This window comes from Xiphophorus maculatus, chromosome 20 (genome assembly GCF_002775205.1).
Source record: "Xiphophorus maculatus strain JP 163 A chromosome 20, X_maculatus-5.0-male, whole genome shotgun sequence".
Lineage (NCBI taxonomy): Eukaryota > Metazoa > Chordata > Actinopteri > Cyprinodontiformes > Poeciliidae > Xiphophorus > Xiphophorus maculatus.
Genome location: NC_036462.1, coordinates 24033171 through 24137674, shown reverse-complemented (window position 1 = coordinate 24137674; position 104504 = coordinate 24033171). Strand labels below are relative to the sequence as shown.

Genomic DNA, 104504 nt, shown 5'->3' with positions numbered 1-104504 from the left:
TCATGTAGGGATGCTGTTGAGGACCGAACTGCAGAGACAAGGAAACTGGGAAGATGACAAAAAGGGAGAACCTCCAAGTGACCAAACTGAAGAACACGGAGGATGGATTTCTGAATGCAACACAGGTGAGTAAATGAGCAGATGGGAAACGAGTATAAAAGAGTAGAAAACTGAGGTACTCTGGCAAAATTAACACTAGTGATGAAGAACACAAAGAAAATGAAACTTTAGATGGAACAGTATGACCGAAATAATCAAACTAAATTCACAATCCAACATGACACAAACAGAGCATCCCTTGAAAATATTGCAGTGAATCTACCATCACTTTATGCTGATAAATGTTGAACATCCAATTTATTATTTAAAGGTTAAAGAAATATTGAGAAAGAACAGTTTTTAGAAGAATTAACAATACAAAAATAATTTCAGTTCTCTAAGAAATGTTATAAAATACAATTGCTGCAAAAAAGCAACATATAAATGACAATATTTGTACCTTAAGAGAGAACGTACTTCTTTTTCCCATAGTTTTCCTGTTTAGTCACCAAGTGGGAAGAAACGTAAAAAACAAGTCGTTTATTTTCTATTTTTCACCTACACTGCTGCTGTGTTATTATTTTAGATTCACACAGTCAGAGTAAATATTTGTTTTCAGTTGTGAACTTTAATCAAGCTCATGGCTGATGTATTACTGTTACTATCAAACAGCAACTTGTTCAGAGCACTGAAAGCTTCGACTAGCAACATTTACATGTGTTATATTTGGGGCCCACATACAGTGACTGATAAACACTAAATCACTCTTTTGTAAATTTTATAAGCAGGGTCATGACTCTCCTTATCAAGATTTTGTCCCATCAACAAGAATTGAGCAAAGAACAGAGATTCATATTATACTTGAGATAAAATGCTTTTATGTTGCCCTCAGAACATAACAGGAAGAGTGGTACTTCTCCCCTCAATTAGCTTTGTGTTACTATTTGAAAATCCTTGTGGAGAATTAGCTTTTGATCATGCCTAGTTTTGTCTAATTAAGGAGGCCAAATATTGATGGCTCTGTGTCTGTATTTAGCCCCCTGCTGCCCAGCGGTTCCATTATTCATGACACTCTATCTGTATTTTCTTCTCATTAGGATATCCTCAGTGCTTTATTTTAAGCTGACACATGGTGATTAGAACCAGATGAAAAAGAAATTACACACTCCTGCATTAATCTGTGTAATCTTGCGATATGATCACACAGAAATATTATCCATTTAAGCCAGTAAGAGTCTCTGCTTGGGTTTAAATAGCCCTGCTGCAGCATGAGTACTTATGAACACAGTGCAAAAGTATCCACACCACTTGGACTTTTAGCTCATTATTTCACATTGCACCCACTAAATGTCAATGTATTTCACTGGAGGTTAATGTGCGAGATAAAGTCAGAGCAGCACACAATGGTGCAGTGAAGGAAAAATACTTATGGTTTTCCAATGACTGGTGAAGAAGCAGGCAACAGTTGTTGTACGCAGAGTCTTTCCCATCTCAGCATCTGATGCTTGTGACTCATTTAATGTATTCATGGGAAACTAGTGACCTTTCTCACTAGCTTCCTTCTTATTGCACGGGTCAGCCCGATTTAAGCAAATTTACACATTTGCTATGTTCTATTTCTTGATGATGGATTTAACTGAATCCCATGAGATGTTAGATCCATCCCCTGACTTCTACTTTTCAATAACCTTTTCTCTGATTTGCTTGGAGCCTTATTTTGTCTTCATGCTGTAATAGTAGCCAGTTTTACTGATTAAAAGTAAAACATTCAGTAGTAGCCTGTTTTCAGGTATACCATAGTATAATACAGTCTGTTCAGCCATACCCAGTACACTTAGGTGATCTCCATTCACCTCAATGTGAAACAACCGTAATTCCCAAATTATTGAAAATACCCAAATATAAGAAACGCCTACCAACCTTAACAAGATTAAAAGTGGCCACAGTTGTCTATAAGCCATAAGTATCCAAATTGTAACACTGGGCCATTTACTCAGAATTTTTTACAACTTTTAATAAAATATGTACTGGTGACACACATTAAAAACGTACAGTAAAGTCATTTTTCCTAACAGTGTCTCTAACATGGCTGCTGACAAAAAATGAAGTGGCCTACTGGGAAAAGTCATTAATTGCTATCTTCGTCTTCCTCCTGCACACTAAAGCCACTGAAGTCGTCTTCTTCAGTATTCAAATTGAACAGCCTCACACACACTCAGTCTTCCCTTCATTGTTGCTGTCAATGTCACGTTTGTCTTCAGGCAAATTTCCCCCTTAGCCTATGCTGTCCTCTTCATCACGCAGCGTTCCAGCCTTTCGAAACCCATTGTTAAAGCAACAGCTCAAAGCATGTAAAAAAAGAAGTAGAGGCTTACAGTTTGGAAATGACAGTACAATCACCCATTCAGTAGAATAGAAACAGAATATTTGTGCATTCATCCTTATATTACATATTTTTATTTAATCGTATTTTGTTGAAATTTATTTTCACTTTGATTCAAGACAGGTTTTATCTTGTAAATTTCTTGATCAAAAAGACAAATTCTAAACAGCCCAGGCTTGCATTTCACATTAATATATTATTTCATTAATATCTACAGCCTTCTTGGTGCGCTCTTCAGAACAGCTCTGGTCTTTTATTTTTCTGATCCATGTTCAGTGTGCCACACATATCAAGCTGCACAGTAGCATGTTGTTTTTTTTAATAGGCTGAATGTCGGATGAGCCACCTTCGATTCTTAAATAGGTGCAAACATGACCATAAGGCAACACAGGTTCAACAAATAAGCATGATTTTTGAATATTTTGGTGAAATAAGCAACACATTGTTTGTTTTACTATGTCACAACTTGGAGGTATGCAACTGTACATTGGACAGTTGGTTTTGATCAAATTATATGACCTCATCTGATATTTTTAAGGGTTAGGGTTACGTTTTTCGTTTTTAGCAATAACATTGGGCTGAATATTTTATTGCAAAGGTCATAATCATGCAACTGTCTTCTGTGACATCTGACACATATCTAACACTGCTTTGCCAGCTCTCTCTCCTTACACCTGTCACCCCTTTTTAAGCTTCCTAAGAAAGGTTAAATAAAAGATGAAAAAAGGAGGCTGACATCTGATGGAAGTGAAACCTCAGGGTATCATTCATAACTCTACAGAGCATCACAGCTGGCAGTCTCTGTAGATGGTCTCACTCAACACTCAGCACACTCTGCTGTGGAGGTGTAATGATCGAACACAGAAAATTCTTTAGCATGTTGAAATACATTATAAAAAGAGCATCTTCCTAAGATGTCAGCTTGCGGAAATGCCAGAAACACCGTAGACTGAGATATTTTTAACAAAGGAGTTTAAATCCCATGTGCCATGTCGTGCTCTGATATTTTGTAAGTCATTTAACATTCTCCTTTGTAACATGGTGCAAATTCAAGGCTAAACTTGACTACCACTGCACAGCAATATCCTCTTGTTACTTTGTTTAACTAGAAACCATGCAGCATTCTTAATTTCCCTGCAGTTTCAAAGCAGTCCCCGTACTTTGAACCCACAGACAGAGGATGACTTTTTTCCTGCAGCATTATCCTTGTGCTTTCAACTTTGTGAGTACTGCAGGCATATAGTTTGACTGTGTGGGCGAAATTCACAATATTGATGCCTGTTAGATATATATACCCTGATACAAGGTACTGCTCACGAAAGTTTCCGAGTAAAAATTACACGGAAGCATCTAACTTGCAGAAATAGCCCGAGCTGGTTGAGAAATTTAAAAATTTCATCATACAGAATAAATGCATCCTTTATTATGTCCTTTTAAAAATAGTCGATCAAATTATATGCACTTGCATGCTTAGAGGAAATTCTGGATTGTATGATTTAAAATTTTTGCAAGTAGACCTGTAAACCAGAGGATGATTAGAATTTTGCCTTTACAAAAATATTCATATTCCTTGCAAATTTCTGAATATTTTATTGTCCAGAAACGCCAACATATTTCACATAAAAGACTGTCACAAAGACCATTGTTGTGCCAAAAAAAGTATTCGGTACCTTTCGACATTTTAACCTTTTATTGTTTGTACAAATTATTATTATTTTTAACATTCTAATAAAGACGTAGAATTATATAATTCTAATGTGAGGACATTTGAAAAAAACGTCTCAAGTCAAAGGGTGTAAATACTTTATCCAGGCACCCTTAAAATGGGATAACTAATCACTTGATCCTCTTCAACCCAGCTAGCATTCTGGCACCTAGAGAACACATAAATGCCTTTATGACACACAAATCAATCAAAAGATACAAAAGCTTACGTTCGCATCTCGAACAAAGGCGACAGGTGCTCAGCCACAATAAGAGCGAGAAGCATCTGAATGAGTAGAAAAGGCTCGCACACAATAAACGAGCCGGCGGTGGAGTCCTGCAGTGTGAGGGCCTTTCTGTTCATTTGGATGCTTTTCACACAAATCACTCAGTCAGTCGATTACATATCCTTTCCACCTGATCTCATTTGGCTACATCTATAAAGCCCACCTGTCTGCAGAATCAATTTTCTCAATTTCAACCTTAAGCTAAACCAGAGAACTGTCAACGCACTTCAGGGACAAGAGTTTCATCTGGTTAAGGTCAGAACTTATAAATCTGTGGTGGCGAGACAGCACCAAACTACCCCTGGATCAGTATTGGAAGGCTCCAGGGGTAACAAGTAGTGAGTTTCTGCAAAGAGAAGAGGGGCAACCCCTTTCAAGATTTTAAGCCTAGACATTTTTGCTCAGGCTGTAAAAAATGTGTGCTTAGATGCAGGGGTGTCAAACTCCAGTCCTCCAGGGCCGCAGTCCTGCAACTTTTAGATGTGCCTCTGCTGCACCACACCTGAATAGAATAATTAGGTCATTATCAAGGCTCAGAGAACTGATCTACACCAGGAGGAGGTAATTAAGCCGTTTCATTCCAGTGTTTTGTACCTGTGGCACATCTAAAAACTGCAGGACAGCGGCCCTCGAGGGCTGGAGTTTGAGACCCCTGGTTAGAGACATGACCTACATGTGGTTATGTTGGCCTCACATGGCATTCATCTCATAACTTTCACAAATAAGATAAAAAAAAAAGGTGCTTAGAAAAAAAAAATTCTAGGAGGGGATTTTAAATTTTTTTAACATGTAACTACACGTCCGCCCCCACCTTGTCATCCACCAGAGGTTGCTGTTGTGTCATTAAACGCCCAATGGCACAGATCCCTCTTTTATACACCTTGGAAAGGTAAACATAAACAACTGGCATAAGATATAGTGAAGAGACAATATTAATACATGCAGAAAGAGTTACACCGCCGCGCCTAAAATAGAATTTACATGTGGGTTGTATTTTTCATTTGTTGACTTTGCAGTGAGCAAACCTTGAGTTTAAATTTTATTTGTCAACACCATATTTGTTTGTTCAGCTGCACATCTGGAGGATGGTTCTGAAATTCTGTTGCAGATATTTGTTTCTGTCAAGGCCTCAAATCATCTGTGGGTTTTCTTTTTCACAGAGTCCTGAAATAAAAGGAAGTAATTGAATTAGAGGAACTTCAATATTCAGAGTAGTTGTTAAATTATTTTTCTTGCAATGTTATGCCTGGAAGTGCATTTTAATTCATACAGAAGTATATGTTCTCCAAACAACATTTTTGTGTGAAAGTGTGCTCCAGCTTTGGCAGGAGGAAATGAGTCATATTTGCCAAAAATACACATCTTTGAAGTCAGAATTAGCCTAAGGAGAAGTAGTTTTCCCTCAGACGAGTGAGGTCCTCCGTGGTTGGGCAACAACTGCGTGTCTCATTGATATGATCTGAGAAGCAACACAAACAAACTCTGCATTCCCAATATTTCACTTTTGTCTCAGGCCTGTGGTTCTGATGGCAGATCAAACTGCGGCTCATTAGACTTTCTTTCTGTTCTGCTCAGTCATGAAGCACCATGTTCGCTGTCCGTATTTGGATATCAAGTGTTATCTTCATTAGTAGTTTTAATGCATAAATCGGGATGGACCTTACCAAGCTCCGCCCACAACCAACCCACGTGACCGTAAATCTCACAAACAAAGCCTGCGGCCCGTTGTTTTTATGTAAACATGACTCGATTAGTGCATCATTTCTACCGGATTTTCACCATATAAAAGCTACTAAATGGACAGAGGAACTAACAAGTTCAGGTCATCATCTGGGAGGAGGTTACTGGTTTCTCAGTCACAAGCTGGTTGCAAACCTGAGGCCAGCAGGTGTCAGTCAGTTATGGTAGATCTGACATTTGGTTTGATGACGTCAATATGAGAAGCTGCAGACTGATAGGAGGAACCAAAGAGCTCTGTAAAGGTAAAGGCAAATCTTCTGAAGCTGGGATATAATTAATTTAATTTCACATAATTATCGCGGTAGAAGCCATTTGTTTGTTAAAATTTTATGAAAAATATTTGTTCTATTTGATGTTTGTTGTGAATGACGTAAACTCACAAACGAACGAGGTAATTAGTCCAACGTTTAGAAACTACAGCGGCTGTAATGCGCCACAGCAAAGGTAAACAAAGGTAAAATAACCTGAACAGGTGATCAACTCAAAACCACTCCTACCTTTTTACTCTCTCTCTCTCTTTGTAGTTTAAGCACACCTGTTACCATGGCAACCGCCTGCGCCCCGCAAGATGAGCAAAGATTACGTTAAAAACATAACATTCAGTCCGTTACGATATCAAGTTTCCAGGCTTGATATTTATTTCTCGATTATTAATCAGCGCTTCCCTGAACACAGAGATGGCTGATTGACTAGCTGTACTTGGTGCTAACGTGGCTAACACGAGTAACAGTTTAGTCCAAAGCCTTTTCTGCTAAAATAAAATCTTTAGTGTATGTCAGATACAGACACATTGATATTGATCTGTTTAGCTAACGTAAGACTGTGTAGCAGACAGGATTCAAGGTGTAGAAGTTGTATCAGTTCTGCCTTTATGCTGTACTTAGCTAACGGGAAGCTAACGGTGTTTGTGAGACCGCCACGCACGTGACCACGTAGAATGGGCATCAGCCAATGAAAAGCGGCCCTTGTGGTAAGGTCCATTGCCAGGAGCAAGTACTCCCAAAAGAAAGCGTTTTGGTTTGATCAGCTGCCAGGTTAAATATGATAGCAACATTTACAAGCCCTGTGAAAAACATAATTTTACACCAAAGAAATCAATATGTTTTATTTGAATTTGACATGATAAAGCAACAACAAACTCTAAAAGGAGTACATGAAAAGGATGTTTTTCCACAGTTCTGTGCAAAGAAAAAGCTGAATAGTGTGGCATGTGTTTATGCCTCATTTTACTCAGCCCATGCCTCTAAATAAAATCCATTGCAAACATCTAAAGTCACCTATAAGTAAATAGAGTACACCAGTGTTTAATTTCTTCAAAGCATAATTCCAACTTTTCCTCAGAAGTTTGTTAGAGAACACTAGTGAACGAACAGCATCAAATTGTCAAACCTGAATGAAAGATGGATTAAACCAAATACAGAGGAATCCTGGAAGAAAGCCTATAGGGAGCGGCAACAGACAAAGAAAGGAGACTCGGGCAGAGGTTCACTTTGCACCAGGACAATGGTCCTAACCGCACAGCCAGAACAACAATGACATGGTTTGGATCAACACATTTTGTATTAGTCAACCCATATGATTATCTGTGGCAGGACTTTCAAGTTGTTCTTCACAGATCCTCTCTTTCCAAGACAGAATGTGCAAAGCAGGTGGACCACCACGTGTGGAAAGCAGGCGAAGCTGTAATTGCTGCAAAATAGGGTAATACAAAGTATTAACTTAGAGGGATTGCATAGAATTATTCAGATTTTTAAAAATGAAACAATATATTATAATAACAAATTGTCCTTCTTCCACTTCTAACATTTTCAACATTTATTTTAAGTTGCCTATATTAAAAGTGTGTGGTTGCTCTGCATGCATACTGTAAGGCTACTGCATGCCTGCTTGTCCAAACAAAGAAAATATTTTTTTTTACATCCAAAAGTGAGGGCCATCAGATAGTGTAAGTTCTAAGCATTGATAGGGCAGACTTGTGATATCCGGCATGTCTGTTTAAAAATTTACTTGACCAAAAATAATGTGTCATAAAATTATTTGGAGCATGGTGATAAGTGTGCACAGCATCTCCCTGGGAATAAGGAAGAGAACTTATCTCTGTGAAAATGTAAAAGTGACTTCTTTAAGTAAGTGTGATGATTCTGTTATGATAAATAGAGTGCACCAGCTGTTATGATGCTGCTTAATAAATGCTGCTTATTTCAACTGCTTCTTATTTGTCTCTCTTTATTCTTTCTGTTTCAGTCAGAAATGATTGGTTATTATCCTTCCTCTCCATTAGTGTAGTTTTGATGGCATTTCTCTAAACTTTTTGGGACTTTGGGGTTTCCAGTTGAAGCACTAAAGAAATGTTGGTATACATCCACTCAGTATCTTATATGCAACTTTTGATTTGTCATTGAAGTAAAAGGCTACTTTGATCATTTTCAAAGAACCTAAACTGCACTTGATCATCTCTAGTTCAACATTATAAACATGCACACATGTTAAAACCTCAGAAATGAACAATTCTGCATAAAATTCTGCATAAAACTTTAGATTTAAGGAACCTTGAGTCTTTGCACATAAACCCTCAGACATAGAAAACATTTTCAACGCTATCTTTTTAAACATGGATTGAAATATTCTACGTTTTCATTCTATGAGTGTTTTATACCACAGTTTGCTTTTGGTTTAGCATTTATTTGAAAAGAGAATAAATGCTTAGATTTGTTTAAATTAATTCATCCTATTATCAGATTAGTCTTTTTTTGGTTCTTTTTTCAGAATGGGGTTCATTAGGGACTGACTGTTTTTGTTCAGAATAATAACCATTACTCTTTGTGATTTGTAACTAAAACATGCACTTAAAGAAATGTACAGACATTTTTTTCAGAAACTCTCATCTGGCCCCACTTTATTTTACTTTATCAAATGTATTAACCAACCTCTGCTCTCTCTGGTTCATGCTGTTCTGATTTCAAATATATCAAAGTATGTCGCTGCTGAGCTTGTTCCTGTAATAGATGTGCAGATACGCATACTGAAGTGTGATTCACTGAATGATGGTGCAGTCTGAACGAGGCGACCTTGTAACTCCTGGGGCTGCTTGACCCAAATTCAGAGCTCCATTTTCGTGTGAAGGGTACCGCACAGTGTGCACAGTAGGAACCGGGTTATAGTACGCGTATCCTTCTTCATTTAAAAAAGGTTACCTCCATAACTCTACAAGCTGATCTGTGATGATGGGCAGTATGTTCCTCGTAGATGATTTGGACATGACTTGATCTGCTCTTCTTACTGGAAATGTACTCAGATGGTGATAAATGGTTTTCTGCAGATTTAATTTTTGTTGTTGTGGTTTTGATTCCCTAACCTTTCGCAAACTGCGATAGAAGGAATAAAACATAGACAACAAAGGATTCAGGAAAACTGGGCTTGTTGCTACATGCTCACAGTTTCACACAAAGGTATTATCTATCTCAGATGAACTCCCCTCTCATTCATCGTTGACCCCTCCTTCTTTTCCCTCCACCCTTCCTCCAGGGATACACCTGTTGCTCGGGTCATGGCAGCTCGCTCTCCAAATTTCAGGGGATTTCCAAAGACAAGGAGCAAAGATGATTCTCTTCTGGTAACCGATCACAAAACACTACAAGGTAAGTTCAAATTACTCAAATTCCGTTTCCTTCTTTGACCTTAGTTTTTTTTTTTTTTTTTGCAAATAATGGTACTCAAATAACAAAATCCAGCTCAAATGACACTTTAATTTGGTGAAACTTTGAAAATGCTTGGTGACTGGATCTTTCAGGTTTCACCTCAGCTGGAGCAAATTTGTTTAGAGCATTAAATGAGGAAAGCAGAGGCTGTCTGTGTACAGACTACTCTTTCTCATGACATGTTAGGGCTGTATTTTTGTTTTATGGATGCTCATATTTGAAACAATTATGTTTTATGGATTTGAAAATAAAAGATATTACATTAAATCTAGTGGTTTGAAAGTGGTACTGTTTTCAAGGTCAGATTTTGTTTTTAAAAAGCTATACTTATGGTCAAACGAAGGAACTAAAGGATAAAAGATTAAAAGTTGAAACAAAAACTGCACAACAATTCAGGTTAAAAACCATCTTCAGGGATTAGAGAGCACTTTCAGCTCTTCATGCATCTACAGGTCAACCATATCCATATGAAAAGTTTACCTTTTACTTATTACAATTTTACTTATTACTATGTCTGCTCAGTAACGATGGTGGTGCAACAACAAACAATTTGTTGTTAGCCGTCAAAGCCAAATGAAAGGAAACAAATACATTCACGTTTTTTTCAGTTTTGTAATTTTCCTAAATTGTTATTTATTTGATCGTCTTGGTCTGTGAGGGACACTTCTGCTTCCACGTGGTGAGACGGATGAATAAATAAGTTGTTTTAAGTTTAGAAATGTCAGCATATCATATATCGTTATGAAATGACAACATGAAACCTGTTCATGTTTGACTTTTAGACAAAGCAAATAAAAACACAAAAGTTTTATGCATGTCTGAGGATAATAAAAGTGGTTCTCATGATCCTGGAGGGTCCTGGATCTAGACAAACCTTACAAGTTTCCCGACTGTGCAGTTCAAAATCTGTCCCCTGTAAGCAAGTCCCACCTGTTGGTCGGGGACATTGATGGACGGGTGTGCTGTTTTCTTTCTAGACTTGCAAAATATGTTGAGTCATGAAGATTGGAGGTCTTGACCTTTCTGTTTCCTGTGGCCTCTTCCAGGATCAGCTGCCTCTGTTGCTTGTTACGACACCTACCTCTTAGTTTAACTCTTCTGGGTAAAATCTGACATTTCTTCTCTTTGTTCAGGCTAACTAATCTAATAAGTAGTAGAGGTTGTTTTAATGAAATTGCAGTTTTTCCGGTGCCTGTAGTTGTTATGTACTTAAAATTCCCAGCCCTCTAATCCCTGACACTTTTCCTTTTAATTATGGAATATAGATTTTGCAATTTGACCAGTTAAACTAAATTCAGGAAATGTACAAATGGTCTTCTACTTGTTATTTTAATGAACATAAAGAGCACCATGCTGTTACCTTCTTAAATATCCTCTTTTTACTTCCAGCAGATACACTGCACTAAATCCCTGCCAAAACAAAATGCTTTTAACTGCTTCAAGAAAGGAAATCCTCAGAGTCCTGAGTAAACACAGGCAAAGACAGGTGTGTCGGTAAGCCCTCTGAAACACTGAACGACACAGAAATGCATGTGGTACTTTGAAATTAGTGGCGTCCATCCTTCTCATTGGAATTTTGAAGAAAAGTCTGGGAGGTCTTGGTATGTGTCCCTAAATCCAAATTCACACCTGCGTGTCACGTAAACGTCAAGCTGCAACCATAAATACTTTGTCTGGTTTGCCAAATGTCCAAAATGTTCAGCTTGTATTTGATGAAAGCTCTGATAGATCCGGACCTGAAGGAAGGGCCCTTCTAGACCGACATACAGAACATTACCATAATCTATATGATGGATAACAAGAGCATGGTGAACCCTCTTTGGACTTTTTTTTTTATAAGAAAGGCAGTAACTCTAAGCATTATACTAATCCCAGGTACTTACTTCACTTCAGTGAGGAACGCTGCACCTATATTTACTTAGGTTCCCTTTTAAACTGCACCGCTTAAGGTCTAAGAAACAGCCTGGGCAATTTCATGCAGTTACATCAGCTGATTATTTGTTGTGCAATGACTAGAAGCAGAAGAATGAGCAGCTAGAAAGGGTGGCAAACCATTTTAACGTTTAATAAAAATACAACTACTACTAATTCCTATTCGAAAAATGAATGTCTGACATGAAAGTTTCTCTGGGTACGAATTTAAAGTTTGTGCAATGTTCATTCTGAATGGGGAGAATGTGTTTGAGGTGAGCTGCAAATCTGATGTAAATAAATGAAAACTGTTACATCATCTGTCCAAGTAGCAATTATTTTTGAGATGGCTGCGATGCTCAGTTTGTACCTCAAAACTAAATTTTTACTTGGACAATTAGAAATTATGAATACTTGGCTTAAAGTTTCTTCATGGGCAATAAATGATAAAACATCTTACTATAAGCGCCACAGTGAGCTATCATCGTGCTGCTTTGTATGCATAAGCCAAATTCAGTAGTGCAGAAAAACAATGGAGAGGAACATACTACCACTTTTGCACGTTATGGAAAATAAGATTTGAAGAATTTTAGATTTTATGCATGTCATTAAATCATGTATTTAAGAGATACACAGTTTGCTATGGTCAGCATTAGAGTTCGGATGAGGATTCAGTGCTGCCTAAATGAATTTGATGATCTGAAGTAGTGAACTTTGGTCCTTTTAAAGCAGACCAAACAGAATTGGCGTGAAAGTGCCCTTAGATTCAGGTCAGAGGAGCTAGATGTTCAGGACCGGTAGAGGTGGATTTCTGCTAAACAACTGAGGGGGAATCTACAATAAGCCTGGGCATCATAAACATCACAATCAAGAGGAAGATCAAGGGTAGAAAACCACTAAAAAGAACTTTAATGGCACCTATCATGAAAACATTTTTTTCTGAATTTTTTATCTGAGTCATTTAACCATTTCCTTTTAAAGCACAATTTTCCCCAAAGGATGATGAAATAAAAATTGATGATCTGATCGTAAATGTTGATGTGTGTGTGTCTGTGCTTAAAGCCTTGGAGCTGCAGATGTGAGTGTCAGATTAATTGCATGCATGGCTCCTTACTTGTTTATGCACACCCACACATTCTCTCCCCCTTTCTTCCTCATTTTCTCTCTTTTGAATTCACAGATGTATGAAATGCTGGCAACCTAGTCCTGTTTGAAAAAAAAGAAAAAAGTATTGTTTATCTTCACAACCGAATCTGAATTTATCAGTCTTATTTTTGAGGCAGTAGCCAACAGTGTTACCTTCTAGTTCACACAAAAAAACATGTTTTCATGGAGTTATGATTGCCTAGAAGGAAACTGAGCTTTACTTTTGTTCTCTTTTACTTCAGATGTTTGCATAGCCTCATATAATCTTATGAAACCATGTAAATGTTTCTGTAGAAAAAGATGTGTGTAGCTTAACTATGCCTGGATGAACATCTCAGTGCAGCCAGGCTCAGGTTTCTGCTCCATTGGTAATAATACCCTGGAAGGAGGCAGGTGAGAAGAAGGTCATGGTATTACTGCAGCTGAGTCATGATGCCATCTGGATCAATTTATCTTGTCAGTTAAAATGACTACTTTCAGCTGGCAGCGTCATGATCACACTTTGTCTGGCCCCGACTTATTCCAGTCGATCAGTGTGTCCTTTTAGGAGAGAGTCTTGTGTCTCATACACAGAGTCAGCTCTTGCTTACTTGAGATGCTTCAATTTTAAGAAAAGAAAAGCCAATGCTAAGCAAAGTGTCTAGTGTGTACACGGCTTTCTGTCTTAACAGGCAGCGTTTTTCACTTCTTGAAGTCCTGTCCTTTAGTAGCTGTTGGAGTTAATGAAACATGACACCTAGTGGTCATAAGTGTAAACTGCAATACCTTATTTTAAGAGGTTAGAGGTTAATGTGTATATGTACTTGGATCTATTTTTAAAATGTTCCTCTAGATTATGCACCTAAAGATAATAATAATGATGATAATGATAATAATAATAATAATAATAATAATAATAATAATAATAATAATAATAATAATAATAATAATAATAATAAAAAAACAGAGCTATTAAAATATAGTACAAGTATCGAATCAGATAGACCAACACAAAGCAACATATAAAGTGGGAGAATAATACGACATAATTTAAAACAGATTTTAAATAAATAAAAACCTCAAAAGTGTAGCATGTATATGTTTTCCTCTTTACTGCCCTTCCATTGTCAGAACACCGAGTAGGTCTCTACTACTCTTAATGAGCAGTAGAGATCTACATCTTAGGAGAGACAGTGTGTATGCTAGTTATCACAATTCTGGATTTTGCAGTAGAGAAACCAAGAAGAAAAATATTCACGACACATAAAAGTCCCATTTGCAGTGTACCAAAAGTCAAAAACATCTCATAAAGCCAAAATGTAAAAATTTAGCCTTTGTGCAAACTGCTGTGTGTGGTGGAAACCTAGTAAACCCTCAACAAATTAAAAACTTAGGTAAAACATAGTGGATGCACCATTATGCTGCAGGAATTTTATAGATGTGTGACACTGAGCAGATTCATGGAACAATACAAGATGCTGAACCGGGCAACCCTGGAAGAAAACCTGTTGAAGGATACAAAAACCTGAGTTAGAGGCGAAGGTTCCTTTTGCAGGCAAAAAACCCCTAAAAAAACCCCAAACAAACTAAAAACATACAGACACATCTACTCTGGAATAGCATAAATCAAAATGTATCAGTGTGTAAGGATAGCCCAGGACCTACCTCCAACATAAATCCAAAAACCTAAAATGTTGAAAACCTTGTGACATTTTTAAGTCCACCCCACTTACACCACTTGTTTGCGTTGATGTAACACAAAAAACCTTGATTAATATAAATCATAAATATGCAACCGCAAAGTGACAAATTGTGAAAATGACATAGGAATATGTTTATTTTTGCAACACACTATAATATTCTGGGCTTCACTATAATTTTATCACCCTGGCATAAATCCTCCTCCAGCTGTTCAAAGCAGTCATCCTCTTCACTGTCAACCCTTTGTTGTGGCCTTATGGTTAGTTACAACATCTCCTGCATTCATTCCCACAAACCGATGAAAGCAGAGCCACAGGGACGACTGAAATAAAGCAGTAACTCTTGTCTAGTTTTAAATGAGCACATCTCATTGTTTGAGAAGGAATGTAGAAACAATAATAAAAAAAAGATTTGAAAGAATGAGTTGCTTATTCAAGATTACAAGTGATTTCAGAAGGTGAACATTTTTGATGTGCACACGCACACACAGAGAGAAGAGAGTTATCAACTTTGTCCAGTTAAAGATATAATTATTAAGTGATAAATCAGATTAAATCCTGTAAATCACCTCTGCTTACTGGAGGCCACTCTCAAACAGCTGCTTCTGGACATTGACCCAGATATCCATTTGTTTGCACTTCCATAGGTTTATATATAGGCTCAGCATTGTTGATTGTATTCTCGTGTTGCATAGATTTGCACCACCTACTTTGTCTGTTTTTATGTGTTGCCTGGGAAACACTTTGTGCATAACAATAAAAATCGCCATAAAATTATTACTGCATTCACAGTTTGACAAAAATAAAGTCTAACAATATAAACTTGAGCAAAATTCATTGCGGTGAGATTTGAAATGTAGAAACCAAGTCCAATTTCAGAAGGAATTAATTAAGCAAAATGCAAAATGCAAAATGCAGCATCTATGAGACAAACAAATAAAAAAAATAAAAAAAAACAGCTGGGGAACTCCAACATCAGAACAGTCCTAAGAGATAGGCGATGGAAGAGATGCTAGAAGCGATCTCAGGGAAAAAATCCCCAGAGACAATGATGAGGCAGCTGATGAGACAGAAACTGTCAAAGACGGAGAAAAACAGGGGCGTGGACAGATGACAATTTAGATTTTCGCACTTGTGGCGACTCTGTGGTCTTTTAATAAAACTCGGAAATTGTCTCGTGGTCTCTGTGTTTCCCAACACCACAGTTTACGCACATGCCAAGTTCATTAAATTAGCTGTTTAATTCATTGCTGCTGGGTCCAGTTACATTCCACTTTATTAAAAAAGTCTTTGATAAATAAACTTTCCAGCTTCCTTCTACTGGCTCGTTTTCTCCCCTTCTGTTGCATCGGGTAGCGGCATGTTATCCCAACCTCAGTGAACTGCAATGTGTTTACTCTTGACTGATCACATGTGACAATAAGCATGGAGACATCCCCTCCAGGCTGCCTCTTTCTCTCACACACCTGTTGTCCTCAGATTAACCTAAAACAACACTGTGTGTGTATGCAGCAGTTTGCCTCAGCAAGCATGCAAGCTTCTCTCCGTTTCCCATGGCCCGTGGCAGCAGGCGGTGTTTTCAGATACAGCTTTCCCCAAACACCATTGTGTCAACAGCGGGGCTGACCCAAACATCTGAAGTCGAGGATTAACTATTTAATGCCGCCTTGGTGTAGTATTTGTGGGCATTCTTGCCACTGCTTCAGTCCAGTGACCTTGTGAAAGCCACTGGCTTGCATATTTTTATGAAAAAGTAATAGTCGCAATGACTGTTACAGATGTGATTTAGTTTAGAATAAAAGTTTTTGATTTATTTTACCTTGAAGAGAAAAAAGAAGGGGATCAGGATGGTCTTCTCAAGCCTGCAAGCTTCTCGCTTTTTTCTCCAAATACAACGGTCATTACGGGTGAAAATTTTAATTTTACTTTCAATAAAGTACAATGGATATGTCTCCAAAAGTGAAGATTTGTATCATTTTGTGCATTTGCAAATAGAAATTTTGCTTTTCATATTGCTTTTGAAGAAATTATTTGGTGAATTTTCTGAGGGCCTCTGGTCTCACTATGAGCCATCAATTAGAAGGTAATCTTTAACTCAAGGTGGAGAGGGAAAGGCGGAAAAACGAGAGAGGGATTTAAAGTTTCCAAAGCACATTTTCCCTGTCAGCTTCTCACATCAGAACCTGCCACAATAAAAGCATGAGGCCTGCTGAATTTTGGCTGCCTGTCCATATAGCTCTCATCGTCAGTCCTTCATTTTAGCTTCAGACTGATGGGTTGGAGGGTTTCTCTATTCAAATAGTCTTTTTCTTTACTCTTTTTCTACAATTTTGTTGGCTAGTCTGAGTACTGTTATGAATTTAGCTCTTGCTTTCGACTGAACAACTACCAGCTGTGACCAGCTGAGACTAAACCTCACTCTCTTTGTAACAATGAGGATCCAACCAAAAACATGTGTAACTGGTTAGCTTTGATGCTTTAGTTGACTGCCTAGAGGGTTTCACATGTGACAGTCATCATTTGTTGTCAGAAAAACACACTTCTTTTGCATCATTACTCCACGGAAAAGGGATGTTCTCTGTGTATGTATTTTAAGACTCTAATAAGATCTCTAGACAAAGATCTTATTAGGAATAATAACAAGAAGGGTTTTTTTCTCTGCTATTGAGTGTCTGGAGTTCATTTGTATCAGAATTTGATGTTAAGTCATGACAAAGGTAGATTAAACCCTAACAGGTGGCGCTAAAGCAATCTGTTTCCAAATGTGAATTTTGAGATTAAAAAGCACAAGGATGGTATTATCTGAATCATGCACATAAGGACCTCAGTGTTTTAGTATGTTTATTCAGTTACAGCTCACTGTCAAAAAGAATGGCTCAATTTCTCAATAGGATCTTTTCTGTGTGAAATGCGATGTTTTATCATAAAATCCCAGTGGAAACAATAGTGTTAAATGTGACAGCAGTTTAAAGTAAAAGTAGGGTCTCTACCCTGTCTTTTATTAGCCACAAAGAAGAAACAGGATGTGTTTCAGCTGGAGTGACTGAAAATATAATAAACACACATGAATACATACAAGCAAATGAAAGTCAAGTACAGACAACAACAAACATGCCCAGAATCCTGCTGACATCTGGAATGTTGCTAACTGTGCATTCTTTTCAGAAGACGATGTTTTCTTCAGTACTTCAATGTAACTTTCTATTCTAAACATGCTTCTCATTCACCTTTAAAGGAGCCAAATAAACATAAAAACTCCCCACACCTATTAAGTGGACAGATAAGAAGTCCAAGAAACATACTGCTTATGTTATGTGAAAGCACATGTCAAATACCAAGCCTTGGTTTCCTGTAATCCTTACATGAAAAGACTAAGCAGGAAATTATGTCACAGTCACAGGCTCAGATCGCCAGACATTGATAAGGTTTCTCTTCCTGGGAAAGAGAAACATGCAAGAGATAGTTCCCTCTTTTGTCCCTTGTTTCATCCTTTCATCTTGTCCCATCAAGATATGTAAAAAGCTACCCAGATATCCTTCATAGAAGAAAATGTCCGATCAATGTCACAGAGGCTCTTATGCAGAAATCTATGCATTCCAAGATTAAAACTCTTTACTTTAACAAGGCCCCAAAACGAGCAAAACTCTTCAGTATATAAACACTATAATATTAATATAACACCATAAAGGGGTAAACTAGTATTACTGCATAACTATCAAAAATAACAACTCCAAGACAAGCATAACTCCATAATTATGAGGACTCCCTTTAATACAAGCTAGCACAACCTAAAAACAAGCATAAACCCACAATTCACACAGCAACCATGACTTAGAAACTACCATTAGTTATCCCCAAGCTAGCAAATCTCCATAGATATTTTTAAGTAGCAAACCCCAAACGTCTAGAATAACTCATTAATCAGCATGACTGGCAAAAGTTTTAAACATCATAAATCTCCAAACTAGCATAACTTCATGATTTACAAACAACCCCCCACGCCCCCCACCCCAAGTACACACACTTTCTGACATGCAAACAGCATGTTGCACCTCAAATGACTTAACCTAAGCCTAAAGAAGCCTAAAGACTTGTTGTGGTCAGGTAATTGATCCATAAAATAATCCTGGGAGTAGATTGCCAGGAGGCAAGTTAGTTTTCCCAGACTTTTAATGGCCGGTGCTATGAGTATGTGCAGTAGTCATTCTTTATAGACTGCCAAGACATTCATTGCTGTGTCTTAGTCCGTATGGGAGCTCATGTGGGTAAACGCTAGTTTGATGTGAATCCTCGAAGGGGTCCGAATTACTTTTTTCTCCATGGGATTCCTGTCTCATCAGGAAAGAATTGGACATGGAGTGACGGAGAGTAGTTGGAGCGCTCAGGTTCTCAGCTGTCTGTGTCTGTGCACAGAAGTGTTTATGGTGGGTTTGTGTGTTTATGTCTGCGTTTAATAAATTGCAGAACATGCACAAACCGGTAAGGGTGTGTGCGGCAGATTTCCTGTCCGGCCTTATTTCCGGTACTATTGACGCTTAATCTTTGTGTATGTTCCTCTGTCTCAGTTTTGTCTGGTGCACAGTGTGTGTTATTTATGTGGTCTCCAATCCCCACATTCACTGACTCATGAAACAAAGATCTGCCCTTGCTGGCGTAGATGGACAGCACATCTGGATTTCATGGGCAGAAGTGTATGCATGTGGGCGTGCGTGGGCGTGTGTGTGTGTGTGTGTGTGTGTGTGTGTGTTGAGGAAAGAAGGGGGCCAGTCTGTCTCCTCTTGGTGAAGAGAAGACAGTGAGAAATACTCTGAGACAACAATTTGTGCTTGTTGCTGATAGTCAGTCTTCTTCTTTTTGTTTTGCTTTGTTTTGTTTCTTAGTGCTGTTTTTGCCCAGTCGCTGTCTTATAGTTAAATCATGAACACTGACATTAACTCAGAAAATGGATGCCCGCAGCGCTTTAAGTGTTGTTCTGAGTTGTTTTGTGACCACCTGGACGAGTCTTTAATGTGCTATTGAAGTAGTTTTGTTGCACTGAACACTTATGCCTACGTTAACCACTGTTCCTTGTTTCTCCACCTGTGATGAATGGCCATGGTAATTCATGATTTAACAAAAGCAGTTGTGTTGATTTGGGTAACTTTGTTCCCCTTTAAGATGGAAAAAAATAATTAAAAAACTTCTTATTTTTACTTAGCATAACTTTGTTTGATGATCTGAAATATGTAAGTGTGACAAAAAAAAGCAAAAACAGAAGTGATCCTACTTTGAAAATGCTTTCCAGTGTACTGTACATCTGAGAAATCATATCACACCAGCGTGCATTGTGGCTTGGCTAATGTGAGAATTTTTATTTGTTTGTCCCAGACTTTGCTTAACACTGAATGAGTATGACTTTCAATGACAATGCTATTTCATTCTAGCTCTTCATGGCATGAAAGAAAGATGATTCAAAAGTAAATTTCAGTGGCATGTAAATAAAACTGTGTAACTCATGTCTAGAATATCAGTTTCACATTTTAGGGTAAAGGACAAATTAGCATTTACCATTGCTTCTACAGAGTGCGAAACAACTCACAGACCGAAGGGGAAAGTTTTCTTTTAATACTTTCAGCTGAAACCTTACCTGAATCTTTGATGAAAAGAAATATTATGTTTCCTCAGATTTTTTAGTGGAAATATTCATGGATTTCCATGTAATTTCTGGAATTCAAATGGATAAACATGGAGAGGTGGAGGCCAGCTGTTAGCTAACCACCAGAATCACATGCATTCTCTGGGCTTCAGCCCAAAAAAATAAATGTTGGCCTGTCAATCTTTTTACACATGGAAAGCCACAATAGTGAATTCTTCTGCCTGCAATGGCAGCAGCTCCTGCCTGGGTTTCATTCAAACCTAATATAATTTTCAGCCCATAGCGGTGTATATACAGTACTTTCCTCTAATCTTATGTAGCGGTATGACGGCAGTCCTGCTTGGCTTGGACCGCGTCAGTCTGCCGGCGGACAATTGCTGAAGAGAGGAAATGAGAAAGCCTTAAGCAGACAGTGGAAGTCTATGAAGTAAAAGGGAGAGAAGAAAGACTGACTTAACCTTCTAAAAGCTGTCAGGGAGTAAAACACAAAGAAAAGGGGCCAAAAATGAGGGGCTGGATTTCTGCAAATCTGGGCCAAAAAGGTTTGCTTCCTTCAAGGGGTGTTCATGCATGGGGAGGTTTGGGGAGGCATGGCAGAATGGATGTGGAAATGTTTCGATTCCTACTTGGAATACAGTAACAGCCAGTGAGTGTTTCTCTGAATGCTTTGTGTTTGGGATTGTGACTTATTGCGTCTGTGGGTGTGTGATAAAGCATGCGCGTTAGAGAGAGGGAAAGAAAGAGAGAGCAAAGAAAATCTCTGAAAAGCCTGGAGGGGGATTTTCCTCTGAAAAGGGAGCGCTTTTCTCCTCCCCCTCCCTGCACTCCTTCCCTTCTTTCCTCCTCTCACCCCCCGACACTCAGAGGAGCTGGGGAAGTGAAATAGAAGTGAAAGAGGAGCTGGAGGATCAACAGGCAGCTCAGCAATGCACGTCTCTCTATGCCACAAAGTTAAAGTGCGTGAAGAATGGGGCTGACTTTTCTTCTTTTTCAATCAAGTCGACTCACTGTCATGTGGATGTTCTTCAGGCAGTCTCTGGTGGGGATATGCTAAACATGGCAGGTCTCCAAGCACAGAGCCAAGTGGAGCTAGGTAAAGAGGATTATCGAAATCCAAAAATGAAGAAACTTTCTGCCTGATAGAGGGGAAACTCCAGCAATCATGGTAAAGTATCATGGAAACTTTACCTCCTGTTTGTCCTTCCTGCTCATTGTTATTTTGAAGTTAAATCGAGCAAGTGCTCCACTGACCCATTAACTCAGACCTTGTCTTTTTGTTGGACAACTCTGCGGCTTTGCAGAGCATTTGTGGGTGAAGTTTAGCAACCATGAGTTGTTTACCCGCAGATCCTCACCGCCAACAAAATAAATAAATCATTATGAATAACTATACTTTCTTTTGCATTTTTACGAGCTCCCAGGATCATCGACTGTATTGTACAACTTCACCTCACTTGTTCTCTAGGTAGTAAAACTTAGTCTGCACAGTGTTATTGTAACCATCCTCAGTGAAGGGTTTTTTTGTTTTCTGAACTCTCTTGGTGAGACAGCTCACAACATCTGAAGCTTTTCAAGTGTTTGCCTACTGGGAAAGAGAGAATGAAGCTCATTGTCTTTTGTGTTAAACATTTTAATCCTTTTGGGTTTAATTGATGCAGAAATCTCAGGATGTTATTAGTAACTGATTTGACTCCTTGTTATGTGTTCAGTTGTGGCACTTTAAAAAGTATCCACACCTCTCTAGTTTTTTTTTTATGAGTGGTTTAATCCCAGTTTTAGCACTGCTAATTTAACAATAACAGGTTAGCCACATGATGAGAACGTTTTTATTAACCTGTGGTAAATGGAACCTCTTGGAATATATAAAACAGTGTCTTACAAAAGTATTCATACCTGTTAATTTTTTTTCCTATTTTGTCAGCTACATACAAAAACTTTTCGGATTTGATACCCTTAAAAAAATCAAACGCAACTGGCTGCCTTCAGAGTCTGTGTGCGTGCGTGTGTGTGTGTGTGTAATGTGACTCAATTATAGCAGGGGTAAGGCGACTGGTAGGACCTCTAGAAGAGTTGCAGTGATCCCAAGCTTAGGAGAGAGAATCTTTTAACTATTAGTAAAGAACTCTACCAACATGAACTTTTTAAAAGAGCTTCAAAGAGTCCAGTATTGACAGAAACTGACAACAAGTTTTGTTTTTAGTTTTACACAACTGTCACAAAAACAGCAAAAAATGTGGAAGAAGATGTTCCAATCCAATTTGACAAAACGTTCACTTTCTGGCCAAAGTGCAAAACAATGTGGAGAAAAAAAAAGCACACGTCACACTTAACATCCACAGTGAAACACAGTGGTGGCAGTGTTATGCTATGGGGATATGTTTTTTTGTTCGTTTGTTTTTTTCAACAGGGACAGGGAAACTGGTCAGAACTGATTGGAAAATTGATGGAGCTAAATGCAAAGATATTCTGCTGGAAAATCTGTCAAAGGCTCCAAAAGACAAACAGAGAAGAATGGGACAGAAGTTCAACATCTATAAAATCACTTACTAATTGTTGTTCATGGACCATCCCCATACGATTTGACTAAGCTTAAGATATTTTGCTAGAAAATTGGGCAGCATTTTCTTTATCTAACTGTACAAATCACTCACGAGACATACACAAAAATTATTTTGGCTATAACTAAAGTCTGAAGTAGTTTCACATTGAACCAAGAGGGCTGACAACAAACAGATCCTGTTCTTTTCAGATTTTTTACTTTTAAGGATTCCTGCAAACCATGCATCATTTTCCTTCAACTTTGCAGTCATGCGCTGCTTCAAGCTGATTTACAACACAATTCTTACCAAATGTTTTAATTTACCAAAGTGTAAGATATATAAGTATATTTTCAAGGTCTTATAACTTCTTTAACTTCCTTTACTGAAAGAAACATCTGAGTTGATGAATCTCAGTCAGATTCCTTATCAAAAGATTGAGTCAAAAGTCTAGACTGTAGTTTATCTGCCTCTATATCCATAGCTGCATACTTGTTTAACCAGCATTCAGGGCCGTGGTTGTTTGTTTTACTTAAAGCATGAATGATGTTTTCCTTCATGACCACCCTGACTTACAGTCATTTAAACCTAAAGAGTCTAAAACATCTGATTACTGCACCGTGCATGATTTATATGTTGGGTAAACACTTTACAAGGGAACAAAACCCAGATCCCTTCTCACTGGTGTGCACTGTACCTGCACTTGGTTACACTTTGACATCCATTAGCAACAGTCATTCATTCAGGAGTATTAGTAAGGTCAATGACTTTCTTCAGCAAATCTCAAGAGAAGCAAGTTTTGTTTCATTTCTTTGCTAAAGATATAGGTCAAGTGCAGTACACACCTGCTATATATGAGCAGTAAGGTTTTCAGGTCAGTCAGACATGGTTATTCATTATTTATTTGTGTTACATCATCAATTGATGTCAGAGAAAAAAACAGGATGCAGTTTGACTTATGGTCTATATTCTAACCCGACTTCATACAGTCACAGCTGTAATCCTCTCATAGTTATTAGTGAATCCCGGCTTTGGCTAAAACAAGTCACTTCACATCTTTTCACATCATATCACTTCCTTAATTCTGAAAACGCCTTCCCTGGCTTTGCTTGCTCTGCATTCACTTTGCAAAGCCATACTAAAAAAAATAAAAAGATATGGAAATTATTATTATGATCTAATCTTGTAATTAAGATGCCCATATCAGAATTTTGTGGCTTATTTGTGATCTGTGGTTTTCCTCTTGCTGAGTTTAGTTGTTTCAGATTTCTTTTTAATAAACAATCTATACTGCTCCGAGTGGTTAGAAATTATTCATGCAATTATTTATATTATGGGGAAGAAGAAGCCACGTGTGTGAGAGAGGAAAAAAAGAGATTTGATGACAGAGTTGACATTTTAAATTCTATATTACATTAGTGATCAGTACAGCTAGTGTTGCTATTATTACTAATAGTCACTGTATTTATTCTCTAGAGAATGTAGATTCTTACCTCTGACATTTCCAAAAGGTTGCCAATATTTAATCTAACATATTCCACAACATAATGAGCTTAAAACTTGAAAAGATTTTTAAAAACTTCGTGATCCTTCCCAGTACTTACAGGAAATGTTGCTCTTTCTTTCTCTCTCAGTCTAAAGAAATCTCAAACAGGTAGACATTAAATAACTTATTAAATTTCTGTGATCTTCACACCTCACTGATTCAGACTTTAGCTAACATCAGTAACAACCTCCACACCGAAGAGTGTTGTTGCAATCACAACCTGGTAGTTCTTAGATATGGTGCATTAGTGTTAAGAAAATTCTGAGATTTTTTATTTTCTATCTGAATAGTTATTGTAATTTGCCCTATTCCACGACAAAAGGTTTTACTATGACAAAAGGTTTTACTAATATTAGTGTTAGTTTAGTTTTTAAGTAATGCTAGCGGCACCATCCTAAGTTTACTGTCAGCAAATAAACCATACTCAGCTTGAATCTGTCAAAAAATAGTCATAAGTCTTATTTCTTAGCCATTTTTAAAAATAAAATATGGCTTAAAATTAAGGATCAGAACATTGAAGCTGTTGTGATACATATAATCCGTTTGTCCCTGGCAATAAATCTATAAACAGTTTGGTTTCTGTCAGTTAAGTCAAGATACAAGTTATTTCTCTTGTCTATTGGATAATTAATTAATTTTACCTAATTGCAGCTGTAGGAACCACAGTGCGTAACAAACTGTATAAAATATTTTTTCCCAGTTGATGACAAACGAACAAGGCAGTCCAGTTTCTGTCATTTATTGAATTTTTAGAAACAATAACAAATAACATTCAGTGTGTTACAGTGTTTTGTTTTCAGATTTTATGTTTATTTCACGATAATTGATAAGTGGTTGCGTGAACACAATTGGTGGTTCAACACCGGATATATACATATACACTTACATGTATATGTAGGTGTATAGCTTGTCAAATCAAGCTATTCAGACTTGATTTGATAAGCAAGTCTGAAGACTTGTCTTTGCTTGTTACGCTGTATCATTTCCCCCACGTCTGATAAACCCGGAGAGCAAAGGCTTATGTGTGTCATGCAATAATCGCTTGAATTCCAATCAAGTAATATACCATTGTCAATATATCAATACATGAATGGGTTTCTGCAATCTAAATCTATTGTTGGCAGTTTTACTGTGGTTCAAAGAGGTCCTTTTTTGCAACACGTCTGTTACATTTGCTTTGACTTCTCAGTTATAGTGAAATTTATTCACCATGTTGGTTCGCAGCCTGTTGAAATATTTGTTTTACGTGAATCATATTGTTTCAAACTTTAACAGCTTGAAGGAAGCCATAATAGGACAACATAGAAATATAATAGTGTTAGCTTTTTTCACCTTTACGTAATCTTTGCATTGAATATCTAATCAGACACAAGTTGATTGTGGTTTAAATTTGATCAGATATTAGCATGTTTCTTCAATTTACGGTTGCTCAGAGAGCAACTTTAATAGACTTCAGCTATTTATTTATTTATTTATTGGAGATCATTGTCTTTAGTTGTGGATGCAACATTTCTGAACAATTTTAGTGCAATTGTGGGATCATTTGTCTCCTCAGGAACTCAAATGGCAAAGGAGGACAATGTGTCAAACAAAAGATGATCTGTGGATGGTCACAGCTTTTAGCTACTGGCTTGTGAACAAAACTAATTTTCTTTTAGTCAGCAAGTCAGAACTCTGGAGCCATAACTTGTATCTCATTTGTTTATCTGTATGAGAAAAGCGGGCCGAGCTCAACACTTTGCCACATATTTTCAAAACCAGTGCAGAGCAACGTATTCATGGGAAAATGTTCACACTCTAGCTGTCAGTGTGCAGCATGTAGTAATCAAACACAGAAAAATATTTTGGAGATATTTGCCATTTCCTTCTCTTTAAAATTCACACAGGCTACCAAATCTTTTCATGATACATTCACAGAGAAATATCTAAAGTTTAACTTTAGTGTTTGCCAAACAAATTTTCTTTTATCTTGAGGTGTGTTCTGGCATGCTGCTGGTTTTCACCAAACACCTTTGCCAGCACATTATATATTTTTTATTTTCTAGGTCGTGGTTGAGCAACAGATGATATGAAAGTAGTTTATTGAGCATTTCATAACATCTGGTAGCCGTATACACAATGGAAGCATTTTTGAAGCACTTTTGTAACTTCATACTTGTTCTGAATTGCAGCTGCGAGTCAGAGATTGTTTTCTCAAAAGAGAAGACAGCAGAGATTTAAGCTGGATCCAGACACATTGAGCTCATTGTTTTGAGACAGCTTCAGTATGACTGCCTGTTGAAGTATTGTTCAGACCCGTGACATTTCCAGTCTACATGTTAAACTAGTGTGCACTTAAACTTCTAGATATTATGTCATGGGATTTTCACCTAAATAAAAGTTTTACATTACATCCCAAAGATTTGGCAGTTTGTTTTTCCTTTTTGATTTTCCAGTAATTTCAGATTTCTACTGAAAAACAAAATGAGCAACATATTCAGTCCCTCCAAATAAACAAAGATTTAATGCCATGTTTTTCTACTGACTATTTTTATCGATTGAAAAGATTTCAATCGATAAATCTTTCAATCGAAAGATTTGACTCTGCTGAGTTAAGCAGGAGACAGAGCTGTCTCTTTACTAGGCAGAAGACACTTAATGTGAAAGAGGGATGAGATATACCGACCGCATGTTTTTGATTATATGACTATGACTAATCCGGTCGTTTTGATTATGACCACAATTGCTCTGAGACAAAACCTCATTTCAAATGTGGTTTGCATGTGAAACCAGCTATAGAGCAGGTTTTTTAAGCCACATGTAAAAAATCATGCTGAGTCAGACATAAAGAAGCAAATGACTCACTTCAAGTCTGCACTCACTTTACCTGAGTACAAAAAGTATTTCGTCTTGACTGTGGTTGTTGCCATCGCAATCCAAATGATTTCCTAGTAAGGAAATCGTTGAGCTTGGGGTCACTTATGCTTCACCATAGGCTAAATCCAAAAAAATACAGCCGTAGCGATACGCCAACCTCATTAAGTGGTACGGTAAATGTTACTGGCACCAAAAGGTGAAATGAGATTTCAATCATATTTTTGGGAAAACTACAAATCCCCTTTCGCCCCCCGCCTTCCCTTTTTATTCATAAACAGTATTCCAAAAAAAATTAAAAAATCCACCATCTGCGTAGAAAAACGCAATGTACCATCTATTAAAAGAGCGGCCCTCAGATTAATTTCACTCCCTGCTCCGGCGGGAGTGAATTTACCGTAATAACCTGATATTGGCTGGAAAACACAACGTCTCCCCTTCCAGAAACCGCTGGAATTTTTCAGATTGTGCAAAGTGTGGCAGAATTATGGTACTGCAAATTTGGCTGCACCATCACCAATCCGTTCAGTCTGGAAAGGTTAAAACAAACATCTTCACATCTGGGCCTGTGATAAAAGCGACAGCTCACCTCCAGCTGTTGTGAATGCTCAGTCTAGTTAGCATAGCTACCAGTGACAGCAGATAAACATTTGTAATGATATGTTGTTTCTCCACCATTAGCACATTTAGCAGTGAGTGAATGAGGTTGATTGACAGCGCTAAGACCCTCCTTCTGGTTCTGATTGGTTGTTTTGGCTGTTGCATTACTTTAGTCAGTAATAGCAGCTCAGGGAGAAGGTGGGGGAGATTGATTGTTTTCACAGATTATCTGTCTCGTAACAAACTGTCACGACATGGTGACAGCTTTAACAAATATGGAGAAAACATATTTTTTATTAAAGTTATATACTGCAGCTTGTTTAAAATGCAACTACATAGCATTTTTTGAGAAGCCTGGATTGCTTTATGTGTATTTTGCATGTTGCCTATGACTGTTGCTCATGAGGTGAGACATTTCAATAATCTAAAACTAATAGAAAAAATGTAAGCAACCTATTTTGCATACTGTATGTGGATGTTAAATTCATGAGCAGTAAATATTGTGTTAGTTATCAGTATTGAACCAAAGAAAGCAAGGCTGTTGCAAGCCTTTAAAATTGTGACGCTTTTGATGGGTCAGATAGACTCAAAGAAATGTAGCAGCAGCCCAATTTAATGTTTTGTCATGGGGCCCAGGATTCCTGGCGGCGCCCCTGCTTACTTCATCAGACATAGTCAACTGCTGCCAACATATGAATATTAAGAAATATTACAAACATACAGTCTAAAAGGGAAATCACACAAGGGAAGAACTTTAGAGTGCAAAGCAAAATTGATCTTCAAGTTCAACTTTGGGCTCCAGGAAAAATATCTAACTTCCAAATCTGAATTTGTTTATTGGCTGACAAAGTGATAAGGCAAGTTAAAGCAGGCACAATATTCCCATAAAAAATCTCTATCAGTTACCGAATTCTTTTTGTTAGTGCTGAACTGGTTAATTTTTGGACAGATCAACAAAACCAGACAGGGAGAAATCAGGCAGTGTCAAGTATTTTACGACACATCTTACCTTAAGTGCCACTTTTGCCTGGAGGTGGAATGAATGTGCACTCCATTCAAAGGAATTTTGAGAGCCAATCGGCATGAAAACATAAACAAAAATCCTTTCAAAATGTCACATCAAGCGCTGCTACAACTTAATTAAAGTCAATCATCTTATTGATTTGTGTTCTAGGCAGTTTTTCTTCTCTAAGCTTTAATCGTTGTAGCAAATGACAAAAAAAAACTCACTGCCAATGCATGCCTGATGGGTTGTTTATACTGTGGCTCAAATATGAGGTGAAACTTTCTTTAACCTGATCCTGGGGCGGTGTGCTCCAACCTGCAATTATTTGCTCACTAGCAAACTTAGCAAAACAATGTAAAGGATGGGGGGAGGGCTAAAATGGTGGGCAAGAAAAAGAGAAAGCCAACTTTTGAAACAAATGCCTCCTGTCTGTGCTAGCTTGCCCATTTAGGTCATACCATGACCTTTGCTGGAGCCTGAAGCTCCTTCTAGAGTTAAATCACTGGCTGCTCTGGACAATAGCAAGAGGAAAGGGAATCCCCGTGTCGTGAATGTGAAGCAGAGGCAGCGGTGGAATGTGGTCAGCTGGAAATTGATCAAAAGCAACAGCCTCTGCAGACCTAGATAAAGGTTGGGATTTATGCTTGACTGAATACGCTTCAGTGTCTGACTGTGGGAGTAAATAGTTATTGTGAGCATGGCATTGGCTATGCTAATGTGCTGCACAGTGTAAAAACAAGAGTTAGTTAAGTAGTGACATAATTTGATCGTGATAAGGACTGACGTTAGAGTACGTCAACTCAAATACACTGCTAAGCAGACTTTAGCAGTGCTCATCATAACAGTTGCATCTTTGTGTGTGATACTTGGTGATGAACTGTGTGAAGATTTTGTATCTTCTTCAGATGTTTGCCACAGACAGCAGTGAAGTGGGTGAGCTGATAAAATGGGGTCAGTGTGGCACCATCTACTGTAATAAATGATTTTATTGGGAAGAGCTATCATTTATGCTTTTCATAATTACCAGCCTTGTTTGCGTAAAATTTGTGTTTTTTATTTGACTTGATGCTCTACGTACAGTTTGGTTGTTGTTTAGTACTCAACTCAGATCATACTTGAATCTGTCTCCTTTCATGACTCCACACCCGCACTGCTAATATTTCCAATACTGCTATAACTAGGACTGTGATTGCAAAGTGTGCTTGTTGTTCTCAAACATGTTTTTCTCAAACTTTTCATTTTTACGGATTCATTCACGCTTGCAGTTCATGTCTGTTATAAGGTGGAGTCTGTTTTATTGAGATACATGAAAACAGTCAACCTCCCTTCTTTCATTTGGCTGACTGGACTTTCTGAAGCGGATCCAGCTGAGCTTTGCTCGGGTAAATCTCAGGAGGTTCTACCTCATATATTACTAGCCAAACCACCCACAGTCATGACTTCCAGTAACGGAACATTTTTTGCTATCTTAGCAAGGGTAACAAAACAGGGGTTCATACTTCACGTCATGAGAAGTGCAGGCAATTAACCCAAAAATGCTTATCGAGAGAGTAGAATGTGTTTTAACGAAGCTCTTTTTAGTATAAAATTGACTAGCACAGATTTGAACAAAGTATTTTAGATTTTAGCAAGAACTGTTTGTTTGAATTACATGCTAACTTTGTGAGGCAGCTGCAGCGAACATTATCTTATACATGCAAATTGATTCTTCTCGTCACAGTATTTTTTCCCAAACGTTAAGTATTTGCCTTTAAGCTTGACTAGACTCGTAGTTGCAGCTCACACCTGTTTTATCAGATGAAGTAAGACCAACATAGCAACTAGAAAGCACTGCCAGAGGCTAATTTGATGAAATATATTGTCATGGTATTGCAAGAGCTTTTTGGACAAGATCCCATCAAACCCTTATACATTAGTGAATACAAATGGACCAAATAATTTTTTGTCTAACACTGCCACCAAGACTAAATGTAGAGCACTAGATAAAATACCACAAGAATGTTTTATCTGGCAGTATATAGCAATGAGATTTATACACAAGTGCTTGTAATCTACATGGAAAAGAAAACAACAGAACTTGACTATTGTGCAGAAGACCAGGTGACAGTGCATATCTAAAATAGGACTTTAAAATATCTCTTAATTTCAAAATAATTTTTTTCTACTTGTGAAATTTTAATTGTTCCCCCTCTGTGCATCGATCGCTACATAGCTTAGGTTTATTAAACACCTAGATGTTAAAACTTGAGTTGAAAATCCTTGACTAGGGTTCCAAACATGGGCCATCTAGCAGGTTTGGTTGCCTTTTGAAGGAATCTAGACCTGACTGTTCAGCAAATGGGACAATTTGAGGAAACCTCCCTCTGTAATCACTTAGAAAAAAACAAAAATAGACAGATTTTAATCAGTGCCTTTTAAAAAATATTGCAACCATTAAGAAAATTAAATATTTTGGACATATATCTAATAATGTTCAGACTGATTACATCTTAATCACAAAAGCCAGAGATCAAAACTAAGTCTGAGACATGAACTCTCACCACTAATCAGGTTTTAAAGCTGACTGGTAAGAAAACTTCAAAACCTGTCTCTGACAGAGTTGGGAGAGGCTTAGCACCTTGTATAACAATACTAGGGACATAAAATAGACTTCTTTCTTTCTGGCCATATGTATTTATGTCAATCTGGGCTCCAGTACTTTGGATAATTTTGGAAATGTTTTAACTCATTACGATTCACCCCACTTTTAATTTCCAAGCTTATATGAAACCTTGGAACAAATTCACTTTCTAAACTTGACAACAAGGTTTTAAATACAGATTTAGTTTCCAATTGCAAATCATTCTACTAAGAGTAAGGAGTTCAATATCAGAGGGTATTAATGTAGCTGTATTTTTTTTAAGCACATATTTATATTTCTAATGAGCTATGCATTGTACCTTGTTGATTTTTAAAATAATTTGCAGCAGTTAATAGCTGCTAATTTTATTACATAAAATAACATTCAAACTAGGCTAACGGATAAAACAGTACATGATTTGCATTCATAACGTACAGTAATAATAGACAAAAGCTGGCAGGCATCCCTTGAGAGAATGTTAACTACAGTCATTACAGATATTAAACTTCCATGAATGTAGAACAAAATAACAGATCTGAACTGAGCAAGCATGCAAGAGTCTAATAACTGAAATAAAACACATTCAGTGAAAAGCTGAGCCACTCATCTTTGTTCAGCCCTTTATTAGAAATGTCCCCAGATACGCTCTTAGCTTTGCAGAGTACAGTAGAACCTATATTTCAAGGGCTACGTGAGTCTTAAACAGCTGTGATGTATTATCATTCGACCGTCTGCCTCCAACCTATTCTGCTCTCCATTTCACAGGCTGTTGTGACAGATGTACACAATCAGGAAAATGAAGGAATGCAATGACTAACAGAGGTGCGCAGAGTGAGAAAAACTGCAGGTGCTCAGATATTGATGTTGAATTAAATCCAGGACCCTGCACTGTGTGGTGAACGTTAACTCGTTTTAGCTCTCTGTGATTGCAAATGTTAAACATAGCTGAAAGATTTAAGGTGTTATTGCATAAACAACAGCTGAAATCATCTTACACTTGTTTTCAACATTTCATGTCCAAAGTGCAGACAGATGCTTCTGTCTGCCAGTTGTTCTTCAAGTTGACCAGTGTGAGGTCTTTGATGCTGCTGTGTTTTCTGTTTACTTTGAGCTCCTCAGGACCTGTTCAAGCCATCAGGCCTTACCAGGACCGTGCTTAAAGCAGGGTCCTTTGTTGGACAGGGGGTTTACAATAACACAGCAGGCTACTGAGAACCAGTTGTATAAATAGATTGCCTGGTGTGGATCCAAAAGTAGTATCCTCAAATTAAGCCATTTATTTCACTAAACCTTTCTTTTTAATTTCAACTTTTTTTTTTTACTGTAAAATTAAACATTGGTGCTCTGTAAAGGCTGCTGTCAACATTTGGTGTTCTGCCCAGACTGGGAAGCATATAAAAACAAATATATCAGAGAGAATTATGCAAATCATTAATGTACTCATTAATAATTATTTAGTTTATGTGTGAGATGTGCTTTGGTTATCAGTTTGGCAGCTGTTTTAATTAAAAATATAACTTATTAATTGTTTTAGTTATTATGTGGTGTTCATTGAATGCTTTTGTAAGGCTTTGGCATCAGTATAATATTTCTCTCATACCTCTTATGAGTTTAATTTGTCTTTTTAATTTTTTTTTGTTCATGGCATTAGAGTTTCCAGCTGTGGGTGAGGTGATCATTCCTTTGTTTACTTTCATTCCAGTTTGCCTAGTAATCAAATTGACATCAAAATTAAATCAAATAGATTTATAGTCAGTTTAATGTATTGCTCATACCAAAACTGCTTTATGTATCTGGAATGAAAGGGACTATTATGGAAAATCCTAAAATTAAAAAAAGTCCTGATAGATAAAACATTAAACAAATCAATAAGTATACTTATGTAAAGTGTATAATAGTAGCAGAAGCTCAGTATTTTCACATTATGATGATTTTATTCATTTTGTCATCACTTAGCACCAGGTGACTGTCTCAGCACCAGTCCCATAATTGTTTGACCTCCTACCTCTAAATTAATTCTCAGTCACTTAAAAACAACCTTACCTGGTGTACCTGTCATCTACAAATGCCCTTAGAAAGTTTTGATTATGTTTTAATGCACTGTGGTTTTGTTACAGAATAAATGGCTGTGTGCTGAGCACACAACCCTGAGACATACCATATCAAATCAAGTCAACTTAATGCTTATTAGCTTCACAACTTGCTTACTTTATTTATTTATTTTTTTTTTGGAAGTTAACCTGCTACTCAATGGTTACTAATTGTATCCATTTATTGAGAAGTTAATATTTTTATGCGTCTTCTTTTGTACTCATGCACACTTGTATCTTTTAAGTTTTGTATATATTCATTCAAATCTATGTTTTTTGTGTGAAATAAACATTTCAAAATTTTGCTGTTTGAAGTGTTGAACTAATCACGTTACTATTTGTGCTACTGTTAAATCATGTTACTTCATATAGAGTACTATCATTTATAACACAAGTGAAAAAACTGTTAGTGCGTCACTTAAGTTTCTGCATTATTGATCTTTACCAACACTTAATGGACTTGTGTATACATTCTTTCTAAACACAGAAGGGAAAACACAACTTTGAAAGACGACTCAACATATTTGCAGACTAAACCTTCAAGAGCCCTGTCCTTATAAATACAAACTAGAAGTTTGTGTGCCAAATGCTAAATTCATGGAACATTTCACAGCCAGCTGACATGCCAAGACCCAGATTTATTTTTATTTTTACTTTAGCTGCTGTGCTGCACAGCCAGATCAAAAGTGTTGTGTATGTGCTCGACTATTTCACTAATCTAATCGCAGATCTCGAAACATCCTCAACTCAAAGGCAAACTTATTGTCGGATGGGTTCACTGAAATGCTTTAAAGACACTCTCCTTTCATCTGAATTGTTTCCACATGCTTGGCTGCTCCTCACTAATAGCACAGCTGCTGCTGATACCTTGACTTTGCAGACATTTGGAGGATTACTTCTCAAAAAGGTGTACTTACAGTGAAAACCAGCTCCATGTGCAGTACTTGACCCAAAACTGTTTCACAGACAGTTGAGTCTTTGAGGGAATTTGTGTCTAGAAGAGATGCTCCTGTCACCTTGATCATCTGGTGACCCTGGTCAGCTGAAAATACATTAACTTAAATTAGCCATGTCCAGGTCAGGAAAGAAGTGAGCAGAGCAACACAGGGAATACTTAATCATATTTATAATAAAGAAAAAAATATATAACTTTGAGTAGTCTTGTGTTTTTTCCTTGCTCATGTTCCCTAATGTGATAAAGATGACATCCAAAAGTGTACTCATGCAGAAAACCATGCAGCCATTTCCTTCGTTATTTGCCCAACTCTAAATCCAAAACCTCTTTGAGGAGACTCCAAGCAAAAACACCAATGAATCAAAGGTTGGCAAAGCATCTGTTATTTTGCTCTGAAGTGTATTTGCTTTTGAGTTGTTTGGACCACGAGGACTTTCCTTAATGAGTCACAGTTAAAATGTTTTGAAAATGTCACAAGTGGTGACACAGACATTCTTTTTAGTAATTCATGGTCTTCTCGGTGCACAGTGTAATAAAGCAAATGTATGTGACTGAAGTTAAGTTGCTCAGAATTTCTAAAATGCAACTGTCAAACTTTTGAAATGTCATACTAACAAAAGTACAGGTATAAGGCTCTGTTTGAAAGTCGTGTGCAGCTTATACGTATATTTCTTGTTGTTCTCTTCAGTAAGTGAAAATCAAAATGAGTTAGTCACAGTGGTTCTCATTAACAGCTACTCAAAGAGATGTTTTTATTCAGAAATGTAGAAAATAAGTCCTCTGTTGTCTTGGCCCGTCTAAGACTGGCATCAGGTACCAAACAAATAGGATTCATACTGAATAAACCTCATTTCAAATATCGTGAACTGTTCATTTTAAGGATAATATTCTGACATTTATAGACAAAGCAATACATTTTTATGATGCTGAGCTAGATATTTGCTATTAGTGTTTTAACAAAATCACTTTATCTGTGAATCAGCTCAGTTTATATAAAATACTCAGAAATGTAAACATGTGGTCAGTTAAAAGTAGTTTATTTGTGTGAACATCTTTGTCCTTTTCAGTGAATGAGATAAGTGAACTCCCACATAAAAAGTCACATCACCTCACATTCCTCTGGGATCTTTGCCTCTATGATAACACAATGTGTAAAGCTTGAAAGTGTGCAGTCTGCCAGTTCTCTTTAAATCAACTTTAGTATTTTTACTATTTCCTGCTTTGTTTTTTTTAGTTACATTTTAAAAGTATTCTACTCTGGGTAGACAGTATGTCTGGCTCCTATTCACGCTGCAGACTTCTTTGGTGGTGAAAGACTTTCCTTTGTTTTGTTTTATTTCTTTTTAGCCATATTCTTACTCCCCTTTTGATGTGTAAATCTTACAGGGAGCTGATCCAGTGAATCAAGACAGCCAAGACTGTAAAATTCTCCTCTGACTTCAGTGCCAAACAAGAAAAAAAAAAAAAAGAAAAAAGAAAGAAGCGGATGTCTGGGCCAGGAAGTGAAATGAAAAAAGTCTGAACAGCTGATTGTGTTCTGGTCACACTGCTGATGTGGTGCTTTAGTGAAAATGGCAAACAAAAAATAATTTCCTAAAACCCTAGATATGTCAAAAATAAAACCCAAAAAAGCCTTACAATTTAAAGAGGTGTACTTTTATTTTACCATGACTGTTGAAGCTTATTTTCTGAACTGGGTTATTGAAAGGTAAATTACATAACATATGTAAGCAATCTTTATTTTTGTCCTATAGTAATGCATGTGGCTGAGAAATAACCGAGTCAAAGCAATTATGAAAATAATCATTTTTAACTTTTAATTTCTTCCAGAATCCAGAATCTTTGGACCTGTCTATCCAGAGTGCCTTGTCGGCACTCTTCCCACCTTTTGAGGTCACAGCACCCATCGTCCTCTGCCAGCTATTTCGTACCATCGATGAACGTTACCACGGCGATGCTCTGCAGTGCCTGTTGGACTTCCTTATTCCCTCCAAACACCTGTTGGAGTCTGTCCAGCAGGCTGCATGTGTGAGTGTGAATGCATAAAAAGATACTATTCATCTTCAGTCATGCTGTAGACTCCCAAATGGGTTACAGAGGTTTAAAGAATAAGTAAATAACTTACTGTGACTGTCAAAGGTTTTAACAAAAATGATGAAAACTTAATAGAGAAGCTGCTGAGATCTAACTTTACATAGCTTGGTTACTGATATTTTTCAATCCAGAATTTTTACTCGAATATTTTTTATAGTTTTTTGTTAATATTTTCTACTGCGTGGACAACAGACTGCACACTTGAGAACAGTAACAGCAAACAGTTCAGTGTCATGTCCTAACAAAATTAAATGAAGCATTTCTGATGCTGAGATTTTTACTGTTTTCAGTGCCTGTTATTAGAGTCATAGTCCTTATAATTCTGCTTATTGCCAATAAACAGCATAACTGAATGAAAATTGCAATTCCTAATCTGTATAAGCAATAAAAAGTATCAGAGAGTAAATCTAAAAATCCTTGTCAATCTGTAATAACAATATTTTTTTTTTCAGGCTGGATACTCTGACGTAGTTTTCCGCTGTGAGGGTTGGCCTCTTTGTCTGCATGACAAAACCGTCGTCCAGTTAGCGTCTGTGAACCCTTTGCTGTTGCGTCCTGGAGACTTCTATCTTCAGGTGGAACCCTTTGGTGACCAAGCGGCCCGGATTGTCCTCAAGAGCCTTCTGGAGGAGGGATGTCGAGAGGTTGAGGAGACACCGATCCCTGAGACTTCCTACCCCTGCCTCTTCACTGAAGAGTGGCTGCAGGATATCAATGAAGGACGCCACGGGACTCCTCTGTCTCGCTGTTTACTTTGCACAGATCAAGGTGTGATCAAGTTGCAGTGGTCTGAAATTTCAATTCCAGAGTTTTTAGACAAGCCTAAGACTGTCTCCGCCTGTGGTGAAGCAGCGCCTCAGACCAAGAAGGCCTCAGCTTCCTCTCACTTCAATTCATCAACCCTTCCAGTGGAGGCAGTGAAGTTGCCACAAGAAGACAGGATGTCAGCATCTCTGAGACCATTGCACACATCCTCAAAACTCATCAAAATGGAAAGGCGACCGCCCAGATCAGGGTCCAAACCAATGAACAAACCTGTGGGCTGGGTTTCTCCTAACACCTGGGAGAGTCTGACCTATCAAGAAATCGAGGGGGATTATGTTGACTTGGTGGAGTTTGCTAAAGGGAAGGAATTTGTGGATAAACAAATTCAACCTATTTCAGTGTTGCCCAAACCTGTGAGACAGCCGCCACCCATCCCACTTGGAAATAGTGGACAAACCCTGCAGTATGCAGATGAACCCTGTATGCCATGTGGCCAAAGACAGCTGGATCAGGATCTTATTGACCTGGATTTGAAATGTAGATACAGAGACTCTTATGTAGCAGCGCTAAAAAACCCGGTGCCTTTTGAAAGGGGAGGTGTGGACCTCCTAGGTGCCTTGGAGGAGGTTGGACTGTTTGAGGATGATGATGTAAGACCTGGAGGGGCATTTGAAGGTCAAAAAGACCACCTATGTAACTTATCCAACCACTGCAAAGAACCTGCGATGGACAGTGAATCCTGCGAAAGCACGGGATGTCACCGTCCTTTGAGCTGTGAATCAGAAAACACGATGAAGGAATCAGCTTTGATTTTAAAACCCTTCTCTGGACTGAGCCCCAGTGACAGTAAACTAACTTCTCACCAGTTGGGGCATGCTTTCTTTAAGCATCCAGGATTAGTTGTGTCCTTGGCGACATCTGACGGAGGTTTGAAGACACGCCAAAAAGAGGATGGTGTAAAACCATCGGGAAAACACAAAGTCAAAGTGAGATCTATGTCTGCTTTGTCAGACACCCCCACAGGGAGTCCTATTCTGTACAAAATCAACAACAGGAGCCACAGTGATGTTTGTCCTGAAACAGTAACCAGCATAATGCAGCATCAAAATAGTACAGCAGAATATCAGGAGGCTTCAAACGTGGAAAGACTGAAGTGCTTGACAAAAGGTAAGTAGAGACAATGTTTCATCGTCTCTGTTGGCTAATTCACTGCAGATTTCATTTTAGAACGTAGCCCACACACACAGTCCACACATTGTTAACATTATGCCCAAGCAGTCATTCATAATGAAGTGTCTCTCAATGCTCAAAGAATCTCCCAACTTTCAAGCAAAAAAAAAAAAAAAGAAGAAAAAAACGAGTGCAAGAAACTCTACCGTGACCTTGTTGTGTTTGAGGGAATGTGGCTCCTCTGAGGGTTACGCTTCATAAAGACTCTTCAGAACAAGGGTTCAAAAGTCAAAGATCAGACTTCAGCACAATCATCCTCCCGGGAATCTCCCCTGTGCTGTCTGAGATCATTGGCTGGACGGTCACATTCACGTCATTCCTCTTATCAGGGGAGGGAAAGGAAATAGCAACCTGCACCCCAGTAAAAGAGGGTCTGAACCCAGTGGGTGGAAAGAAAAAAAAGTACAGGGCATTTGTCTAATTTAGGGAGACAGAATGACATGCAAGGAGGAAGTTTCTCTGCTCTCCTCTTTTGTTTTCATGTCTAAGAATGCCCTCAGAGGGACGAGCTGAGATCTTGGCTGGAGACATGCTTGTCATGGACTATTAAAATAGTGGGGACTATAGATGGGGCCTTGTTGAGAGGAGGTCTATTAGGATGTCTACCTCACTTTGCTGCCAGGCTAAGACTTTTAAATTATTATTATTATTATTATTATTATTTTTACAGAATGTCTATATAAAGTTGTGTATCTGTGCTGAATTTGTCTAAACTCAAATAAAAATACTTGTTGACATGGAAGGATTGGTGGAAAGAATATATGCAAATTTAGGATTACTCAACATTAGCATAGATATGGTGTAAATTTAGGTTATTTAAATATTCATTTGAACCATTCTTTCCTATGTGTAATTAAGAAATAAAGCTTCCCACTTTAATGAAACTTAGAAACAGGAAGTTTACATTTCTGTCCTCCAATCGCCACTGATGACACATGATACATACACCCTGAAATATACATTAAGTATTCACATAACCCTAACTCCATAATACTTACTTGAGTGTCCTTGACTAAGTTGCAGCTAGAATGGTAGAGTCCACTTTCCTTCTACTAAGCATAACATATAGAGCATGCATTTTTAATTGGTTGGGGTAAGGACCATTCAAGAAAACTTATGTTAGCAGGACTTTCTTGTTTTGGTGTATATTTGGAATCACTGTTCTGTTGGGACAGACAACTTTGTCCAATCTTCAGTCATTTTCCCCAAACCTCAGATGGATGGAAATTAATCAAGATGTTCAACAACATCCCAAAAACCACAAAGAAAGAACCACAAAAGCCAAAATCTCTACATACAATCTTTGAAATTTGCAGTTGCACACATGGAAAATCCAAGTACCTTTTGGAGAAAGACATTATTGAGTTGGGAAGTAGCATGCTCAAGGTTAGGCTGTTTGACCAAAACCTACACCTACAGATGTCAAGCATACAACTTCATCACTGAAATCTGTCTTACTTCTCTGTTTTACAAAATTAACAGTTTTTTGTGTTTTCTGCAGATTTAGATTCGAGCACATCCAGCATGAATGGATTGGGTTCCAAACTTTTCAGCATAAAGGTGGAAAAACAACCTTCTGCAACAGGATCTGGATGTCAGCAGGGCTCACAAACAGAACAATCCTGCTTGAGGAAGATCAGGGGTCTGCTGGAATTGGGCATTATTTGTTTACCAGGTAATTTGTGCTGATAATTCTCTCAAAAAATGTAAAGATTATTTCTAAAACATGAAACCAAAGTAAATTTTTTATGATCAAACAAAATAGGCAAGTTATCTTTAAATGTACAAAGACATATTGAACACTGTAGAATCCAAGGTGATTTTCTTACATTATTCACTAGATTCTTCTTTGTTAAAACCGAGAAGCCAAAGCTAACAACCATTTGATTGTGCATTTAACAACACAAACAAACAAAAGTGCATTTCTTTAAAGAAATGCACTTTTGTTTGTAAATATAGATATTTTTTTCTTATTCTATATTTGCAGGCAGCAGGGACAGGAATGGCAGGGCGGTGGTCGAGGTCCATGGTGACAGGAAGGAGTGGATGTCCCCTCTTGTGTCAGCAGAAAGCATTTGTGAATTGCTGCTGTACTTACACTCCATACCAAGGTACACCAGACAAGTCACATATTGTCCTTAATTATTAGTTCCTAAACGGTGTGCGACTAATTGGAAGATGATTTCAAGACCTCTATTTTTCAGCTGAGAGGAATGAAAACTGGCATGCAGTGACACATTTAACCACAAGAGGGCTGCAGAACATCATTTAGAAATATTTCCAGCATGATTTATTTTTTTATTTTTTTTACAAAAGGGAGCCATTACATTCCAGCCACACAGAGTTCCCTGTTGTTAGTTTATAACCGTTTCTCTACAGTATATTTTTTAAGTTTAGTCATCCATATCCATATCCAATGAGAGCATCTAGTAATGACCAACATTTCCAGTGTTTCCACACAACTGGGAATACTTACTCTCAAATGTCTATCATTAAGAACTTTATCAACATCACTTGTTAACACTTGGTTTATTGTTGCCTTTTAAGATTCAAAAGCTCTTTGTCTTACTATTCTGACCGTCCAGTGTCTGCAGCAAAGAGACATACCACAGCAGTCTGCTGCAGCCAGACCAGCTGCCAGCAGTCTGGTATGTAGTGTCTTGCCAGAATTAGCAGCCTTGTCTCATGTAAGCTCACACACAATAGTTTGCCTGCTCAAAAAGAAGCCCTTATAAGTGGTATGTGAATACCTCCTCAGCATGCTATCAAATCTTACAGAAACTTGTTAACTACACATTCTTTTAAGTCAGGTCTGTGGCAACAGATGAACACCTAAAACGGTGGTGTCCAAAGTCGGTCCTCGAGGGCCGGCATCTGGCATGTTTTAGTTTTCTCCCTGGTTGTAGTAACAATCTTTTCAGCATGTCAGTTGTTCTTCTTTGGCCTTCTAATGAGCCATCATTGCATCCAGGTGCTTTAAACCAGGGAGCAAACAAAAACATGCAAGATGCCGGCCCTCGAGGACCGACTTTTTGGGCACTACTGACCTAAATCATGCAGGATAATGATTCCTGAGGACCAGGATTGGGAAACACTGCTGTAGCGCTAGGTTAACATTAGCATGCTTACATGATTTCCATGTGGCACATTGATAATTTGGCCTGTTAATTCATTCTGAGTAGATAAAACTTACATAAAATGTAATTTGACTTCTTCCTCTGCTTTGATTTAATTGTCATAAAGCAGTACAAGTTTTCCTCTCTCTCTCCAACATCTAGAGTCCTAAATATCTGATTGCACAAAGTAGAATAGGTCACATAGCATGGTGAGAGGGGAAAAGATTCAGGAAAATCACATGCCATCATTAAACTAATGCGCACAAACTACAAGACAGTGAGGCATTTTTTGAGCACATAAATATGTATGACATCATCAGGCCCACAACAGGTAACAGGAAGTAAGTTCTCGCAGGGACTTCCAACCCAATAATAATAATAATAATCTCTAGAATGGGATTGAGAGATCCTATAGTGGTTTGTGAGCAGGTTCGTGTCAGATGGAAATAAGGCAAGGAATGCAAAAGTTTAGAGTAGCTCAATCCTGCAATGAGAATTCACAAAAATAGATACTGTGTCAAGCTCTGGTGTGTTTTAACGTGATGCAATGTTTTTATAGAAAGGACGTCCGAGAGCTGGGAATGACTCTGGTGATTAATGGCAAGAAGAAGCCGCCTCCGCTTCACCTCTACAAGGCTCTACTGATGGCACAGGTTAAAACATGAAAACTGCATGCACATGCTCACGAAGCTGTCTGATAAGATTCATAGTTCTGGGAAGGCATTTTTTACCAAAGCTCCTGCCTGATTTTCAAGTAGATACAAGATCTGAGGGTTAAAGGTGTTTACTCCCGGTTTAAATGTGCTATAAAGCTACGTACAGTACTTTGTATGTACTGTAGTTTAATGTAAAGATTATATCATGTCTAAATATCTTAAAAATACAGTGATGCTCTGTGAATGAAATTCATATTCTCCTTATATATTTTGTGTTTGACTTTTCGCCTGCCGTAACAGGAGCAAGCTCTCCACGCTGTTCACAGCATCATCATGTTGATTGATAAGGACAGCAGTCCCCGGCCGGAGAAGCAGCCGGGTCTGCAGGTCAGAAATCACAGCAACTTTCACATCCATCAGTTTCTTTCAAAGTTGTAGTTAGATGAAAGATGAATCACACTTCCTCAAAGTCTTTGTGCATTTTTTTGTTTTTTGTTTTAATAGATGGATGTTGTTACTTCGATGAGAGCCCTAAGCAAAACAGTGGAAGCTCCCCAGCTGACCTCTGACCTGGGAGGGACGTTTGCCTACAATCACAAGGACTGGATGCAGTTCCATCAGGTATAACCAGCTGCAAAATTTCCCTTCGAAACTCAGGACTGCTTAACCTCAGTTCATCTGAAGAAATTTTTTAATCACACTAAAACAAAGGTCAAATAATATTTAGATACTTTTATTTGCTATTAATCATATAATAAAACAGAAAAGAGGATGCATCACATCCTTTCACTTTCTGATGTTTTTAGATCAAGAAACTAAAATGTTAGCCTGTTTGCCTTTGCAAAATAACTCAAGCTCACTTAAATTAAATTGAAAGTTTTTTCCAAATTTAGGTCTGGACTTTGACTGGGCCACAGGCTTTGGTCGAAACCATTTTATTGTATCTCAGTGTGTATGTGGCGTCTTTCAAATCCCATTTTAAACTTTACCACAGTTTCACCCCTGTGTTGTCTGGGTTGTTCTTTGGTCTTCATGACTCTGTTGTTTAAGCAAATTTTCATCTCTCTGAGAACTTACAGCAGGTTTATTTATAGTGGGAACACATTGCCTCATGTTTGGTTGTCATGTGACTTAATCTGCAAGGTTCAGTCAGTGTAAATATTTTTATAAGGCGCTTCACATCATTTGATGTGATCAAATGGACAGTATATGCAACATTATTACTCTGCATAAACAAAGCTCATGCCATATAAACATGTGTAGCAGCACAAATGTATATGTGCTCTCATATTTACAGTGGTTCTGCTTGTATTTTTGATTTGGACCATTTATTTGACTTCACTTGAACCAAAGAATGTTCCAGCTTCCTGCTTTGCATGAGATTACAAATCTAAACAGAAGGGAATTTATAAAGTCTTACTCTGGCAGTTTTAGATCGACAACACCTAGCCTGTAAGTCGTTTGATGCAGCATGAGATGTAGAAACTAGATAACAATATGGTGTTAAATATTTGACATCTAGTAGTTTGCCTGAAGATCTGTGTAAAGACACGAAGCATATATTTTTATTAATGGCATCAAATTAGTAATAAAACCTAGAGAAAAACAAATTCATAATTATTATTTCAGATGACTGAGTGAAGTTGTTGATGTAACTTCAGAAGATATTTCTGTGAATATTTTCCGTGGTTGCAAATTTCACATACGAGTGCACATTTTCTTCTGCCTCCAAATTTCTCTGACATCATTTGTGGATCACATTTCTGTGGTTTTGTTGTATACAAGAGAAACCTGGGACTTTGTATTTACACTCACCAGTCCCTTTGGGTATTACACGGGGTTGGGGCCTTAGATTCAACAAGGTAACAAGGAATTATTCATCGTCTTCTCTATGTAGTGATTTTGGTACAAATAGACATGATAGAATCACAATCATGATGAAAATCTTTAGTTCCTGTTCCTGTTCTTGACACAAAGAGAGGTTCTCTGTGTGGTCGTCTGCTACTCACTAAACAAGTGACCAGCAGGAATATTTAAGAACCAAGAGCTGTGTGTATTTACAGTAACTCTTAGTAATAATATAATCTGAGGTGTTCAGTCTGTACCTAAACAATATGTTTGAAATCTCCTCCATGACATGCCGTAAGCTTTGGGTGATTAACAGAACTTGCTTCTTATTGAATCTTATACAATATACATCTTTATAGTTACACATCATGTTTCTGCCTTTTATTTAATTTGTTTCAGAAGCATGTGCCTTTCATGGCAAACCTGCGAGGGGCCAACAGCTTGTTGCAAAAGGCCATCAAGAGAGTGGACAGAAGGAAACCAATGGACTCTGCTGAGGTTGGACAGGTTCACAGTGTAACAGATGTCAGTTTATCCATTGGTCTCACATTTTGACCCCCAGTTCTGTGGTTACTGCAGGAAGTTCAAGAGAGCATTCAGGAGCAAAGGGTTCTAATGAAGGAGGTTCTGGAAGATGACAGACTGGTGACTCTGCAAAAGGAAGGAGGAACGTTACTGGCGAGGATGAAGAAAGAGGAATTCAGATTTCTGCAGTCTGAGGACTATAGGTACAAGAGTGAACTTTTGACTTTTTGTTTGGCAGGTTGTCAAAATCTATATGCTGCAATAAAGGAAGCTCAAACGACATAGCTACAGATTTTTCTCAGTTACACTATTCAAACTTGTGTATATGCAGTCATGTTAGTAAAATTTCCCATATCTGACCAAAATCATACTTTTTTATTGAATGATTAATTTGAGAGCTGGTGTTTAAATTGCTCAACATGGGCAAAGACAAACAAAGGAGAAGCTGCTATATGTCAAGGCTCATTTCTACACACTCAGTTCTCAGGAAATAGTGGAAGTAGAAATGCTAACTATGTGCATTCATCTCTGTGGGTATATTTCCATATTGAATGTTCTACTTTACACAGGTTAAAGGGCATCATTGTACTGATTTTAAAGCTTTGTTGTTCCTGCCTGGAGCTTAAAAGATATATTGATTTCTATATCAAAAGTTTAGAATCATTTTGCTAATGCTCCAAATGTTGTGAATAGACAGGAAGCCAAAAAAACCCATCTCAAGTATTTCATTAATTCAGCTCAGACACTGTGTAAAGAATCTTACTTTTTACAACGTTTTGGGCATTTTTATCAGCTTCATGGTCAGGTGTGTTTCAATTTCTGTTCAGAGATGCTTTGGAGTTGGCAACAAGTCTTTACAACCAAGTGGAGGAGAAGCTCCACATGTTGGTGATGAAATCAAATGAGTCGCTGCAACACCTGGAGAACCTGCTCAGGCACAGAGACATGGAGGCTAAAATCATCTCGGTAACAAAATTCTTTTTTTCTTTCTTTTGAATTGTGCTTCTAAAAGTCCTCTAAAGTTTATATTCAACCACAAGACATTAGTGGAAATTTCCAGACATGAAGCTCATACAGAACTATTTCTTTCATACACCCTATGTTTTAGAAGTCTTACACCTTGCCAAGTTATAAGGAAGCTTCTCTAACTCCTGCTTTATTTCTTCCAGGAGGGATTGTGGTTCAGTACAGAGGGGGAGCAGATTCTGAAGAACTCTTACTCAACTGATGACACACCAGTGGGCAGGGAAAAGGCCTTGGAAGACTTTAATCTGTTTCTCACTAAATCCAAGGTACACTAACACACTAAGAAAAATGCTGTTCACTTACAATCAGGAATATCTGAATGGCATTTAGTTGCATTTTTCTCTTTAAAGCACAAGGGGAAATATTTGAAGGGCATGGTAAAAGTATTCACACCCCTACTACCCTTTTTATATTTTGTCGCATTACAGCCACAAACTTTAGTATATTTTATTGAAATGTTATGTAACAGACATGAGTAGAAGAGTGCATAAATGAGAAGTGTAAAGAAATTAAATGAGCTTTTCAAATTTTTTCCAAATCAAAATGTGACAACCACTGCTTGAATGCTTGAATTGGTATTCACATCCATGTCGTACTGCTGTTAGGTCTGTAAAACGTTTGATGTATGTCTCTAGCTGCTTTGCAGATGTAGAAAACGTGCCTTAGCCTGAAGAGGGGGTTGGAATTAATTGGGCAGCACATTTTTTAGTTCTTGTCTGCCTAACACATGTATATGATTTGAGCTAAACTACATTAAAGCTTTAATGTAGTTCTGGTGGTATGCTTAGGGTCATTATTCAGCTGGAAAGTGGATCTCTCCCCTTTTCAAGTCTTTTTTTTAGCCTTAATTGGGTTTCTTTCTTTTTTTTGCCAGATTTCTCTGCATTTAGTTGCATCCATCTACTAAAACATGGCTTGTGGCAAACTGGAAGTGGAACTTCTTCCAGTGATTGTTTTCTTCCCAGTAGAAGGAAAAACATCCTCAGAGGATGATGCTGGAATCACCGGCTATCAGATACGAGAAAGACTGAAAAAAAGCACACTTTCAGATTTTTTTTTTTTTACCCCTCCAGGGGGTCTTTTTTGTGGGCTCTAGTGTCCCTTTTACAAAATAGGCTGACAGGAATGGGGAAGGAGAGGGGGAAAGACATGCGGCAAATGTCGCCGGGTCCGGGAGTCGAACCCGCGACGGCCGCGTCGAGGACTCAAGGCCTCCAAATATGGGTCGCGCTAACCACTACGCCACCACGGCACGCCCACACTTTCAGATTTTAATATATAGTTATAGTAGGGGTGGTATGTCCAGGGGGATGTTCCTTGTAAGTTTTAATACAACAAAATAAGTAATTCAATATCATATATCCTTTTGACTAAACTATAAAGTTATGTGCTACGTTGTTTTTGTTATAAAAATCCCAACAAAATACATTGAGGTTTGTGGTTGCTAGGTGAAAAATATGAAAATACTACAGGAAAATGAATACATTTTCTACACTTCATACTATGTAATTTGTCACAGGATAAACAACAGTATGCCTTGATACTCATCAAGGAGGCGGAGGAGATCATTGGCACCATTAACTCAAGTCCTGCTGCTGAGATTTTTCGGACCCTGGTCGGCACTTTTAAATCAAACGTAGAAGACTTCGTGTTGCGAGCAGAACAAAGACAGAAAGATTTACTGTCAGTCGTGCATTTGTACAGATTTTGTAAACAGGTTTGTATAATTATAATTTCAGTAGTTTCACCCTTTGTATATTTCTTCTCACTGGGGCTCTCCAAAACTTTATCCATTTTGTTTTATATTTACAGGCAACAGACTGGGCTAAAGAATGCCGTAGCCTTTTGGAACAGATAGAAGCAGGATGTTGCTCATCTCAGACCCTAAACACACTTCAAATGCAAAAAGAGAGATTAACTGGTGAATTTTCCGCTCCACACTTCCAGGCTCTGAGGGCTAAGGCCTCTGCCATGGGAGCAGAGTCCTCAGGGATGCTGAGAGCATGGAATGCAGCCTGGGTCCAGAGTCAGGAAGTCAAGCAGCGTCTCGAGGAGATGCAGGAGAAGCACAAAGGCGTAGAAAAGAACCCGACCCAGCATACCACAGCTGCAAACCCTCTGGGGGAGCACGAAGAAAAGGAGAGGGAGGGGAAAAGGAATGAGCCGGGTGAGGCTCGGAACGTACAGATCCCACAGCAGAGCTCTCATGTGGAAGTCGTCAGCACTGCGAAATGTCAAGGAGAAACGATCTCTGCGGCATTCTCAAAGCACAATTGTGAATCTGACCTCAGCATTAAGAAAGAATTACTTGAAGCACAATGCAACAACTCAAAGAATACTTCTGATTTGTCACAAACTGGTGATTTTCATACAGCGAGCCAATGCAAGTCAAAAGAGCACCACAGCATTACAGATCTGAGCACTGTAGGTCCTGCAGAAAGAAAGGATTTTCCTGTCCATCAGACTCTAGGTCGGTCTCTAAGCGAGGGCTCGTACGAGATGAGTATCTCTGGCTTTTTGCCTCTAAGTCACAAACACTGCCACAGCAGGAAACACTCCCTGGATCAAAATCTGCAGCCCACCCAAAAGTTGCAGACTTTCCGTCAAGTGGGTGTGCAGCCAGACAACCTGAGCTGTGAGTCGAAAAGAGACCATAAACAAGAGGAGGGAAAGGACGGTACCATCTCCACCCGGAGTCCGGAGGATTTAAGGACTTCAGAGACATTACTCACTCCAACAGAAAGCAACATTTTGTAAGTAATCCTCCCTTCTTCAGTTTCTAAAGGATACTGGAGGATAGTAAGTGGAAAACAGCAAATGCAGTCACATACACTCATATTCAATGCATTAGAAAATCATTTAAAAGTTTATTTATTTCAGGAACGTAATCCACTAAATGAAACACATTACATGTAATCACATATAGACTGCCTTCTAGTCTTTATTTCCATAAAATCATAATTTGCCACTTTAGAGTTGAAATTAAATGTTGCCATTTAATTTCAAATAAGTGACACATTCAGTTTTTTGTGGTGTCTGACAAGGTTGTTGGACTAAGATTACTGGGCGTTTAGATGTTTTGGGAAAATCCAGCGATTAATGATGCGTTTTTCTGAATGTCTGATAGATTAAATGACAACATCTGACTCATTTATTTTAAGGCAACACCTCAAGCAGAAGTCTGGTTTATTCCTGGGTAAAATTTTCAGATGCCAGAAGATGTTATGTTTATATATTGGAGCTGCTCAAACTAATCAAAGACTTGGAGTTATGTCCTTTGGTCTCTGGAAACAGAAATGAATAAAATTTTGACCATAATCAATCAAGCAATCAATAAAATTTGATTTGTATAGCACATTTCAGCAGCAAGGCAGTTCAAAGTGCTTTACATCATAAACACACAAAAATCAACAGCTGAAACATTACATGTTTCCAAGTGTCATCATTACACATCAAACTGTTGGTTACTGTTTCATTTATTATGATACAAAAGCAACTATAAACAGGTGGGTGTTAAGTCTTGATTTTTAAGGAACTCAGTGTTTTGCTTTACAGTTTTCTGGAAGCTTATTCCAGATTTCTGGTGCATAGAAGCTGAATGCTGCTTCTCCACATTTGGTTCTGGTTCTGGGGATGCAGAGCTGAACCAGAACCAGAAGACCTGAGAGATCTGGAAGGTTGACACAACAACAACAGATCTTTAATGCATTGTGGTGCTAAACCGTTTAGTGTTTTATAAACTAGCAATATTTTAAAGTCTATTCTTTCAGCTACAGGGAACTTTAGAATTTGGTGATGTGCTCTATCCTCCCCTTTGTGACAATAAGAACTGTTGTCAGATTTGGGTGAAAAAAAGGAAACTTTCAAACCAGAATATCATCTCAACTGTACAGTATGGGTACTTCAACGCATCTGGTGTTACAAGTAAGTAACTTGTAACACTTTAAGCAACTTACAATGTTACAACTTGTAACAACTTACAACTTGTTTGTATAAGTAACAAATGTGTTACAATGTTACAAGTTGCTTACTTGTAATATTGTAAGCAACTTACAATGTTGCTTACAATGTTAGCAACATTGTTATCAAAATTTTAGCAACATTGTAAGTACAATTGATACAATTGCAACATTGTAAGTTATTAACTTACAATGTTGCAATTGTATTGTATCTATTTTGGATGCAATGGATACTGTAACATTGCATCCACAGACAATATAGTAACTCAGAATAAGATTAAATGAAAAATATTGACAAGTAGTATTAATGTTTTGTATCAGCCCAATATTCTTTCCACGCTGGGTGGCGGCGTCATGTTTTTTGGGTGTTTTGCTGCAAGAGGGATTGGTGATGTTTCTTTTGAAATGAGATTGCATCATGATGAGTGAATGTTGTGTGGAAATGTTGAAGCAACATCAGCCATGAAGTTAATGTTTGGGTACAAATAGTTTGCCAACTGGACAATGTCCCTAAGCAACTGATCATTATTTACAAAGTGGCTTAAAATCGTTTGGAAGGGCCATCATAAAAACCAGCTCTACAAAATGCTCTGAAAAAGTATTAAAATCTCTTAGTTTGGAAAAAGTAAAAAAAAACGAAAAAAAAAACGATAATACAACAAAAACAAAAAAAGCAACTAAAAAGGCTTAGGAAGTAAAAATATTTGGTTTATCCTAATTGATCTAAAACAGGAACAGTCTAATCAAATGTCAGACAATGAGAAAAACTGTGTATTTTCTGTACCAATGTGTGGTTTCAGCTGTAGATGTAAAAGAAATATTCACATGGATCAAGAAGAAAATTATGTGATATGCATAGCTAATGAAAAGCGCAATTTTATAAAATCAGTAAATTTGCATTTTTCATTTCCTACTCTTGGAACAGGAAAGTCCTGAAGATCTTGGAGGAGCTCCTGTCCACAGAGCGGGAGTATGTCAAAGCTCTGGGTTACGTCAGAGAACACTACTTTCCCGAGCTGGAGAGAGCAGACGTCCCGCAGGACCTCCGGGGCCAGAGGGGCAGCATTTTCGGGAATTTGGAAAAGCTCCACGACTTTCACCATCACTATTTCTCGGATGAATTGGAGAGCTGCGTGAAGGAACCGTTCAGAGTCGGGCGCTGCTTTTTGCGTCATGTGAGTTCCTGAATTGTTTTCTCTTGCACTGTGTGCAATAAATAATAGATAAAGTCCCATTTATTACAACCCTAATCAAAATTTTGTCTGAGCCAACTGTAATTTGGCAGATTTTAATCAGTGTGGAGTCACGATTTTCAGTTCTGACCTTAAATTTGGATACTTCACCATAATGAGTTCCAGTGAAAACCATTCCAGATGTTTCATAGCTGATGACTGAGAATACGTTTGCTGCTTCCAAAAATCTCTGTCTTTCTTTCTAACAATTCAAACGATTAATTTCCTAAACAGGACGGGAGTAAGTGTTTGACTAAAAGAAGTGCGAAAAATTGTTCTCACCTTTATGCTTTGCTTTTTACATTCTGACATAAATAGTTTTAAAGGTGATGATGATTGATGGTGTTTATTTGTTTCTTACTTTCAGAGAGAGAGTTTTGCTTTGTATGCCCTTTACAGCAAAAACAAACCCCAGTCAGACTCTCTTCTTACCAATCATGGAAAAAGTTTTTTCAAGGTGAGAACCCCTTTTTTTGGGTCCCAAAAATAATTTAGTTATTTTCTGTAGCAGGGAAAACCACCTGATATTTTGCTGGATGTCGTGCTTCATGAAAGTTATTTTACCTTTTAGCCTGGTTTATATTTTGTCACTTCCTGGATCTTATTGGTATTTCCTTAAATAATCTGAAACAAAAGTGGTGCATGACTTTGAAGTTGAAGGAAGATTACACCAAGTTTTTCAAAAATACTAATCTGACAGTTGTGTTGTCCATTTGCATTAAACAAACATATTCAAACCACTTGCATCATAACTTTATAAGTTTACTTTATGGCTTTAAACTGACTTTTAGCCCACTTAAAAACATATATGTATAACTCGATTGTCGGTAAATTCAACCCAACAACCTTGATTCACCATTTCATACCACATCTGCACTCTAACCACAGTGCTGCTTTGTTTCTGTTGCGTCATTCAGCAAAAGCAGCTAAAGCTGGGGGATAAAATGGACTTATGGTCCTACTTGCTGAAGCCTGTGCAGCGCATCAGTAAGTACAGCTTGCTGCTGCAGGACGTGATGAGGGAGTGTGGACCGGAGCAAACAAAAGAGGTCGCCGAGATCAAGGCAGCTCTGGAAGTCATCCACTTCCAGCTTCGCCACGGCAACAATCTGCTGGCCATGGACGCCATCCGCCAATGTGATGTAAGCGGGGACGCAGTAGTTGTTTTAATTTAGTATCAAAACAATATCAAGCAAGATTAACGTTTTGTATTTCCTTTACATACTTTTAAAATCACAATGCCCCAACAAATACAAGATGGAGAGTTCCAGACATAGGATCCGTTCCATGTGGTGTTAGGCAATTTTACAGGACTTAGTGATGAATTGGCAGTAGCAATAGACTCTAAGATGCAAGAAGGCGACTTTATTGATAATGTGAAAATTCATCTTTCATTGGTTTGGTGAGGTTAGTTATCCTGACATGCATGGGAGGGAGGTGAGTTAGAAACAATGACAGATCATCAATCTCTCCTGAACTTTTCCCTGAACTTTGCTGTGTGGCGTATTATGAAGCTCCATTATCCAGTGAGCAACAGCAGCAGGAATGGAGCTGAATCTACAGGAATGCAGTTATTTCTTCAATGGCAAACAGACGCTCTCTGAGATAATAGGAAACCTCTGTTTTTTTATGCTGCTTGACTTCTGTCCATTTGAACCTTTCAGGAGCAATCGGTGATATTCCAACAGAGACTGTATAGTAAACAAAATGAAACTTCCTTTGAAAAACTGTTTTCACTTTAAATAGCCACACTTCCTCTTGTGTATGCACAGGTCAATCTGAAAGAACAAGGTCAGTTGATACGCCAGGATGAGTTCTTGGTAACTTTCAGGAAGAAGAAATGTCTCCGTCACATTTTCCTCTTTCAAGACCTCGTTCTCTTCAGCAAGACCAGAAAGACGGATGTGGGAAATGACACATACGTCTACAAACAGTCCTTCAAGGTAACCATTTAGTTCAGCATGTCCATTCACAAACATAACCCCGCAGAAAGAAAAACATTTCTTTGTCCAAGATTTCGTAACACTTCCTAACATGCTGACAAGGAGCATTTATGTAACGGATAAAACTGACTAAGCTAATCAAATGCTTCTTCAACAACTGTCCTTTTTTATTTTATGTCAACGATAATGACCCCTCAAAGATTTCTGAATAAACTTAAAACAACAAAAATAAACATATAAAACGGACTGTACTTCACACTTACAAAAAAGTGCAATGTTTTTGTTTTTTTCTGTTTCTTCCTTTCTGCACAAAGATAAACACAACTTACATTTAACGTTTTAAGCATGCTTGGCGTTTCCTCCTGCTCCTGGAATTGCCTTGCTGCATTTGAAGCACCAGTTTTAAGAAATCATGTTGTCCTTCTCTTGTATTTAGACGTCTGATATTGGCATGACACAGAACAGCGGCGACAGCGGCTTGTGTTTTGAGATCTGGTTCCGAAAGAGGAAAAGCCAAGACACATACACACTGCAAGCTGAAAGCCGGGAAGTGAAGGAGGCCTGGACCAAAGACCTGGAGCGGATCCTGTGGGAGCAGGCCATACACAACAGGGGTACAAATATAAACGCACTTTGATTTGCGAAGCAATTCTATGTGGGAAATTCATTTAGTAAGACCTGTAGTATTAGCTACATGTATTGAAACTCCTGATAAATATATATCTATAAAAGGCTTAAATCAAACATTTTCTTGAAGTTACTTAATATCACACTGAAAACTTCTGAAACAAATCAACCTTTAATATGAAACCTCCAGTAAGTATTGAGAGATCCAGTTTTATGAATTTGAAACTAACAAACTTGTGGCACATTTATTGCCACGTTTCTTCAATACTTTGTACAACTCCGTTCTGCCAATGGGACTGTATATAAGTCCTTCTAAACAACATTTCATAAGGCTGCAGAAAACAGAAATGGGGATATTTGGCCATTTCCCATTGTACAATCTATCTGGGGACTGATGCTGAGAGCAGCAGGTCACTAGCGGTGAAGTTTGAAGATTTTTTTAATACTCTTGCCATTCTGCTCATGGTGTGAAAATATAAATACAGCTGCTTATCCAGCTTAGTGGCTAGAGTTGGGCAAGAGTTGGGGAACACCCTGGATAAGTCACTTTCGATCACAGAACAACAAAAAAAACCCCCAGAAACTTCTGATTACTGTGCAAGAAATCCCAAAGAGGATTTTATTAAATCACAAATAAAAAAGATCTCATTTATGTCAATTTTAAGGAATTGTTAGGGATAATAGCATAAATGATTTTGCATGTCAAACAGTTTGTATTTTTAGATTTTTGTTTTAATGAGATCATACTTCTGCAAGTCAATGTACATTTATTTCAGTGGTTTCACAATTGCAGTTTTTATATGATAAAGAGACACTTCATTGTCGGTTTTAAATCTTTGTCAGCTGACATTTGTCTTATCTGTTCAGAGGTCCGTATGCAGGAGAGAGTTTTCCTGGGTATTGGAAACAAGCCCTTCATGGACATCCAGCCCAGCGAAGCGGCTATCAGTGACAGAGCTATAAACTATGTTCTGATAGGAAGAGGTGAGTATTTGGTGCAAATACTATGACTTTTTTAAAATCATAATTAGGTTTATAACGTTTGGTCATCCTTCCACTGATGAAAACATAATTTCTAATGTCCCTGCAGAAAACAAGGTGCTGTCCTCGTTGGGGTCGTGCGGCTCACAGGGTGGGCTTCTGGAGGGACGACCAAAATCTGTTGGTTCAGGCAGTAGTTCTTCTTCCTCCTCTTCCTCTGGACGCGGTTCCATGCCCCCTATTGGATTTGTTGGTGGTCCAAAGCGAAGGGTGGTCTCAGGGGGGCTTGTGGGATATGTATCGCCGCCTGGATCTCTAGAAGAGGATGAATTGGACCGTGAGAGTGGAAATCAGAACTTACTATGTGAGTGAAAATTTGAAGAAGGCAGGATTCACATTTCCTTTACAACATTAGCAATCTAAGATCTGGGTTATTACTTCCAATTCAAAGGCAAGGATTTTCCTTTACAAAACTTGTTTCTGTCAAGGAAGAAGGTTTTGCTAACACCAAAGTAAAACCGTGCAGTTGGTAAACTCCTCCACGTTTCTCCGTCCTCCAGTGGACAGCTCCGAGTCGTCGGGTGAGAGCGTGAGTGGTTTCAGCAGTTGCAGTCACAGCTGCCGCTCCGCTGCGGGAGAGATGGAGGACAGCTCTTCTGTCTGCGCCTCGATCGTCACCTTGAAAGAAGTTGGATCTGCTCGTTCCACTGAAGCTTTGTCCGTTTCCCAAAGCCCAAACACTCTTCAAGAATCTGCAGTGAGCAGCCCATCACCAGCAGCACCCAGGATGAAACTCAAGCAGCAGCATCAGACCGAGGATCTGCCTGACAGCAAGGTGAGATGCATGGCCTTTAATTTACTCTGCAGATGGTTGAAAAACAATACAATAAAATATATTTGCCTGCAGTGTCTATATTATTAAATACACAGCTTATAAGATGGTGTAATTAAAATTCAATTATGAATCTTTCAGGGTGAAAGCACAAGTGCTGGAAAGTCTACAGAGGTTTGATCTGTGAGATGCAGTACAGGATAAAGTAAGTATAGCATAGAAATGATACTTGAAACTGCTGTCACACTGTCCTCTGTCTTGAAAAGTGTGTTGGTGTATTAAACAAAATGCTACTTTGGTCTAAAGGAGAGGAAAGTAAGTGATTGCACCTCTGTTTTTGTGTAGTTTATGTATATTCTGAAGGACTCAAATTATGCATTGTTTTACTTTTGCTTTGACATCGCTGTCTCATTTAAACTGTTTTATTTATATAAGGATCAGCTGATCCAAGAGGTCAATTCATTTGTAGCTAAAGTGATCAAATAGCAGCACAGAGAGCTGTCAGCTAGCTGGATTTGGCTTCTATTGATGATCCAGACATGAGCAAATCTTTATCAGTGGTAACACTGAATCCTTTGACTCTTCAAACAAAAAAAATCATTCTCTGGAGATCAAATTGTGCCACTGGAACACAGATGACAGGAATTAAACTGTTATTTGCACTTTTGAATTTTAAATGAATAAATTATTTTTTGGTTGTATTTTTTATGTTTCATTTTTCTCCAGAGGTTAAAAAGAAATAAACGCTCACTGAAGGTCGCCAGCCCTGAATAAAGTTGTTTTTGCTGCACCCATGAGCCTTGGAAGTCGGATCCAGGAAGGACTTTACACCTCGTTGGAGACGGAAAACCAGTGGGAACTGTTAATTATTGTACTCAGTGATCAGGTTAACCACTATTACTATTACAGATGACAAGTATTTCTTTGTGTTTTATTCATTTAAGCACTAAAGGAATGCGTTCACAAATAGATGTTGGGCACTATTATATATACAACTGATTTAACGAGATACAAAACGTTGGACGCAATTTATTTACTATTGCCACTTTTATGCTTTACAAAGTGACAGTACCAATCATTTTGCATTTTGAGCTTGGGTTAGTGAGTAACCTCAAATATTTGAGTTGGAAGTGCGACTTCAGAGGATTTTCCAGTTGACTTCCAAGTCCATGTGGAGCATACCATCGTTTCCAGTTGTTTCTATATTTTGTTACAAGTTTGTAAATAGTTTTTTTTTTTTTTTTTTAATAAAAAACAGTTTTTTTTATATCACCACTAAAGCAATCACTTAGAAATACATCTTAATTGATCTGAGATAAATTTGATTTTGGAATGCATACAGTATGACTTTACATAAAATAAAGCCATGTGATTTCTAGTTGTTATAATCAGATATTTTTAGATGTAGATCATAAAATTATTACAGTCAGGTTATCATATTGCAGTGCTGCAGTTAATTGCACAGTGGCTTGAAAACATGTAATAATTCTGTTGGCCTAAATATAATAACTTGGTGTTTAACATTTGATATAAAATTGCTTTTATTTTTTAAAGTATTTCTTTTCATTTTCAGCCCATTTAAACTGCATTACTAGTAGGTAGTGCATAATGTGTTAGCTTTTGATATCACAAAAAATATTCCCACAAAGTTTTTTGTGTTTGCATTTCAGTGTTTTGTAATAAAAATAATTGTGTCTGTTTCTTACCTCTTTATTTTTTCTTTAAATCAGAACATGGAGTGTTTGATTTTGACTTCTTCTAGCCTATTACATGTCGCCACACAAGTTGCATTTTTGTCACTTCTTGAATCTACAGATTCAGCAGTGTCTGATTACAAAAACCAATTAAAAAAAGATACTTATTCATAATTCGATCATAGATCAACAAGGCTGGCATTTTCACATTGGGCTGGTTGGTTTGGAAAGACTTTTAAAAATTCCTTTCATCAACAACAAAATAATTAGAAAAATTAGGTTTTATTTATAAGCGTTACTCCAATAGCTAAAAATGTAATTTATACCAGGTAAGTTTTTTTCCCCCTGAGAATGTGGATCAGTATTGGACTGATTCTGTGCCTTCAAATGATTTTCACATAACTTAGAAGCTGATGTAAAAATAATGTTTGTTTTAGCCACAAAATGATTATGCCCAGCAGCAAACAACATATCTCATCAATGAGATCAATGAGAAACAACACAGTAGCTCATCAATGTAGCAGCTCACGTTACCGGCAAAGCGTGCAGTACCTACCGCGGCCACCGGGGGCCCCCAAGAGCAATTTGTTTTTCTTTTTATCAATAAAATAATAGTTTCTACATACATTATCAAATATATATTATTGTAACAAATCACTTCATGGTGAAATTGTGTGTTTTTGATATTATAAGGACATAGAAATTATTACAAAATAAAAAATCAGGGGGACCCTTAGTGGCTCTGGGGCCCTAAGCGGCTGCTTAGTTTGCTTTGCCTTGGGCCGGCCCTGGTTTAGATGACGGATATGGTTTTTATGCTGTAGTGAGGCATCGCCTTATTCCGGCGTTGGAGCGACAAACCCCTTTTACTTGGGAACAGTGAAATTGTAGTCAGTGATTTTACAGAAGAGCTTTCGAATCAACATGCATGAATGACACACAAGTTCTTATGAACTGTGCAATGCTGTGAGCGCTCTGGTGCAACCAGCGGAACATGTCAGAACAAAAAAACTTATACTTATACTTATTATACATAACTTATACATCATCCTAATACCTACTTCCTGTCTTCCTCTTCATCATTTCCGACAGTAGCAACATCCGGCTGTTGATCACGTGAATCATGTGATGCAAAAAGAGTGTTTCCATTGTAGTTTTGCAAAATCCATCTATGTCGATGCAGCTGAGAAACTATGAGGTTGCATTTGTATAAAAACAAATGCATGGCACACTTCCCAGATTTATAATAAAATTTGGAAAAACGTTGATATTTGTACTTTACAGATATTTTTGCTATGATCTGTCAGAATAAAATCTCTTTAGTTTGAGGCTGTAACGTGAAAAAAGTAAAGTTGTGGCACTTTATTATACTTTATATAAAATTGTAACAAAAATGCTTTTCTTTCAATAATATAGAATAAAACAACTTTAAACACATTCCAAGTATAAGTCTTTGAGGAACAGGAGGCTTTGAAAGAAACCACATATCTCATTTTTAATTATTACTCATGTAGCCTATATGAGTAATACTCATGTTTAATTTCTGGGTGATGCAGAAACGGTCCAAATGACCTTTTATCAAAAAGTGCATTGACGTTTTTCTGCGGAAAAAAACATTTGACAGGAGGTGAGTGAGTGAGTGAATCACTATTGCATACAGCTTGTGCACACAATGCAGCCAACTCTCGCCTCTGGTCGTCCTTTTTTTTTTTTCTTCCCCACTCCGGTTTAATGAGGGTTGTGTCACACCCCCTTTCTCTGACTGGTACAAGGAGGTTTAAATAGAAGACCGAGATAACAGCAGAGAGGCATCGCTCTCTGCACTGAGCAAGACATTCATTCAAACAGAACCTCAAACTTTGAAAAGCACCGCAGCAGTTATGGCGCAAGGTAAGGAAATGCATCTGGACGCTTTGGTTAAATCTAACTTATTCTGGTTGTCACAAGCCTAGATTGCTTAAAATGCGCTTGTTTTACTGGTTGCAAACAACATAAGCTTACAAGCTAACGCTGATTGGTTCTAGGCACCGCAGACATATTTTTGGTTTAATGACGTCTTGGTTGATAGTGCAAGCGCGTTTAGGTTTTCAGATCGATATGTACCTTTTATATTTGAAAGACAAATATACAGAAACGTATTGTTAGCAGAAAACAGATCATGTCTTAATTATAAGTAAGAAACTTCCACTTTAAATCAGATTTCCAGACTGCAATAAAAAAAACACTTTTTTCTCACTGCCTGATATAAAATCAGACTAGTTTGGATCAGTAGAATTACAAATATTTCTGTTTGCAAAACGTAAATACATCCACATCCAATAAACTTCATTGTTGTGAAATAGCCTATTAGAAGCTTGCAATGCCATGACATCATCATCTGGATTTCTCAAATTGTTCATAGACATAGTCATCTTATGGAAATTTCTGAATCTTTTTTCTCTTTCTTTTTTTAATTCAGTCTCATTTGTTTTTTCAGCATTTGGCCAATAGAAATTATTTTGGTAAAACTAATTAATCTAAAACATCAAAATTTGGAAAAAAAAAATAATATTTTGTGGGGTATTTAGATTTGTGGATTTTGCTCTACGCAATGATTATAATAATTATCTATGAATATGGATGGTACATACTGAGAAAATATTCAATAAAGATTTAGACAGGCAACAGCCTGATGGCTTTAAACTGCTAATTTTCTCAACTCCTGCAGCATGTAGCTGTGCTGCATATGTAGATTTTTCTAGTTATGTGTGACTTAAATTGTTCAAGTTGAACTGTTATCTTTTATTTCTGTTTTCCTTTATGATTGATAGCATATTTGAGAAAATCTGTTTAGAGAAAAGTGTTTTATTGCCTCGACTTGTGTAACATTACTCTTTGAGTTGTCTTGTTCAAAGTTGGACTGTAACCCTGCTGGCTCTCGCCCCACTTCTTGCTTCCTGCAAGTAGTAAATATTTTTGGACTGGCAGTCATTGAGAAAACCCTCCTGTTCTGCCTGAATCCCACTACTCCTTAAATATTCTCATGGTTTTACAAAAGAAACTGTTGCTGTTTGCAAACAATCTAAATGAAGTAATGCAAACATTTCCAGTGAGCAGAAACCAAACAGTTGTGGAGCAAAATCCAGCAATAATTAAATGAAAGAACTCTGCTTCGTACTAGAAACTAAATCTAAAGAAAACCCAGCAACCTCAGACTTAGTTTTATCTAATATAATTTTTTATTCATTACTAACATTTTTGGTTTTTGATTTCTTGTGCCAGTCACACTATCGAAATGGCCACTTACAACATCCATTCATCCATCCATTTTCTGTTCATCCTTGTCCCTAATGGGGTCGGGAGGGTTGCTGGTGCCTATCTCCAGCTACGTTCCAGGCGGGAGGCGGGGGTCACCCTGGACAGGTCGCCAGTCTGTCGCAGGGCAACACAACGACATACAGGACAAACAACCATTCACACACACACACACCCCTAGGGAGAATTTAATTAACCTAACTGTCATGTTTTTGGACTGTGGGAGGAAGCCGAAGTACCCAGAGAGAACCCACGCATGCACAGGGAGAACATGCAAACTCCCATTTACAACACATGTACTGTAACACTAGATGAACTCGTGGTGGACATTTGTCATATTGTTTATCATTTATCATGAGAAATTTCCTATCATAATAATAATAATTTTGATTTATCGTTGTCTCAATGAATTCCAATTAATGGCGTTAAAACCCCCAAAACTGACAATATCATCAGAACTTTTAATTTCACTATAATCTCCAGAGCGTCAATAAATATCAGTAAAATCTAAAACATGATCAAATGAAGTTACTTTGTCCAGATCGGATGAAGCCTATTTCAAAGATGAATGTTTTTTTCAAGAGCAGTATTTGGTGCTTTGAATGCTCTGCCACACATTCACAGCTGAACAGTTACCCACAAAATAAGCAATAAATTGTTTTTATCCCTATTTTCATCATTGGCATAATGATAACACAGCATAACATGGTAACAATTTAAATCCACATCAATCAGCAGCACAGAGCCAGAAGGAAAGGTCTTGCTGACATGAAAGCATAAAAAATATTTCAGCTTGATGTTTAAGTAGACAGCTGCTCTGAGATTATAATAGCCTCTGAAAACAGGTGCAGCTCTGAGCTACCGCTAATTGACTCTATATTTGAGAGTCCATCACTCCAGAATGATTTGCGTTAGACGCCCAGTGAAGGTATTCAGAAACATTCAAAGAGCAACTCTCCATGTTTGTATTTTCACGCAGGCATCAAGTTGGAGGCTGAAGTAAATAACTGTCTCATAGAGCTCTGGATACTTTTTTTTTTTTTTGTCAACGCTACATTTTGTTTTTCATGTTGTCACCAGAGAACTTCTGAAAAGCAAACAGAACTTGTTTTTCCTTCCTATTTGTACATTTATTTCCACCTCCGCAACACATTTTCAGTCAACAAATTATTGCTAAACAGCCTTATGGCGTCACAAGTGGCACCTATTTTCCACACGAATAAAGCATTCATTTTTATTTTAAAAAGTTCTTGTGGTGTAGACCTGGAGTCTGAGTGGGTGTTACCTGTGAGACTGAAAACTTCATTCACATCAGAGTGTTTGCTTGTTTGTGTTTCCTGGACTAAAATAGTGTTTTTGGTCCCTACTACCATGTTAAGTCATCTTTATTTAATTTCCCTTTAATGCTCATACTGAACTAAGTGTTGCTGATGACAGAGTCCCCTTGTGCTGTGCCTCTCCTCTCCCTCAGGGTTTAAGGAGCGAGAGGAGAGGCACGGGCACATTGAGAAAAAGGTAGGGAATCTCAGGAATCTCTCCTCTTACAATCCGTTCTGGTAGTGAGATACCCCTACAGACTTAGCTGAAAGTCAAGTATGCATACGGTTCCACTTTATATCACAAATGTGCACCATCTGGCAGCTAGCGCTCGCTTTGTGTTGTGTTTTTTCTTCTTAATTACCAACAAAGGACATAAATCTCTGCAGAAAGTTGAGCATCTGTTTCTCATTCCTTTTTCAGACATCATATTCGTAAATCTTCGGGCATGCCTTCATGTTATTAATTGAACAGCACACTCTTAAAAGTATGAGGTAACAAAACAACCCAATTTAATTTGTTAACCTGCTTTTGGGTCAAACATCTGCTGGTCTCGTTCTGGTTGGATTTAACAATGAAGTGTTGGGTTATGGGTTAACATGGTTCATTTTTAAAAGCGAGGCTACAGAAAAGTGGGTTGATAAGGATAATCAATAAAATCAATTATTAAACAAGTAATGCTCTTCAGCAACTTAATGTTTCCAGAATCATTTGGGTGGAAGGAGAGAGTTTTCCTTTTGTCTGTCTCCAATGGTTAATGAGTGAGAGGCAGGACAGGTGATCAGGTTGTTACAGGGACACCCAGGAAAGACAATCATGTGCTGTGGTGGAAATTATCAACCACCAATGGACAACATGGGTACACTTATCAAGTTGTAACTTTCCTCAGAAAATAATTTTCTGTTTTTAAAACAGACCTACTGACGACAACAACAACAACAACAAAGAAATCTTAACATTATCATTGGTGGGCGAGTTTAAATGATGAAAACTTAAATTGGAACATAAATTTCCGATTAAATTTAAGTTCATTTCCCATTAAAATTCAGGAATTCTGTTTATTAATCACACAATCTGCAGAAGCTTAGATGGAAAAAATGTGTTGACTTTTTAAGGCTTGAAATTCACAAAAAGAGGGGGCCCACGTCTCCCCCCGCTGGCCAATGATCTAGAAAAAAAGTCTTCAGTGTAAGAGTCGCATCTCCAAGTGGGGCACTGAGGTGTTGATAACTAGTGGTACGGTTTCTGATTCCCAATTTTTGTCTGTATCTTTTCAAAGTTATGTCTTCAAATAGACATTAACATGGCCACAAGTAACAAGTTGATGAAAGGAGGCATGAAATAATGTATTTTAGTCAAAAGTGCTCACATTAAGGGTTCAGAAATCTGTTCACTATGTTAAATGTTTTATTTAGTACTAAATCTAGTCTAAATATACTAAGGGCCATTAAGGGTTCTTGCTTTGTCTGTCCATCAGTTTGGTGGTTTAGGGGAGTAAGGGAGGGAAATGTTGAAACCCCTGGTCTGGAACGCTGTACCAACACCATCTTGTGTGTACTTCTTTTCAGATGAAGGCCAAGATTAAACACCGACTACTTCCCAGAAATGTTTTTTAAGTAACTTATGTAAAACAGCAGGAAGCCTTTGTAGCTAAATCTGTGTGCAATTAAGTCTAGTCCAGGCTTGACATCATAATAGGGACTTCAAGCAAAAATCGTTACACTGGGCTTTAGTAAGTGGGGAAAATCTAGCCTTCTGACATACATCTCCATCTGTGGAGGTGTTACACAAGGGAACTGTAGCCTCTTGTTTATACAACAATCCAAAGGGGAGGACTCTGTGTGTAATAGCAAAGTATCTGGAGAAGGGAGACACTGTCTGTGTTTAGCTTCTATTGAATCAAGCAGAAACTAAATGATCTTAATGAATAGTAAATAACCGAACAAGCTGCTCTTCGTGTCGGTGGTTATTGTTAAGGAGAAAAGTTATTATGTTAGCTTAAATTTTGGAAAAGCATGGCTCTCCTTTTCCTCCTGTTAGCCGGGTCGAGCGGATCTCGTCACAGCTGGCAAGGAAACGGCAGGCACAATGACGTCACAGATCACATAGTTTAATTCATACTAAGCACCGCATGAATCCGTTAACAGAGCTGCAGAGGTACAGAGATATACATTTTATACAGACAACATGAAACAGACAACACGAAAACACATAAGACAGACAAAGGCGCCCACGTGGAGAAAAGATGAAAAAAAACTCTAACTCCGTTTTCTGGCCTGGAATTTTTAAACAGAAGAGGAGTTTCCCTATTTAATATATGCAAAAAAGGCGCTCCGTTCTTTGACCAATTAGAAACTCCCTCAGCCCTCAGAGAACTTGAAAAAACTCCCCTCATTGTGGCAAAGGTGTCTGTTTTTTGTCCAAGCAAAAAAGGGGGGGGGGACCACTTCGTCTTGGGCCGTGCCAGGTACGGGGAGAGGCGCCAAAGAGTCTCCTGCTCTATCGGAATTTAAATTTTATTGCTCTGTCTGTCAGAAGGGGGAGGAAAAAAGGGCCCTGCCTGCCTGTCTGCCATTCCCAGTTCCCACATGCTCAACAGAAAACCGTTCCAAATAAAAGTGTTGGCTATACCTTTACACGTGTCGTAAGATTAAGTGTATTTTAGCATTAAATAATCATTTTCCTTAGCATTATGTATCTGATCTGAAAAGCGCACACTAAATCCTACTATGCAGCCACATAATCTCTAAATTAGAAAACATAGTTATGAATTAACAGCAATGACAAATGCGGGATCTGCTGATACTGTAGTCCGTCAGTCTCAGGGTTTTCTGTGTAGTAGATTCAGAGATGACATTGAACATATTTTGATTACTGTTGCCTCTTTATTGTCTTTAACCAGGACTCCCATTCTCCCCTGACGTCTGACATCAAGGCCAAGCAGTTCACACAATTGCTGATTGCTGGATGTAATTGGTTTTTCACACCATTTTCTGAAAACTCCACAGATGGTTGTGAGTGAAAATCCCAGCAGATCAATAGTTCCTGAAGCACTCAAAACAGCTTATCTGGAAATAACAACCATGTCACATTCAAAGTCAAACTCCTTTTCTATCCGCTAAAACTTCACATCCATCACAGCTAGATGCATTTAGCTGCAGCGGTGTGATTGGTTTATGTACTGGTGCTCAATAAAGTTTATGACTCTTAAATAACACACTGACTTTACAGCAAAACATTTTATGTGGTATTATATGAGGTAATTTAAAGGATGCATGGACAGCATGTTAATAGAAAAACAAAATTTGACTTAATTTAAAACAAAAAAAAGACCAAAAATATTTTTAGAATATGATAGAATCAGGTAAAAGCATGTGTTTTTACACTTTTGTAGTAAAAACACATTCGTTTTAAGCTACTGATGGGGATGTTTGCTTTATTTTAAGCTCTGGACATTGAGCGCTGGAACCTGGAGTGCTTGTTCAACAACACGGACCATCGCACTGACCTCAACGGAGTGGATCGACTCATCGTCCGGAGAGGCCAGCCGTTCACCGTCAGCCTGTATCTTCGGTCTGGGAGCTACCAGCCGGGCATCAGCTCTCTTGACTGCGTCGCAGAAACCGGTGCAGTCTTTCAATTTAAATAGTTCTTGTTCATTTAATAGTAGTTCAATTTCAATTATGGATTGTACAAGTGTACTTCTCTCTGGTGAAAAAGCATTGAGGATACTTCCTCTCATTCGGGAAGTGAGTGCACTCAGCCACTTATTACTGGGTGTGTTTGCTTATGTGAATTTCCTTCGCAACCTGTTCAAATATGAAGAGGGAAAGGAAGCAGCAGTGGTAAAGGAAAGGGCAGCATTCTAGTCCAAACATGAGAGGTGCTTCTGAATGTGTTCACTTTTCATCTTTAGCGCAGTGTTCTGTATTTCCACTGCTGAAGTCAAGCCCTCCTACATTTTTGTGTGTGACTGTAATCAGGCTCTTCTGTTATTGCTGGAAAGCATAGCTCTTGCATTGTATTTGTCTTCAGAATGAAAAAAAACCTATCTGTCTCTTACAAAAAGCCTGATAAGGCAACAGCTGCAAACCACCCAATTCAACAGGAAATGTTGCTGGTCAGAAGGGAAGCGTGTGTATAATCACAGATAATACTATCAGGCCTTAACACACAACCATATTCTGATGGATTCAAGTTGGCTCTTCCATTCAAGACAGAAAGAATAGCACAATGCAAAGCCAAAGTTGCGTTAGTCGGCAACACTGCTGGAAGATCTTCCAGAGTTCTCTGAAGTTTAGTGGGTAAGCATTTATTGATTGTTTATGGCACCTCTGTGTTGTAAATGTATGGCCGAACAGTTGCAGATGTTTAGATTCAGGTGCTTGTCAGGTAAATTTGCAAACAATTTTGAAAGATTTGCTTTCTTCTTTCTAATTAACTGTTTTTTTTGGCTGTTTTCAGGTCCTCAGCCCTCTGAGCAGTATGGCACCAGGGCCCGTTTTGGTCTCTCTTCTAGCATGGACACGTCCACCTGGAGTGCTACGGTAACCAGCCCCCCTGGAGACATGGTGGCCCTGTCTATCTGCTCTTCTCCCAAAGCTCCAATTGGCCGCTACACCCTTACCCTGGGCCAATCAGAGAAGATTGAGTTCGTTCTTCTGTTTAATCCCTGGTGTCCAGGTGGGTAAACATGCCTGCATCTGGGAGGACATGTCTGTCAAGCAGAGGATCTAGTGGAGCTAACAAGAGCTTAGATGATCATGTTTCACACCAGCGTGTGTTAAGGATTAGAGCTAACAAGAAGAGGGGATAATAAATCATAAGAAACAAATAATTGCCAAAACTTGGTACATTAATTGATAATAAGCCGCAGTGAAGCATTTTAGGAATTTGTTTAAAACAAAGGACCGCTAGTTTGAACTCACGTTGGGACATTGTTTGTGCTTTGTCTTGGCAACAGCGGATGCAGTGTACATGGACAATGAGCAGAATCTGGCAGAGTATGTGCTTTCTCAGGATGGGATCATCTTTCGAGGTAGCAGCAAACACACCATACCCACTCCTTGGAACTTTGGCCAGGTACCAACACCAACACTGACTCTGTTAACCTCTCCTTATCACCATAAGCAATCAATCAGATGAGCCAGGAGTTTGTCAGAGTGTTGAATGAGCTTGAATAAGAGTGATTGCAATAAGAGGAAAATATGCTCTTTTTCCTAGATAGCCTATGAAATTTCTAAAACGCTACAAAACCTATGTGTGCATAAACTGTGCTGCGTTTGCACTTCTTGAAAATATCCAGCTTAGTTTTGTTTTCCCACATTTACAGCATACCTTCCTACAGGCAAACATTCATCAAGTATATTTGCTGTGTTTGCAGTTCGAAAGTGGAATCCTGGATATTTGTCTGAGGATTCTGGATATGAATCCCAAATGTTTACGAAATCCTGGAAAAGACTACTCAGGGAGAAGAAACCCCATCTACGTAACCCGAGTGCTAAGTGCCATGGTACGACTAATTACTCCTCTCCAAGTCTTATATTTCACATGTGAAAAACTTTTTTTTTCCACATGTGAGCCCAGCTTTTTCGTTGTCCGGCAGGTGAATTGCAATGATGATAAAGGAGTCTTGCTGGGAAAATGGACAGATGGATATGAGGGAGGCGTCAGTCCCTTGGTTTGGCGTGGCAGTGTGGAGATTCTGCGAAATTGGGACACACAGTCCTGTCAGCCTGTTCGTTACGGACAATGCTGGGTGTTTGCTGCTGTGGCCTGCTCTGGTAAGAAACGGTGGGCTATTGGCCTGTTTAGAGAAAATGACTCATTATTTTTGTCAATCAAAAACAGCAAACTTTATCGTCCTTTGTTTTAGTTTCCAGAGCATTGGGCATTCCTTGCCGAGTCATAACCAACTATCTGTCTGCCCACGACACCAACAGCAACCTGGTGATTGAGCGTTACGTCAACGAAAATGGGGAACTCATTCAATCCAGAGAAATGATCTGGTTAGACCTTACTTACATTGTATTTAATGAGTGATTGGCAGTATTATGAGCACTCACATTGTGTAATATATCTTCAGGAATTATCACTGCTGGGTGGAAAGCTGGATGACTAGACCTGACCTCAAGCCTGATTTTGACGGGTGGCAGGCTAGTGACCCCACTCCCCAGGAGAAGAGTGAAGGCAATACTTTTAAAATAAATATATATGTTTTGTAGAACTATTATCTGTCATTTTCAGTTCTGACATTGTCCCCTTTGTCTTAGGAGTGTATTGCTGCGGCCCCATCCCTCTCAGGGCCATCAAGGAGGGAGAGCTTGCGTTCAAGTACGATGCCCCGTTTGTTTTCGCTGAAGTCAATGCTGATGTTGTCACAGTGATGAAGAAAAAGGACGGCAGCACTTCAAAAGTTACCACAATTGGATTGGTGGGCCAGATGATCAGCACCAAGAGCGTTGGCAGTGACAGCAGAGAGGACGTCACTCACCTCTACAAGTACCCTGAAGGTACCACAATATATTACTCATAACGTCAAAATATTTATTTTCTGCGTCATTGATGGAATAAAATGGGACGTAGATATACTTGCATATAAAAGGCAGGTAAGTATTGGATTCTCAATTACTTAAATGTGTCAATAATTAAAAGCAAAAATAAAATTTTAAAAATAATTAAAAAGAAATATGCATAATTTGTAAGAAAATTAACATTTAAAATCAGATCAAATCTATTTATTTTTGCAGTACGCTATTAATAAGAAAATTAATGAAACTGCATGAAACAAAAATTTTTGGTGATATAATGATTTATTATATATTCCAATCGAGATGTGTGCTGATAGTTTAATTATTTTATTAATAATTAAATTATTAGACTTTAAATTCTTATAAATTTCATTTTTTAGGCTGATTTGCATTCAGGCCATTCATATTAATTATCATTGGATAGATGCAAGTAACTCTTCCTTTATTGAATATGTTAATGGCCAAGCCATGCATTACCATTAGATTCTCACTTGTGCAACAAAAATAGTAGTTAAAAGAGAAGAGCAAAAAGTATTTGCCCCAATATAGATTTCCTCTATTACTCTTAAATGTTTCAAATCAACAAGCACAAATAATTAATAATCAAAAGATAACCAGAGAAAATAACAAATGTAGATTTCAAATGATGGTTTGACTTATTTAGGTGAACAAAGCTATTCTAACTCGCCTAGACCTTTAGGCTAAAATATAAATGCTGCCCCCAGGTCCCTTGTAAAATCAGGAATTAAATGTGATTGAAATGCCTTATAAATATTCAAAATTGTAACACCTTAATTTAGGATATAGATATCTTAAAAAATACATTTAAATGTAACAATGTCAAGACATCTATGTCTCCTCTAACTGCTTTCAAAAATAATTAATTAGTAGCTTTTAATATAGATGTGCCTATTAAACGGATTTAACAGCCTGTTTGACTATTACAGCAGATGCTTAGGAGTGTGGATTAACACAATGCCAAGGTAAAATTAGATAAGGAGTTTTCACAGGGAAACATCTGCTGCTGCAGCCCATAAATCCTGTAGGAGTTGCAAGGTCATTTGAAAAGAATTTGAAATCCATCCCTCTACAGTAAGGGAGATCTTTCACAAGTGGAAAAAATTACACATTTGCCAACCCTCTCAAAAGATGACATATGACCAAGTTCACACCGAGGTGAAACTAAGTAATACTCTGAGACATGCTTACTTATAGATCTCAGAGTGACAGCTCAAACTGTGCAGGCATCATTAGCTTCCCACAGTCCTCGCATTTCTACATTTGTTATACAAAAAACCCCCAGCACATGTCCACAAACGCCTCATACCAACTATCAGTAAATTTGGTAGATTTGCAACCACATAGTCCATTTATATAAGTTGGAGGTTATTGTTAAGTATGAACTTTTCTGTGCAGGAAAGTTCCTTAGTGAAATGTGAGGTTATCTGTCCGACAGCTGGATGTTATCAAACGCCGAAGCCTGGAACAGAACAATTAACCCAAGCGAAAGCACAAATGTCCATTACGGTGGTGCAAAAAGAAAAACAAATTGAGTCATCGGGATGGCAGAAGTTCAAACCTCACCCAACTGAAAGTATCAGCCTGTACTTTAGAGAGGGCCATCTATAAACAAATGCACGCAAAGCTCAGTGAAGAAGCTGTATAAGAAAAATTGAACCAACTTCTTGCCCTATGTTATGAGAGACTGATTAGGTCATAAAGAAGACAGCTGTGTTTTTACAACCTGTGCAAGCATTTGGCAAATTTAAATGCTTGACTTCTGTTGAATAAATGTAATTAGAAAATCTCACATCCTATGTTTAAGTTATTTTTGGCTTAGTTTTCCTTGGAGTATGTGAAGTGTAATTATTGAAAATACAAAGTATTTTTCATCTGTTGCATGCATAATTTTCATTTTTCTAAATGTGTTTGCCTGCTGGAAACAGTCAAATCAATTTCTGTTAAAGCTTTCTGTTATTCCATAAATTCCTTATCAACAGGTTATTAACTCATGTGTATAAAACAAAATAATACATAGTATTTTGAATATTTAAATTTTTTTTGATCACCTAAACTACAAAGTTCCTGTGAGTCAGTGTATTGTGCTTCCACATTCCCAGGATCTGATGAAGAGCGCGAAGCATTCAAGAAAGCCAATCACCTAAACAAGCTTCTCCAAGAGAACCCAGACCCGGGTCTTCACGTTACCATCAAAGTTACCTCTGACATGAGGAAGGGCTGCGACTTTGACGTGTTTGCTGTTGTCACTAACAACACCGAAGAAGAGAAGAAATGTCGCCTGGTGTTTGGGTCCTGCGCTGTGTCCTACAACGGAGTTTTGGGGGGGAATTGTGGTTTTAAAGACCTGCTCAATGTTCAGCTCCCACCAGGTGCAGGTGAGTCACGCCACCGTCTGGACAGGGACATCTCTGAAATGATGCTTGTTCTAATTCTGTCAAAAATGTTTTGTGTGTGACATTCCAGAGAGGCGAGTTCCCCTAAGGCTGAATTACTCAAAGTATGGGGACCAAGTCACAGAGGACAACTTAATTCGGCTGGCAGTTCTACTGCACAACTACTCCACAGGAGAGGCCAAACTGGCAATGAGAAACATCGTGCTGGACAATCCTGAAATCAAAGTCAGAGTGAGTACAGTTCCAACTTTATGTGCACTTTGAGGAGTGTTGCATAACCAATATTTTAAAATCTTTTTGAGGTTATTCTGTGTCAATTATTGTAACGATTTAGTTTTGATTCTTGTGCATTTCTGCAGCTCCTCCAGAGTTACCTTTGGCTTGTTACTCTGGGCTCTCGTTGCCCAGCCTGTTAGTGTAGGTGGATGGCTGTGTCTTGGCAGGTTTACAGATGTGCCTTTTTTTTCAATTTAGATTTGATAGATGACAATAATGTCCATTCTATTAATAGATGTGAGATATTAAAAGCTTTAAATATTCTTACATTTTCTTCATCTTCATAATGTTTTCTTTTTCAATAATGTTTCAATAATGTTTTCTAATAAACATTTGCAGAACAGCTGGATTTATACTGAGATAAAATAACAAATAGGTGGACTCAATTTACTAATTATCCTAAATCTTAATGCAATTGAGTACACTGGGCTTTATTAGGGGGTGTCACCGTGAAGGGGGCTGAATATAAAAGCATGCCACACTTTTCAGATTTGTTTTTTTTCTTTTGCAAATGCACATCTATTTTCTTCCACTATTTGCACTCTTTACTTTTGTGCTACTTTTGTGTAGGTCCATCGGTCAACATTCAAATACAGTGAACTGAAATTTGTGGCTGTAACACAAAAATTGTAAAAAAAACTTCAATCACTGTAATTTTTATTTTTTTTTTTTGCAAAGCACTGTTGATGAAAAAGGTATTTAACAATCGGGTAATTTTAACAGATCAAAAGCAGTACAGACTTTAAGGTGAAGTAGAGCAGAACAGTTTTAAGGGTGATTATAAGGTATTGTTGCTGAGTGTGTATAGTACAGGAGCTACATAGTAGGTAAAGAGGTTAAGCTGGGTTATCCAGAAGCAATAGTTGTAGGGGTGTACAGAATTTGTCAAATCAGTCAGAGTTAAATTGCAAAGATAAGCTTTCAATGCCGTGTTTAAGAGCTGAATGGTGAATACGCAGATCTGTGTTGGTAGAAGTTTGACCTGGAAATGACCGTGTGAGACGCCAGAGTAAATATGCTGTAAATATCAGGTATGCAGTTGATTGCCCAGGAGTGTCACGCTCAGAGACACATAACACACACAGAGACTACAGCTGAGGTAGATGACAGAAACTTCAGAGACACAAGCTGAGAGTTACTCCATTGAGGAATTCAAATTTATCTTTAGTCCTTCTGACTTCTCAAACAGCTGCAAGGCATCGGCTGTAAAGCAGTCCTTCCCTTCTTTGGTGCTTCTTGTCTCCATTTGCTTTTTTAGGTCACCTTCTGCAGATAAACATTTTTAAGGCTGCTCTGTGTTGCTTGTAAACATACCTCAACATGTAGATTTCACTCTGATAATCCCTGTATACCAATCTACTAAAGCTTTCTATCAATCGTACAGTGTTATGAAGCAGCATTAGATATTACAGTCAACGTGAATCTACATTTATTTTGTATTAGATTTTATGTAAAAATCAACAGAAAGCATTGATTAATTGTGGAGATGAAGTAGGAAGATACATAGTTCTAAAATTTTACTCAAAAATGTGAATTTTAATTTGAAGTCTGGCATGCTGTTGGGGGGGGGGATATCTCTGCTAGTTTTAGATGGAGAGCATCTATAAACAAGCCTTTTCAAGCCTTGCTACAAATTCTCGATTCAATTTAGGTGAACTTTGACTGGGCCATCAAAAAAACACGCAGATCAGGTGCGGTCAGAAGGCAACTGGTTGCAGTGGATTTTGATTCATGGATCACAAAGTATAGCGAGTTGAATACAAATGAGCATCTCAATTTAAGATTTTTATATCCTCTACACGCTTACTTTCTACTTTGTGTTGGTTTACCACATAAAATCCTAACAAAATACTGTACACTAAAGGTCTTAGTTGCAATGTTGCAAGACTTTAATCAAGTTCATGTGGTTGTTCTCTACAGATCCTGGGTGAACCAAAGGAGAACCGGAAGCTGGCTGCAGAGATCAGCCTCCAGAACCCTCTGCCAGAGCCGCTGGACAACTGCTGCTTCAGCATTGAGGGGGCCAACCTCACTGGAGGAAACATCATTTCCGAGAGGTTGCTAGATTTCCAGCTGCACCTAAAATGATTCCCTGTTTACACCTAATTTGTGTTGACAGGAGATTAAAAAGAATCCTTGCATTTAGATTTTGGCCTAGAGCAGTTTTAAACATGTTAAGCCATGTTGCTCTGGCTGCATTACCGCCATAGATAGTCATAAGCAAGAGTTCTGTGTCTGTAGTGATTTATCTGTGAAATGTTTATGCAATCTGAGTATCTTGACAAAGTCTTCAAGCAGCTTTCAGAGAAGTAATACTTAAACATTTACCTTCCAGGTTGGGCTGCACGGTGGGACCAGGGGAAGACGCCAAAGTTAAAATCTACTTCACTCCAACCCATTCTGGCTTGAGGAAACTGGTTGTCGACTTCGATAGCAACAAGTTGTGCCATGTCAAGGGCTACAGGAATGTCATTATTGGAAAATAAAGTATTATATAGACCTGAATTTGGAAACATATTCCATCTGTTTTTCCATCTATATTCATGCTTTTCCAAGCAAATGTACACTCTTTTATTTCTACCAACTAAAAAAGCTTTTTTTCTCATATTTTTTTTCCCCTTCTCTTGTTTGTCGTTCATTTAAGCTTCCTGTTGAGTAAAAAATACTATAAGTTAGCAGAGAACTTTGTTACTCAAGGCATATATTTTAAACTCTATTTGTATTTTTCTCACAGTCTAAAGCAATGATTAGCATCGCTTCAGATGCTATTAGGACTTACCTTTTTTAAAAGTTTCTACAATAAAAGTCCTGTCTACAACAAATCAAAAATTGTGAGAGCCTGAATACAGATTTTACAAAGAGTGATAACTGTTGCAGCATCTAATGTATAAGCATTTTGATCATATCTCGGGAACAGTGAAATAAACACGAATCATTATCTAATGGGACAATGTGTGACTTTCATTTCAGAGGAATATGCTCTTCAAATAGTTTCTCCACCTTCAGTCTCACATACGGCAGTAATAGTGACACTCCCAATTAATTTTACGTGGCTTTCCAATTCCAATTGTAAATTTTATTTCTTCCTTTGACAACATGTAAATAACGTAATGTCCTGCTCTTTGACATTTTCTGCTCAATGACCCCCTTCAATGTCATTTTAATTTTTATGGACAGTTCACAATGCCAAAATTGTGAAGACATTATACTTTAGTGCTCTATAGAGGAATACTATTAATGTACAATCTCAGGTAAATTTAAAGTGTTTTTTTTTTTTTTTTTTATATTGGGTATATGGCTCTTTGCTTTGGGCGATGCTGCATTAGCGAATTGACTCAGTCATAAAAAGTTTGTGCAGCAAACAATTTTTCTACAGGATATTATGTCTATACACTGTTTGACTAGCGACGCTAAGGTAGATTTCTGGTCAGCACTTAATTAAAGGACTGCTCAGCTGTTTTTATTTACTCTGAAAAGTCATTTCTTATTCCGAAATTTAAATTGAGACAGACTAAACAAACTAGAAACTATTCAGTAATTAAAGATAAGCCTCACTGAGGTTGGCGTTAATGAAAGGAATGCCATTAAGAACCAGTGTTTTTCCATTAAGTACCCTCAAATCAAACATTAAGTATCAGTAACCAAACCAGAACCCTGTTGATGCCAGCAGAACATTTAGTGCAGTAGTACAGTTATGAGAACTTCCCAGTGAACACTAGTTTCCCTGGAACATATACCCTTCAGAGTTTGAGTTAAAATAATATCAGCACTCCATAATACTTTTGTTATTTCCGACAGTACATCTGCAGCAGCATTTCTGTACTGCCTGGTGCTTTTCTAAATATGTGTATATCTTAAACAGTGCTGCTCTCTGCTGGTTAAAAAGATGAACTCAGTATTGAAAAGTAGCATGGAGAGGTTGCTCCTGTCAGTCAGGAGCTGGTAGCAAAGGAGAATCTGGAACATTTTTCCATATAGTTTCTGTGATGCAATTTGTGCAATAAAATGCATGCAGGTAAATATTAGTAAAGTCAAACCCACGCAATCCAAAGCAGATAAAAGAGGGTGCCTTTATTAGCCACTAATTGAGCAATTCATTTACATTCAAGATTTCTGTCACTATTTTCTTCCCATAGAGTCTATCCGTAACCCTCAACAATAGATGCGTTTTGGTTGTTGAGTCAAGGATATAAAAATGTTAGATAGCTATCTTCTGGCCTGTAATTTCTTATTGATCATTTAATTAATCAGGAACCAAGCAAGATCACCAAACAAGAAGAGAACATAACATTTGAATAATGCATTTACAGAAAAAATAACAGCTGCACAAATAACACAATTCAAGTCGAGCATAAAATTACATGCTCTGTTAAAGTGGAGACACAAATTGATACTGTGAATAATGGCAGCTATAACATTACTAACAGTAAAGTGCTTATGGTCAGCTTGATATGTAGAAACAAATCTTAAAACCCGAGGTGATTAGAGGACACATGGTTTAAAGTCAAACGATATACTGTTTACTCTAAATTGACTGTGACTCATTCTTAGTTTCCAGAAGAACAAAAATAAATATGCTTTCTTTTTTAAAGCATTTTTACAATAACACTGATAATCCTGTTGTGTGTCAGTTAAAGACAACTTAAGTAAAAGGTAAAAACCCAAAAAACCTGGTTCCAACTCCATTTCCTGCAAATGCATTAATAATTTCTGCATTGCTGTTTTTTTTTTATCATAAAATAACAGAAAAAAGTTCACTTTATTCATTACTTGCAGTTGCTAGCAGTTACATAATTTTAAAGCAAAAAGCACATAGAAATAAAGAAAGAACAATAAGAACAGAAAATGTACTGGTACACAAAACCCTTTAAATAACATCCACCAACACTGGCTTCCAAGCAATAAGATAAAGCAAAAAGTCAAATCATTAAGCACAGAATATCCTTCAAGAAATAAAGAGCCACTAGTGTGGTAACCAATACACACTGGTGGTTTTAACAGAGGAAACCCATGAACATGCAGACAGACAGAATTCCCACTCTAAAGGACACAGCGCCCCCTGCAGTCAGGAATAGCGTGAGCGGATCTCTTCCTCAGTTCCCGGTCGTTGTTCTGCTGCGAGCGACTCCCCCTTGAGGGGTGTTCGAGTTCCTGAAGCTGAGCACCATCAGACTCCTGAAGCCTGTCTGGCTCCACTCGGAGGTAGGCCTGGACACGGTAGCGCTGCTCCACAGGGCCGCTGTGGTCGATGACGTGGCACTCATAGGTGCCCTCGTCTGCTGGTTTCACACCGGAGAGACGGAGTTTGTGGGAGATGTTGCTACCAGCCACTTTTACCACCTGTCGCCAACAGAGGTAGTGTATTTTGAACTAAACACTGCTGGAAATTACATGAAATATCACAATAAAGGACCCAAGCAATATTTTAAATTTGTCTATAAAAATAATCTGTAAATTAAGTATTTCATCATCTTAAGCTAAATATTCTTTGGAATATCTTAGATTTATGCTTCTGCGACAAGGAGAATTTTCTGAAATTAACTTAGACTCACATTCCACAGAAACATAAGTAAATAGGTGAATCAGCAGGCTACTAATAGCCTGCTGATTATTAGACAATGCCATGAAGACTAATGATGACAGCAAAAAGGTCAAGGATAAAGGTGTGGAGAAGTTTAAAGTCAAGTAAAGTTGGCAACCCAAATTTTGAACATGGCACAACTACAAACCTACCAAGACATGTCCATCCACCTAAACCAAAAGGCCAGACAAGGAGAGCAATAATCAGAGAAGTAGTCATATATTTAGGGGGGGAAATGAACTAAAATAGAATAGTTTAGTTTAATGCATTCACAGATTAGATTGGCCCAATCGTAGTTCAAATCTAAATGGGATTGAGTATGTGGTCAGGCTTGAAAATGAAAGTTAACAGATACTCTCCAGCAATTTGAAGCGAAATTGAGAATATTAACAGAATTGCGATACGCTTTCTATATGTGTAAAGCTGCAATAGAGAAACACTCTGCTGTAACACTGGTGAACAGTCGTTCTATAAAGCATAGATTAAAGCACATTTCAAATTCTTATTTATGAAAAATATAGTATTTCAGATTAACAACCTTTTCTTTCCTCTTAGCAATTTAGCACTTGAAGTTTGTGGCTGCAATATGACAATTTAAAAAAGGCTTAGTGTGTTTGAATAATTTTTCAAAAGTTGGGTTTTTGTGCATACAAATCCTGCTTACACTAATTTTGGTGGCATCTTTCGGCATTTCCTCGAGAGTCCCAACCTGCACAGAGACAGAAAGCAGCTTAGGAAATTTAAAAACATCTTCTTTGCGAGCAACATGAAACAAACATGTCTGATGATGTTCTTCATATCCATTCTCTGTCACTGACATCACATCTTATGTAGTCCAGACTCACAAATATTCAAGCTTCCATGCACCCCAAGCACGTAAGCTTCCGACTAGGAAAACTTGCAATTATGTATGCGGCTGCACAGAGGTATTCTTTTGGGCATGGGTATGAATTATGCATGGAAAAAAGGGAGATTTTGAAAATCTATTTCTTTCTCAGCCAATTATGGTGTCCAGAGGCTCAACAGGGGAGCCTGAGTCCCCCCAACCCCACCACCACCACCCAATGGGAGGACGTCAACCTGTCTCCCTAGCGCTGGCAAATGCTAATCAGCAATTATACCTTCGTTTTTATACCAGGGGCTGTCTGCCCTGGCTAATATTACATTTCACTTTGACTGATACATAGCCAGCTTTAAGCTCAGCTCTAGCAGTCCTCAAAGTGTTTTCTCTCTTGGAGATAGTTTGTATTCAGCTGGAGTGGCAACAGCTCAAGAAGGTAAGAGGTGTTTAGAGGGGCTCGTTTACTCAGAATCAACAGGGTCCATGATGAAATTTTTACAACCTTAGGCCCGTTAGTACCTGTTAGTGATAACTCAGCTCACAATATTGAGTTTGATAATGCCCCTCAATGAGGACTGTAAAGAGACTTTGATAACCTATTCAATTCAGCCATGAATCACAATGAGAAAGTAGCTTCTGACATCTGTGAATTACACGTTGATAGTATTTCAACTTTAAAATTTACATTTTTGCTTTTCATATATCTCTGAAGATTGAAAATCTTTGTTTAGACAAAGAAGGAAGGAAGACGTGTAATGCCATTTAGCTTACTGTGTTAGAGATTTGTGAGGCCAACCCTTGTGAGTCTTTGTGGTTCCTGATGTACCACCACTGGATCTCCAGGGAGAATGAGGGAGAGCCTGCCCCATGGAAGGAGCAAGCCATCTCCACGTCTTCACCGATCTGTGCCGTAACGTCATGAGGAACCTCTGTAAACAGAGCTGGTAGGTAGAGGAAAGAGAATAAGAAATGGAAGAAACTCCAGAGTAAAGAGATTAGTACTTTTCCCCCAGAATATCACAAACAATTTTTTAAAAACTTTTATTTTCTAGAGAGTTATGGTTTTCTGTTGGTTCTCCAGAGTTATCATGGCCCTCCTGGCCCCTCCTCTATTTGACACTGTCTTCCTTTCAGTTTAGTTGGCCATATCTGGGTGGGTTCGCAGTTCTGGCATGTTCAAGGGTTGGAAAAAAGACGGGCCAATAAACCTTAAACCTAAGTAAAGCAGAGGGCCTGTCAAAAAGGCATTATAATCTACTTTTTCATTTATTTAAAACATATGAATAAATATCAGTAAAAGGAACAGATGTAAATATTCAAGAATAAGCAAGACTGCTTTTAATGCATACATGCATACTTTACATACATGCACAAACCATATACAGCATCTCTGCTGTATGTGGCAGAAATATCAATGTTTGGGGATGCATTATGGCAGCATGATTCATATAAAATTAAAAATAGAGGTTTTCTGAGATTTTTAAGCATCTAAGAAAAACAACAAAAACCTTCTGTTTCTATTTATTCTGCCCAGTGAGAAAGGCATCATGTGGGACAAAATCGTGTGAATCTACAAATTCTCTTGAGACAAGTGTAGACACTAATGACACCATGTATAGTTACTCAATTATTAAACTTATTTATGTTGTTTTGTCTGCGGTGAACTGGAAACCCGCCCAAGGTGTACCCTGCCTCTCGCCCAATCAGAGCTGGAGATAAGCACTCTGTGTCCCTGTAAGGATAAGTGGGTATAGACAATAGATGGTTGTTGCTTCATTGACTTTATGTAAGCATTTAAGTTTTATTATTCAGAAGTGAAACTTTCCCAGGTGCTCAGTGCACGCAGTGTTAAGAGACAAAACTTATAACAAAGTGTTGTCCTTGAGCACAGACAGCTTTATTATGACTAAGACACACCAGCACAACAGAAAGCATTATTTAAAGCAATTAAGTTCAATAAATGTAAAATTTAATGCTAACACCTACACCTTTGTGATCAAAATAGTATCGCTATAACAGACAACCACAGTCTGTCACTCCAAGCTAGCTTTGATGAGGCAGATGTTATTTGACAAGCAAAAAAGAAGTGAACAGAGCGAGGACAATATAAAATTTCTATATCTGATGTGAGTCCGTTGGAGTTAATAACCTCTTGAGAACAAGTTTCTTTTTCATGCATCTTGATTGAAGATTTTACATTAATTAATTCAATAATTATGAAGTGGAACTGAAACTTAAAAGCTGATATGATCTTTTATATAGAATGTAATTAATTACCATACAAAAGTTCAGTAGGTGGCCTTGTCCAAGTTGGGATAGAGAAGACTGAATGGTTCATTTGTTGACTGACTCAGTTAACAAATAAATTAAGAATCTGAACAGTGGAGCCTTAACCAATTTCCACAAGCTGTTTTACAACCAATTGTGCTTTGAGACCTGTGGCCAAAACAGCTAATAGAGTCAGTTGATTGACTTGTGTTAGTTTAATGGCCCCATTTCAGTGCAATGGTTCTGTTACTTCTGCCCCATATTCAGAACTGCAGATGCCTTTGAAGGTGTAACACCTTCAACAAACAAATATAAACATTTGGAGTTGAACATCGTTTAATGTTTTCTTAGTTAGTGTACGATGACACTTAGAAATGTCTTCATGAGCCTCTCCAAACAAATAGAAGTTATTTGCGCATTTGTTTCTGACTTGTTCTGTCCTTCACGGTTCTTCTGGCGTTTTGCAATCTTTTAGCATAAAACATGTCTAATTAGGGGGGGCAATTACGTTTTCACCTGTGGCCAGGCTGCTTAGCTCACACAAGTGATGTTTTGAAAACTGTTTTTAACATTTAAAAGAAAATATGTAACAGATAGGTTGTCATTCTACTGCACATGGTGCATATGATGCATTAATAACCATTCCAAACTGTCAGCACATCTTTTGACTGAGGTCAAATCTTACATACAATTGCATTCGAACACTTTTCTAGTACAGTAGTATGGAAGGAAGAGGATGTTCATGAAGCTTACTACACTCCCTCTCCACAGCCACAAGAATGCTGGTGTGCATCTTCCGTTAAGCTCTGATCCCCTAACAGGGTTGGATAATCCCTCTGACAGTTGTCAAATTACATTTTTAGTTTGCTATGCAGACACCCTCCTCCCCAAACTGGGTGTTAAACAAGACTTTGTTCACAAACAAACTGCGTGCTGCTGCACATGAAGGGAGCCTATTCAACAGACACCCAACAGCTTCCCTGCTTGAATCACAGCAGCATCTCCCAGAAATCAATCCTATAACCTTGGCAGAATGCTAAATCAACCCAAAAGCTGACTCCGCTTGCAAGATTTCAAGGCTCTGTCTGTAAAAAGATGAAAAACATGTAGTTCTCAGTATTGACTTCCAGGGAAATTTTCAGCACACCAGGCTGTCTCATTTATAATGCTTGAGAGCTGGCGAAGAATGAGTTTGCTTGGCTTGGCCTCGTCTAAGTATAGATTTTCATAAAGGCAGTACTGTCAGAACCGTCCTCAAGCAGACGCAAGGGACTCGTGTTTGAAGCTGTACGTAGGACACATGCATATTTAAAAAGGCCCTCCTTAGCATTTTTCACTTTATTGCTCAGTGATAGAAGTGATAGCTGCTTATTCTCCACTATAGACTCATTAAAAATTAAGAGGGGATAAAATAAGGAAAGCATGTAATGGGAGAAAGGCAACACATGTTAATATGGATGAGAAGCAAGCAAGACACGTGTATCTGTTCTTGGATCTTACATCGCGTTTGTGAACAAGAAAGGGAGGGAACCGACCCAAAAGAGCCTCAGGTACATCCTAGACATGTCGCCAGTCCATCGCAAGGCAAGTTTAGATTGATGAAAATAGAAATTAAAGATTTAAACTTTAACACCATAAAATACAATAGGCACTAACTGACCTAAAACAGTGGTAATTTATTGTTAACCCTTTGATGCAAAACATGGGTCAAAAGTGACCCGGCTGAGTTTTTATCTTCTATATCTTTGCAATAAATAAATTTCATCATTCAGTATTCAAGGTATTCCTCAATTAACTTGTTTTTGATCATCATACATCCTTAATTAATTTTTTCCTTTCTTACTTTTTGAACAAAAACCCTTTTTGTATCACTACCCTTCTAATGCACAAAATGGGTCAAAAACGACCCGCATTCATTTTCCAGGTTACTTCATGTATGGTTGAGTGTTTCTATGATATACTTTTGAAATAAATTAATTTTATCATTTACTTTTCCAGATATGCAGTAAATATCTTGTTTTTGTTTACCACAAATCATCATTTTTATTTTTTCTTTCTTAAGTTATGAACAAGCACAGTTTTTGTAATTCTACATGGACAATGGACAACTTTTTCACCAGTGTCCCTCTGGCTGAGAAGTTCCTCAAGAACAATCTGACCATCGTTGGGACTCTTCGCCAGAACAAGCCTGACATACCATCTATCATGAAGCCATCCAAATCACGGGAGCTTCATAGCTCGGAATTTGGATTCCATGGCAACATGACCATGGTGAGCTATGTGCAGAAGAAAGGAAAGGCTGTTGTCCTACTGAGCACCATGCATGATGACAAAGCAGTGGATAACAGCAGTCAGAAGAAGAAACCAGAAGTGATCCAGTACTACAATAAAACGAAAGGAGGAGTGGCCACAATGGATCAAATGGTTAGCAACTACACATGTCTGCGGAGAACAAGGAGGTGGCCCATGGTTCTCTGGTACAATATGCTGGATGTTGCCACACTCAATGCCTACACCAACTTCAGTGCACATCACCCTGATTATATGGGTGGTGCAAATAATGCACGGCGACTATTTATCAAGGAGCTGGGCAAAGAGCTCGTCATGCCACATATGAAGAGGCGCATGGAGGGCACACCCAAACTCCAGAAGCATATTATTGAGGCAATGGGAAGGTGTGGGTTAAAAAAAGACACAGCCACCACTCAGCTACAAGAGGACATCAGACAGGAGGGCCAAAGGAAGAGGAAGAGGTGCGCGATCTGCCCAGTTTCGAAAGACAGAAAAGCCAGCAGCTGGTGTTCCCAGTGCACTAGGCCGGTGTGCAAGGAGCACAAAAAATTAGTGATCATTTGTGAGGCATGCAAAAATTGAGATGGCAGTTTGTGTTCTACTAATGTATTCAGTTGTGTTTTATTTTGTTTGGTCACATTTCACCAGTTTACAGTTGTTCAACTACAGATAAAGTTCAGTTCAATAGCTGTTATCTGTTATCAGGATTTATGTGTATGTGTGATAAAATGACAAACGTGTTGCAAGTATTAAATAAATAACTGTTTGGCCCCATTCACTGCTAAAGTAATTACTTGAAACATTGTTTTTTATAGTATTAAGACATTTAATTTCAAATCACACTTGGATGACCCATGTATAGTAATATAAAAATTATTTTTGTTCATAAAGTAGGAAATAAAAAAAATTTATTAATGATCTGTGGTAATTAAAAACAATATATTTAAAGAATACTTGGAATATTCAATCATAAAATGAATTGATTTCGAAACACAGAGCAAAGAAAAACTCAGTCAGCATGAAATAACATGGAAAATGAATGCGGGTCATTTTTGACCCATGTTGTGCATTAGAAGGGGTGTACATATGTTGTGCATCAAAGGGTTAAATATGTTTTAGCTAACTCAGGAGTTTTTGACCACAGCGCTTCAAGTCTTTTTAAGATTAAAATTCTCAACCAAACTCAACACAGTTTTCCTGACAGTTCTCTTCTAAAACAGATGCATTCATTAAGTCACTGTAGGCTTAGGGGAGCTGGAACATCTCCGTCTGCTTTAATTGCAATGTTTTTCATGAGAAGATGCTTCTTCATTGGAGCTTTGCGCAAACTCATTTTCATCAACTTCTTTTAGTGTCTCAAAACCAATGAGAAGAAATTTTAAGGCATACAACTCCACCACACAGAATGTTAACAGCCTGTGGATGGAGTCCTTCTGCAAAAATTTAATTCAGTAATGTGATGAATGGATTTAATATTCACTGACACCCAGAGGGAGTTTGGAGTGAAAACAACAGTAAGCTGCTGTTAAAAAGAAAATCTACAGGGGATGTTTATCTTGATCTTCGGAAGCTTTAATCTCGCATCAAAAGCTGTAATCCTGCGCACAATAAAATACTAAGTATGTTAAGTTAGTGTGGGAAATGCTAAGATCTGGGAAACAATCCCTCAATACTCAAGGGCTGTTTCTTTTGAGTGCAGCTAATAAGATATTGCTTTAATTGACACATCGAATCACACTGACAGAGTGAAATATTGGATAATCGTGTAAGTTTTCTGAGATTCTTAACGCAAATAGTAAGAGATTTTTTTATTATTATTGTTTTTAAAGCAAAACAACAAGTAAGTACTGAGGGATACTGCATGAAAGTCAATAAGTCTATATTTGGTTCAGAATCATTAATGGAGTATACCGGCAGATTCTCCTTGGGGAAATAACAGTACGCTGAGAGACCTTCAGCCTGAATTCAAGGTGGAAGGTAAAAATAATGAAATACGAATGGCACCAGTAATCAACCGAGCAGCTGTCTGCCTGTTGCCACCCATACTTCTGGCTTGTGGAGTGAATTTTTCATAGCCCCTGGGAAACAGCACTCACAAGCTATTTCTGCATCCTCCACCAAGAAGAGGCAACGTGAATGATTTAGCACAAGTTGTAACACATGCCGTTTCGCACAGGTTTTTTCTAAGCATGCTGTACTACATCATAGGTAGTGAGAGAATAATGTGAATTTGTGTACATCCACAAATCCAGAATCTCAAGAAAAAAAAAATGTCACTCATTTCATACAAAGTTAAACTCAATATGTAAACATTGAGTGAAAAATGTCAAGCATTTATTGATAGAACGTTTGGTTAACAGATGGGCAAAAAAACTCAATTTTCAGTGTATCAGAAAATTTAAATATGCTCGGTAAAAGGGATATTAAAAATGGAAATGTCACATGAATTACTACATTAATGCAGTGTGGAATGGAGATAAACAACCTGTGGTTCTGCTGAGGTGCAAAGGAAGCCCAGGTTGTTGTGTTGGCAGCCTTCAGGTCTTCTGTATTGTTGAGTCTGGTGTCTCTCATCAGACCCAACAATACGGACCTGAACCCTAAATGAATTACAGACTGTAGGGTTCAAGTCAGGGGAGTGTGTTGGTCAATTTCCACTATGGTCATTAAACCAGTTTTTGGAACCTTTGGTAGAGTGGGTCAAATTCTGTTAGGAAATGAAATCAGCATCTCATTTAGGCTTGTCAGCAGAAGGAACCATGAAGATTTCTAAAATTTCCTGGTAGATGGGTTGATTGACTGTGGACCGACACTAGCAGATGACATGTCACCCCAAATCATCACTAACTGTGGAAACGTCACACTAAACTTCAAGCAAAGTGGATTCTGTGCCTCTCCACCCATTCTACAGACTCCAATTGTTTTTCACCTCCAAATAAATGCAAACTTTACTTTCATCTGAAAGAAGAGCTTTACATCACCAAGCTACAGTCCAGTTCTTTTTCTCCTTAATCCCGGTGAGATGCTTGTAGCCTATGTACAGCATTTATTTGTGGGTAGTGGCTCTTGATATGACTCCAGCCTTCGTCCACTCATTGTGATGCACCCCGAAAGTCTTGAATGGATTTTGCTTGACAATATTCTTTGCAGTTGTTCCTGTTGCACATTTTCCTACCACACGTTTCTTTCTTCATCTCAACTTTCTATGGATATGCTTGGATACAACAACCAGCTTTGCAATTATCCTTTCTGGTTTACCCTCCTTGGGGAGAGTGTCATTTTTGTTTTCTAACCTTTTTTTCCCCCCAAGACATCTGCAGCTTTTCCATTCACAAATGACAAACCAGCCCTTCAAATAAGATTCACTCTGGTCTCGATGCATATCTTATAGGGTACATTGTTTCAAGTGTCCTTTATTCCCTTTTCCTTTCTAAGCAGTCCTCTGCCAGCCTGTGCTGTGACAGCATGACTCTATAATCTGTCCACCCCCACTCCAACCAGCACTGTCAGAGCACCGTTAAATTGAAAGCCAATAAAAAGTGCAGAGTCTGGTCATCCTCATTAGGGGGACACCTAGCAGAGGATCCCAGACACTTTGGAAGTCTAATGAATTGTTACACACTCCAACGCTGTGAAGGTGCCATACTTACAATGGATGAAAGAAGGGTATCTGCAGAGGAAATTTGCTACGAAATGTTCAAAGATAGCAGATTTCACAACAGTCATCATTACATGTCCTCACTATGTGCTGTCCAAGAACTAAAATGCACTCACAGACCCAATTTGACAGCCGAGATCTGACCTCAATTTAAGTCTAAGAGGTAAGAATCATAATGCGTTGAGTGGATGCTGTAACTCTGCATTCGTTCTTCGCATAGATCTTTTATTTTTTGCTGCATGTGATTCACCAGACACCTCAGCTCAAGCAGTAAGTGGGGTGCAGGGGCCAGATGTGCTTATCTAAAACGTATGAGCCAGGGTTGACTCTAACAAGCACTCTTCAGAACGGTGCATGCAGCCTCTCTGCTCTGCATGAAGGCTCAGCTCCCCTCTGCTCAGGCAATTTATCAAAGAGCCTGGTTTAAAAGAAAAAATCAAAGAGAGGAAGAAAGAAATCTCTGGAGGATTACCAAAATATAAGAAAAAACAAAAGTCTTAAGTTTTCTGCTGCTGAAGTTGCTTGTGTGCTGCTAAGTGTGAAATATTGTGGAACTTCAAGCCCTGCCACTAGACCTTAAATTATTCATACTCTTGAAAGATTTATATTTAAAATTATTTTTCCTTCAACCAAGAAGAATCTCTTGAAACATAGTAAAATAATGTTAAAGAAAAGCTCATTTTGAAATCAATAGATTGTCTCTAATCAACCATAAAGAGTGGGATACTGAGAATAATTTGTGTCCTCCTGAATAACCAGTGGCAAAAACTTCTTCGGTGTTATTGCATTCAAAACGTACATAAATTTACTGACCAGCTTTCTGATGTTTCCACACATCTTTTGATGATTTACTATTAGAAATGATTAAAAGTCTTTGAAGGGCAGAAGGCTGATCCACAAGTTCTTTATTCTTCAATTGTATGTGGGGTAATAATAATAATGAGATGTATTATCAGGTGTTAACCTCTGATGTACAGGTTGCAAAATCTATTAGTGCATGTACATATTCGTGAAAGTGACTTTTTTTATCTCTATGAAAAAACATTCATATAATTCAAAAACCTGAAGATTAATATTTTGTAAAAACATTAATTAATATTTTTACAAAACGGAAGTCAGTTTAACCTTGCAGCTACAGAAAGAAAGGCTGTGAAAGAGAATAAATTTCAGCAAAAGCTGTTGATGGCCTCCATCAGACAGTTTAGTAAGATACCTGCATGTTTGTTTTTGCTGTAAGACAGTTTCAAAGTTCACCTTTACACTAGGTCAGTCACTTATTTGTAATTGTTTAGCTATAATGTATTCTTTTTGCGTTAGGCTTATATTTATTAGGGTTTTGCATTAGAGACGCATATAAGGGACTTTAGTTTTATGGAGGTCTGAGTATTTGAAAACACATTTCAATGAAAGTTCACTGAATAAGCCTTTCCACATATTTTTCCTTAACATTCACTTTACAACACATTATGCCATATGTGCTGCAACTGAGCAGTAAGATACGAAAATGTGTTTTGCGTTTTACTAAATAGTGGAGAAACTCTATTTTTCTTATTAAAGAAGATTGTAAGATTTTGTATTCTTATAAAATCTGCTGCATGGAGAAGGTCACAAAAACTGGTCTTTAAGATTTGGTTGAGTGAATCTTGTCGTGTTTGACCCAAGGAACATCAAAGAATATAAAAGCAAACCTGTGGAAATTGTGTTAGCTAGTGAAAAAGGGTGTATCCTCCTGTAAGTTATTTGGGCAATGTAGTAGACAATTAAAAATAGTCCAATTTTAAATTTGCCCCCACAACATTTATTCTCAATGTATATTTTATTCCAATGTTCCTCCCCACAAGTTTTCTAACAACAAGTGAATTACAGCAAAAATGAATCAATGCATGAAATTTTATGATTGTGGAATATTAAACATTGATCAGATGTGAATACCAGAAAAGCTGCCAACATTTCTGTAAACAAACTCTTAAAGTAATACATTTACCGCACAACTGCGGGTGTTATGAACTGTTGGTAATAAAAAAAAACTGCAGCCGGGAGAAAGCAGGAAAGATTCATTAAAGGTTAATGTGTTGCAGTGCCATGCGCTCTCTTTACACTGCATGGTTAACACAAACCTTATTCTAAACCAGGTGTTTAAGGTCCTGCCGATTTCCAAGGAAACCTGTTTGTATGGATAGTGAAATTTAAGTCAGTGATATGTTAGAAATTTGCAGGAACTGTTAGCAGAAAATCTTGCAGTCCTCCATCCAGCTGAGCCTAACATCAGCATCTGTGGCTATTTGAAGTTTTCTACATACTTCAACTGATAATATTGAATATGCAAGATTGGAGCTTAATTAATAAATAAGTAGTAAACAGTGATATATATATTTTGTCAAGCTCTACATTTAACTTTAATGGAACTTAATGTAATCGAAAACTGTAATGAAGATTTTACCTTAATTATTAGCTGTACAATCTCTTCAGTGTTTTAAAATCCAAAAACAATGAAATGGGAAAAAAAAAGACAAATCCTCATCTAATCAAAGTAGCATTCAATAAAATATACCAGGACACTGATTTTTATGCTTATTAAATTAAGGATCTCGGTCATAGAAGAACGTACCATTTCCAGAGATGCGATTATCCACCTTTACATATCCGTCACGCAGACCCGCGTTAAGTTGAACGTAAAGTCCCGCGTACTGTAAAATCCTCATGATCAATCCAAAGGCTCCCATAGCCGCAGCCGGTGTTTCAAGCAGCTGAGTTAAACTGTGACATTAGGAAGAGAGCAGGGATAGCAGCTGATCTCCCCGCTGACACTCACTCTCGTACACACGCCCACATACACAGCTGGATCTGGAGCAAAACACAGGGCTGACGCTCCTGCCTGAGCGGGAGGAGATGCTGCGTTCAGACAGGCGGAGGGAGAAAGGAGTGCTGCGGCTCGACTCAATTAAGCGGATGTATCTCAGAAAGACGTGAGTGGTGAGTCGGAGTGAGACTGTTTTAGTTCCGCTATGAACTCCCCACAAAGTTAGCCTACACACAAATTAATGCCGGGTTCTCAATTATCTCCATTTCATTTTAAAACTTGATTTAATATTTCACAAATGAGATGCGCAATTGTAAAATTCACAACCTTACCAGAGATACGCAATCTTAAAAGGCACTTTTCTGGTTTCTTTAGACCATCGTTGGTCTTGACTGATTATCTAATATTCACACTCCATTAACCTTTTACTTTATCCTGTTTTCTTTTTTTTTATCCTCCTTTGCCCTCTTGCAAAAATGGCATTTGGCATGTAATTTTTGTTCTGGCATTTAAAGAAAGAACACAGTAATAATCGACCAATATCAACCAAAATTGTAATGAAAATAAGGGCTAAGCTCAGTGCACTATTTGTTTTCGTTTTGTTTTTCAATAATTTATCGATAATCTAATAAATCCATACAGCTTTTATATGATTTTGGTCTTAAGAGGTTTTTAAAGCAAGATGGTCATTATTTTGCTACTTATTACAGTAAGTTATAGCATAGTAGAGCACACATATTCATGTTTCACCATAGTGTGTTATTAATTATGCTTAGATGTAAGTAAACCTTTAATGATTTTAATTGTGATGCATCTTTGTACGATTCTGCATGTGGCATCCACAGCATAGCTTTAAGATTTCCTGGCTAAAAAATAAAAAGAACACCGAGTATTTTTTGTTGAAAATGTCACCAATACTGTGGTTTTCTTCTGTACCCAAAGTGAGTTAATCTGAGTTTGTGCACAAGAGATTATCACAGGCAAGACCTCTGCTTTAAGCATAAAGATAATTCCTAAAGTTTAGAAATAAATCCACTGCAGTCTTCCTTTTGAACTAGTCGAGAAACCATACAGTTTTCCTTCAGCACCTGGTTTAGAGAAAGCTCACACAGCCGCTTGTGTTCTTCTTTTGTCCTGCTGTCTCTTTTTTTCCTATCACAATCAACTGGCCTCTCAAGCCTGAAGTACTCAGAGTGAAATTGAAGCTGATATATGCAGGAGATAGCCATCAAGACAAAGACAACACCTTTGTAATAACTGAGAGTTCAGCATCTCCACAGCACTAACTACTTCAGACAGCCTCTATCAAAAAATTAGCCATAAATGTGTGTTCATGTGTGTGTGAGGGTGTGCGTTGGACATGTTGGCTGTACCGCAGAGAGCCAGTTAAATGTAAAATGGAGAGAGAACTGAGAATATGACTCAACCTGGGAGTGCATTTCAAAGCCGACAACCTCCACCGAAGCTTCATGGCATCCATTATTTATTGGGTCCTCTTTGACATATTCAGCCGCCTCTTTCCCTGCAAGATAGGAAAGTGGACCGCTAGAACATCTGAGGAAATTCATCCACAAAGAAAACAGTCCTCTCCGGTCTGATAAATGTTTGTGCAGTTTATTGTATAAAAAATTACTTTATCCTATGGTATCTTATTGCATACTGATTTGTTATTTCATATAATCTGAATGGCGTAAATGTCCCGTTAGTACTCTTTAAGCCAGGGATCTCCAACTCCAATCCTCAAGAGCTTTTATCCTGCTTTTCTTTTTTTTTAAGATGCATCACTGCTCCGACACAACTCAGTCAAATAAATGGCTCATTGCTGGATTTCAGCAGAATTTGATGACATGGTCTGGAGCTAATTCAAGCGTTTTATTCAGATGTTGGAGCCTTTCCGTTTGAATTAGCTCATAATGTTATTAGCATAATGTTCAGATGTTGGAGACTAGAGTTGGAGAACCGTGGATTAAGCAGCAATATGTGAATTGGCAACAGTGTAACCTTAACAGTGTTAAGGTTACACTGTAACCTTAACACTGTAACCTTAACACTGTAACCTTAACAGTGTAACCTTAACAGTGAGTTGAGTTGTTTTAGCTGTTTTAGTTGCAGCTAAAACAACTCAATTAGTAATTTGTTGGTGTAGTGTCTTTTAAATAAAAATGAACCAGTCTGGTTATAGACAACCTTTTTGCTTAGATTTGTGAGTTCTGCTGTGTCTGTGCATTGTGCTGAACTCCTGAGCTGTAGGTTTCTTCTTCTGGACACCAGAGTTTTAGTGGTAACCTCAAACCCTTTGTGTTTTGCCTACATTTTTTGAATTTCAGCATTACTTATCTGATCTTTGTTTTCTACAAAGTGAAACCGACTTATTTCTCCTCTTGTTAGAATGTGCCCAGATACTTTTAGTCGTAACTTCCTGGCTCCTGGTAGCTCCTTACCCTGGTAATTATTGAGATCTGTGTTTTCCTTTTATTTTTTTAGCTAGTTGCTAAGCTAAAGCTAAAGGAAATGATATGTTAGGAAATGCAAATGAGAGCTAGGGTTAAAGAATATGACACACCAGGGAACACCCTCTTTAGGGCGTAGCTTAGATAGAAAAGGAATGGAAATCTTTTGTTTGATGCCATTTTGTCCAGCTAGCTCCTAAATGTAGCATGTGAAATGGTCCAGCTGTATTTTGGTATTAATAAATGGAATTGATGAATTCAACTCACTGACTCTTTTTCAACCTCATACATCAAGAACTCAGCATGGAGAAAGGATATAATCCACTAAGACTCTTCGCCTTCCAACCTCCAACCTGTCTGCCCTCCAACACTCACTAAACTCCTTTTAACAACACAATTTTCTCGATTTTATCTCACAAAATTGTAGACTAACACTCAGGCTCTGTAACATTTACCTGAACCTCTTTTTGTCTCATGCTGACGTAACACAGAGAGTTTTGGCGTCAACCTAACCTGTGTGAGACGAATGCTTCTGCTCCTTCTACTTTGGGCCAAATAACAGAGTATTTTCTGACCCTTGACTGTGTAGAGATGTCATTGCTGTCACTTCATGGATATCAAAGAAATCTCCAAGGTATAAAACATCACCCTTCAAACATCTTGAACATGACAGATGCAGAAGCAGCTGCTAACATGCTTTCTCCTTCTTTCTACTGGATATTTTGGATTTTTTAAACCACTTTTATGATAAAAGCTTCTTGTACGTACATTTCATGCTGCATCAATTTCTTTTACTTAATTTAACATTAAACTGCCACCGTATTCCTTTGAAAATGTAGTTTGCATTCAGAAAATCATTTTCCTTTTGGGGGTCAAGTGGAGGAGGAGTGAAAATTGGTTTCTGAACTTGTGTGCTAAAAATCAGCTGTCACTACAACTGCCGGCCCACCGGACTGTAAACCGTGAAATCCTTTTTTTATTGCACCAAATGACCCTCCACAAACGGTAGAACTTACAACACTGGGGAGAAATTCATCACCTTCCAGGTAGATTGCTTGCTAGCTTCTCTCCTCCACCTGTCATCCTGCTGGCTGTAAAATGTTTATGCTACAGAACAGTAACAGAGATTTCATAAGAACTAAATTAACTATGAGTTTACACAGATTACAAAATTGAACTAACTTAGGATAATCAGTCTAGTAAATTAATTGTTTTTAGAATTTATTTAAACGTCTTATTTAAAACTAGCAGGAAAGGTTTTTATTTTGAAGCAGAAAATGGAACTGTTAGATGTTTTGTTTTGAGCTTCAATTTTAAAAGCCTTTTTTTTCATTATTGCCCCTCTGATTGGTTATTGCAGTGCCTTTTCAACTGTTTTCTACTTATTAAACAGTCAGAAGAGATCAGCGTCTCCATGATCATTTTGTAGCTCCTGTGGGTGGAGGCTGTTCAGGAAATATTATATATTGGAAGCAACCTATGCCACCATTTCCTGGTTCATTGGGTATGGCTTTATGCTCCAGTGAATGCTTGATGTTCAGTTCTCGTACATTTTTAACTTGTGCCGCTTAGATGAGAGGATGACTGCAGGTGTGATACATTAACTACTTTTCTCTTTTCCCTGTTTTCATAAAGCTAATGTGGCTTGACAGAAACATGGGAAACATGAAGATGGACCAGGCTCTGGTTGCTAATGTTTTGTATTTCACATGTGAGTAATGGTGTTCATGTTCCGCATGAATAACATTTATTTCTTACAGTTTCTTACGTGTCTTTTGACTGCATTTATTTGTCAAACTGATCAACATTATGTATTGTGAGACACTATGGAATAATACAACTTTTTTATAAACTAATGCAGCCACATATTGTAAAATATGCTAATATTGGGTGTTAGAATGAGTCAACAATGAACTTAAAGATGTGTATATGAGTTTCAAAAGCATTTCAGTGCAAGTAAGTAATACAAAAACAAGGTTGCTGTTTCTTCTTTTGTTTATTTATTTTTTATTTTTCTTGCAGTAACAAGTCCTAGTATATGGATCAGCAATTAGTACCTTTGTAGTCACTTAAATGCTACTTGTGCAGAATAACAATGCCCTCTAGTCTTTTAGGAACTGGAAAAGCAAAATCAAATTCTGTCTTTTAAAGAAGGCAGTGTAAGTGCACTTTCTTTAGAGAGAGCTTTTTGCACAGGAGGCAGAGTAATTGTCTGCTTTTTCTCTCTCGGCAGCCCAGGACATTTCAACACAGTGGGGCAGATTGTAGTGAACGGACATTTAATCATCCCCCAATTTTCATCAGTGCACTTCATCATTCTACCTGCCTGCTAGCTGACCACGTTTTGATCAACTCAACTGATACAAACATAGTTAGAAGTGAAACAAGGCAAGACAGCTTGGGCAGGATCTCAGATAGCACTATTTGTTTTAGGAAATTCAGGTTATTGACTTATTGCTTGTTACAGATCTGCAAGAAAAATGATTAAATTGCAGCTTTTGGTTTGCTAAAGCAAATTTTTATTCTTTAAGATCTCTTGGGCTGAGATGTTTTTGTTTCATTTCAGCTAGCAACTATGACTCATCGTACAAAATACTCAAAATTTGTATATATTGTTAATGCTTTACCACCTTGACACATTGAACTGACAGACTGTCTCAACACATTTTCTGCATGTGGAGCTTCAAAACCAGCACATCTCTTAGTTCCCGGGTTTGAATCATTTGTGAAGAATATCCACATTTAGCCTCATTATCCTCAAAAGACCCTACAAACATGAAAGTCATATAGCAAATGTTGTAAGGAAACACTTTTTGCCATCACATATTTAAACCTAAGGAACCATCATGTCGGGTGTGATGATGTGCACATGTAGACTGATGTGGTTTGCCTTCTGAATGATTTATCCACATATTTGAGATTTGGAGAGTGTGTAGAATCCTTAAGAGTAATGTTGGATCTCATTGTAAGTTTATCAGGGTTCCTGAATGCTGAATCAATCAGCTGTTCATTTTTTTGCCGTCACCACCTTGTTTTGTTTCTTTAGTGTCATGTCTTGGGGACGCCATTATTATACATATCCATTGTGTTCCTGGACAGATTGAGTGTTAATGCTTTTATGCCTGTCTCTACAAGATCATGTCAAAATATTTACTGCTTAGGAAAAAGTGTTCATAACCATCCATGTTACAACCACAAACAGCAATTTATTCTGCTGGGATTTTAGGTGACAGACCAGCACAAAGCAGAACCTAACTGAGAAGCAGAAGCAAAATGATAAATTGTTTTTTAAACATATTGTAAATTGAAATCTGGAAAGTGTAATGTCCATTTCTATTCAACACCAGAGTGACCTGAAATTGTTAAATAGCTCCAGATCAGTCAGCTTGGCTGGAGGGCATCCATTTTGCCACAGATTATTAATTAGATTTAGATCTGGACTTTGACTGTGTCATTCCGATGAGCTAAGATGCATTTGTCTAAAAAGCATTCCATTGTAGCTGTCCCTGTGTTTATCTCCATTTTCCCTGTTGAGGGAAAGCCTCCCTAAATCATGTTCCCACACCCATAGCATTTTGCAAGTGGAAATTGGGGGTAAAGAGGTGAACTTTCCACATGCTTTTGGAGCAACTCCCCCTCTCAGCTCCTTCTGATAGCCAGAAGCAATTAGCAGACACCTGGTAGAACTGCACATCTGCTGAGCTCATTAAATGAGCTACTTTTCATATAATGAGATAAAAAGTTGTTACAGGGTTAATCGAGGAGCAATGTTGTGATGGCTTCCTGAAAGCAGAGTTTCAGAAAGAGCAAGAATTTTTAAAGAGACAGAGGGCCAAGTACAAGATGCTAAATTACAAAGTCAAATTTCTTTTAAGTGATATTTGATTTATACAGCATTTTTATAACATAGTTAATAAAAGGTAAAATAGTTACTTGATTGTGCTATAAAATGGCACTATGTTCCCGGAAAATACATAATACTGCCCCTTTAAGATTTTTATATGAAGCATTTTTGAAAACTATATCTTTTTCCTTCCTCTTCACAATTATGAACTTCTTTTTATTGTTGTGTTACATAAAACCCTTCTAGAATATATCACAGTTTGGGGTCGTAACCTGAAAAGCTAAAGAGGAATAATTACTCCTATGAGGCAGGGAATGTTTGCTATCGACTGAAGTTTTTACAAGTCTTCTTTAATGCTTCTAACTGCAGGCCTGATATATTACACATCGGTATTTGTGGACAAACCCAAAAAGCATTCTTTATATTTTCATTTTCAACTCTCATTGGCAGATAAGGAGAAGAAGGAACCTCCAAGACTCTGGTGTAAAATGAAGTCTGCACCTCCTCCTCCACACAAACAAAACAACACATGCTCCAATCCAGAGGACCAGCTTTGGTTCCAGAGGACTGGCTTACCATCAGTCCTCCAACAGATGGATTTCTATTACAGTTTTATAAGCCGAGGTGCCAAGCTCACCCAGTGAACTGGCAGGCACTCCAAAGGAGCCCCTCTGGCAAATTCATGTATCTTATGAAGAACAAGAGCTCTGGTGTAGTTTGCCAGGCTGCATAAAATTAGCTTAACAGACTCTATGTCACTGTGGTTTCTACTTTATGGTGGAGATAAAACAAACAGCTGGAATGAGTTGTTTTTCTTCTAGTCCTCACAGTTGTGGCATTTCATTTTCTAAAAGAAACTTCAGCATCAGACATACAGGAGTTTTCACTGAAACGTAATTTCTTGAACCTACTTATGACATATTTTGTTGTTAGGCTACACGCATCTCAGAGACATAAATTTATGTTATGTACGTTTATCTCAGTAGCATGAATGATGTGCCCACAATTTTGACCATATCATCATTTGTTTGCCATTTTTCCAGCTCAAGCAGTACAATACTTGTTCAATTTAAGCATATGAGGTGATGTAAATTGTGTAATGAGAGAGGATGTGACCAAAGGAGATCAGCACCCCACCTCAAGGTGTGCAGGATTATTAGTCGGTTCTATTCCTAGGCAACCTAAGAAACATAATTCAAAATCAGAACTTGTAAAATGTCTGAGAGATTTTCAGCACTTATTATGTTGTAGCATAAGCATTTGAGCTGAAGCATTTTCTTGCAAACAAACAGGTGAAAAAAATCATGTGTTGAGAAACGGAAAAAAATAATCTGATACTGAAAGAGCTGAGAAGATTTAAACATGAAGCAACCTATTATCCTCCAGTGCTGTAACCTTCAACAACTGCAGCCTACCTGAAGGCCCAAGAAGTACCAGATGTTCAGTGGTTGGAGACAACGCCAAGCTCAGAAAACCAACCACCACTTGACAAGACATAAAGTGAGGACATCTTGAAGTGCTTGCAAAACGAAGGCACAACACACTGCCATAAAAACGTCAGCTTTTTGTCAACACCGCAGAATGAATGAGGAGCATTGAAAGGTAAAGCAGAGGTGATCATTTTAGAGGGCATGCTGGCCTGTACTGACACTCTGATTAGCTTCGGTTTCCAAGTATGTAATGACCTGCCAACTGTCACTAATCTATTGCACAGTAAAAGTAGAGTACACCTTCCTCATCTTGTTTCTGTTCCTCCTCCCTCAGTCTCAGAAGACTGATTGGATTACACAGAGGCTCATGACCTCTCTCAAGAGATGCAGGGATGACTTGGAGGTTACTGATGTAGTCGCCTGCATAGCGAGAGGGTTTCCAGTAGTTGGCTTAAGGTGTTAAGGTAGCAATTACATACTGTGAAAAACAGCAACTTAAGAGTTTCCATGCGGGTCTGACATGACATGAAGGATGAATATTAGGTGAAGTTCATATAGCCTACTGTTAGGTATTGTAGAGGATTGACGATGCTGTGGGCTTGTTTTACTTTCAGAAGCACTGGGAACTTAGAATCCATAATATTGTGAACTTAGGGTTAATAAGAGGGTTAATACAAATCTGCTGGTCTGTGCTAGTAATGTGACAATCTGTCAACATTGAGTCTTTCAAGAAGCCAATGGTAAAATAATTTAAAAAAACATGGCGAAAACAACACAAAAATGATTCAAGTGACACAGAATCAAGTCCTCAGACCTAAACCCTGTGGAAAATCTACTGGGTGAGCCGAAGGTAAGCCAGCCTATGAAGGACCCAGGAATATGGACAATCATCTTGAGAGATTATGCAAAAAATAATTGTCACAGTTTCCTTTCCATGCTTGGTTTGTTTAAGAATTTGATTTTCTGAATGAGGTCCCAGGAGTTCTGAGGGATAAAAAGATTACATTGCAGAATTATGTCCTTTAAAGGTATCACACTGGCAATTTTAATTTATACAATTTATTCAACAGCTAAATTAGAGAGTTGTAGTTCTGATATCAAATATGGCTTTGATTTTTTTTTTTTTATTGTTGAAATATCTGACAAATTCACTCCGTTCTTAGCTTTAATTACAGCCTTACAGCACTTTGACTTTTTCTTTGCAATGCAAATAAAATAGACAGCTATAAAATCCAGCTGTAATTAGAAAATTGAGATTTACAATTGTTCTTTTTCTTACAAAGGCTGCATTTCATATCAAACACAGAGTATCGAACTACACAAAAGAGGGTGGTTTTAAACTGGGATAAAGGGAAATATTACCTAGGCTCATGTAATTTATCTCCATGAATCCATTCTCTAGACTTTAAGGAGACTTTGTTTGAAGGTATTGTTATTTTTGTTGTCTTGAGCCCATATACGGCCCACCGCCCAGATCCTGCCAGAACAAATGAAGAGTATATATTTCCCACAAATCCCAAGAGGTGACTGAAGTGAGATCATGCAAATCTCTAGCCCCTTTGATACTATGGCCTGCAGCTAGAATGGTCGATAGGTTGACAGGTAGATAGATATTACCTAATATAACTTTATACACATATATACATATGTTATAGTTTCATTGGATTCTAGATTATTATTATTATTATTGCTGTTGCTATTATTATTATTATTATTATTATTATTATTATTATTTTTGTTGTTGTATATCCAAATAGTCATACAACTTTATCATTTTATTTAAAAAATCAAAGTCACAAATGCTATCATATAGATGTGCTCTGTCCTGATTCAATTATTTTCGTATCACTGGCCATAATAAACAGTTCCTCCAGCAGGGGGTGCAGTGCTCCTGTTGCCCCTAGTTATCACAAGGCCACTTTTTGGCAATGCAAACACAATCACACCAACTAGAGCAGAATCCAGAACTGTGGCGACAAAACACAGCTGACCACCTCAGAGATAAGGAACACGTCAGGTCTTAGTTAAAATCTGGCCGTGACTCAGAGTAATAATCTGAGATGTTTTCAAAGAGAATCCTGAACAGTCAGTTGCTATTCGAAGCACATTCCTGCAGAGTTGTGACCACAAACAACACAGATTAAGGGCTGCGGATCACAGGGTGACATCTCACGTGGAGCATTCTGTGTGTCTGCATACAAATCAGCTCATTCTGTATTTCACCACACACAGGGACCGAATCATGAACTGCAACCTCCGATCAGTGCAGCAGCTGCCAGTGTCAGACATTTACTGTTAACAAAAGAAGTCAGAATAAAGTCACAAATTTCTCTCAAGAGTACCTTGGTTTCTACAAAATAGAAACCAAGAAATTATTAAGACTTTAGATCTTTCTTTCTGTTTATCTTTACTTCTCTTGATTGTGAGGACCTTCAGCTTTTTTTGCCCCCCACTAAATCAAGTGTCATTCATATCCCCTCAACCCTGAGCCAATTTGTGCCAATTTGAATAGTTTGTCTCCTTAAAACATGGTTTGTAGTATGTCTTATTTCCAACCAATAGCAGGGCAATAAAAAACGTCTTTCCAGATGTATTTTCTGATAGATGCTCTATGAGCTTCTGAGGCTTTGCATGGTGTCAAGCTCAACTTGGGTCCTCGCCCCCCCAATCTTCATCACATTAGTTCCAGATTTGTAAGATCTTAAACTTTTCCAATGATTGTGACTGTGTATATGGGCACGTTCAGGTGAGTCACTCCATTTCCAGACTGATAAAGATAAACCAGCGTCTGCTTCACTTGGATCAGTGACATGCAGTCGGGGGAAGAAGTGAAATCATGATAAATAAAAATAACACTAACCACGGTGAGAGAAAATCTATTTGTCAACTTGATAACTATAAATTAGTTTTCTGTATGATCAAAAAGAAATCTGAATTTAAGAGGGGTGAGGTAGTGATGAGCTGTGCCTCACCTCTGATGATGCTGTGGTGCGTTCACTGACAAAGGGAGGCAGTTGGTGCATGTCCATTGCTGTCTGTCCTTATATCGCCAATGCATGTTTGATAACTTATCAAACATGCATTGTTTGATATGTAACAATGCATGTTTGTAATACATGAAAGTCAGCATGTATTACTACACATGCTGACTTTCCTCAGTCTAATATATTTAATGACTGTGTTTGACATATTTTGTCCTTCAGAATATATTTGAAAATGTTTTACACATCTGCACCTGAGGTTCAAATAAATATGGACGATTCTATACTGTATATCTAAGATTTAGCTTTGAAAAAAAAAGTTCTTACGCTACTCTTGAAAGGCAGACATCATATCAGAGTAAGTGAGCAGCATACAGTAAGACACCTCTGGACGAGCAGAGCTAAAAATAATTTCCCTCACTGTCAGCAGTCCTTCAGCAGTCCGCTCATTTGAGATAAAAGTAGTCGGACCAGCTCCCTGGGGCCCAAAGAGCGCAAACACCTTTCACCTCTCAGGCATGCCATTTCTGTAGGTGCACTTTAGAAAATGCAGTAAAAATGCAGGTCTGATTTCAAAGGGGAACATTTTCAAATCTACACACAATCCACATAGACCGAATGTTAAATGATCGCACTGTTTACCCAAATACAGAAACGTTATATCGACAGCTTGGCTATAAACATAAAACACAATTTATATGAGATCTTACACTTTCAAGTATAATTCTGTGGTAATTTTCTGCTTGCATTTTACATGGCGACCAAACCTGAGAGGAAATGGCTTTGTCTCATGGTTGTTTCAATGTTTCTTCCTCTGAAAAAATGTTTCAGCAACGACGTGACGGATTCATCGTTTTACAAAAAGGGAAAAAAAATTGACTCATTTGCTGTTGCTTAGTTTCAAAGAGCTTGTGCCAGCGTGTTTTCAACTGAAGAGGGAGCAAATTACAGGCTAGCCATACACATCGCTTTTCAAAAGGCAGCCTCATTGAAAATGCAATTGACGGTCTCATTCAGCAGCAGTCCGGCACATCTCGGTTTTAACCAGCACATGAAAAAGCCCCAATAAGATGTGATGAAACTCATACATTTTAACAAGTCTTCTCTGGCTTGGCCTGTTCTCAGATCCTTTGGCTGTCTGGCCCCATCGAGTGGCAAACAGTCACACGCTGCGGGGTTAATCAGTGTCACTAATGGATGCTGAGCAGCCAGGAAACATGACCGTAACAACTGGAAATCATCGGATGCAAGATTGCACAGCCAGGAGGAATTCAAATCATCTGTCCTTCATGGTTGAAGGAAACGGGGAAGAAAATGGCACAGAGCATCTTTTGTAGGAGAAGCAAATCTCAAAAGGTTAGCTATAGATACAGCACATAATGACAGCGATAATCGATCAATGTTGGTCAATAATATCAATAATGAAACTACTGCAGAAGTATTAGCACCATATTTATGTTAAAAGATACAGCTTTCAGCAAGGACAATCAACCAGTTTTCCACTGGTAAGCACTGACATCATGTTTTCTGAAAATAGCAGACAATAATAATTATCCCGGCTAATAACCCTGAGAGATGAAACACTCACATTTTGCTGAATACTGGGTGAGCTTTCTGATTCAAGTATGCATTGTAAAATAAATAATTTAAAAAAACAATCTGGTAGTTGTCCATCATGCAACAATATGAAAATTCTAATTTGCTTCTCTTCTTACTTAAAAAGAACATCATGATCAGATATACGAAGACATGAAATAGAAGAGAAATACAGAGAAATATTGTAGCACGCTGGTCTTTCATGCATTATGAAATTTACAACACACATCGGCTTTTTGGGAGAATGATTAAATAGAATAGAGGATGTGAACAAAGTGCTATGCTGGATTGATTTTTGGTTAGTCAGATTTGATTTTGGACAGGGACGCTTTCAATGCAGGAATCTTCTTGCACATAATCCTTTTGGAATATGTTTTCTTATAGCCTGTATGTTTGGTACATTTTTACCAAACATGGCACAACAATAAAAACATATATCCACAGCAAACTAAAAATAGACACTCCAAAAGGTTCAGATTTTTTTTTTTAATTCAGTTTATTGTTTGCAGATCCTGTAGATTTTAAAAGCAAAAATGTTGTTAAGGTTGCAGAATGGAAGTATCCGAGTGGAGTTATTTATTGTGTCAGGGTTTTTCATTTTGTGCCCTTCCCTTTCTGCAGTATGCATTCGCACATAAATGAAAAAATTTGCTGGCTAAAGGATCACAATGGACTTATTTTGGAATTTACCCTGGCATAACCAGGGGTATTTGTTGTTTCTGACTACAAGGTAAATGGCGATAACATTAATATATCTGAATCTACAACCAGTCAATATAATCAAGGGTACTATTACATCTCGTTTATCAATTACACATAATTAAACACATCATGTGCATTACTTTTAAGAGTGAGTAATACAAGGTGGGGCGTTTAGCTGTGTGTACATGTTGAAATGTGACCTTTTCACCATAAATGCTTGAGATAACTAAGCCTGAGAAATATCTGTGTAGTTATTCGGCTACATACAGAAGCATAATCAAATGACAGCTATGGCTTACTTTAAATTCCTGGGTTTCAGCAACACATTGGAGGGGTTTCAGAACTGTAACAACTTCAGTCACCCAAGCTGCAGGCAGCCTTCCCACCGGGTTACTCCGTGAAAAAGGAGAGGACGATTAGCGCAGTACCAGAGCTGAGTTTAATCAACCTGCCTCTCTGAACCAGCGCTGGACGCTTCCTCCTGCAGAGAAGCAAAAGCCACACACACCAGCACAAGGAGAAAAATCCTTAATGGTGAGATCGGAGACATAAAACAAACTCGGCATCCATAAAAGATCAATGTAAAAGATGATAGCACAATCTTTTTTTCTTTGGACAGATAGTTCTCACTTTCTAGGTGGTATAAATCCTTATTCAAGACTACAATAAATACATTTATGGAAATGAAGAAAAATGTTTCACCATCACATGAAAAATGGATCAAAATTGCTAAGGTTGAGATCTGTACAAATGAAGGGCCTAACCTGCTACTATAGAGCCATGTAGACACCATGTGTTAAACAAATCAAGACAGTCTGATGGTACAAGCAAGCATGGTTTCTATGACAGGTACATATCCAGAAATATGTATAAAACAATTTTGTTTAACCAATATGCTTATCTCATTTCTTTTCAAAAACACACTTCTTAGTTGAATAAAAATGCTTTGAAATCTAAATCAGTCTGCTGTATGAATAATTTTGAGCATAACTGTAAGTTTATGAAAAGTATCAGCAAGTACACAGATAGTAGGTAGTGTGTATTTCTCTGTTCATCTATTTTTTTCTCCAGGTTCAAGGTCATAACATCCCCCCTGATGGGTGCCAACACATCAGCCACTTTATGGTTCTCTCTGGTCTCGGCTCTCGCTTGTGTTTGACACACTGTGATTTTACCCTCCAGTAGTTTTCAATTTAGATTGCAAGAATTAGCTTGTTCTTTATAGACAGCGGAGAAGTAAATCTTAAAAGCTGCTGTGAAAGCACAGTGACAGTTTTGTCTGTGAAGCTTTTCTGGTAGACCCAGTGTCAAGAGTCAGGCTGTTCTGATAGAAGCTGACAACCCATTAGGCTTGCATAAGCGCTCTAAAATGACATTTTCTGATATGGTTCTCTCTTTATATGTCCTCAGAAAGATTTCTTAGAGGACACAGCAAAGTTTGATTTCAAAGGATGAAAGTTTTTATGCTTCTTTGAAGAAAAAAAAGAGACACAAGTCAGAGGCTATATTGGGATGGGGGGTGTTTAAAGCTGCCTGGAAACATCCAGACTTCAGTGCTGTCTTGAGCTGCCAAAGACCTCAAAAATCTCCCTCTTTCTTCAGCTCTATGAAGCTGTTTTAATGTTAACTTATAGTTGTTTTGTAGATAATTTGCATTTAATTCTTTATTTTGTTTTACCACGACCAGATATATTTGCAAACAGCCAATTTTGTTTTTGTCCCAAGCCTGGAAAAAGAGATCCAACCTTTTTTCAGTCAGCTGGATAAAAGGTCCTCTGGCATTTTTACAAATAACCTTAGAAATTAAGAACGGAATAATAGAAAATTTAGTTTTTAAACAATAGCTTCTTAAAATCTCTGTATACATTGAGACCTATGCCCACCACAATCAACCTTTTTCTTAATGAAGCATTACACATAATTTTAACTTACAATCAAGAAAAGAAAAAACAACAAGCCTCTGTATTGGGGAATGGAGGCATGATTTCCAGACTGGGACTGCAAAGATCTAGCAAACAATCAAATCAAGTAAATGTGAAATGGTTTAATGACTGTGACATGCTTGTTTTGAAAAGTTGCTCCAGATAATATAAGTAAAACAAGTACCGCAATCCTGGTATAACATCTCACTCACCTTCTATTTATGTTTTTCCGGTATTGCTCAACAATTTTCAGCAGGTGTGTAACACGAGGATGAGTTCACCTGTGGCAAAAGATAAGACTGCAGGTCCTACCTGGACTGTCGGGCAGTGCTCCATTTACCCAGTGCTGGCTCTGGAACCAGAAATTTAGTTCACATTGTTTAAAATTAGTGCAACCATTAATCATTTCCTCAGCTGACCCTGCAAAGACAGTCTGTCTCCACTCCTGTCCTACCCTTGATTCAAAAGTAAGACTTTGCTAAATGTACGGAAGAAATACTGCTGCTGGACACATAAAGAACTATTCAGCAGTTCCTCAGTGGTGAACATCAATAACCAACAACAGAAGCTGAAGCAGCATTCTGCATGCATTAAGTAAGTCAGAAGATGCTGAGGACTTGTCTGTGAATTAAAAAAAAAAAAAACTCCTCTTATATATTTTAATGCCAAACATGCTATCGTTTAGAATCCCCCAAATAATTCAACACCCTTAAAAAAAACTCTTTCATTACCTCTTTTCTTACCAAGGCCAAAGCTGCAAGAGCATAACTGACAGCTCTATAAATCTATCCCACTTTAAGAGCTGGAGCATCTGAACACCAGTCAGGAGACACAATGCATCAGCTGGAGGGCAGAGAGAGGCGGGGCTGAAACAAAACAGCTACTTCTGCAGCTCCTCAGGCCCATGTGGGTTATCTTCTTTGACATTACTCAAATGAAATCCATTTATGTTGTGCAAATAGGCAATAGAGCCACACACCTGAGCACCAACAGGTATAAATGAAATTTAAAAAACATTATGAATTTAAAAGGGGGAGTATTATGTAAAATTGACTTTTTTGAGCTTTATGTCATGTTATAATGCTATTCACTCATTAATAGCACACATGGAGTGTTGCTTTGATTCTTTCATGCTTTCATGGTTGGTGTGTGCTTGGTGTCAGCGGTGTCACTGTCTGCGCTCTGTCTGCGCTATGGCAGAAGAAGACTGCACACCGAAGGCATACCTTTTGAATTTTATACGTCATATAAGCTTTGGTGGGTTTTTTGTTATACCAGAAAGTAATAGTGGTATTAGTTTTTGGCTGTTAGTATGGAGGAAAAAACCCCTGCAAATCCATGATGCACCTCT

At 38.0% G+C, this 104504-nt stretch overlaps 3 protein-coding genes across 4 annotated transcripts; 2 read left to right on the top strand and 1 right to left on the bottom strand.

Annotated features, from left to right (window-relative positions):
• The first annotated feature begins 21073 nt into the window (after positions 1-21073).
• LOC102238375 (puratrophin-1-like) lies at positions 21074-56968 on the top strand. The gene is made up of 24 exons (XM_023324754.1): positions 21074-21387; positions 36260-36457; positions 36976-38455; positions 40020-40193; positions 40506-40629; positions 42194-42287; positions 42591-42677; positions 42795-42911; positions 44538-44636; positions 44718-44866; positions 45491-45629; positions 45833-45955; positions 47209-47406; positions 47502-48442; positions 50574-50823; positions 51248-51337; positions 51798-52022; positions 52653-52823; positions 53260-53437; positions 54318-54434; positions 54541-54795; positions 54992-55266; positions 55405-55468; positions 55990-56968. Exons 1-23 carry the CDS (start codon positions 21385-21387, stop codon positions 55441-55443), a joined length of 5526 nt encoding a protein of 1841 aa, XP_023180522.1. The 5' UTR covers positions 21074-21384; the 3' UTR covers positions 55444-55468; positions 55990-56968.
• Positions 56969-58730: 1762 nt separating this feature from the next.
• Positions 58731-73736, top strand: LOC102225521 (protein-glutamine gamma-glutamyltransferase 2). 2 transcript variants are annotated; one of them, XM_005797959.3, is made up of 13 exons: positions 58731-58847; positions 65015-65194; positions 66033-66251; positions 66532-66650; positions 66952-67080; positions 67174-67351; positions 67444-67576; positions 67654-67757; positions 67841-68080; positions 70219-70494; positions 70583-70743; positions 72709-72845; positions 73124-73736. In XM_005797959.3, exons 1-13 carry the CDS (start codon positions 58838-58840, stop codon positions 73272-73274), a joined length of 2037 nt encoding a protein of 678 aa, XP_005798016.1. In that variant the 5' UTR covers positions 58731-58837; the 3' UTR covers positions 73275-73736. The 2 variants fall into 2 exon arrangements, with proteins under 2 accessions (XP_005798016.1, XP_023180523.1); XM_023324755.1 differs by lacking the exons at positions 58731-58847; positions 65015-65194 and adding an exon at positions 65373-65872.
• Positions 73737-74835: 1099 nt separating this feature from the next.
• LOC102225784 (V-set and transmembrane domain-containing protein 2-like protein) lies at positions 74836-88333 on the bottom strand. The gene is made up of 4 exons (XM_005797960.2): positions 88037-88333; positions 77982-78151; positions 77034-77078; positions 74836-76128 (listed from the first exon to the last, which is right to left on the bottom strand). Exons 1-4 carry the CDS (start codon positions 88149-88151, stop codon positions 75829-75831), a joined length of 630 nt encoding a protein of 209 aa, XP_005798017.1. The 5' UTR covers positions 88152-88333; the 3' UTR covers positions 74836-75828.
• Positions 88334-104504: the final 16171 nt, after the last annotated feature.

What these genes read in the sequence shown, in the direction of transcription:
- LOC102225784 (XM_005797960.2), bottom strand. Translation starts at nt 88,151, where the DNA reads ATGGGAGCCTTTGGATTGATCATGAGGATTTTACAGTACGCGGGACTT. An exon ending in TAATCGCATCTCTGGAAATG is followed by an intron (nt 78,152 to 88,036) that starts GTACGTTCTTCT and finishes TCTACCTACCAG; the next exon opens with CTCTGTTTACAGAGGTTCCT. An exon ending in CCTCACAAATCTCTAACACA is followed by an intron (nt 77,079 to 77,981) that starts GTAAGCTAAATG and finishes GTCTCTGTGCAG; the next exon opens with GTTGGGACTCTCGAGGAAAT.
- LOC102238375 (XM_023324754.1), top strand. An exon ending in ACTGGATGCAGTTCCATCAG is followed by an intron (nt 42,912 to 44,537) that starts GTATAACCAGCT and finishes AATTTGTTTCAG; the next exon opens with AAGCATGTGCCTTTCATGGC. An exon ending in CCAACAGAAAGCAACATTTT is followed by an intron (nt 48,443 to 50,573) that starts GTAAGTAATCCT and finishes CTCTTGGAACAG; the next exon opens with GAAAGTCCTGAAGATCTTGG.
- LOC102225521 (XM_005797959.3), top strand. An exon ending in TGACTGCGTCGCAGAAACCG is followed by an intron (nt 65,195 to 66,032) that starts GTGCAGTCTTTC and finishes GGCTGTTTTCAG; the next exon opens with GTCCTCAGCCCTCTGAGCAG. An exon ending in GTTTAATCCCTGGTGTCCAG is followed by an intron (nt 66,252 to 66,531) that starts GTGGGTAAACAT and finishes TCTTGGCAACAG; the next exon opens with CGGATGCAGTGTACATGGAC.